The 144,179-nt window shown below is 38.3% G+C and overlaps 1 protein-coding gene across 1 annotated transcript; it reads left to right on the top strand.

Annotated features, from left to right (window-relative positions):
• Window positions 1–77,993: 77,993 nt before the first annotated feature.
• On the top strand, window positions 77,994–134,521 carry CDH6 (cadherin 6). The gene is made up of 11 exons (XM_082622614.1): window positions 77,994–78,236; window positions 108,939–109,233; window positions 112,230–112,349; window positions 114,346–114,513; window positions 116,676–116,863; window positions 118,879–119,132; window positions 124,024–124,160; window positions 126,704–126,825; window positions 127,886–128,003; window positions 128,137–128,388; window positions 133,423–134,521. The coding sequence occupies exons 1-11, from the start codon at window positions 78,009–78,011 to the stop codon at window positions 133,911–133,913; spliced, it is 2,373 nt and encodes a 790-aa protein (XP_082478740.1). The 5' UTR covers window positions 77,994–78,008; the 3' UTR covers window positions 133,914–134,521.
• Window positions 134,522–144,179: the final 9,658 nt, after the last annotated feature.

Here is a 144,179-nt window from a genome sequence, read left to right as displayed (position 1 = left end):
AGGGGCCCCAATATGTCTTAAGACAGGATGGCTCTGCCTTATGCTTCACCAAAAAAATGATCAGATTTTGCAAAATAAAGAAGACCAGCAGAAACCTTACCCTCCTCTTCTATTGCATGTACTTATTCACATCCACATAAAGCCGCAGTCTTCCTGCCTCACCAATTGCAACTTGGGGCACATTTATACCCAAGGATAGAAACAAATTTCAAACAAATGTGATACACTGAACCTCATTAAGTATATTGAGTTCAAGTCACACTCAGGATTTGGGTTCAGATCCAACCGTTTGCTGGCTGTGTTACCTAGAATAAGTTATTTAATCTCTCTAGGTTTCTGTTCCCCATCTGTAAAATGAGGTGAATACTGACCTTAGAAGGTTGTCATAAAGAATCAAAAAAGGCAACTCATAAAGCACTGACTGTAATTCCTGGCACCTAATAGGCACTTGATAAATGGAGTGACTACTGATGTTCAAAAATGGGAAATTTCAAGCTTCTGAGAATTTTAGGGTCTCATTTTTGAGTTAGAGACAACTAGATTATAAGCGTATGCTTTTCAAAACCAAAAGCTCAGAAAGTAGACAATTTCATCCCATCCCCAGATTCTGGTTCTAATAGTTGAAGATAAAATACTCTTGTTTCTATGTATTCTCTCGAAGTCAAACTGTAGATTCCTGTTCAGGACTCTGAACCTTTCTGAGTCTTCCTGCCCTGCCTGAAAACACAAAGGCTAATAATATCCGCACCCTCTACTGAAGAGAACTGTAGTAAACACACAGAGCAGCAATGAATGTGAAGCATTTTATAATCCGGAAGAGCAGTATAGCACAGGCTGTTACCAATATAGCTGTGGATGAGTATCTGCCACTCTGCTGTCTGAGTGCCTGGATTCAAAGCTCCACTCTGCTACAGGCCAGCAGTGTGGAAGGCATGTTAATGAATCTCTCTAAACCTTCATTTACTCATGGACCTGAGAAAGTAACTACTTCACAGAGTTGTTGAGAGAATCAAAAGAATACAAACAAAAGCTTTTAACACATCGAATGGCATATAGTAAGTGTTCAATAAATCTTAGCTACTAAAATTGCTCTTAAAGATATTGTGTATACATGGACCTTTTTCAGTTACAAAACATTCAGCTCCCTTTCAAATTTGCAATTAGAAATTCCTTATTTGTGTTGCTTTAGTTTCTGAAAATGTTAACTAATTATTACCAACTTTGATAACGACTAAAAAGTTTCAAAATATCCTTTAAATGCCTTTATCTGCATTCTTAAAATATTGAGGCTTGTGATACTTCTCAAAAAGGCTCACGGCCTTTTTGAACACGGTAATGTTCACGGAGATACGTGATTATAATGATAACGACTTTGGTGGTCATAGAAATAGTAATAATCATTTTCCTCAAATTCTCAAATATTACAAAGAAGTACTAGTTCGTATCACAGTTTAATACCAATTAATAAAAAGGCATTTTAAAATATTCACTGTCTCATTAAGAAAAACCGGCTTTCCCTGTGGTTGTTCTTCACGACATTATTCCAAATTAGTAATGGGAAGCAAGTTTCAATAGAAAGGCCTTTCCTTTGTCCCCCTAGTGGCCACACACAGAATAGCGACATGTAAAGAAAAGAGAATAATGACTGGAGTAAAAAACTACTTAAACACCTTCATTTTACAGATAAATAAACCAAGGCCAAGAGACAAGGGATTGGTCAAGACTACACAATTTTTCAGTAAACTACCTGCATATGAAAATATTTTTGATATTTTTAATATTATGATGTCTGGAAAAGTACCCCCCAAAACGGACTTAACTAAGGCTCTTTTAAAATTTTTCTTATCAATTGACACCCAGCAGCTTTTTTTCCAGTTTTCTTTTTCCTTCTAAGAGAGATAATAAGTATAATTTCCAAGGAGCAAAGAGAGGACCTCAGCTGTGAACAAGAATTCTGCCTGCATCTGCTGTGAAGGATTCCTTTCTGAGGAATAAAGACTGCCCCCTGAGGGTTCAGAAGTGCACAAAGATAGCTCTCCTCAGAAAAAAAACGGTAAGAATCAATGCATCTTTACAGATGGCCAAGGGCCCACAATGAATAAAAAAAAAACAAAGGTCAGGAAATAAGTTAAATACTGATTTTTCTCAACTTGGGGGTACCTCTAGGTAGGAAAAGAGTAGGAGTAGGCATGAGTTAGGTACATACACAGCAGAGAATAAAGCTGAATTTTCTTGATTTGAGAAGTAAATTTACTTTATCAGTTTATCGATAAGCTTTCTGCTGGCCCTAAAATTTAACAAAAGCACTTAAGGTTTTGTTTGAACATAAATGCAGTGGAGAGCTGAAAACATTATCCAGATATCTTGAGGCAAATAATAAAAAAAAAAAGATAGTAATGGAACACCCAAAGCACATTTATCTTAAAATCAGAAATTTCATACTATGGCAGATTTTGATTTTCACACCACTCCATATAGATTCTGCAGTAAATTCTGTGCCCCTATATAGTGATTCAGAGTACAGGAACTCACTTCAAAGTTTGTGTTTGAATCTTAGCTCTGACTCATACTAACTGTGTGACTTTGAACAAATTACTTTACCTCCCATTCTTTAGCTTCCCCATCTGCAAACAAGAATGATAATACCTAGCCCATGAGCCATCACATGGATTAAATGTGATAACACATGTAAAGAACAAGTAAATGACATATCGTATATAGGCGGAAAATGTTAGTTATTGCTCTTATCAAAATATTGTATGTACCCATTTTCTATACTGCAAGCTTGAAGAGAAAACAAGGATACACAGTAAATGAAAGTAGCTTCATATTGGAGTATAGTTGATTAACAATGTTTTGTTAGTTTCGGGTGTACAAAATGGGAAGCATGGACAGACCAGTCTTGGTCTCAAATGAGATGTGTGACTTTGGACAAAGCACTTAACCTGTATTATCCTTGTTTTCTCATCTACAAAAATAAGAGGCCGAGAATTCTAGAATCTCAAGTTTGACAAAGATGTGAAAGATCATTCAATCAGGAAGTTGGTAAGTTCATTTATAACAAGTGTTTGTCCAGTCTGTGATTGAATGCCTTCAGGAATGGGACCCACCGCTATGCTGAAGCTGCCAGTACCTTTCATCTTGAACAGAACTAAGAGTTTGAAAATTCTTCCATATGTTGAGCTGAAATCTACCATCTGCATGTCATCAGATCAAAGATGCCAATGGTAGTAAGTCACACAATTATTTTAATGTCATTAAGAAAGAAGAGACACTGTCAATTATACCATGACATGATCCTTTATTATCACATCAATTTTAAGAGGCGTCGTAATTTCAGAGATGTTAAAGTGGGAAAATACAGGTATCTTAGAATTAACAAAATGCAGTACCTTCCAGTGGCTTCTCCAATAGATACTAACTGAAGCTTCTGTCACATTAAAAGCCAGTCTAATTTTCTTCCATATGACAGTTCATCAAGTATTTGAAAGTGCTCATGGCCAACTTGAATCTTCTCTTTTCCAGTCTTGTCACCTTTAGCTCATAAACATGATCTTAAGTCTATGAATCATCTCCACATTCTGTCTACTGTATCAATTCTAGTTTATCTAGATCTCTACTTACTTATACATGTAAGCACCAAGCATGTTTTTCAAGCACCAGGAGCTAAAATGATAACCAAAACAGGCAAACGCTCTACCTTCAGGAATTCAGTGGATATACGGTCTGGTAGACGAACAAGAATACGTAAACAATGAGGTCAAGCTAAAGTACTACAGGTGTTTTAGAACGTACAGTGAAAATACAGAGAAGGGGCAAAAAAGAAAAAGGTATTTAAGTGTGGTACCTAAAGAGGAACAGTAGGTTCTAAGGTGAGGTCTGGTCTATTCTAAAGAGAACACGTATGCCTACACAAAGGATAATCTTCTTGTCTTTGTTTTGTCTTCTTTTGACAAAATCTGTGAAATTTTAATACTCTCACTATGTATATACTCCAAAAATATTTCTGAACATGTGTTATTATACTGTCTTTCCCACACCAGCCTGCCATTATTCCCATCAAGTGCTTCTATAATTGGGAGAGGGATTAGTGGGAGAAAGGAATTATTTTTTTCCTCTGCATCCAAGTGTAGGATTTTCTGTTTATTCTCATCTATACCAGTTATTTAAGAGAATACGCTGACACCTTGCATATCCTCCTAATGGGCTGTTTCTTCACAACCAGGGCATGCTCCTTCACTAACACAGTACAGTCTACCAAACTTGAATTGTAGATACCTGATAAGTTTAGATTCTACCACTAAGCAGTGAATAAAATATAAAAGAATTTGTCAAAAATCGAAGTCCACTCTACCAACCTGGAAATGCCCAGAGTACTAAAATGTCCTGTGTATGTCAATAACATTTTGCTGCTGCGCATTTATCTCATTTGGAAATCTCCTGGCTATTATAATCTACCTATAGTGATGAGTCAAATATAATGATCAAGAGGGAAATGTCTTAATGCATCCTGGGATCCAACCCATTTTAAATACAGTATTGGAAACTCTCCCAGGATTAGAAAACCTGGATAAGCACACGAAGCTTGTGTGAATTTATTTTATCTTGTATTGAGATGTCTATGGCTCTCACAAAAGAGGAATTCCATCGAGGTTTCCTGTCTCCTTTGTTTCAGTTCAATAATACCCAGAGTGGTTAAACCTTTTTCCACCTTAAACACTGGTGTGTGTGTGCACGCATGTGTGTGTATGCATGTGAGCACACGTGCATACACACATAGGGCAGAGGTGGGAAATAAACACTCATTCCTCAGTGAAATCTGTTCACATGTGCACACCGTGATGATTAAGTAATAAGCATTGTAACGCGTGTAATTTTTCTGGTAGCAGCACATTTAAGGTAAATTGTAGACGGAAGAGTTGGATGAAGCAAAACTACCCATGCCAAGAGTCTTAATTAGGCACATGGTTTTAAAAGTGAACTTTTTTCTTCTAATCAAGAATAATTGTTGATGATCATGAAAATGTTTTTATCAGATAATCATTGCATAGAGATGCATATTATTGAAAAGTCGGAGAATTTGTAATTATTTATTTATATGCATCCCCATTATAAGGATAATATGGCCTCTTAATCATCTGAAGAGAGATTTAGAAGTTGAAAAATCCCTCATCAAAATTAATATCCCTAGTAATGGTCTATGGAGGAGTATTTTTAAAAAACTGAAACTTTGCAAGCCGTAAAACGCGAGTACAAGTAATTTTGACTGAAGCATATAAAATAATGAAGTAGTCTAAAAACTGATGAGATACTTCAGCTGTACCAAATTACTAAACAAAACAAGAGAATGTATGGAATGGGACACTTTTTGGAATGTACTCCCAGTTCACAAGGGCATTCCCTAGCTGCTACCCCTCTTTGGGGTCCTGGGGCATGGGGGGCGGGGGGAGCGGGTAGTCGACTGGTCCAGGAGAACACCCAACCAATCAGAGCTGCTTTGCAAGAAATTAGAAATGGAGCAGAAGGAGAAACTACTCTCTCCAACAAGTTAGCTCTGGAACTATCAGCGGTACTGCTCTGAAGGTCTGACTGAATGACAGAGGAAGCCAGTGTGAAGGGAGACAAAACAGAAGCAGAAGCACAGTGAAGACAGGAAAGTAGTACCACAGGTGGAGTACTGGTGGCTTCTCAGTGTCTGCTTCCAAGTCTTTCCAGAAGCCCTGCACAATTTCCACTCTTGAGTTTCGTGAGAAGACCCTACATGATGATGGCAAAGACCCTCTCATCTGTTTACCTCTAATTAACTTCTGTTACTTGGCAGCATGTTTTGGTGTGCCAGAGGATGAACTGGAAACAGTACTTATATGACACTGGATAATCATTTAACCTTAGTAAGTCTCAGTTTTTTAATCTCTGAAATGAGAATGAAATAATTCTGGATATTTATATCACTTCTGTAATTGAAAAGTAATAATGATTGTAGTAAATATGGCTAGAATTCCTCAAAAATCACCCAAAAATCTTTTTTAGTATTAAAATGTGCTACCCTTTATGTAATTTAATGTTGCCACTTGAATTGTTCCAAAGCAAATTGATTGTTTATCCATTCTTTTTTTTTTTTTTTTGCGGTACACAGGCCTCTCACTGTTGTGGCCTCTCCCATTGCGGAGCACAGGCTCCGGACGCGCAAGCTCAGCGGCCATGGCTCATGGGCCCAGCCGCTCCCCGGCATGTGAGATCTTCCCGGACCGGGGCACGAACCCGTGTCCCCTGCATCGGCAGGCGGACTCAACCACTGCACCACCAGGGAAGCCCCGTTTATCCATTCTTAATAAAAAGTAGTTGTTTTAACCACATTTGATATGTAGCTTAGAGGGGTTGGAAGAATAGTATATTGCAAACAATTAGAGATTTGCTTTGCGAGATACAAACTTGTTCAACAGGAGGAACATCAACTTCACTATTATCCCACTTTTACCATAAAAATCAGTTATTCTGCATATCTTTCTGCAAAAGGCAGTCTTAAAATGTGGCTTATTTTTATTGGCATATATATATATACATATACACACACATATATACACACATATAGCCACAGTTTTACCAGTAATATTTCTGACTCTTCTGCTTACCAGTTTTTATTGCCTTGGACATGTTAACCTATGCAATCTCATCAACAATCTGCTTCTTTTGTCCTAATAGGGAAAAATCGGACCACTTGTTGAAAGAAGATTTCAATAAAATAGTCTGTGAAAGTACTTTGTAAGCAGTAAAGGACTATACAAACATAAGGAGCTAGTATTTCCAATTAAATGTATAAGAATTCATAGTCTGAGGAATGGAAGCAGCTTTCTTCTCGCCTATCCTTCCTCCACAAGAGTCTGAATAGCTGTATGAAGACAAAATGTTCAGCCTCTTTTTGTAAGTTGGTGGAAGTTCTTCATTAAAGGAAGATCTTTTCAAGAGAGAAATTCAAAGTCTTTCCATCTTCCATGTGTGGAACATCTGTGCTAAAACCATTCCATGCACACATCTTTGAAGCAGTGACTGCCTAGAGGAAATACTTTGATTTTGGCTTTATTTAAATGCCTGAACTTCTATTGGAGAAACAAAAGATTTTCTAGTAAGAGCTCAGTTGGGAAGGAGACCAACCTCCAACCTGTTTAACCACTCAGAAGCCAAAGCAGCCTGGATTTTTTTTAGTGCACCATGCAATGAAATCTCCCCACAACTTACAGCATACACTAACAGCTGGTTTGGGATGCTACTGACCCGGGGTGCAATCACCGTGGTAATTAGATTTAATTTTCCTAATCTAACAGTGCCTGGCTCCATCATGTCTGTATCTTCTATATAGAAAACAATTACACTCACTTAATAATACTTGGACATGCTTAAGATTTTTGCAGCTTAGTTCCCTCATATTAGAAATTACTTTTTGGTCACTGTAAATATAGCTATGCAAACTGCTATGTGTACCAAACAGTTTAATTTGGGGATTATCCTACTTCAGGAACTTTCATCTTAAACTGTTAAGCAGACCTGAATATCATTATACACTCTTCTGCAAGTCTTTTGCGTTCTTGTATTAACTGATTCAGAAAGATGGAATCAGCCGTAAGTCAGTGGTGAGCCTGAAGGGTTTGGGATTTGAATGTTTCTGCAAGCCCAGGGAAGCATGGCTTCATTCTCCAACATCCTGGGGTTACTCATAGGACTATGTGAAAAACGTGTCTTCCTGGAAGGAGAGAAGAAAAGACGCGTCTGATTCTGTGCCTAGTTGCGTCTGGAAAACGCCTGTTTATGTTGTAAAGAAAAGCCGTCAGTATTGTTATCTCAGGAGACCGGGTTTGTTTTATGTGTGTGCATGTTATGCGTGCTGTAACACGGAGCTGACCAACTGATAGCGCAACGAGGTACTGGTGTCCCTGGGAATTGTAATTGCTCGGTCGGTTAAAAAAAAAAAAAAGAATATCCAACCGTTGCTGATAATAGCACAAGGTGCATTCTGATAGTATAAAGGAGGGAACAGATGAAGTCATGCAAGTTCTGAGTATGTCTTAACCCTCCAAAAAATCAGAAAGGAAAAGAAAGGAAAGCCTGGGGCAGAGGGAGTGTTACAGGGAGCGAATTGCTCAGGACTTCAAACACAGGAGTCATTCTGTCAAGGGGAGGGGGCGGGCGGGGGCAGGCACTGGGCCTCTCTAACAAAGTCCTCCTCTCTTTGCTCCCTCCCACTTCATTCACTTGCAAATCAGTGTGTGCCCACAAGAGCCAGCTCTCTGGAGCCCGTAACCTTCCCGTCCCGAGAGCTGCAGTTTCAGCCGTGACAGCAAGAACCGCTGAGCGGGCGACCGCAGCGCCGGCGGAGGCAGGAGCAGCCTGGGCGGGTCGCAGTGTCTCCCCGGGCGCAGGAAGGCGAGCAGAGGTGGGTTCGGTCTCAGTTGGCGATGGTGCATGCCTTTTCTTTTTTTAATTCTGTAGCGTTGATGGAAGCCAATCAGAAAGAGAGCCATCTCCGCCCGCTGGGTGCCGCACGCTGGAGTTGGGAGGGATGTTCAGCCTGCGAGCCCGGGTCGGGGCGGGCGCTCGGGTCCGGCTGCGCGGGCGGCGCTGCTGCCGCTGCCCAGAACGGACGCCGGTTCCCGCGGAGCTTCGGCGCCACTCCTCCGCCTTCTGGTAAGACCGCGGCGGGGCTTGGTGGGGGCATATGTGACGGGGCCTCCGGGAAGAACCCACTGTCTTTCTCTCCGCCGGCAGAGGCTGCCAAGGGAGCTCCGGCATTTGCAAAGTTGGCTGGTCAATTACCAAGGGCGCTGGTGCGTGCAGGACCCGCGGAGCCGTTTGGGGCTTGATTTATTCCCACCTGCCCACATTACAAGGGTCTGTGCAGGGACTGCTTTGGCCGAGTTACATCTCTTGGTTTGTGGGCTAAAGCAGAAAATTAGGTAGCTTGAGAACTCCCGAATGCTCCCAATAAGGAAAACTTAGGCTAAAGAGATGATTTGTCTCGGAGAAGAAGCTTTAAAAAAACTATTAGCTCGCACGTTGGGGGCAACGCCTGCCGGCTCACATAGGGCAGAAATGCTTAGGTTGCAAGGAAAGTCAAACGTTGGACTCTGAAAATGGAGCACACCGTCCAGGGAAAAGTCATACGGAAGACGGAGCTCGCTCGTGCTCTTCCAAGGCTGGCCAGGCACAAATCTGGGAGATAACGCCTCCCCCGGACTGGTTGGAGAACAAACCAAGTGTGCCTGGTTTTAAGTGTCCGATGCAGGAAAAGTGGAGCCCCCGATGCGTTAATTACGGAATTTAATAAGAGGGAACGTTGCTATGTTGTGTATTGCAGAGCTGGGATTACTTCTGTAGTTATTCTTATGCCCAGAGTTATCGGGGATCTCAAGACGGGAGATGCTGGAAAGGTCAGCGTCGTACTGAGAAGTGTTGTCACTGCTGCAATAAAATCTGTATTTTATGGGAAGTTATATGCAGGTCCTTGTTAGTGCAAGGGGCTGTTCACCTGAGTGAACTACAGAGAACATCCAAGTACCAAGAAGTTTAATCATCTGGAATAGCCACACATTTCTCTCTCACTCTCATTTTTTTTTTGTAAAGACATTTTAATTATGATATTCACACTATGGAGGTGTATCATCCCGTGTCTCAGCCAATATTCATTTTCACTTACTGAAGCACATAATGTAGGAAAGAAGAGGTTTTTTCCTGCAAAAAATGTTGCTAGAGTGGCTAATGTGTACATGTCTGACTGCTTTGGAGGGGTGCACATGCAAAATATGGGCTTTCTGAGTGGTTATAATCCAGGGGGTGCAAAATCCTCCCTGTGTGGGAAAAGGAACACAGGGATATACCTTGCTAATGCACAACTCTTCTAAGAATGAAGAACAAATAAGCTTATACAAACGGTGACCAAGTATTGCTTATTTCCTTTCTTTTCTTGCTGATGCCTGTCCCTGAAAAGGAAAACCTTTGGTATTTTACTTTAGGAGAAAAAAATCTCTTCCAGTTTGGCTTGAGCATCATCCTTTGTGTATCAGCACTTGCATGGCTCTGTGCTGGCTGTTTTTTTAGAGAGCCAGAAAACAAGCTGTGTGAAGAAAGGGGATATGATCAAGCAGGAGGAGGGCAAAGTTTATGCCAGAGGCCAGATTTTCAATGCAGAGCTCAGAAACTTAAAAGAAATCTAACAATTTACTGGAAAATGCAATCACACAGGATTGTATCTCACCCCCTTTTGCTCTTTGGTGTGTTCTAATTATAAAGGTATTGGGGGGAAATAAAAGGCAGATCTTTTTCTACCTGGTTTGATGGTTCATGGCATACTTTAGAAGCAGAGGAAGTAACCTATGTCTTCAGAAAAACATGAGAAGCAGCAATACATTTCTGAAGGAAAATAGCAATGGTTAGTTCTTCTGTACTTGTCTACAATTATCTTTTGCTACCATTATAAGTGACTGACTGGTGTCTCTGTAGGAACTTTTAGTCCCTTTACTATCTGGCTTTTACATCAATTTATTGCAATTACATTTCTTAATGCTAACTCTGCAAAGATAATATATAGAAACATAATCATTTTCTACCAAGTTGCCTGCTATCAGAAAATGTGTATAATACCTCCTCCACCCACCACTTCCATCAGCTTGGCAAGTAAAAACTTAATCTGAGGCACTCTTCCTTTTTAAGCAAAAATCTATCTTGCAAAATATTGCTCTAAGATACTTGAAACAGCTAATATCTCTAGAAAGCACAACTACAGTACCAGGACATCAAATGACACTTCCTTTTTACAAATGTATCAGTAACTTGGAACAACAGGTTCTGAATATCTAACTAGAGCTAATTGAGTGATTGTGCCACATAAGGATTAAAAAAAAAAGAGATAAAATGTGACAAATAATCTGAATGAAACCATGTTTCTCCCTAAGGAAGTAAAATGTGCAGTCCCCCCTTCTGGCCCTTACTCGCTTTGCAGTCATGAATGCCAATTTACAGAGGCTAAATCTTCTGAACGAAGTAAACTTTTTTTAGTTGGAAGGGACCTCTAGTGGGTCACACCATGCATTTCTCCCTGCAGTTCAGTTGCATCATGGATTTTGTTATTTAAAATAATACGCACATAACAGCTTCCCCTTCACTATCAATATAAGACATTCCTTATTTTTAACCTTGCCAAGACTGTACTTCTTTCACTCCAGTTTACCCAATAATAATAATGGCTCAAAAAGCTCCACATGAAGAACCCCCACCATGGGGGCTCATGCAAATATATGAAGCAATATTTGCAGAAAAAAATTAATTAACCTTTCAGAGATCCATGAACATCCACAAGTTATACTGAACTAGAGGTTTCTATTTTAAAGAAGTCCACATTCAAATAAACATATATTAAAAGTCCAAAAGATGCTCAGATGCATGTGTCACTCTTATTCCAGGAAGTGTTTTTTTATTTCTCTCTTTGATGTATCACAACACATTTTAGGTAACCTAGTCCTTAAAAAAACTCTGCCTGGAACTCATAGTAAGATAAGTTCTACAGTGGTGAATCAGCCTTTTCTGCTGACAGTCTGCAGGTTTCAACTCCCAATTTAAAAATCTGTTCTAAAGTTTGAAATGTGTTCCAAATGAGATAACATCCGGCAGAAGCCAGTTGCTTCTGCTGCTAGCTTAGTCACAGCAGCCCATTCTTTGGGGTCGATCAGAATTAGGGTCTTGCTTATAAAAATAACGAGCAGTAACTCAGCCTGAATTGCATTTTTTAATAGTGTTTCAGCCTAGCTAGCGTCTACTGAGCTTACCTTATTTGCTTCACAAAAAGGTGAAAACGTAGATATTCAAACCTTCTCTGGTTTAAATTTTTTTCTGAATAATGATTCTAAATACAAAGACTCAAGAACATCATGCTAATAGTGAAATTGCTGAAAGAAGAAAATTAAAATTCACCTACACACAGAGCACCTGGTTGTGACACTGTGTAGAGAAGAAATAAAGAAATGTAGGGTTTGGGTTGGTTTTTGTTTTCTCTTCATTCTTTTCTTTTTTTCTCTCCATTAGGATTTTTTGTTTTATTTTGAACACAGATGAGAGTTTGAGAGAGTTTCCTAGATCTAAACAATATTTTTGTTTGAGCTTTCCTCTTATGAAGATTAAACCGGACTACATTTTTAAAAGTTCCTATTCCTAAGGAATGCTCCCCTTTTCAAAGCAATCAGATGAGAAACCTCAGGTTTTCCCTAATTAAGGTATACAGCCAAAAGTAGATAGCCTTTATAACCCCATCACTCACAAAGTAGAGAGAGAAGGTAAGAGGGGAAAAGTATAAATAATCCTTCAAAAAGGTGGTGCACCTTCATTTACTACAGATGTAAATGGAGGAAAGCTCTTTAAGCCAAAATGATTGGGTCAGAGGGGACCAGATACAGTCTGTATTCTAGCTGTTCAAGACTGAACTATCCAGGAAATTTTTAACTCTTCCAACAAAGAAAACTAACTGAAGAATGAATGCTGTGAGCACACATGCAGTGGACGCATATGCAGAGGGTTCTGTGTCCCCATCCTCACAGATTATTAGAGGTTATTTTACCTTGTTTCATCCGTTTAATATCGTTACACTAAAACTGTTGGGTGCTCATTTCCTCTATTAATCAGATCACCTTGCTGTGATTTATAAGAGGAAGAGTTTAATTAAAGCCAGAATGTTACTATTAAATTTGATGTGCAGTATAAATGGGCAACATGGGTCCCAAGCTTTTCCTACCATATTCAGTGCTATATTGTGGAAGAGAACAACTCAGGTAGAAGATGAGGAACATAAAGCTAGCCACACCACAGGGTATAATTTATCTTCATATTTCATCACTTGAAAAAGCACTGTGTTTTTCTCCTTCTATAATTCCCTAATTTGGTAGATCTGCCCAAAAGATGTTCAGGAGACCTAATAAATGATAGGAATGGAAAACAGCAAGAAAAATTAAATTGAGGAGGTGTCCCAGTTAAGTAAAATGAAAGGAGATGAGGAGGTGAATTTTTACATAAGAGGAAAACATACAAATATAGGAATAGAATTTAAATTGCCATTTTTATACAGGGTGCATTTTCCATTTTACAAATATTGCTACTATTAAATACAACTTTATAAACATGATTACATCATTAACATGTTTATAAATACTATGCTTCTCTACCATGGAATGCAAATTTGAAAGCTATCCTTTAAAAAATCACCATCTAGGGCTTCCCTGGTGGCTCAGTGGTTGAGAGTCCGTCTGCCGATGCAGGGGACACGGGTTCGTGCCCCGGTCTGGGAAGATCCCACATGCCGCGGAGCAGCTAGGCCGGTGAGCCATGGCCGCTGAGCCTGCGCATCTGGAACCTGTGCTCCGCAACGAGAGAGGCCACAACAGTGAGAGGCCCGCGTACCGCAAAAAAAAAAAAAAAAATCACCATCTAAAGGAAATGATCCTGCATGGATCATAAAATAAGCAGAGTACATTTTTAAAAAGTGGTCTGAAATCCCAGCAGAATCAAAGAAAGGTTTTCTTAGTGCTTTGAAGAATATCGACTCCTTTCCTTCTATTATCTTTATTGTCCTGCAAGCTAAATAGACATACTGTGTGTCCTTCTGACACCTGCAATCCAAAGTACACAAAAGTGATAAAGACCAAATATAAGTCATTCATTTGGATTCTATATGTGGTATAGCATGAAGAAAGACTGAACTAGCAGGACAGCACACCCCTACCCCATACATGACTGATAACAAATATGGCAAATATATTTTCAAATGTGTATGTGAAAAATATATATATATTTTTTTTCAGCCAAGATTAAAAAAAATACCAGTAAGCTCAGAATTTTTATACATCCAAATAATGATGATGATAATTATAAAGTAAATGATAATAAACCTTTACTGAGCTTTTCTACATGTCACACACTGTTCTAAGTATTTTACATGCATTCTGTATGTTAATAATTATACAGTAAGTCAAAAGGAAAATGTTATACTTGTATCCTTTTAAGCCCTTTTTTGGTTTGAATTTCTAGGAAATTTGTTTGAGCCAAGCACTTAATGAATGTGCTGTTAACAAACACTTGTGGTATCTTAGAAGTAAAAGTGTGACTCTGAGAAATACAAAGCAGCAGAGAGCATGGGAATGATTTGATTATTCTGAGCAGAGCAAAGCAGATTTTTAAGGCTGAGGAAAATGTCTGTAGGTTATTCATTTTTTAAAAACCACTTGGAAGCATGGATTAGAGTTTATAATTGTAGTAAAAAGGATTGTGTGGGCCATTTTTATGAGCATAATAATGGTACTTTTTATAAGAGAATAAATTATCTTCTCTTGCCTTCAGAGAGGGCCTCAAGTTGGAGGGGATACTTCAGGAAGGTCGCTAAACACGATAACTATTTATTTCATTGACAGGGGGCTTCGCAACCTCACTGCACCCCCTGAGGGCCTCAGTCCTTTCTTAGTGCATTGACAAGCTCACTATATGCATATCTCTGGGGACTGTAGGTAGAGTTGAATAAGACTGTATTTATTTCCTTCCTTTTTTTGGTGGGTAAAAATAGTTATTTTCTTCTTTTATGACCACAGTTTTGTTATTTCATTCCCACCACAGTTCAGTGTTTGTTCGGAATCATGTCTTTACCAAGTAAAATTTTACAAGAAAAGGGATGGGGGGCGGGGGGGGGAAGCAGGAAGGAGAAAGGAAGAAAGACATCCTCTTAACAATACAATAATACTATATATGGTTGACAGTGGTAAGCCATTTTCATTAAACTCTATTCTTTCTATTACCACCATTCAAAAAGTCGTGTAGTTACTCCAGCCTTCATGGACAGTTGGACAATTAGAAATATAATCAGAGAATGTGAGACACAGAAAGGAGCTTAGAGATGACTTTACCCAACGCCCCTCATTTACATTTGAGATACCTGATGACCAGAGAGATGAAGTGACTTGTCCATGGATAAACTAAATTCATTTTGTTCTTTATCTCTTCTGTAACTTGACTTCTAGTTTGGAGTATTATGACCTTTTATCATCTCCACTCAATTCCGGCATTAAAAATTGAAAGAGGAAATTTAAATCTATAATACTGTTATTTAAAAATATGCTATGAAGGAGCAGGCATGGAAACTTATGGAGAAAAGAAGGATTTAGACATCCTTAGGAATTTTATGTGTTCGTACCCTTTTGTAAAGCTCCTATTGCAAAGAAGAACTAAAATTTTCCCTCAAAATTTTGACCACTACTTGGGGCACATGATAAGAATGTAGGTTTTTGTTTAATTTGTAATGGCTTGATGGTAATTTTGAGTGAACTTTATCTAAATCAGTAATTCCTCAGGCTATCCAAAGTCAAGTGTGCATCTTTGCCCAAAAAAGAAAAAGTTTATTGGTCAGTGATCAGATATGAAACATGATGACAACCTATTTATTATGTTTTTCATAACTCTCAATTTATTCAATTTAAGGACTCAGTGACCTTCCCACTTCTTTGGAGTTACAATGGCAGTTTTTTCACGAAAGTGTATGGATAAATTATATTGTTTTTTTCCCTTGACAAAATTAAAATCTGCAAGCAACCCAATGTCAACCCTCCCCCCCTTAAAAAAATAACTGTTAATGTTCCATGAAATCCAAAAGTCTGAAGACCACTGGGTTAGATAATGAATAACATAATGTTGTAAAATGACTGACTTAGTCTTTTACTTGTTTGGATGAATAAAAACTAAAGGGGAATTACAATGATAAGCCAAATAGATGGCCCAAAATATGAAGTCATTCAAACAAAAGTTATCTTTTGATCCATTAATTAAGCTTTATAGAGATTAATAATAACATTTGGAATACTAATACAACCTTTGACTATATTAATAGGTCCTCCAAAATTGTGCTTTGCCAAAATCATGGCCAGAATGTGTGATCAGCAATGAATTCGCCTACTTGATTACATAGTGGATTATTCAGTAGAAAACAAGAACTTTTACATTTATATCTAATTTTTTTAAAAATCCAGCTCAATTTAACTGTACACATTATTAAAGGGGTATCTTTTTTCCTAAAAGTGAACTACATATAACTGTGAATAAACACAAATTTTCTAAGGTGTCAATTTGTATTTTAAGGTATGCATTGTTACATCACAAAGCAATTGCCTTCTAGCTTATAGTACAGATTTCAGTCATGAAAATGAGCTTATCATATTTTGAGCTGCAAAGCTTAAACCCCCTTTGCAGGATTAAAAAAAAGAGTTTTATTAATCTACTATCATCCATTTTATAAAATGTTTGGCACTGCTCAATTTCACATTCAACTAAAATAGTCTAATCTCTTCTTAGCAACAGGTTCCAATCTAACACTGATCAAAACCGTGTGGTCAAACAAAGTCATCACCAATGTAAAATGATAAAATTCACCAAGACTGGTATATTACTGCTGAGCCTAATTTGAATCAAGTAGAGCTACTATATCTTCCAGCAATTATTCGCTAGTAAATTACTTGTACAAAAGTATCTAGTTGGGGCTTTGTCAGTGTTTCATAAAGAATTAAATTCTGTGAGGAAGGCCTTGTGATAAAGGTCAGTGCCACAGTTTTACTCTCTTTCTGACTCATATCCCTTTTTATCAAAAGAGAAATGTTTGGGGCAGGTCCTTATTAAGACAGCAGAATGAAGGGGTCATTTACTGGTAACTGTCGTCAAGAGGAGGTGGTCCCAAACCTCCAGATCCAGAAAGTACCAGCTCTGCAATAATTTTTGCATGCAAGGAACATGTATTTACCTGCAGGTAAACTGCCTTTGAAATAAGTGCAGGCATGCCAAATACAGGTCCCATATTTTAAAATTTTGTGTCACGATATTTCCCCCCTTTCTTCCTCAACGTGCTTTTAATTCTCAGATGCCACATTCCAAAATATCTTTACAAATAGCACCATGGTTTACGTTTTAACTCCCCCCCCCCTCGTTGAATTTAAACGTGTGTGTACTTTGTGTTCTAAAAAAACAACGCAGTTAAGTTTAAGAGATGACCCAGTAGAGGGAAGGACACTGCTAGATATCTAGTAATCATGTGAATAACCACTTTTTCACCAAATAGAATGCTAACTAGGACAGTTACTTTACTTAAAATATGAAGTTGAAAGCTACATAAGAGTAAAATGCTCTCAAGCGACTGAGTTTAATGTGATGTAATGAAAGATTTTTATATAGTGGACAGAGAGGGGAGAAATTATTGAAACCCTATACTGGGTTAATTGTGCACCAAAGAACAAGAAGTTTGCTTTGCACCCTGGATGTTCTGAACATTAATAGAGCATATGTCTGCCTCCCAATTTGTCACTAAAATAAAATAGATTTATAAATTGCTTATTTTTTCCTCTCTCTCCATATGATAATTATGGCTGTTTAGAGAAACCAATCACGAAAACAAGAGCCAAACCTGCCCTGCTTTGTAATTAAGAAATAGGCAATAATATCCATGATGTTATCAAGAAAGACTTTAAAGCAAGTGAAATTTGGGCTCAACAATCCAAAGAAGCAGCCACAAGGCTCTGACTCCTCAGAAGATACTGCACTTGTCAAATACTTTCCAATTTAGTTTTCACCTGATTGACAAGTGCTCCTAAAAACAATGCCAAGACTTCAGGAAATTTTCTTGATTCCCTGTACAGCGAGAGCCCACATGATACAAATATAAGATGCCTTGTGGAATGAATAAATACAGGTTGGGAAGAAAGGAGAAAATGGTTTTAAAATATCACTTCTTCCATCTCAAGATCACAGTTTTACGATGAAGGCATCACTAGCGAATGTAAGCATATAGTGAAGGCTCAATAAATGCTTACTGTGAAATTCTTCTCATACAAGCTGCAAAAGATTCTCTTAAATAAATATTTCTCCAATTTATTTCCTTTTCAAGTTTATTCACGCCAGTGAAAAAATATAACTTTTCTATCCTGTGCTATAGTTTTTAATAATTCTGACTCTTTTAAAAGGAGTCAGTTTGAAAGGAAACCCTATCAATGGTGTCCTGAGAGCTAGAGGGACTAGGCATGTAAACAGAGCTACTCAGCTTTCAAAATTGGCCACCAGACCTCTTCTTCCTCCAGGCAGATTTTTATTAAACTTGGTATTAAACAATGTTGCCTTGAGCCTGATTAACAATTTATGCCTTCCTAAACAGATTAGCAGAAGTCTGCCATTCTGATTTTTTAATTCTTAATTTGTGTTTGGAAACACGATGTTACCTCTGAGTTTACACTTTCAATTTACGTATTTTATTTTTCAGAATTCAAACCTGAACTAAACATTGTTCTTTCTGAATTTTTTTTCTTTTACAGTTTTAGTATCCATGGGTGCTACTGTATATTTTCTATGATAAAGCAGTTGCTTTTTTTGCTAAGTGACTTTTTTTTTTACCTCTCGTTCAAATAATCCTAAATGTTCTTTTTAAAATATTTTGAATCTGTTACTTGAGAAAAAATAAGAAAGATTATTGGGAAAGACAAGTAGAATAATAATAAAAGCTAACACTTGGCACTGACGGCTCTATTCTAAATGGTTACATGAATTTAATGTTCACAACAATGTTCTGAAGTAAATCCTGTCCATCTTCCAATTTTAAAGACAAAACTGGGAGACAGAGCATTTAGGCAACTTGCCCAGTGTCATACAGCTAGTACTTGTCAGAGCTAAAGTTAAATCCTGGCAGTCTTGATAGCCCATACTCTTAAATAGTAAATTCTAGGGCCTCTTATGCTTAATATATATGTATGTATATATACCCAAATAGATGGTAGATAGATGGATAGATTCAAATGTTTGTATCTCAAATCCAAAAATAAGGTCAAAGGTGTAGAGATTTATATATATATATATATATATATATATATATATACACACACACACACACACACACACACGTATATATATATATATCCACATACATATATATGCAATATATATAACGTGTACATTTTTCTCAGGACTCAAAAAATATAATTAACATCTTTCCCTTTCATGCCTCAATGAATTCATCAGTATATTCCCACAACAAGTTAGATCAATTAATTAGAGCCCAAAGCAGCAGATATCAGCCTCACAAAAGCCTTTTAGCTTTAGGCCAGGCTTTTCACTTTAATTTGAGTCAGTCTTACAATCACTTACTGTTGATCCCAAGGGAAACCTGGCAAGAGTTTTTGGAAGGTTCAGACTCGGCATGCATTAATTTATTCATTTTATAATTTTATTGAGACCCTCCTGTGCCCAGTGCTGGAGAGACACTGGGTGATAAGACAACATACACTAGCACTTTGAGGGAAATAGTTAGATTCTTTCCTCATATTCTATACAAGGTAAATCCCATAAGAACTAAAGATTAAGAGTGCAAAATAAAACTGTAACTTTACTGACAATTAGGTGAATATACATTTATAATCTTGGGATAGTAATGGACTTCCTAAGCATGAAGCCAGAACTTGAAAACAAAGTGAAGGAAGACAGCAAAGTGAAGGAATGCTTGCTCTAGTAATAACAGGCCAATCAATAGTGCCAGCTTTGTCTAAAATGAATAGGACATTCAGAGTTGATTATATTTGTCTTCTCCCCATACCTGCAACTTACATGAACATGGAAATTAGCCTTTAGTTTCAGTATATTATGATTTATAGGGTCTCTATTCATGTTAGGATTTGGTTTTTGACCTCCTGCCCCAGTTTAGAAAGAACCACCACATCCCTCTTCACTACCAAAAGCGTAGTACAGTTTTATTTTTAATAGCATGCCTCAGAATACTTTCGTGTTGTTTCTTTCACTAATCCCTACAGTTCCCCCAGTGAGTTTGTGGTACAATATAAAGTAGAAATACTTTTCAGCAAGAAATCATTTTACACAAGAAATTTAAGATTTAGGTGATGGCATTTCAATTTAATTCAATAACCATTTAATTAACACTTAAGTATAAGACATTGTGTTGGGTGCCATAGATAACACCATGACATCCAGTTGGTTACAATATGTATTTAATACAGGCATACCTTGGATATTGTAGGTTTGGTTCCAGACAACTGCAATAAAGCAAGCCACATGAATTTTCTGGTTTCCCAGTTCACATAAAAAGTATGCTTTCACTATACTGTACTCTATTAAGTGTGAGATAGTATTATGTCTTTAAAAATGTACATATCTTAATTTAAAAATGCTTTATTGGGCTCCCTGGTGGCACAGTGGTTGAGAGTCCACCTGCCGATGCAGGGGACATGGGTTCGTGCCCCGGTCCAGGAAGATCCCACATGTCAGGGAGCGGCTAGGCCTGTGAGCCAAGGCCGCTGAGCCTGCGCGGCCGGAGCCTGTGCTCTGCAACAGGAGAGGCCACATCAGTGAGCGGCCCGCGTAACACACACACACAAAAAAAAAAAAACTTTATTGCTAAAAAATGCTAACCATCACCCGAGCCTTCAATAAGTCGTCATCTTTTTGCTGGCGAAGGGCTTGAAATATTGCGAGAATTACCAAAATGTGACAAAGAGACACAAAGTGAGCAAATGCTGTTGGAAAAATGCACCAACAGACTTGCCCAATGCACGGTTGCCACAAACCTTCAATTTGCCAAAAACAGTAACTGGGAAGTATAATAAAGTGAGGTGCAATAAAAGGAGGTATGCCTGTATTAAATAATACTGCTAGAAACTGCCATTTTAGAAACTTATTCAATGAATAGATAGATATTCTGTCAGGATTGAGTCTTTCAGTCATGAAATAGATTAAGGTCTACCATTGCTAAATCGAGACTTTAATGTGTTGACACCCAAGCTCAGTACCAATATTAATATTCAGCTGGTGTACACTGGAACAGCTGTCCAGGTTGCTTACCTCCAGTGTCCCCACTCATCTTCACTGACCAAATGGCACTGGATCTTCAAGGAAAAGGGCAAGAATCTGTTTGTCTAGGAAACTTTCCCTGACTTCCACTCACATGTCCTGGACTAGCTTAGATTTTTCACTGCATGATCTTATAATAGCCTCTACTTAGCCTCAGTGCAACTGTAAACACGTTGTTTCAAAAGTATCTACAAGCTTGTTCAGGTCTCACCTATCACACTGTAAGCGCCTAGAGAACAAGGCCTCTGGGTCTTACATGTATCACTAAGGCCTAGCACTGTTTTTGACAAATGATGTTTGTTGAAAGAAGAAATGGAGAATATTCATTATAAAATTGTGGACTACCTTTATATGCTTTTACATTATTCATGTTGAATGTTAGTTTTTGTTTCTTGTAACCTGATTTCCTTTGAACATATTGCAGGAATACACTTAACAAGCAAGAAAGGTCAGTGCCACCCTCCTAGACAGCCCAGAACAACGGGGTATACCCAACAGAAGGGTGATGTCCCCAGGATGACCTTGGTGCCTGTGGCCAAATGTCTGAAATAGGGTTACAGACCACATCACTGATGGGTCTCCTAATACAATACTTGAATTTTTTATTTGGGATGTTTTCTTATCTAAAAGTTGCAATTTCTTTGGTCACTCCACCCCAAGGCATAGAATTGTTCAGAGCTTTTATTAATGTGTTCAGGTTGAAAACTAGAGCTGTGTATATTTTCTCTCTTTGGTGTGAAGGCTAGCATGATAAACCTTGGTTATGTTTTGGTTTATTATCCACCCATAATAGTACATCAAATGGAATCTACAAAACAATCTTATGTACATGTTTTATGAGCAAAATCATTTTTCCCCTGAATTCCTACCCTGGACATGTTTCTTGAGGTTCTATAGGAAGTCTAATTCCTGATTCTACATACCTTGTTATAACCTTGAACACAACTGCACAAAATAGATTGAATTAAATTCAACTGATTATGTAGTCCTGTTTCATTCCTTAAGTGACAGTCAGTGCATGGAATGGGATCTTCATGAATATTATTTGGCAATGAAATATGCAGTTCAGCCCAGCTCTCTCTGAGCATGCAAAATGTTTTGTAAGGTTTGAGATGAAGTGGGAGAGGTTTGGATGATGTTCTTTATACTTCCTCTATTTAATGTGATATCCATCAGCCTGAAGTCAAAGGTACATGGAGAATTTTAAACTTACCAATCAATAGAAGTTAGTTTGTTTTACGTAAGTGGATTTCCTAGAGCAGAATAGGTACCATGGCACATTCTTGACAATTTGTCTCTTATATCTCACCACTATGGGAAATTGTAACTTCCAAGGAAAGGGAGTAGAACTATGGGTTCAGAAAAGTTAGGAAAGTGAGTCCCAACATTGCTTCTCTGCCTCTACACCATTCCTTTGGTTAACACTTTCAATCAGTAACATCTTGCGTTAACACAAGTAACCTAAACATTGTAGGTGCAGCCTCTCTCACACTTCACATCCCCAACTTTAGAATGATAAGTAGAGAATTAAAGGATTTTCCGGAGTGATTAAGCTATTGGGGGTAAAGAGGAAGCCAATAAGTACGCCTACTAACAGAGGAAAGGCAATCAAAAGTAAGCTATAGTAATTCATGTTCAGCATCCTAAATATCTGATTACTTCTTACTCTTTCTCACCAAGTATTTTCAGCTTGTGTATTAGGATGCTTTGGGCTATGGGTGAGAAAAAAATCCCATTTCAAACTGGAAAGAAATAAATACAATTATATTTTACAAAAGAGACATCCCATAGAAACACAGGTTCCAAGTGATCCATAGATGACTGGAATGATCAAGAATTCTAGATCTTTCTGTTTATCCCTCCTGCCATCTTCAGCATCAATGACATTCAATCAATGATTTCCCTCAGACATTAAGATGATTGCCAGTGGCTACTGGGACTACATCCTTCCTTATTTTTGTCTAGCAGAAGAGAGAGAAAAACCTCTCTCACAATCTAGGATTAAGGGTAGTATCCTTCACTCAGACTGAGCCAGTTCAGGACATATGACCACTCAATATATTATTAATTGCTGGGAAATCCCATGTGCTAATTGACTTTTTTAGACTAAAGATCTATTCTTGGGATCAGCTTCCCTTGATTTTATTTGTGTGTATGTGTGAGGGTATGTGTGTATGTGTTTGGGGGAGGAAAGATACCTAGACAAAACTGGGATTCTATCAGGAAGAAAGAAGATGAGAAATGGACATTGGGTAGTTAACAAACCCTGTCTACTACAATTTAGCCCGAGAATCAGTATTACTCTGAGTGAAAATCTGTTACATAGGTGAGGGATTCAATGGAATTCAGTTTCATAAACCATAGCTTTAGAGGTAATAGATAATAAGACCAACCCCCCCCATTCCATCAAGCGAGGGGTACCTGCAAAATGGCAACTAGAGTGATACTAAACCATTTTAATGACCTCTGTTCCTATCTTTTATTTTACTCTGTGCATGAAGTGGGTTTTGGGTGTATTTGTTTGGGGAATTTACTGACTAGAAATACATCACTGTCCAAAAAGAAAACATTTTTTTCATCTAGGGAATTGAGGATTAACTAGCTGGAAGGGAAATATAATTTCATTTTGTTCTCATAGTCTCATTTAGAAAATAACCTTAAGAGAGTCAAAGGACATCATGCCATGTGAGCACTCTCCTTGCTCTCAAGGGACTTGGTCTGGGCTTTAACTTTTCTAGCATTTTCTGAAGTGTTTTCTTAAGCAACATTTTTGCCTTTAGCACTGTCCTAACCACTGGAGCTTTAAGAAATCTTTAAAAAGTGTTGTTTAAAAATAGTATCACAAAACAATTTTCTTTTCTCTGCCTTACTAAAAATACCCCAAATCTTTCTTTAAGAATGTTTTTTTTTCTTTTAGGTTTTATTTGAAAGGCAACTAAGCTGAAATGCAGATGTTTATCTAAATCCAAGTCAAAACGGTATGAGAAATAATTACAAAATGTAAAAATGAAAGCTCAACAGAATGCTGCCCCTGCTATTTGGGTAATTTAAGGCAAAAGTGAGGTTCTGGGGTTGCTTTTTTACAAATGCGTTTACGTGGATGTGCTGTATGCCACACAACAGGATGTTCTGAAACACCCTGTAATAAAGTCTAAAATCTTACATTTTTTTCCTCATCTTATTTGTGTTCCCTTAGAACTGACCTTGCCACAGTGAGTTCACTCACCTCTGCAATTGTTTAACTATGATAAAAACGTCTTTTTTTTGGCCAATCAATTTAGGGGCAGAATTAAGGAGCCATGACCATAAAAGCTTCAAATTTAACTAGGAGATGAGTTACATGTGAAATTTTGAGGAAAGGGGACACTGAGCTCTTAAACTGTCCTACTTTGCATGACAAAGGGAGTCCCAAGTTGACTGGTAGGTACAAATACTTCCCAGCTGGGCAGATGACCCTGTTGGTTGTTTCTCTTAGGGCATTTTTCTCCTATAAATGAGGATAATGGTAGTTCCAACTTCAGAAAGGTGTTGTGAGGAGTAACTAAGATCATGCTAAGCATGCAGGAAGCACCCCCAAAACATGAGGTGTTTCTGTTGCTATTGTTGGGACTTATTCCAAATAGTCAATCAGTTTGAGGGTCCTGGGTATTTTTAACATGCTACAAGTTTTGTTTTTTTGTTTTTTTTTTAATTTCACTAATTGAAATGATGCACGTTTTGTATGTCACCAACGTAATGTGCCACTGAGGGCAACATGCCCATACTTCTACTCACTGAAACGGGTTTTGGCTGACACAGTGAATGTGCCAAATGTGGCTTAAATTCAGAATTTCCTCAAAGCCTCTTCAGCACCGTTCCCCAGAAAATCTGCAACCCGAGCTGGGCTCCGCGTTTGGGTTTGCAAAGGTGTGAACTAACTGCAGCCAAAATGAAGTAAAAATTGTAGATATGAATTCTGCTCAGCACATCGTTGTCTTGGGGATCTTATTCTAACCTGACGGCCAGCTGCCCTTGCCCATGTGGCAACGAGTGGAGGAAAAAAGCAAGAGACCACAACTCTGGCCTCAGAAACACATGGCGCTGGCATGAGAAGGCACACATGCACGTACGCAACAGACACACCAGCTCCACCACCAGAAACACCTCAATCAGGGCAATGAGAAGGTTCTCGTTCAAAATGGCGACGCCAGACGGTCCCGACCGCACTCCTCCCACGAACACAGGGAACCGACCGCCACAGACGGAACTACTTCCTCTGAGAAAACCCCAAAACCTGGCTGAGCAGCTCCTACCAGAGAAGACCCGCATGCAAACAGGTAGGAGACGTCAGGGCACCATCCCGCCCTACACCGCAGCGCCCCTGGCGCGGCAAATCGGGAGGGAACTCAAACCCGCAGCTTCTCCCTGAGGAGCGAAGGGTTTGAACCCCACCGCCCGCACCTGACGGATCAGAGAATCGGCTCTCACGGGGCTCACAGGGGCAGGACTCACCTGCCGCAGGCCCAGCGCAGGCGGAGACGAGGGGCGCCGGCATCCGTGTGGGAGCCCTTCACTTGCTTGACTTGCGGCTTCGCTTCTGCCTGAAGAGCAGGCCTCTGATTTGACACATACATTGAGGGCAGCTGTGGAGCTCCTGAGAGGGAGGCTGGCAGGCTGCACCTCTAAGCTCTCTCAGCCCGCGCCCCAGCCGTGGCGCCGTCCTCCCGCCTTCGCACTCGCGCCCCCCTCCACCCACCCCCGTTCCTCGCGCCCCTCCCCACTTCCTCAGCCCCCTCCCCCTTCCTCGCTCCCCCTCCCCACTTCCTCGCGCCTGTCTCCGGGTGGGAGCTTTCACGCACGCCTGGTGCCCAGGCTTTCAAGGCTGCCGCCCGAGGACACCTCTTAACTGCCCGCCTCTGGTGACAGGGGCTTACGTTCCTGGATCTTGGGGACACTTCTTGGCAAGCTGCCACCGTGGGCACTGCGGGGACAGCACAGGGAAACCCCCTACCCGTTCCAAGAAAGAGGCCCATTCGTTTGTCTTGGAACTTGGGCTGAGGGGCAGGTTTCAGATTTGGCCCAGAACTGGGGGCCCAGGGCCCTGCTCTCAGGGAACAAAGGCCAGCGCATGCCATCATCTCTGCACTTGACCTCCGCCTCTGTACAGCTGGCAGTATCTCCCAGACACGGCCTTATACCCTCACCTGGAGCCCGGATTTCTGGCTGCCACCCAGGGGACACGTCTGGATGGCCTGACACTGAGGCCAGCAGGGTTTATGCTTGCCGTCCCATAGGGCTAGATCTATGAGAATTAGCCTTTATCGTATAAAGTTTACTTTTATGTTTATAAATATAATTATATAACTATAAAAATTTGCAGTGTAAGTTGCTTTGTCATTAGAATAATAGTAGTCTAGTCAGAATAAAATTAGTATTACTTAGAGACTTGCAGAAAAAAATGTTATTTCAAATTTCAATTCATACACATAATTTTTGCAAAGTGTATGTGATCAATAGACATTCAAGCATAAAAATTACATTAGATTAAAATATGTGGGGGAAGTTGAATGGAAAGGAGCTCATAACAGAAGGAATGGTATAAAATTTCAGACTGTTAAAATGATCTCATGCACATATTTTTAGATGAGGCATTGTAGCTGTTGAACTGCTAGTAAGATTCCACTGGAAAATTTTTAGAGTGATTTGATAGTTTGTTTTACTGTTAATATTTACAATCGGCCAGAAATTACATTATTTTCAACAACTTAAACTTATAGTGAAGTATTTTTAACTGTTAACAAAGTGGAAGAAATACGTAGATTTTTTTTCAGTATTATTTTGATTAACATGAAAGCAAAAAGTTTGAGGTCCCCTGTGGTAGGCCGTGGAAAACTAATGTGAACATATACCACTCATTGGTAGAACTTTAACCGACATGCTTTTGCTCTGAGACTCTGGTTCATCCCTAAATTCCTCAGTTGGGGCACTTTTGTAGCTGGCATTAGATTTCCCAGAAATCTAGTCCCGATAGCTCTGCACCAAGCCCAGGCTGATTCCTTTGCACAGTCCTTCCCCTAACATGAGCGGAGAAAACGTCAGACCAGCAGGTCTCTCCTGGCAGGTTTCCAGTTTTAAAGTCTCCTAAAGACAATATATTCATCAAAAATAAGACACACAGACGCAAACCCAGCTGCGTCTAATTCTCTATTTCTCTAACTCTATAATATGGTTTTACTAACGATACACTCGATTTACATTATTAAACATAATACTTATTCTAATAGTTTTCAAATTATTAATTTAGATTTAAGGCGTTTTACCTTTTTTTTTCTAAAAACAGTGAGTGGCTGCACGTGTTATATTAGTATTCGGGGACTGCATCGGATACCGCTCATGCACCATTTCAGATCTCCTAACTTCCCCTGTGTCTCATTCCAGCCACTGCCATGACAACCAGTTGTACGCATATTCTGACCCACTTTTTGCAAGTGCACACCTTGCTTTCTGCCCTGGGGCTTCTCTGTTGATACCACAAAGTGAGACACCACAGGAACCTGTTCCATGCTAACCCCTGTACAACCCAGAAATGCAGGTGATTTGTTTCAGGAGGTGAATCTTTGACAAATCAAGGCTTGAAGCCTATGGATAAGTGTTTCTCCCTTTCTTCCCCAGGAGAGATGGTCCTGAGATGCGTTTCATAGGATTTCTAGGATGATCCCATGAAGTGGTGGCCGACTTGATAACACTTTCTTGTAATCAGTTCTCCTTCTTTCTCTCTTTGCTGCCCCAAAATTCTGTTCTCAGGAAAAACAGCGCCCCACCCCAGAAAAAATTTGCATATAAAAAATGGGGGGAATGCGTTACAATTCTAAAACTCAAGGCTACCAGCTTATTTTTCTAGCCCAACTACGTGCCCCTGAACACCTCCCTTTGCTATTCCCATCTCCTGTTCTGATAGCCATCATTCATTCAAATTCACTCATTCATTTATTCATTCTTATTTTCAGCAAGTATTGAAGGCTTGCCTTTTATATGCTAATGACAGCAGATACAATGATAAATATAACCCCTGTTTCCTTCACTGAGGACTTTACATCTCCAGGCAAATTCTCAAAAAGGACTGGTAGGGGACTCTTTGAATGCATTTTTCTCAAATCTGAAAGCACAGATGCAAGCTACTTCACTGGCTGGATGATGATGGGAAAGAACATTAGAACCCAAACAATGAAAGCACAGAAGGAAGGCTACAATATACCCACTGGAAAGCCTCTCAAGCAATACAAGTCTCAGACGTTCAGAGGTGAAGCAGTGTATAGTTTACAGCGAGGATGAAAGGGCTAAAATGAAAACTACATCTCCAGACCACACACTAGATGTTGGCGTCTCCATCCTGTATGGAGCTCAGCCGGAAAACAGAGGTGCTGCTGAGCACCTCTGTTGGGTGAAGGGCTCTGGAGAGTGGGTGGTGCGGTGGCCGTATTGGAAAACAGCAGACTGTTAAGTGGAAGAAGCCCAGCCTGAGCAGTAAACTGCTGCTGAAACAGGTCTATGCAGAATGTAATTGTATGTCTTTTTAACAGCCTCTAAAAGTATTTTTTTAAAGCCTTTTCGGAAGTAGTCTCTTTTCCTGTTGTACTGTCAGTTGGCAGATGCCTCTGGGAAAGAGGGATCTGCTTTCTAAAAGCCTCTTAAACAATGTTGGTTAAAAATTTCTTTTAAAGCTGGATAGCACCTTGCCCTCTTCCTCTCACCCTCCCCAGTGCCTTTCTTTTTCCCCAGCCCTATCTGATTTGCCAATTACTTTCTTCAGAATCCTCTCTCGTTCCCTTGACACCTGTGCTGACAGAACATCCCGTCCTGGCAGGCAACTGCCAATTCTCATCGGAAAATGATTGCTAAACATTTCAGCACCAGCTCACAAGAAGAGTTCCCCCCTCTGCCCATTGGCACCATAGAAACCACCGTTATTCTTCATAATTGTGAGTCCCAGCCCTTCTCTTTGTAACTCTCTACCCCTGTGGCCTTCCTCCGTTCTGCAACAGTGTGACAGGGGAGGGCCTGTCTTCAAAAGACGATGGCTTACCAGAGGGTGCCTTGAGGGCCCAAAAGGTGCACAGAAGGAATCTGTGCCTCAACAAAAAAAGCAGAACAACAACAATAACTGGACAGCACAGCAGGCTGGGAAAAAGCCAGACACACTGGGCAGTGCTGATGATTTCAGAAAGAGGTCATGGGGCATATCAAACAACTAAACCATTCTTGTTTTGAACGTTTTACAGGATTAAATCCTGCAGGCCATTTTCATACATCTTAAGGGGAATAAAATATCATCCATGTATTTTTTAAAGTTATTAATTAAGTTTACCTCTGACACCCAAGAGTAATGGTCCCTGACCTGAGCCCTGACCTCCAACTAGGGATTTCGGGTGAGGCTAATGGTTGTTGCACAATCAGCTGTGTCACATATTGAAAAGAGGTCAAAGGGTGACTGCTCCCTGCAAAAAAAAATAATAATAACCTTTCTTAAGACACCATTTCATATTAGCATAGGCCCATATCCTCAGGATCGGAAAGAAATTGTGTTCTATCTAAAAGAAATCACTTTGGGAGAAAATCACATTTGAAGCTAAGGCATTTGGCAATGGAACTACATTTCTGTAAACCTTTATTTACTGATTGCAGATAAATCTTGACCTGAAATTAATGAAAAATGTGAGCATGTCCTAGTAAAGTTCTGGAAACTCATATGTACTGACAACTTTGAATGATTTTGTAGTATGATTTTCCTCTTGCTACTTTCAAAATGTATAGCATCAAAAAGCTTGAAACTTTGATGTAAAAAGCGTTACAGTTCATATTAGCTCATTCCGGAAATCCAGTGGAAATGGATCAAGTCACACATGTGAATGATTAGATTTAATTGTTTTTTATCTAGTTGCGACAATTGAAATTATAGTCCTGCTGCTGAGGAGATATTTTACCCAGTTTGGGATAAATTAGCAAAAATGAGAGCTATAAATTCCTTTCTACTATAATACTTTCTGAATACTCTCTAGAATAATGTCTGTCTTTAATATATTTTAAACATAATTACTAGAATAGTTCTTTGTTAAGCACCAATCAACTAGTTAGTGATGGTTTACATGATACATTACTTTTTTATTGAAAATATTTAATGAATTTTTAAATCCTTTAAATACAGTATCACATAGAATTAGATATTGCACTTATTGAGCCATAATAAACTGCTGCGGGTATGAATATTATTCAACCCATTCTTCAAGATAGTTTCTACACTGGATCCCTAAAATAATTTAAAACATTTAACTTTATTAGTAAAAACATGCCATTAAGAATGCAGTGAAAGTGATAGGTTTTGGGGAACCATCAATATTTAGGCAATAGAAAATGTAAAACCAAATAGCTTGGGGCCAATTCAGTTCCTCCATGTAAAATAACGCTGATTAGAGCAAATCAATGTTTTGAAGATGTAGCCTAATCAAATATAATGCTAATAAAGTTAGGTAAATTGAGAATTCCACGTATGGTGTACAGAAGACTGATTACTCATTCCAAAACAAGGATTTTAATGTTTCCAGGTCTAAAATAAAGAGTGTTGCCACATATAAGCAGACTCAGGGAATGATTAAGGTTAGGAGTCAGTCTTATGTGGATTCCCACTATCCATGTGACCTTGAGTAAATCATTCAGTCACTATCCTTTTCCCTCAATGTCCTACTTTAAATTATTGTGAGGATTAAATGAGATGTATTATGAGGCAGTCACACAGTTCTTGGCTCACAATAGTTACTCAATAAATCTTGACCATTTTGATTTGTAATATTATTTGATAATGATAATGATGATGATATTTGATTATTATTTTATACAAGTAAAATCATGACCCCTGAATCCTCCCAGTCACATAGACACACACACACACACACACACACACACACACACACACACAGAAACCAGCCAGCTCTCTTCATAAAATAAAACCTGTATCTTCAAATTTGACAGTCAAGGAAGAAGCTCCACATGGGAACCAGGAGACAGATGACCTAAAATCTGTTTTTCCTGATAATGACTGTAATGTAAAACACAGTTACTATGGTAAAGTGAGAGGTAGGCTTTTTGATTTTTTCAAAATCTGTGCCCTCCTACACCGGAAGTATAAAGAGGTTTTACATGTTTGCAAATTCTACCAGATAGCCTACCATATTATTTAAATAATTCATTTATGCAAACTCTCAGTACATTTTAAAACTTATATTTGACTTTTTTTTTGAAAACTTGAGGTTTAAAAAAAATAAATGAGACAGTTTCTGGGCTTAAGAAGTTTGTTTGCAATCTAATGTTTATTTTGTTGATTTGGCTGCACAAAACCATTACAGTAAATCTCTTGGGGAAAAAATATTTTGTTGCTTTTAATATAGGAGTCAGCAATTTAAGGCTCAGGCAAAATCCACTGCCTGGTTTTGCATAGCCTGCAAGCTAAAAATGGTTTTCACATTTTTAAATGGTTTAAAAAAATCAAAAGAATAGTATTTCATGATAATTATATAAAATTCAAATTTCAGTACCCATAAATAAAATTTTATTGCAACAAATCATTTGCATATTATCTATGGCTGCTTTCACACTACAAAAACAGAGTTGAGTAGCTGCAACAGAGACTGTATGTAGGCCACAAAGCCTAAAATCTTTACTGTCTGGCTCCTTAGAGAAAAAGTCTGCCAACTGCTGCTCTAATATAGCAAGCCCTGATACCAAAAAAAAATTTTTTTGTATAAGCATCCTCCAACCTAGGAACAGGTTTTATACTAAAAATTCATTTGGAAGTCAGTTGTCCATGAGAACCAAATAATAAATGACAGTTTGATTCCTAGGCTAACCCACAAATGCTGATTAACTTATAATTAATTTTAACTGTTGTACTAAAAGCCTGAGTTATGGAGTTTGGAAATAGGTGGCCATAAGTTGCAGGAAAGAGGAGGAAAAAATTTCCATAACCTTTTCCTGATTGCAAGGCTATAGCTGGATACGTAGAGTTCTTGCTGGGTGCTCCCATGCTCTTTGAGCAGAGGAACTTTATATTATGTCTTTTTGTATTCCTCACAGTACTTAAACAAGAGCATTTGTAAGTGCACAATATATACTTGTTAAATGAAATGGGATCTATTTATTTCTACGTTATGTGTGCTGAATAGTCGACATGGCCTCAACTTCCCCCATTTTCTCTGTCTCTTATTATTAGGCATAATTTTCATAAATTTGGATCCTTTTGAAAAAAAATAGCCTCTTTGACTTCAAAACCTAGACCAACTTTTCAACTTTTTCCACTGCAAAACCATGTACAGTGAGAAATATATTTTACATCACAACCAAATGCACACATTCACATATATTTTTAACCTTAAAGTTTCATCAAAAAAAGAGAAACTTTTTACATGCAAAGCTCTCTTTTCTATTATATTTTATTCCTTTAATTATTTGTAAATTCTCATCAGACTTACTAAATTGGTTTCATGACCAAATAATGGGTCACAATCCACGGTTTGAAAACCTGGGTCCATGCTATTCAGAATAAAAAGCTGAATACTCACAAACGAATTGAGTTCTTTCAGGACTATTAATTGAACACCTTGATAAAGCCTTGGTCCAGACACCATGCCAGACACGGAGATGTTGTGATCAGTAAGACATTCTCCCTCACCTCAGAGGACTGGATGTTTAGGTGGGAAGGTAGCAAGAGTGAAAGATGTGGAAGCTGAACAAAGCTCAGCTCAGCCAGGGGTACGCACAGGTTACAGTATCAAGTTCCCAGCAGCAATTAAAGAATTCCCAGGGGAGGCACAGCTTTGCCTCTATTAAGTTAATATTTTAATTAACTTTGGATTTAGGACATGGCTTCCTGTTCTGCTATTTAGATAGATCTAATCACTCCCCAAAAATTTAAACCAGTTTTTGAAAGTAGAAAAAATTCTAAGATATATTTAGCTTTAATACAGACACAAATTGAGTATAAGTATAGATGATACTGGAATTAGGCATTTACAAGTTTCTTTGCTTAAGTAGAGAAGGCATTTGTTTTTTCCATTGTCATTAAAGTCTTTTAAGCTCATTTTAATTCATTTTTATAACCAAATTACTGAATGTTATTATTATAATACATTTGAAATTGCAGAGCATTTATAATTGTGGAAATACTAACTTAAAATATACTTGCAATATCTTTTTGTAACCATTACTATTTTAAGCTTAATTATATTATCCAGTGATGCAATTAGACATTTTATAAGCAGAGAAATTCACAAAAACAAAAAAGTATACAATACCCAATTGTTGTATTTAAAATTATAGCTAAAAGAAAACTGTACCTGAAAGAGGTTTATCTCACATGTCTTAAAGATTTATAGTTAATTAAAGTAAAACATGGGTAGGTAATTCCAAATGTACTGCAATTTCATCCATTTAACAAAGAACCTATTTTACTGGTATAAATTACAGATATGAGAAAACACACGGTGTTTTGGGTTTTCAAGATATTATCCCCACTCCCATTTATTTTGAGAGAAAATTCCGAAATATGTGCCTCCCCCTCTCTCCCATCTCACTGGGCCCCCTCTGAGTTAGCCACACATTCAGTCCATTGGTATCCAGTCACTTCTGCTTCCCAGATATGCCCAGAATCCTTCTCCTTTCCTCTCTCTCCGCTTGCAGAACCTAAGTCCAAACCACCATTTCCTTTTGCCTAAACTACCACAGAAGCCACCAAACTTGTCTCCCTAATTTCTCTCTCCTGCTCCTGTGAAATCCAGGCTCTACACAAAGAGAGTCATCTGTAAAATTTAAACCAGAACATGTTACTCATGCAGCTTCAAAAGCTTCAGTGCTCATTGACATATATACACTAATATGTATAAAATAGATAACTAATAAGAACCTGCTGTTAAAAAAAATAAAACAAAATTTAAAAAAAAATAAGCTTCAGTGCTTCCCACTGCACTCAGCTGCCCTCATTGTCCAACACCCCTTTCCTTGTACACTGTGCTTCAGTTACATTTAACTTCTTTTTCTTTCCCAGCTGTAGTGGTTAATTTTATTTGTCAACTTGGCTGGGCCACCATGCCCAGATAGTTAGTCAAACATTACTCTGGATGTTTCTGTGAAGGTGATTTTTGGATGAAACTAACTTTTTTAAAAATTTATTTACTTTATTTATTTCTGGCTACATTGGGTCTTCATTGCTGTGTGCAGGCCTTCTCTAGTTGCAGCAAGCGGGAGCTACTCTTCGTTGCAGTGTGTGGGCTTCTCATTGTGGTGGCTTCTCTTGTTGTGGAGCACAGGCTCTAGGTGTGCAGGCTCAGTAGTTGTGGCACGCATGCTCAGGAGTTGTGGCTCGTGGGCTCTAGAGCGCAGGCTCTGTAGTTGTGGCGCACAGGCTTAGTTGCTCTGCAGCATGTGGGATCTTCCTGGACCTGGGATCGAACCCATGTCCCCTGCATTGAGAGGTGGATTCTTAACTACTGTGCCACCAGGGAAGCCCCAGGACGAGACTAACTTATAAATTGGTGGACTTTGAGTAAAGCTGATTACTCTTTGTAATGTGGGTGGGCCTCATCTAATAATTGAAGGCCTTAAGAGAACAAAGATTAATACCTCCTACCTTCCCCCGCTCAACGCCCCAGCAAAAAGGAATTCTGCCAGCACATGGCCATTGGACTTGAACTGCAGCTCTTCCCTGAGTCTCCAGCCTGCTAGCCTACTCATCAGACTTTAGGCTTACCAAGCCTTCACAATTGCATGAGCCAATTCCTTAAAATAAATCCAGATAGATAGGTAGGCAAGTATCCTGTTTGGTCTGTTTCTTTTGAGAACCTTGACTAATACACCAAACATACCAAACCTTTTCTCACTATAACACCTTCAATACCTATAGCACTAGAACACCTTTGCTCTTTCTGTTCTCTGTCTCTGGAACTCCCTCCCCAGGCTCCACGTATAACTGCCTCCTTCATGTCATTCATGTCTCAGCTCGGAATAGCTCACTCAGATACTCCATCACATCACCTCATTTCATTCCCTTCATGGAACTTCTCGTCCTAAAATGATCTTTACTCATTTGTTTGCTTGTTTATTTTCTGTTTCTCTCTGACTGATTCTATGAGGGAAAATACCTATCTTCTTCCCTGTTGAGTCTCTAGCAGTTAGAACAATGCCTGGGACACAGTAAGGATTTACTGAGTAAATGAATGAACAAATTAATAAAGAAAGAATTTTTGTTCAAGTTCAAATTACTTCCTAAGCACTGTCTGTCAAGCCTCAATCTGTTTAGTCTAGGAGGTCATTCTCCACCTAGAATCCATGTAATGAAATAGAAAGCTGGTTAAATATCTCATGAAAAAGTAGCAGTTCCCCTGTTAGTTTCCACAGGTAATCATGGTACTTAAGCCTTAAATAGGAAACCTCAGATATAGGCTAAAATTGCCTAGATCTATCTTTCTTTTTTTTTTATAGTGTAGTCTAATAAATCTAATTAAATCAGAGTGAGAACATTATTATTCCTTTGTAAACTTCCATGATTAAAAGGAGTTCTTTATATTTCCTATGACAAATCATCCCTATTGGAAAGCACCAGAGGGTCTTGTCAGGGTGTACACCTAGTATCAAAGGTTCTACCTACTAACTAGTTTCTTTTTTCTTTTTTGAATTAATGAGACAAAATTGTCCATATTGCCAAAATTAAAGTAAATACTGATTTTTTTAATGTGAGAACTCAGGAAGCAGGACCAACTCCAACAGGTATGCTAAATCCATTTAAAAGTGTTTAGAATATTTTAACTTCATAAATACATTCCAGCACAGTCCTTGGGTCTCATATTATCACAAAGAGTTAATGTAGTTGATTAAAGTGAGGGTGGCCAAATTCTCTATTTATTTATTTTCTCATCTGTTCATTCATTTCATCGTGAAGCATTGCTAAGCACCAGGTTCTGAGCTAGATAAGTATACACTGGTGAATAAAAGACAGTCCCTGTCCTTGAGAACCTGACAGTGTAGAGGAAGCAAAAAGGGGTAAGCAAATATATAATTCAATATATAGACATGTTATTTAAAAACTATAATGTGTGGTATGAAGGAAACAGACCTGAGTGGAATGCCAGAGAATAACCAAGGGAACATACACTCTGATAGGGAAGTCATGAAAGACCTCTTGAACTAGTGATATTTTATTCCCCAACCTGAAGGATGAAAAGGAGGAAGCCCAGAGAAAACAGGGTGGGGAGATGGAGATGGACAGAGGGTACCAGGAAGATGGCAGTATGTGTAAGGACCGAAGGGAGGAATGTGCTTGATCCAGTTTAAGAACTGAAGGGATCTTTCTCCAGGAAACATCATCCTTAAAATCTCCTGGATTTTTTTCTTTGCTTCAGCCTCTGGCTAAGATATACTGCCTTGCCTGAATTTTCACCCTATCCTGGATAGGCAGTGGGCAGAGGGAAAACATTTAAATTGAAGCCATGTAGTTTGTCATGCAAATTGCATCTCTTGAGCAGAATTCGATTTAATAGTTGTCCTGGTTGTTCATTATGCAAGCACAGCTTGGCTGCACTTTGATGAAGTCCTTTGTCCTTTGCAACTCAGTTTGTCCCCAGTCACTCCTCCCTCACTAGTCAAGCTCTCCAGATCACTGCCAGAACCCTGTAGAAAGTAAACACTTCTGATTGGATGAATTGAATCAATAGTCTTTTCCTTACATACCAACTGTATTGATTATGTAGGCCAAAGTCAGAAACCTATAGTTGGTCTTGCACTCAGCCCACATCCATTTAGGTCATCTGAAATCAACTTTAATTCTGTTGCAGGAAGGGGGACCCCTTCCAGGGCCCAAGAGTGGGCTCTTGTCTAACACACAGAAATGAATTGTCTGAGGAGACACACGTGCTGACAAAGCAAGAGACTTTATTGGGAAGGGGTGCCCGGGTGGAGAGCAACAGGGTATGGGAACCCAGGAGACCCACTCTGCCACGTGACTTGCAGTCTCGGGTTTTATGGTAATGGGGTTAGTTTCTGGGTTGTCTCTGGCCAATCAATCTGACTCAGGGTCCTTCCTGGTGGCGCGCGCATCACTCAGCCAAGATGGATTCCAGCGAGAAGGATTCTGGGAGGTTGGTAGGACATATGGACTGGAGTCTCCTCTCTCCTTTTGACCTTTCCCAAATTCTTCCAGTTGGTGGTAGCTTGTTAGTTCTGCGCTCCTTACCAGGACCTCCTGTTGGAAGATAACTCATGCAAGTGGTTACTATGGTGCCTGGACAGTGCAGGAGGTCTCAGGCAGAGGTTCCCCTAACAATTCTATTCCAGAATATCTCCAGGGCATAGAATCTTGTAATTAAGTGGGAACAGTCCTCTAGATCTTTAGAAAATTCAACTTATTGATGAAGACTTTACCTTTTTGAATATACTTTTATTGACCTTTATTAATGATTTTATTAAACACACTTGAGAGAAGGCAGTCATCAAAGACTGATGACTTGTGAAAGGAATTGGGAGGAATCAGAAGGCTAGAATGGGTCACGATAGATTTGATGACTATGTGGAATCTTGCACTTGGTTTTATTCATCATTTGTTCATCTATAAAATAGAATAAATGCCATCTCTCTGATGAAAAGCATGAGTTAACAGATTCAGGAACGTTAGTCAATCAATATTAATGTTTGTTGTCTGAGGTGTTGGGTGAAGGGTTGTTAAGGAAAGGCAGCATGATGTGGTAGGAAAAGCTTGAGTTGTAGAGTATTATACAACACTTAAGCTTCCAACTTAGCCAGTACTAGTTAAGAGTCTTTGAGACACGTGGTTCCTCAAGTTCTTTAAACTTAGTTTTTTCATCCATAAAAATAGAGATCACAACTGCTAGTTTTTTTGTGTGGATTACGTGTAAAACTGTATGCAAAACCATCAAGGATGCTTTCTCTCAGATAGTAAGCTTTCAGTATATGTAATTGCCTTTCTTTTACAGATTAGCATTTTCAAAAAAAACTATGAAATACCTTTTCCTGTTGTATTTTTAAGAATAGAAAAGACGTTCCAAACCAGATTTTTTAAATAAAACTCCTTACAAGAGAAGTAAATCTTAAAATGACCCAAATAACTTTTTTTGGATAGGAATATTCACTACTTCTAAGGATGTTTTAATATTTGAAATATATAGCTTTTAATACATACAGTGACCAAACTCTGACATCAAGCGAACATTCTTTAAAACCAATTTTTCCGTACTCTAAGAATGTAATCCTGCCATCTTGTAAAAGTGATTGATATAAACATAAAAGTTAGTCCTGCACATAAATCAGAGAGTGCAAATTAGATATGTCCCTTATTTTTCCATTGTTATTCACGTCAAACTTTATGCATTCTTACTTTGCCTGGGATAATGCTACAGAAAGTTTCTAATTAAAAAAAATTCCAAAAGGATACTTTAAATTGGGCTTAACATGAAAGTGTTTTCTTTTGATGACTCAGATAACGGTATAATAAGAATCACCTCCTGGGTGCCAGGTTCAATACTAAGACTTTGGTACACTTTATCTCACTTAATCCTCTCAATATTTATAAGGTATAAATATATAAATATTTAGATTCATTTATACAATTATATAAAATTGATATTCAAAGAAGTTAAGAAACTTACTTAAGGTAGGACAATTAGTTGATGATTGTTTTATAACCTAACTCAAAGTCTGTCTAATTCCACATGGCCTCTATTCATTCACTGCATGTAGCAAAAATTAAAATTAAGTCAATCTAATATAAATTTTAGGTCATTTTCTGTTTTTCTTATTTTGTGAATTATCCTGATTAATGCCATGATCATTAGATATTCAAGAGACTATGTATTCTCTTGCAAAGTCCTGATTTTTTGAGATGGTGAAGTCCTGTGTTCTTCTGCAACACCTTCCTCTCCCCCCCCCCTCTTTCATGTGCACACACACACACACACACACAGCTTTCTTTCTAGAATCTCTTCATTCCATTAACTGTACAGTATCTTTCAGTACCTGAAAAAAAAATCCCTCCCATTTTCTTTCCCAGTTGACTTTCTGCAAGCTCATTGAGACCATCTTTATCTTTTGAGTAGTAGAGATTTGTTTAGAAGCCCTTTTGAAAATGAACCAGATTTTAAGGACATAGTTCATAGTGGGGGATAAAAATGGCTCTTAAGGCTTCCTTGATGTATTTTCATCTCCTTTTCTTTAACTGCTTTGCTCACATGAATCTGGCTTAGTATTTATTTCTCCTTGAAGAATTTGTTGTCACAAAAATTAATTACTTTGCTGCTAATAAAATTAGGATTTTGGAAAAACAGAAGCTTTGTAACATTATCCCTCCTTCTGGGAAACATACTTGTGCTCTCTAATGTGGAACTTAGGAGTTTTATAAATCCAGTACTTTGTTTAAATAATTTAGTGAGATTCTTATTTTATTCTTTTTTAAAATTATTTGTAGAATGTGCAGCTATCGGTGATTTAATTCTTAAAATTAGTGTGCTATGGAATGATTTGTCTTTCATTAATTTCCATTAACATTACATTTTGGCTTTGGTGGTGTATGTTACATTGGGTTCCCTGTGGGCATCTCTGGATGAAATGCGTATTTAACTGTGTCCAATATAATGATTACTAATGAATGAATGAGTCCAAAGGAAAAAAAGGTTGGATATTTTGATGAGGCTTTCACTTAGAAGGCTGAAGTTTGACATCCTATAAAGGAATTAAAATGTATTTTCTCAAATAGTTCTTTTTTTTAAGCTATACTCAATTGTTGAGAAATACTGCAGTGCTGCATAGAAAAGATCTATCAATGATGATGGTAATGATTGTGGTGGCAGTAGTGGTGATAAATAATAATGAAAGAACAATGACCAACATTTACTAAGTGCTTTAGTGGGCCTAACATCTTGACATTATCTCATTTAATCCTCACAATGACCTGTTAGACATGTATGATTATTATCCCCATTTCACAAGTGAAAGAACTTGAACTTTGAGAGGTTAAATAAACGATCTAAAGTCACATGGAGAGCTAGAGGTAGAGTGAAATTCCAAGTTTCCAGAGATAAGCTTTTAACTATTCTCACTAGCATGTTTAGTCTTTATGAAAGTAACAAGTAATCTCACAGCATGTATATTTTAGCCTAGTTCTCTATATTGTTTAGCTCATCATTTTAAGGCAGTAAAGGTTATCAACCTGCAGTGATTCCCTCTCGCCATCCAAGGGAACACTTGGCAGTGTCTGGAGGCATTTTTAGCTGTCACAACTGGGATGCAAGTGCTACTGGTCTAGTTGGGGAGAAGCCAGGGATGCTGCTCAACATCCTACAATTCACAGGACAGCCCCACAACAGAGATTATCTGGCCCAAACTCGGTAGTGCTGTTTTAGGGAGCTGTCCAGTGAATGACTTTCTGGTAATCATGTCTTTATATGGCTTGATTTCTGTCCTAACTGCTCTATCTTGATGAATAAATGACTCTGGGCCTTGTGTTTATAGGAGAGACCGCATAAAACAAATGCAAACGGCTTACATCATCTCTTAGCCTCTCTGAGGGTATTAAGCGATGTACACTTTGGGCTTGATGATATTATTACTGCTATAGACACAACATGACAGCCCATTCTAGACATACAATACACCGACTATGTTACATATTCAGATGCTCACAATGATAATGCAGAGTAGGCGTGATTTTCTCCATGTTGTGCATAAGAATCTGAAGAGTACAGAGATGAAATAACTTTCCTAAAGTGGAGTAGCTCATAAGTAGATGGACCAACATTCATATCCCAAATATGGACTGTGTTCGTATACCCCAGATATAATTAATTAGTAAGAGAAATTTACAGTCCTGAGTTCTGTGCTAACCCTCTACTGTACAAAAGTAGGGTTTTTCCTCAAATAAAATCTGAAACTTTTCAGGTTAGATATAATTGAGTAGCCCATTGGATATGAGAGTTTGAAAAGAAATATTATCATTTCACAGAAAAATATACTCTGGTATCTCATAAACAGGGTATAAAAATAGATTATTTCTTTTTTTATTCTATTTGCTTTTTAAATTTTTATTTTTTAATACATCTTTATTACAGTATAATTGCTTCACAGTGCTGTGCTAGTTTAGGTTGTACAACAAAGTGAATCAGCCATATGTATACATGTATCCCCATACCCCCTCCCTCTTGAGCCTCCCTGCCACCCTCCCTATCCCACCCCTCTAAGTCGTCGCAAAGCACCGAGCTGATCTCCCTGTGCTATGCTGCTGCTTCCCACTAGCTATCTATTTTACATTTGGTAGTATATGTATGTCCATGCTACTCTCACTTCGCCCCAGCTTCCCCTTCCACCAGCCCCCGTGTCCTCCAGTCCATTCTCTATGTCTGCGTCTTTATTCCTGCCCTGACATTAGGCTCATCAGTACCATTTTTTTTTAGATTCCATATATATGTGTTAGCATACGGTATTTGTTTTTCTCTCTCTGCCTTACTTAAGAATGGGATATGAGTGATCATCTCTTCTAATGAGATGTTTCCCTTCTTAAAAAAAGGAAGCAAGGCACAGAGAGCTTGTGTGACTTAACTGTGTTTACATAGCAAGTTGGGGGCAGGGGGTGTCTGTGACCAGGGCCCCGTTCCCTTCGAGTCCCCTTTTGCTTCTCCCCACAGTGCACCCACCTCCTTGACCTGCTTCTCCCTTCAGGGGGCTGATGGTAGGAAAGCTGTAGGTTCATCCTCCTCCTGAACTAGTGAAATGCTTTCACAAACTAGGGACACAAACTCATTATCCTTGTCATTTTCAAAAATTGTTTAGGACTGCAAATATGTTGTGGAAAATTAGTCCTTTGAAGAAGAAAGATGAGAATGGTAAAATCCCACAATTCTCATTCTTATGCAGTCAAATCACTCTGTAAAACTAATTAATGATTTTGCAGTATTTTATGCTCCTCAGTATCAAATGTGAAGAAATATGATCTCATGACTTTCATAAGAAAATGGTAAGTCTGTTCATAATCTCGAAACCTGAAAATCGCTCCTCCCTGGAAACTGTGCCCCTTCTCCCAGCACAGTATGTTCTGTGCAGACACACTTCCCTTAAGCAGGGTTTCTCAACCATCCAAGGTCACAATCTCTCTACCTAGGTCATGTGCTAACTCAGAAGAGTGCAGGTTTCATCTCACCCTTTCCCACTTTACCCCCTTTCGTAAACTAAATTGGGTAAGAGACAAGGAAAGGAAATATGAAGGGAGGCACTCTCTGCCCATCAACTCATGTTTTCCCACACCTCGTCCATGCTCTATACCACTCCGTGGTGACTGTGGAAGATAATCTATTAGAGTTTGGGAAGAAAATGTTTGAACTTCTAAATTAATTATTTTTTGTCATATATACTTTCAATTTTTTTTTGTTTGCTCAATACCATGTACTGTATGTTAGTACAGAAGTACATGGATATAACTAATAAATAAATACATATATTTGGGGGTTACAACCTTTGGAATTTGGGGAGGTCACTGTTCCTTATGTTCTGGAACAGAAACATTTCTGACCCTTTCCTAGAATTCTAGAGTATAGTCCTCCTCTCCTCCCTGGCAGTGTATCAGAGGTGAACACCCTAATTCCTTCACCTCCTTCTAAGCCTCACAGGCCAAGGCTTCCTCCAGAATTTACACGTCTATGGCCTCCAACCCCAACAATAAATATTTCTCTTAGAAAGCAAGTATAGATCCCATCCCAGCCACAAGATGTGGTTGTGCTTCTCAGACACTTCCTGCCTATCAACTGCCCAGCTTCCAAGATCCATCCACCTCCTTCCTCTACCTGAACCACCTACATCCAGACAAGCAAAGCTTGAGAGCCCTGGAAAAGGCAAGGCTCCTGTATTAGTTGCCTATTGCTGCTATACCAAATTACAACAATTTAATAGCTTAACACAATACAAATTTATTATCTTACAGTTTCATAGGTCAAAAGTCACTCTGGGCTAAAAGTCATCTTGTCAGTAAGGCGTGTTCCCTTTGGGGACCCTAGGGGAGGATCCGTTTCCTTGCCTTTTTCAACTTTTGATCACCAGCATTCCTTAGCTCAGATGGAGGCCTTCCTCCATCTGAGGCCCCTTCCTCCATCTTCAAAGGCAGCAGTGTAGCATCCTCAAACCTCTTTCTCTCTGACTTGTGCCCCACAATCACATTCCTTTTTATAATCCTCCTGTCTCCCTCTTATAATCCCCTGTGATTACATTGGACCCACCCAGATAATCCAGGATAATCTCCCTATCTCAAGATTTTTAACTAAATCACATCTGCAAAGTGCCTTTGCCATGTAAGGTAACATATTCCCTGCTTCTGGGGATTGGAACATGGACATCTTTAGGGGGCCATTATTCTGCCAACCACACATCTCCTGTGCCAGAACTCAGGAGCTGAATCAGCTGAAGAAGGAAACTGCATTCACCTTGATTCCAAACTTGGAGAAATGGAAAAAAGTGTGATTCCAGGGCTAGACATACCTAGATTCCCATCCCAACTTTGCCAGTAACAAAGCTGTATGATCTTAGGCATGTTAACCTCTTCATGAGTGTTTCCTTACCTGAAACATGGAGAAAATCATGCCTCATATAGGGCCTAAAAATGCAAAAGTACCTAGCATAATGGCAGACCCTTAGTAGGTATTCAGTTAAGGTTAACTCTTTGATGCTATAGCTCCAATCTCATGTAATACTAAATAACAATTGTATGGCATTTCCAAGGTTACCAACTCTCCCAACCATGTTATCTTTCTTAATCTACATGGTCACCTGTGAGCGCCATCCGATCTCCAAAAATTGAGTCTAATGAAGAAGGTGAAGGGACTTAGTGATAAAGAAAGAAGGGGCAAAGCAAGGACTGCAAGCAAAGTATTTTGACTCCAAGTCCTGTTTTTCTATTCTATGTTACAGACCTTGTTCTCTACTTCTGGTCACCATACTGGTTAGAAATTAAATGTTTGGCCAAAATAGATGGGTGCATAGGAAATGAGGCATATTGTCCATTATCTTTGTGAAGTTTGCAGAAAAGCAAAACAGATGAGGAACTGTAGGCTCAGGAAAATATTTTCTCTCTGGAGCTGTTAGGCATTTGTAACAAGTTGTTAAGGCAGCTTGGCTCTTATGACTATGGATGATGCCAATTTGAAAACGTTTATAGGTCTCTAGTTCCCCTGATATTATTGGCTAAACCAATAAATGTGGTTAATTTTTTGTGTAAAAAGAGTTGTAACTCTGAAAATGCTTGTGAGAATTAAGGAAACTCCAGAGTTCCACCTAAGGATTTCTTAGTGCAAGTATTAACTACAAGAAAGAGAAATCTAACTGCCTACAATCATAGTAACTGAATAAGTATTTCCCAGTACTTAATGTTACAGAACATAAAAGGAAGTTTCTATTTGTTTCTGTCGTTGTTGTTCCTAATTGAGATGATTAAGTTTCAATGTAATTGTGGTCTGATGCTTTTTTGCCTTTGGTGACATAAGGTGTTTTGCTATCCATTCTCCTGGCTGGTAATTAACAGCCCCTCGACTTGGATCCTGGTATGACAATTAGGATTGAGTAGTGTCATCTGTTTCATAATTAAATCTGTCTTCCCTACCCTTTGAACTGCTGTATTGCAGTTTAATTGTCTGATGCTATCTCTGCTGCCACTGTGGCTTGTCTTCACAACAAAGTCAAGATAACAATGGTCCTACTCATCGCAGTATACCCCAGCTAAAGAGAATTCGCTTTCTCTTTTGCACAGAAAGCCCTGAAGTCCCAGTTTAGAAGCAGTAGTTAAGAAACCAAGGGCCTGTGTGTTCCTCCAAGTACTCATTCATGGTAATCTTTAGGGTTTACCATGGCAAATCAAAAGATGAACTCAATATACAGAAGAGGAAAGTCCTCTCTGTCCAATTGATAACTTCTCCTAAAAGATACAGAGAATGCACTAAGGGATGATGGATATTGTGTAAACAGACTGTGCACAGACTTGTCTGTGTAGCCATCACAAGCAGAGAAAATCTCCAAAGAGCCTGGCTCATTTCCACCTGCTAGAGAAACAGCCTCTCTGAATATGTATTAAACTGTTTATGTTAAACACCATTAAAATATGCTTCCAATTTATTTTTTAAGAGAGAATACAGAAGCATTAGGCTTCCTCATCAGGCATATCATCTTGTTTAAGAAAGCAGCAGAAGGTCTTTCAGACCATGAGGTAATGTACTAATGAAAAATGAGAGAAGAAACTTACAGCCAAAGCAAAAAGAAACAAATGCTCTATGAAAAATGGAAACGACCAAAACAAAACAAAACAAAACAAAAATGATTTTAAAAAACCATCTGCAGGATAATCCTGATTCTGTTCTCAAGTAGCACAAAAAATCCGTTCAATTTAGTCAAAATCAAGATAACGCTGAGGGGAAATTTGAGATGCATACAAAAGTAGCTTAGCAATACAGTATACCATCCAGGTAAAAATATTGTGTGTTAATTAATAAAGAAACAATTGGAGGAGATTTCACAAAGTGTGAATGAAAAGATTGACATGAATCTTTGTGCAAAATGCTTAAAGCTGTGTTAACATAAGCTCTTTAAAATTTAAGATCTAAGCATTTGAAGAATATGCTGGAAGCCTTATGTGCTCTTTTTAATTTCTAATCACATGATTATATTTTAATTATAGTTTTCATTTGTTGGAAGTATATTCTAATACAATATTTTCCTTTTCTACTGGGTGGCAATCTCTATTGCCTTATTTTCATCTCAGCCTGTAGTGATTTAGGGGCCAAACGTTCAAATTCTTTTTAACAGTTCCTCATGATGCAATTAAAATTAAAATATGTGCATAAAATTGATATATTAAGCAAATCATCGTGTCTCTGAACAGTGGTTTAGAAATAAGGAGAATGAGAGTGGCCTGGAGGCCCCAGGATTGTGTCTTCACTGGGCTTTGGAAATTTCTTTCTTTTTTGATATCCTTAATGCATGGCTGTTCTCTGGGCCAGAATTCCCATGAATAGTATTTAAAGTGATCCCAGTTCATTTTGGATATTGTGTGTATACTTCCTTTGTAGCTGAACGACTAACAGAGAGAGACAAAGGGGCATTATCATGTCCAGTTTTAGAACTCTGCCCTAAGAGGAAAAATATTCATTTAGGAAGGAATGGTAGTAAGCCTATCATAATTATATTTCTTTTTAAATCACCCTGATTTGTTCCTCTTGTTCCACGGGAGTTCTTTTGTATCTTCCCATTCTTGACCCTTATGTCAAATGACTTTTTCACACTTCACAACATAGACATTCCCATTTAGCTCCTACTTCTGGTCTCATACTACTTTTTTCCAACTCTTTAATTAGAAATGGTTAATTTGACTTCTTGTCTTAAGGCAAGGAGAAAATGAGTCTTAAACAGTATTAAGCTCCCATAAATATTTCACTTTATGCTAATTCCCATGCTTCCAGCTGAGCTGTTTGAAGTTCTCCAAAAAGTGTTTCTGTTCCTCTCAATTAAATACATAACTGGAAAACAGTAAAATAATTATCAGTTTTACTACCCAGTACTTTTTTCCCAAACTTTAATTCTGGACATTTAAATTTTTCCTTCCACAGTGTTTGTAACGCAAGCCCAGTGTCTTAGCACCCAGTCCCAGGGCTGAAAAGGCTGAGAAGACCAGGGTTTTGGAGAAATCTTGGAGCTCCCTCAAGTGGACACATGTTTAATGCACCCTTAACCTCTAGAAATCATTTTTGGCTGCACATTCTCTCCAGGACAGAAGCACTTACTCTTCCCAATTTAGAAGCAGAAGTGTCCTCTTTAAGCTTGAAATATTCCAAAAAAAATGAGAGTTCAAACTAGTTTTCAAAGTAAATGAATATGAGTAGCCAATGAAAAAATATCAAGTCAACTTTTTGGTTATTGGTTTTGCTTGTAGGAGTGTAAATTGAAAGTAAAAATTGTAACATAGTCTAATCATTTGGATAAAGTGCTACTTGTTGAGAAAATTATAAAAGTAACAGTTACATAGCACTTATACTACTTGCCACATATACTATATGCCAGCCACTGTTCTAAGAGCTTTATATATATTAATTCATTTAATCCTCACAACATCCCTCCAAAGTAGGTACTGTACTAATCCCCATTGTACAGATGGGGAAACTGAGGCACACAGGGGTTAAATAACCTTTCAAAGGTCAGAGCTGGAACATGGAAGAGCCAGTATTCATACCTAAGCAATCCAAAGTCCACCATGTCATACTTTTAACATGCAATAAACAGTTGAATAGACACATACATACACATGCATGCACATATATACACAAATGCATATATGCATGTTACACATCCATACATATACACGCATACAAACACAGAGAAGGATATATTATAAGGAGGATATTTTATACCAAAAAAGTAATATTTTAAAGTATAAAAGCTAAGAGAGGAGAACTATGTTACAAACATTTAAATTACCAAACTTTGCTTATTCTATTTCCTAACTCTTACTGATCTCAGTCTCCAGTCATCTCACCTCCTACTTCAGTTACTCTGGCCTTGCTCTATTAAGACGGTTGAAAGTTTGCTTCCTCCGTGGCCATGGCACTTGCTGTTTCCTTTACTAGAAATTCTACCAGTTCTTCCCATGACTGGCTCGTCGTGATGCCAGTTTTTTCACAGAGGGGTCTTCCTTGACCTCATATAAAATAGCTGCCCCTTACTCTGTAACTCAGTATCCCTTGACCCTGTCCATTTTGTGTGCATAGTCCTCATCAGTGATACAAAAGTATATTACTTACCTATCCATGCACTTGTTCCTAGTCCATCTCTTCCACTAGCATGCAAACTCCACAAGGCAGCACTTTGTGTCTCGGGCATATTAGGATCTCAAAAAAAATTCTCAAGGAATTACTGAATTATTAATTTTCAATTCTGATGGCTTTTAAGTGAATAAAAAGTTATGATAGTCAATATCTCAAAATTTCTTTTATCATAATGCCATTCTGTTTAATGTGTGTTCTTAATAAATATTTTGATAAAATATCATATTTTAAGGTCTGGAAATTTATAAACATCCAGCCTAATAATAATGGTATTTAGGGTATATTTTTATTCTTTATTAATATGTTACCCTTGTCCAATGTTGTAACAAAAACTGATGAAACATTAGGTTTTTAAATACATGAAAAGTTTATGCTAAAATAATACCAGTAAAGAAAATATGTAAATTTTTAAATTTCATACACTGGAATAAAATTTTTTAAAAACTGTTTCTGTATTTTGTAATGGATTGTGGATTGTGTTGTGACTTCAGAGTCTTGTCACATGTATTGAGTGTATGTGTGTCTGCTAATTAAGTTATATCTTTAAATTTAGCAAAACTATCACGGGATGAGAATGGGAAAGTATCCATAGAGTAATGACACCAAGAGAAAGTTACTAATAGCTAAGATGCTATTTTCCTAATGTCTGCCATTCAGAATCTGATACAGCTAGAAGGGAAGGGAAGTTGGATGGGTACTCACATCTCCAATCCACACTGGGTTCCCTGTCAACTCGGGGATCTCACTGTAAATCACTGAATATCAGCATTTGTTCCTTCCCACTCTTTGTTTCACTTATTCTGTGACACCCTCCCCTGCCCCCATCCATGTGTTTAGTCAGAGTTTATAAAACATGTCTTCTTTTCTAAGCTCCAGGCCTTTTTACTTAGGCTTCTATTATTATAATGATGATTAACCCAAATTACATATACATTTAACCCAAATTACATTTGTAAACAAGTCTGTATATATAAATACATACATACACACAAATATACATACATGTATATACATGCATGTGTATATAGATTTGTACACATAGAAGTATATACTCTTTATGTATATTTATAACCACACATATAGTTATGTATATTCCTTATGGTTTTGCAGCTACATAAGGATCATTTTCTTGTTCTATTAGTCTAAGTAACCCAAAGCATCCTGTACCCAAGCACTCCATTATCCACAGGTGTGCAATTCCAAGGCCCTCAGTATCACTGGGGGGTGAGGGGGCTTGCCACACTGAAGCCAATGACCCATTGGTTGATTGCTTGCTTGCTTCAATTTATTTAGACTTCAGATACTGAGTGAGCTGACGTATCAAAACCAGTTGAGGGAACCAAACAGTGGAAGAAAATGTTCCAACCACCTAGTCAATCCAAGGTGTTACTCCTTGGTAATCTCTTTCATAAGGTTTAAAGATATTTTTATAATACTCTATGCCCTCATTTTTTTTTTACTTTGTGTATACCATTGTTTTCAAGCCCAAAGTTTAAAAATTTCCACTTTTTCAGTCAATACATTATATCAGAGCCAACAACAGCAAAAGGATAGGTCTGTGATTTGAGTGGCTCCTTTGTGCCCATATATTTGTAAGGAAATATTGTCCTGTGATTTCATTTCAAAGTCGACAGTTTTATTGCTGTCCACCATCCTGGTACATTTAGAATTTTCCCCTATTTAATTTCTATAATTCTCCCTTATTCTTCTGACTCCAGTTTGCAGTAATGACAGTGAAAACTAACGACTCATACAATTCCTCTGCAAGCAGCTACTAGACAAAGTGGAGGAAAATAACAAATTTTATGCATGACTGATTGAGTAACCCTTCATTTTAGAGAAACAAGCCTCAAATGAGTAATTATTTATAGCAATGAAAACCAAATAAATAATTTCTTGTATTCATGGAACAAATGAAAGACAGTCTCATTTCCAAACGTATTTTCTTTTTTTAACCCAAAATGAAAGGCCAAGAACTAAATATACTGTAACACATGTAAGAAACTATACGTTAGTAACAATTGAGGATATTAATTAAGAAAATTATTTAATTTAAATTTATTATAAAATACCTGTTTTACAGTTTTTGTTATTATTTGATCAGAAGAAGGGAATTGTGGACATTAATTCACCTTATTTGTGTTACTTTGTGCCTGTTGTTTGCACTAACAGAATTGATATTTGCATGTTTCTTGCTTTTAATTGCTAAAAATTTATTCTTTTTGCCGTTCATGTTTTGAACTATAGAAAACATTTTTCAGATGTTTTAATAAGAAGCAGATGTCTAAAAATATGTAACAATTTATTATGAAGTATAAATTTTATTAATGCTTTAAGTATAAGTAGCAATTTTATACTTTGACAAACCATTTTTCTTTTCTATATTCAACTGGCTAAATGTAAGTAATTTTCTTTAATCACGGGAAAATTTGAAGACACCACTAAATAATGATAGCACTCTTACCAATTATCCTCATCGTACTTTATAGTTTACTAATAACCACCTCAATCAAGGTGTCTTTTGCCGAAACAAATCACTCAACTTTATTTCAGTTATAGTTTGTAATGACCCACTGAGGTATCCTAATATACTCCCCTAATTAAGAAGTTATGTGGGGCTTCCCTGGTGGCGCAGTGGTTGAGAGTCCGCCTGCCGATGCAGGGGACACGAGTTCGTGCCCCGGTCCGGGAAGATCCCACATGCCGCGGAGCGGCTGGGCCCGTGAGCTATGGCCGCTGAGCCTACGTGTCCGGAGCCTGTGCTCTGCAACGGGAGAGGCCACAACAGTGAGAGGCCCGCGTACCATAAAAAAAAAAAAAAAAAAAAGAAGTTATGTGAACACAATATGAATGAAGGTGATGGGAAGCAGGGGGAGAAAAAGGCAAATCTCCATCTGATCTACTTGGTTCTCAGGGGTACACAACCCTTCCTGGGCTCAGCCATGTGGTGAACTCTGGCAGGGTTCACATTGCCATGTGCTCTATCCCACCACAAGCACCATTAAATCCCCTCTAACTTCTCTGGCTAGCTTTGTTGCTTTTAGTCTACTGGAGCACTTTGGGGGATAAAGAGGAAGGCCCTGCTTGGAAGGGAGTCCCCTCCCCTCTCCCCCTGTCTCCTAGTTTCATCTTGTCCTCTATCTGAACTTGCGTGCGCCGGCTGTGAACCTGTCTCAATCAGCAGAACTTGCCAGTCTGGCCCCTTATGCTGAGATTTCATGTCAATATTTGTGCCCAACATCTGAATGGAGAAGAGGGTCCCCATGCACCGTTTTCTCCCCTGTCTTTCATCACAGTGCCTTATTCAATGTGATTTCTGATGCTTGGGGAGTACTGTGGAATCATGCTGATAAGATGGTAAAGAGCAAAATTTATCTCATTTTGGGAGGAAATCCACATAGATTTGTATATTTAAGACTACATTGCCATTTAGCCATCTTATATTTTTAAACATGCAGAAAAATAGCTGTTTGGCAAAATAACATGTTTAAGAATGAATGAACCCAGTTTGTTTCTTTAAATCTTGTCTGTTACAGAGCAGATTTAAGGCAGCTGAACAAGGTAGGTAAGCAGAAGGAATAACGTTTAATAAATGGTTAGCAATCGCAGACATGTCATTTGGAAAAGAATGAATCAGACACAGAATTTAGAGTCTCTGTTATCACAAGGCCAAAAGGAGCCCTTTGTAGGCTTCTAAGAATGTTATGTGACCTGAGCAAATCTGTGCCCTCAAAAGGATAGAGGTGTCAGCAGATGGTGGTAGCCACATGATCTCCCACACATGATCAGCATCCCAGAATTTATGGCATACACTATGAGCCATGCTATCCACTAGCTCTTCATTTTTCGTCCCAAAAGATCAGACTTCACACTGTTTGCCTCAGGGTCAAGGGCAGGCTGGAGGCAGAGATTCCAGTCTCTTGTTTCTGTATGGACGTTTATTCCTCCCAAATTGTAATAAACTGAGCCTCTCTCCATATTTAATCTCCAACCCTGAACTCAGCATTTTTGATAGGTTAGCCCCCGGTCAACCTTACATGTATAATTAAAAATTGACTTTTCAGTCCTGAGACAGAGGTAAAAGAATGGATTTGACCTTTTTTTTCCCCGGTATTTCTTTGGGTGTGAAATATGTTTCATACCCGCAATTCTCTTCCATGCGATGTTCTTCCTCTCACATTTTCTCTGGGAAACAAAGCAAGAGAAGCAGCAAGTTTAAATGGGCTTTTAAGCCACAAGATACCGAATCCATATCTGACCTCGTATTGCTCACCATGCAAATGTGAGCAGCTGATGCAACTTCTCGGAAACCTCTGAATATCAGTTTTCACATCGGTCAGTGGAGACGATCATGTCTACCCCCACAGGGTTGTTGCGAGAGTTAAAATTCCATAGATATTAATTCCCTTCTTTCTTTCTTTTTTTTTTTTTTTTTGGCTCTTTCCCTCATGAAAACCTGAAACCAAAGTATACTCTGAAATTAGGACCACCTAAATCTTTATTCAGATATTCCTGTATTTGATTTTTTTAAAAGAGGTAACAAATTGATTTTTTTAATGGAAGCTTTAGAACATAGGCATGATTGATTCAAATGTTGGTCATTGGAGATGTTTTAAATTACCTTCAACTTAACATTTAAGGATTTTTCAGTCTGGGATACAGCTGTCAGGTGGTGGCAGCTGGCTTTAAGGTAGTCAGGTTCTGTTGTACATTTTACGTATCCTAAAAGACAATCAAATGGGGAAATTACATTTCTACCATAGAACGCTTTGCTCTCAGTCTGGGAACAGAAATGTACCCATTGAGAAGTACTATTTCTAAGAAAGGAAGACCATGCATAGAAATGGCCTTCACTCCCTCTCTGTCCCCACAGCCTCCCACCTAAAAGCTGTTTTACTTTCCCCTAATCCCAAAGCAAGCTCTCTTGGTTCACTTGCCTCCTTGAAAGTAGAAGGAAGAAGTCTTTCTCAATTCTTCCTCTCTTTCCCTTTTGTTTTCACTGTTGTAGCTCAAAACAATTACTGTAATCCTGGCAATAAGTAAGAAGGTAGTGAAAGAATCACATATGTCTTAAAAAGAATGAAAACCCTAAGTTTGAAGTGTTATTAAACATAAAAGATTTAAATCTTTGAAAATGTGTTGAAGTCCTCTGAAGGGCCATGTTGAAGGTTTCCAACTCCTTATATTTCTTCTTTGGTTGAGCAGAATTAACTCAAGTATAAATAATTAGAACAAACAAACAAGAAGATTTATTCTTTTATTTTGTGAAATTACTATTACTTCAATAGTATTGTATTTTACTATTTTCATTGCTTATACACAATATTTAAGCTTTAAAGGTTAAATAAGCTTTAGAGCTGACCTGGGAAATTAACCAGCCTTTCATTATTTTGTTTTGATGTTAAAAAAAATTGAGAGAGAAATGACACAAAAATTTAGAACAGAGCCTTCATAAAAGTTTAGAGCTACTTATATTGATTAATTTTCCTATTGGAATAAAATAGAATTCAGTGTTGCCATCTAAAGTGTCCATTATCATGACAGAATCCCTTAGAACAGTGCTGTCCACTAGAAAGATAATGAGTCACATATGTAATTTTAGATGTTCTAAGAGCCATACTTTAAAAAGTAAAAAGAAACAAGATTAATTTTAATAATACATTTTATGTAACCTAATATATCCAAAATATTATCATTTCTAAAAGTAATCAATATATTAAAAATAACCAATGATATATTTTACTCTTTTTTCTTGCACCGTCTTCAAAATCTGTTATGTATTTTACCCACATCTCAGTTCAGACTAGCACCATCTCAAGTGCTCAATAGACACGCAGAGCTGGTGGCTCTGTATTGGACAGCACAGCTGCAGAAATTTTTGCCTCTTCTCTGTGGTATGAGCATATCAACTTTTTCCTAATTTTGTACTTGATCGTGTTGTAGGATATTCAGAAGTTAAAAGTTAATCTGAATTTGGGGTCATACATTTATTTCTCTATACACATTTACGGAAAAAAGACACACTTAAGTAGCCAAACGCCCAAACACAATTTTGACTGACGGCTAGAAGAATGATGATGGTTCATTCATCTTCTATAAAATAACGGGTATGATATTCCAGTTAGGTCATCTATTTCAGTGTATCACGGATGTGTGGCTCTAGAAATCATAACTGTTCCTCTGCAGGGCGTCACAATGACAGATATATATTGAAATGTGCTAAATGTGGAAATTTAGGAAAAATAACAGTATGAGAATCATTGAATTTTATAGCTTCAAAGGTCCCTAGATGATATCATCTCCAACCCTTTCATTTTACAGTTGAAGAAACTGAGGCCTAAAAGAAGTAAAGAAACTTGCCAACGGCCACGGAACTTATTAGAAACACAGAAGAAACAGAAACTAGGTTTCCTGCCTCCAAGTTCATACTTTTTTATTTTATGAGTAATGAGAATTGATTTAGTTATTGCTCACATACTTTAGATGATTACCAAATCCATATTTCTAATCCATACTATTTCAGTGGAAGATTATTTCTCCATTTATGTAATGAATTTTTTAAAAATAAAATTTAGGGCTTCCCTGGTGGCGCAGTGGTTGAGAGTCTGCCTGCCGATGCAGGGGACACGGGTTCGTGCCCCGGTCCGGGAAGATCCCACATGCCGCGGAGCAGCTAGGCCCGTGAGCCATGGCCACTGAGCCTGCGCGTCCGGAGCCTGTGCTCCGCAACGGGAGAGGCTACAACAGTGAGAGGCCCGCGTACCGCAAAAAAAATAATAATAATAATAAAATAAAATAAAATTTAGCTCATTAGAAATCATTGACATAAAGATGTGAAATGATAAAAAGGAGAATTCCTGGAAGTATATAGAAACAAATGTTTATAAATGAATGGTTAATAAACCCAACTTCAGAAGCAAGGTGAGTTTAGGGTCTGCCTTGATTAGACCAAAATGTGTGACTTGCAAGTACTGCTTCTCTTATCCACATGGGCAGTTTAAAAGTGATGCATGTGATGCAAAGTGGAAAATCTGACAAGGCAAAAGCATAGTATTCATTTTAAAACTCGCACGAAAATTATGTATTAGAAGAGTCACAGAGGAATTCATCACTCTCTGGCGCTGGGATTAAACATGCATTCCTGTTTCACTGGCCTTCACTTCATCAAGGGATAGTCTGCCCTCTCTCTAGTCCAGGAAAAAAGCACATAATGTTAACTCAGACAATTCTTCAAATGGTCTTTTAGATAAATGAATAGGATTTCACTAACTTTCTCTTTTTATTCACATCCATTCATTACTTGTGAATTTTTGTGCACAAGGGGAAATGAATTGGACCAACAGGTCTCAAAGTATGGGCTGATGAACACTCAGTCCTCTAAAACAATCTGGAGTTAAAAGAGGGTCCATGGACTTAGAAGTCTGTGAAATTCTACTCTCTGTGTCTCTGCCATGAGCTCCACCACAAACGTTAACATAATAAAGGCTGTGAGAACTTCTGCGGTAAAGAAAAAACTCTTCCCCTTTGTTTAATCCAGCTTTACCCAAGTTATTTGATCGAAGAGATTTTTTTTTCCTCTTTAGCATCTATAAATATCCCATGGAACTAGATTCCTGTGGAACACACTTTAGGAAATGTTAATTTTAATGCATTTTAATGCATTTCTTTCTTCAGTTTGAAGGAAAGAGGTAGAAGCAACTGCAGTGTGCCAGACCAGAAGCAGTGGTTCACAGAGAGCAGTGAGGGAATATCTCCACTACCATCAACACCTGAGGTATTCTGACCTTCACTTAGAGACAAAGCGTGGTAGGACACAGCCAGATCACTTAGGTCATTCTTGGAGCAGAAAATAGGATGCTGAATAAATGACTTCATCACCTTAATCCCGTGAGCAGCAGTTCCATCAAGAACTCCTCCATTCCTCCCTTATGAAAACCTCCATCTTCTCAGATAGCCCACCAATTGCCAAGAAGAAATACAGCAATTTTTATTTATTAATATGAATTGGTTTCTCCCACAATTAGAAAGCATAATGGTAGGATCCATTCTGACTGTTCTCCCTGCTCCTCTGGCAACACAGAGTGAAAAGTAGAGGGTGTATGACTATAGCGTCACTCTAAGTTGTGTCTAACAGTCAAATGGCATGAAATGATTTTCCTTTTCTTCAATTGCCACATTCTTTCATGCTCTCTTGAATCTCTCTTTCCCTCCCTATTTATCTTGGGCAAATTCCATAACTTTCTGGTTACCTTGTTCTTTTTAGAGTCCACTCTGGTCCTGTTCAGTGACAAGTTCCAATGTCAGATCTGACCTAATCCTGTTTCACTTCCTCAACCTCAGTGAGGCTACAGCAGCAGAAACTTGTTTTGGAGACAGGTTGTTTCCCTCCTGCTCTTTCCCACCAGACTTCTAGTTATTCGTCCTCACCACTGGGTGCAGATAAGAGAAAGATAGGCAAAGCAAGTGTCTCTTGTCTTACTGGTCATGGTGTCCCTTGGACATCAACAGTGTATGGCAGGCATTCAAAATAAAGTTCTCATGTATGAACCAAGTATGAGTTTTTCAGGCATCTAACAAGGGCACCTCAACTGCATGGTTTCCTAAGGTGAGAGAACCACTTCAGACCAACCTCTTCCAACTTATGTGCTTGGGTCTCCTTGTGGTCTCTTGCTGTTTGGTTCCCCTCATCCAGAAAGCATCCCTCTTGGATAGAATACAGACAAAAAGGCCTGTGGGCAGGCTCTCTTCTGAAGTGTGCCATTGACTCAAGGGAAAATTGTGCTTTTAAGGGTTTTGTAATTAATTAGTTGCGGTAATGCCAGTTGCTAGAACAGATAAACCTGAAATTTTCAGTGGTCTAACCCAGGAGATGTTTATTCCTCTGTCAAGTAAAGCCCAAAGAGGGTGTCTTTGGTCAGATGATGGTGGCCTTCTAGTACCCTAGCTCCTTTTATCTTATATGCTAGGCCTGCAAGTAGCATATAATGCTCCCCTCACAGTCCATTGACAGACCACAGTCACATGCTCACATCTAGCTGCAAGGCAGGCTGGGAATTACAGTCTAGCCATTGTGCCTACATGGAAAAGGGAAATGTGTTTTGGTGACTATATCACAGTCTCTGCCGTAGAGTTGTTCCACTCTTCCCTTAACTTTTACCACCTTACATGGCAGTACTAGGTGTCATTCAAGAGGCTCCCTGGGCTCCTCTTAACTCCTATTATAAAGCACCAACTTTATTTCCCCCTTGATAAACAGGATAAATCCTGCAATACAGTGACATCCTTTTTCCCTGTTAGCCCAGTGGCATGCAGAGCCCAGTAACCAGGTGGCAATCTCAACATTCAACTAAATGGACCCATTGTTACGTCCCCTAGTGGAGGTAGTTTTCCTTTGCATCATGAGAACTTTAAACCAGCAAAGCCCTAATCCGTGGAATTGAGAAATAAAATATTTACAAGTGAAATTTAGATGTAATAATGAGAGCTGCCATTCTACCCCAGGAATTCTGTTTATGAAGAAAGTGCACCATATATTATTTACTAGATCAGAGCATCGTGGAGGACGGTAACCCAGTCTCACAATGTTGTCTTCCAACTGTTGCTGTAACTGAGTTTTCAGCAGGCCAATCCACTCTTCTTTAAGGCCAGCTGCTTCAGGGTAATAAGGTACATGGTAAAAAAAAAAAAAAAAAAAATCGGATAATCCCATAGGAATTCACCCACTGCTTTGCTTTTTTTTTTTTTTTTTTTCTGGAAAAGTTTCTTGTTCAGAGCAATGTTGGTTGGCTTCTTACAACAGTGAATATGGCAAAGTAAGTCTATGGAAGGGAGTAGTGGCAGAATCATGGCATTCAGGGAAATCAAATCTATATCAAGGATAAGTGTCTATACCAAGAGAGAAGAAACCTGATAGAACTGACCTGCAACCAAGTTGCTGCCTGGTCCTCCCTAAAGAATAGTAAGAATATCTTTGGATTTTTTTAGACAACATATACCATATTTGAACATGATGCTACAGTTATCTGCTTAAGCTATAAAGCTCTGAAGAAGTCTCAGGCAAGCAAAGTCCCCCTAATCCTAGTCAGTTTTCAGGGCAACTCAATTTTACCACCCCCACTGAGAAAATAACCACACTCTGTTCCCACTGGGCCCACCGAGAGGTGGGCTTGACCCCAAGTTCCATTTTCCCCTTCATTTCTGAAAATTCCCATTGTGACCAGTGTACCACAGTGGTGTCTGGACCCCAGGATTATTCTCAGCTCAGAGCCACTGTCCATGTGCCCACTCCAACTCAGTTACTGAGTAAGTAGTTGGAATAGATAAACCCAGGAACTGAATTTCTACATTAGCTCCCTGATTCCTGAAATGTGAGCATTATAATAGAAAGAGTCAAGGGGAAGTTAATGAAGATCCTTCTCTCTAATAAAGTAAACCAGAAGCAAGACCATACCAGTAGAGTTTCTGAGATATTCCACCATCAAAACTGTGAAGAATTTGGGGTCTCTCTTTCCTTGTACATAGTAACTCTGGTAAATAGCTACAAGTCCCTTGGGGAAGGCTGGGGTCTCTAAAGGGTCTGCTCTCAAACATTCCATAGTTCTTCTTCATTTACAGTTGCTAGGTCTAGGAATTGCCTCGAGTCTTGGAATTTGATTAGTGGCTTGGTCTCTATATGGGGCGGCTCTGCTTGGCAAGTCTGGAGTTTTGCAGCTCTACAGATCAAAGAGGACCTTAGTAGACTATCTATTTCTGTCCTAAGATCTCCATGATCCATTAGCCACCACCAAAGATTTCTGCAGATCATCCTCTTTGATCACCATTCTGGCTGGGGTGTCTGTTATAACACAGTGCCCATCTTGCCTCTTAAGGTCCCAGGCTGCACATTGCCTCTGCCATCCTGGCAGCATGTAGTCACTATGGCAACTAAGGAGCCCATTTCAATGGTAGCATCACCATATTCATCACCAGCCTACAGAAAACCACTCTTTGGCACTTTGCAAGGATGCTGGTATATTTTCTCAATACGTTAATGAAGGGAGTGTTATCTGGAGGCACCTGGATGTGGTCAGGAGACGATCTAGTTAAGGTGCATGAACTGATAAGTCCACTTCAACTTCCTGTCTCCCTCAGCCTTTGGATTCCTTCTACTGTGTTATGCCAATGAATCTCTGGCCTCTCAACTTCATTCAACATGGGCCACTGCTGAGGCAAGTTTTGAGTCAACCAACCAAATAAACAGAACCAAGAATATCTGATAAATACATACATGCTCAGTCTAAAATTGTATTCCTCCCTACCTGGTATAACACCCTTAGAATCCATTTGAATATGTATTTCTCAAAATCTTGCAGTTCTTTTCATGTTAGAGCCTTCTTCTCCTGGGTCTGATTTTGTAATTGGCCCCGTGGAGCCTGCTGAGGTATGCTACTGGATACAAGTCTAGCAGAAGTGAGGGCGTTGGTAATGTGGAGACATGAGTAGAATTGGCTTCCCCTTGCAAGGTAACTATCCCAATTTGGCGTTACTAGGCTGTCTTCAAGCAAGACCATATCAGTCTCAACAGACAGAGGAGGAGCTGCTTCTTTCAGCCAGGAAGGCTAAGGGAGCAGTTGGGGTTGGGGGATATTTAGGTCATCTGAATCTTCAGCATCCCAGAAGACTTCAGTGAAAATAGCTCTTTCGGTTTCTACTTGCAGCCCTCTCCTCCCTAGGACTCAGACCAGAGTTCCTAAAAGGACATATCCAAATGGCAGCATCATACTATGCTCAGAATTGTCCTTCCCATGTGATGGCTGAGGCTTCATTACAGGTTTAAGCTTGTCTGCTTGACACTTCCCTCCCTGAGGACAATTTCTCTCCTGGGAGGCATCATGGTATCTCATGCTCACAGACTCTGGGCAGGCTGACCCCAAGAGTCTGCCAGGCACATCGAGACCCGCTAGAACCCTAGAGGTAGATACAGCTCATGCCCAAACCTGGAACCTTGCTTCATAGCTTTAAAACAAACCAGTATCTTATCCACTCTCTGGTCAACATATTCAAAGGCGTCGCATGAAAATGTGCAAAGGAAATGTTTGCTTCAGATTTTACTTACAAGGTTGGCACCAAGCCTATAAATATCGCTTTTAAAGAAAAAGTTCATGATGTGAATTTGATACAGTTTTAAAGTTTGCTTCTTTTTATGACCATTTCAGACTGACCTTGTGCAGACTTGTTCTTATAGTCAAATCAAACTCTAAGTGCTGGATTACCTGCCAGAGAAGTTAAATGCATTTCAGTGACTTAATTTTGGCACCATGTTCATATATTTTTTTTTAATTTTAGTTATCATGAGAGTTTGCTTGTTTTTCCCAAGGGAAGTAAGCCAGATTTGTATGTAACAAGGATGAAGACTCTTCCTAACTCTGTGGAAACTGCGTTGCCAAAATAATATGAGCAACAAGGATGTGGATTCAACTCCTACCATGTGCAGAATTTGTAAATGGCATGAAAGACAACCTCACCAGATGGAGAAGATGAAAGGGATTTGGAGATGAGATTACTGAAGGGCTCTGTCATTGCCCAGACCCCACCCTCTTTTATAAGAAGGGCTGCTACCTTCCAATCCTAAAACTAATCAAGGGAGATTTCGGTATTAAGGGAGACATCAATGGGGCCACCCAAACAGCTGAGAGAGGTTTTTCCCTGTGGTTGGGAGACACAGAGGGGGACTAGTTCCTGACTCACTGGAGGAAGGGAAAGCAGGCTGTGAACTGGGGTGTGAGAGAGGGGCTGATCACTCTTTAGGCAATAGAACCAGGGGCAGTCTGCCTCACTGGGATGGGCTGGAGTTTGTCACAACATGGATGTATGAGTGTTCCTTGAGAACACAAGCGGGCCAAATGGGAAAGCACTGGCAGGGGATCATCTTGGGCTCTATCCAATAGGGAGGGCCTGGAGGAGCCCGGTGACTTCAGCAGAGAGTCTAAGAGTGTCCAGGTGCTGCAGAAGGTATCCTCTTAGGCCATCTTGAGTAGAATCATATATGCCTGGAGCAAGGGAATTGTAGAAGGGGTGCCAGAAGTAGGGAAGCTTTGAAGAGTCCATCAAAGTGCCCCAAGAGGGGAAAGTTCATTTTAATCATATAACTGAGCCATCCAGAAACATCAGCTTGAACAATTTGACTGCCACAGAAAGCAGAAAGAACTGTCCCATTACTTGTCCCTTCCTCCCTACTGACAGCTTCAGCATTGACAGGGAGCAGGAACTGAAGATAATGACCTGGGGGCTGAGAGGGAGGGAGCAGAAGAACCATATCCCTTTCCAGCAGGAAGCAAGCCCCAGCTGAGGAGGGAAGATTCACACTAAGTCAAGTTTGGTTTGATCACTGTATGTGTATGACACAGTCTAATCACCAAAATGAGACAATAGCCCATCTATGAAGTAAGAAAGGCCCAACATGGCATGGGCCCCAAGAACAAGTAAATACTACTTCCAGTGAATGAAATGTAAACAGACAGTGGGAGATAAATTTACATTTTTGCCCTTATTATTCCTGTCTTTCCCCCTCTCTCTTTTCTCCCTCTCTGCCATCTACCTTATTGGCCTTTGTCCAGGATGAAATGGTAACAAGTGCCATCCTACCCCTACAATGTTCACCTGTGTGTCCCAGCTCGTGGGGTTAGAGGGCTGCTGGTGAACAGGAGATATTATGAGGTTTTAAGTTGAATAGTTGGGTAACCTATCGGAGTGACAGAAGTTTGAGGACAGATAGAAACAATGATTTTATTATTTATACCATGTTTTTATTTAGTTATTTAGTTAGTTAGTTAGTTAGTTAGCAATGATTTACTAGCTCATGGATTTTTACTTACAAGAAATGTTATTGAGCCTAAAGCAAAGAACCCAGTTGTCTGCATAGCAGGCCACCCAAAGCATGTTTTTAATCTTCCTTCTCACTTAACCTGCAAAGTTACCTAAAAGTTTCCCATGATTCATAGGATGAGATTCAACCTCTACTGAGCATATGCCATTATTTCTAAAACAACCGACTATAAGTCTATCTTAGCATTTTCTTAATGGACTCCAAAATAGGGACGTGTGAGGGGCAACGTAGAATGGCATTTGTTTTACCATTTATTATCTTAATTTTTTTCACTAAAGGATAAAATTTGTTCTCTTCACCCTCTATCTCTACCCCATTGCACCCCATTTCTCAGCCAAAATCAGCTAAAAATTTAAATTTAAAATGGTGAGGGGATGATCCATACAGGAGAACCTACACTGCCCATGTTTCACTTCGGAATGAGAGAGGGAGGGAGCCCCCCAACCCCTCATCACCTGTACGAAGGCACTAAAAAGCAAAGTTTAGAGAAGTCTGTTTCCTGGTCTTTCTCCAGTGTGCACCAGACTGGACGTTCTTGTTCCCGGCGCGGTGCCAGAGGTCAGGCAATGCCACAGTATGAAGGTAACACCAGAGCATCAGATTTATAAGAAGATTTAAGAGGCAAAAGTGATTTTGCTAATAAAACAATTTAGATCTGTTATTGAGTAGAACACAAAATATGAATAAGTGTTCAGGGTAAAACTGAAGGTTTCAATAAATTTCACACATTGGGTCCTGCCTTTAGACCTCCCAGGGATCTTTACTCAGGACATCTCTGCAGAAAAGATTCAGGGTCGGCTAGCTACCATATCTGAAAAGCCATTATGACAAAGAAGAACATCTCAAAAGTCATCAATGCATCAGACCTTCACCCCAAAAATGACCTAATAACAGCTACTATGTATCTGCTCTTTCTGTACACCCTGTCATTCAGTCTCCACATTAATAACCTGGGACCTGAATATAATCATCCTCAGTTTAAGGTGAAAAGGCTAAAACTTTGAAAGGTTATATAACATGTCCAAAGTCACACAAGTAAATAAAATTTTCACCCTATAATCTGACTGATTCCAAAGCCCATTCTCTTAGCCAGAATGCTCCAGCTACTTCTGTCTGGTGACATACTGGTTTCCTATCCCCACTCTGACTGGAAAGGATTGCCTTGGACAAAAGAAAAAACAACAAAACAAAACAGCCAGGGATGCTGTGGCAGGTGGCTTGATGTCTCATAGGCAATTGCAGTAACAATTTCTCTTCAAATAGATAAAGTGCCAAAGTCATTTCTCTTTAGTTATAAGCAGTGAGAAATGCCATGCATGTAGACAGCAATCTGTTGAGCTCTGAAAAGTAGTGATGCATTCAATTTTTTTAAACCTTTCATGAAAACAAATATTTTTCAGTTGTTTGGAGCATTTCAAGATGTGGAAAATATCAAAGCAATTACCTTATGGAATTTATGACCAAAGTTCCATGATGATTCCTATCTTGTTCTTAGGAGTTTTCCAGATTGATAGAGTGTGGCTTACTCTAATTGTATGAACAAGATTAAGTATCCTGTAAAACAGACCTGCAACCTAAACAGATATAATCAGAGAAAGATCTGTGAGAGGTTATTTGCTAAAATCTTATTCTAGAGATTTTTCCATATGGTTCAATGTAGTTTAGTTTTTTAAAAACTAAAAGTCTATCTTATATAAACAAAAATGCCTAGCCAACATAAGGAAATTGTTTTAAGGGTTTTTATTAAATATGTATGCCATATATTTCTTCTTTTAAGCAATTACAATATTCACTCTGCCCTGGGAGGCTTTCTTCCTAATGATATTAACACAAGAAAAAAGATTCATTGGCATGAATACGATATTTAACTGTTCAAATTAAAAGCAGACCTCAAAGCAGCCTTTCAAAGAGAGTATTTGAAATAACTTTTCTGTGAACTAAAGCTGGTAATGACTTGGGGGGAAAAAAACACCTCTCTGTCCTTTCTCCACTCATATCCATCTACTCTGAGCCAAGGTATTCCCTGCTAATCATACATATTTTATTTTCATCCAACTTTCTAGGCACCTTAATTTAAAAAAGAATCCCATAGTGAAGTACTTAGTCAACACGATGAAAGTTCCCTTGCTTGTGCAATTTCTGTTTCATGCAGCCCTCCCTTTTTATAGTTCTTTTCATCTCTTTACTTTAAGGACTTGTTTTAGGCTATAATTATTCTTGAGACCTGTGTTAACACAACCATTAAATCTTGTATAGGTGGATGATAAATTGGGAAGCTAACAAGTTGTACGATCTTTTTCTCAGAATTCTTCTTGTTTGAACTCAACCACCATAAAGCAATATGAAGAAATATCTATATTTCAGAAAGCAAAACGTACACACACAAACACACACACAAAATTTTACTGCCAGAAAATCTAGATATTATGAAAGATTATGGATAGTACCTTGAAAATAATTCATTTCTATTAGCCTCTTGGCAAGTGATTTGGGGAAAACTTCTAAAAAAGTTATGTCATAGTTTACAAATTTTACTTTTGGTAGCTTTAACCATTTTAAAAGCTCTGTGGGCTTCCCTGGTGGTGCAGTGGTTGAGGGTCCGCCTGCCGATGCAGGGGACGCGGGTTCGTGCCCTGGCCCGGGAGGATCCTACATGCCGCGGAGAGGCTGGGCCTGTGAGCCATGGCCGCTGAGCCTGCGCGTCCGGAGCCTGTGCTCCGCAACGGGAGAGGCCACAACAGTGAGAGGCCCGTGTACCGCAAAAAAAAAAAAAGATCTTAGTCTTCCCCCTCCATCTCTCCAGTAGGAAATCATTGAATTGGCATTTCCCTTAAAATAGAGGTAACGTGGAATTCAAGGGTTTTTTGTTTTTCTATAAATAAAAACACTGAAGTGAAAATAATCTTATTTTCATTTTCAAAAATGACACTTCAGAACTTTGTCAAAAATTCCAGAGCAAGCAAAATAAAGATTGTACCCAATACCCTCTTTTCCCATATAGCTGAAGCTGCATTTTATAGATATTTCAGCCCATACCTATCAAAAAGAAAAAGAAATTCTGGGACAAAAATCTGTATTTGGGGCCTCTAATGCTGATCCTTTGCATCTTAATTAATGGTTGCCCATGACCTGGAGCACCAAGTATTGCACTTCTGGCATTATTTGTAGTTGGCTAAGATTCAATTAATTGAAATTTTTTGCTGTTGCTGAAGAAACTGTGAAATGGAGTATTTATAATCATGGATACCTGATTTTTATTTACAGTCAATTGAAAGAAATTTTACATCAGTGACTGAGCTGCAACATCTAAAGTTCAGGATGTCAGAAACACTTGACTCTCAGATGCTTTTAAAATGTTTTTAAAAACATATATATAATATGTACTTTTTTTCTTCCTATGGAGAAAAATGCCCATTTTACAAAAACTTTCTACTGTGGAAACTTCCTACTGTGTCGTGGAAAAAAATAAGGTTACATTAAAGTCCACTCATCAATTGCTAATTAAATAATTCCTGATGCTCCAAGTGGACCTATAGCTGAGTTTGACAGTATTTTATAGGACTAAGTTATATTTTGACTTAGTTTTAATATCCAAGGAAACTCATTTCATAATTGGTAGGTGTGTAAATATGCTGGAACTTCCGGTTCTTTATTTTGTTAGGAAAAATATATTAGGAGCTTCTCTTTCCCCTGCCAACTGAAATTACGGAGCAAGTCAGCATGCTTAAGTACCAAACACACCTTTTTCTAGGGATAAAGAAAAATAATATGTAGAAGGAAAGGTTTTTTGTTTCGTTTTTTAAGCAGGTTGCATTTTATGATATTTCAACTTCATGTTTTTTACTAATATTAAGTGGCCCAACGACTGCAGAATGTTTTATGTTCTATTGTTGCACTGCATAAGATCAGCTCTTGGTAAGCGATGGTATCAAAAGCGATACTGGCTACTATTTATTCTCTGCTTAGGTGGCAATGCAGTAAGTGTTTTACATACTGTATCATATTTAATTTTTATAACAAATCAGTGAGGCTTAACTCAGCTGTCTGAAGTGGCCTGGCCAGGCCCATCAGTGGAAGTTCAAAAAGCACATTTAAGGGAGGCCTGCTCCTAAGTCAATGTCATTTCCCAGACTTGCGCAGGTTGTGGCTTTTTAGAGGATTTGAGAAATTTGGTAATCAGCTTCAGCAATACAGGAACAAACTATAATAGGACTGATGTGGGACATGCTGATTAAGAGAATAATTTCCTTCATAATGGTAGTTACCGTTAATGGGATATGTACATTTTCTTTCTCCAAGAGATTTCAAAGTTATTTTGAATACTTTTTCTTCTGAAGCTACTTTTGAATACTTTTTCATAAAGCTACTGAGATAACAGGGCATATCCCAGAAAGATTTCATTTTGTTTTTCTAGTAGATTATCAACTGTTTTCCAATATCTGTCTTTACTAGCACAAGCAGTATGGTTTACATTAATAGATGAGGAAAATGGGGATTTTGAAAAGATAAAGCTGAAAAGTTGGTGGCATATTAAAATTAGAACTAAACACTCTATCATCAAAGTTTTCTTTTTCTACATATTATGCTCTTTCTATTAAAAAGTATTTTTCTGTAGCTTTAAATAAGTAAAAGGCCATATTACTGACCTATTAAAAAAGTAATGTGAACATTCTGATTTTCTACCATGGAATAATTAACAGGTGAATGAAATTGAAAAGCGCTTGATTTGATGACTGCAGAACATCAAATAACAATGCACAGTTATTTTGAACAACAACTTCCAGTGAGAATTAGCTTTCTGCGGGCCCTCATTGTGTTCTGGTGCCCCATTGTTTATAATTACACATGTACACTGTGATAGTGCAGTCGTTAAATTAGAAATTGAACTTCTTTGACAACTGCAGTGAAACTTGACAAAAGAGGAATGTGACTTTTTTTTGTTTCCCTTCTTCCTTCACTTATTTAAACATGTATTAATTAACTTGTTCTGGCAAGTGTTTAGTAAACACTGAGCAAGGGCATTTCTTTAGTGGTATAATTAAAATTCCCTTTTAAAATGTTTTGCATGATATTTTATGCACAATTTGACTCAAGTAAACAGAGGTTCTAATTCAAGTTTGTAAATGAAGACCATCAGAATTGATAAAACACCCAGCAACCCATTCAAGCACATTGTCTTCCTGTCTAGTTCAAGTCTAGTGTGATGGTCGGTTAACATTAGCCTGAATCAGTTAAGATGTCCCCAACTTCACAGGCCCCCTTCTGCTTTAGTTAGTCTCAGGGAATAAACCTTTAAATGTTGCAGTACCTCTTGAAGTTGTTATACAATATTTATTCAATTAAATTTCTTCAAAGATACTACACCAGGATATTATGAGAAGGATCTAATTTAGGTTATGGATACTCTGAAAATAAAGTGTTGCATAAAACACACTGAATGAATGAAGCTATCCAAATAGCAAGTAGGGATTCAATTATTTTTTCCCAGTAACAACTTGGTGTAAAAGGTTACACCTCTGTAAATAGTGCTGTCCTTCTGGGTGAGAACAGCCACTGTAGCTTTTCAATGTTAACAGGTAAATGTCCAAAGCACATCCTCCCTTTTTTGCCATATTTCTCTGTGTGTGTTGGGGGAGTAGGGCTGGTGAGGAAGGTGAAGAGAGATGGAAAAGAATTCATTTTGCCTGTAATGCAATAATTGACCTGAAGTGAGTGATATTTTAAGAGAAGCTTTAAACTCCCAGTCTTTAAATTATTCATACTTCTTTTCCTTTTAGTGATGCTGTAAACAACTCCAGAAAGCAAAGCTTTAAGTGCAAGAATTGTTGGTAATTAATAAGTGATTTACTGGCTCTCAGGATCACTGATGTCTCTAATGATCTGTTTTTAATTCATGGGGGTTAAAACAGATTCTGCCCGATCACTTCCTTCAGACCTCCAGGTTCTCTACCTGAGCCAGCTAAGGGTGAGAGCAGAAAGTTATTCCCTCTGGCTCTGAACTGTAGAATCGGAGCCTGCTTTCCAGAGGTAACAACCACTTCTGCTTTTGTAAAAGAAGAGCAAAATAGAATGTAACCCCAACTCCAGCGGGGAGTCTGCCCATTGCTGGGTTTACTTAGCAAGCCCACTAAGCTCTCAAACTAAGCTACCTTTTCAAAAAAGCTCTCAAACTAAGCTACCTTAGTTCAAAAAACTAAGCTTTTTGTTTTTGGTTTTTGGTTTTTGGGGGTTTTTGGTGATAAAAGTGAGATTTTGGTGTCTAACACTCCTTCGTGATTGTTGTTGTTTTCTTAATTTCTTTGAAGTTTGAAAGAGAAAGAAATGCTATTTATCCGGTGCTGCCACTTAAGACCCTAAAACTGTACTAGTCCCAATTTGAAGATGAGGAAATCGAAGCACAGAATATCAAGCCACTTGCCCACTTCTCAAGACTAATAAGTATTGATGCTGGGATACATGTGGGTGAACTGGCTCAGAGTGTGCGTCTAACCACAGTGCTGTTCTATCCGTGGATATCAGCACACCAGCCCCAATGTCACACGTGAGAAACAAAAGGTCAGAGAGGTGGAAGAGCTTGCCTGAGATAAATAACGCAGGGAGTAAGAGAGAGAAGGACAGTGAGGCCTAACACCCAGCAGTGCTTCTAAATACCACTGTTGTGGGACTTCCCTGGCGGTCCAGTGGTTAGAACACTGCGTTCTCACTGCCAAGGGCCTGGGTTCAATCCCTGGTTGGGGAACTAAGATCCTGCATGCCGCACAGCACAGCCAAACAAATATCACTGTGGTAACTTTTGACAGTATTGCTTGTGTTTATCCTACATATCCATGCCTTCTCAAACCAAGCATTCAAGATAACTTGGAACTCTTCTTAATGATTCAGAATCCTTATCATGACTATTCATGTGCTGGATTTCCTCAAGTGCTGTGAGGTTTTTGTATGTCCATTCTTTTATATATTTATTTATTTATTTATTTATTTATTTATTTATTTATTTATGGCTGCGCACGGGCTTTCTCTAGTTGCAGAGAGCAGGGGCTGCTTTTCGTTGCGGTGCACGGGCTTCTCATCGCGGTGGCTTCTCTTGTTGCGGAGCATGGGCTCTAGGCATGCGGGCTTCAGTAGCTGTGGCTCGCAGGCTCCAGAGCACAGGCTCAGCAGCTGTGGCGCATGGGTCCAGCTGCTCTGTGGCATGTGGGATCCTCCTGGACCAGGGATCGAACCCGTGTCCCCCGCATTGTCAGGCAGATTCTCAACCACTGCACCACCAGGGAAGTCCCTGTATGTCCATTCTTACAGTCATTAGTCCTATCATCAATTCAGGCGTTCAGTCATCCTTACATTCAGTCGCTCATGAATTCATCCATGCATCCACTTATTTTACAAATGTTTATCTGGTGTCACTGTGTGTAGACTGTTCTCAGCATAGGAGCACAGAGTGTCGCCTATCCACCAGGGCCGGCTCCTTACCTGTCCACTCTGTCTTTAGTTTTCTGCCTGTCTTTTGAAGCCTTTCTCTGGGCCTTTCAGCCACCCTCTCCTACTAATGGGACTCCGGCCTCCATCACTCCTTACACTGTCTCTTTAATTTGCTGGGGATTTAGAAACCTGATGATAAATTTGTTCAAATTTTGTCTGAAATGAGAGTAAATAAAACCTAGATGCTGTTTCCATGAGCAAAATACAAATGAGATAGTGAATGTTATGGTTAAAAAGGAGCCTCTAGGGCTTCCCTGGTGGCCCAGTGGTTGGGAGTCCGCCTGCCGATGCAGGGGACACGGGTTCGTGCCCCGGTCCGGGAAGATCCCACATGCCGCGGAGCAGCTGGGCCCGTGAGCCATGGCCGCTGAGCCTGCGCGTCCAGAGCCTGTGCTCCGCAGCAGGAGAGGCCGCAACAGTGAGAGGCCCGCGTACCGCAAAAAAAAAAAAAAAAAAAAAAAGAAGGAGCCTCTAGATTAACTGGGTTTGGTCCAGGTTCTGCCAACCACTAGCTGTGCGCCCTTGCGCAAAGCGTCCGGTCCCTCCAAGCCTCTGTTTCTTGTGTTTGGAGTAAAGGATAAGAATGGTGGTCTCCATTTCAAAGAGTTGTTGTTTAAGACTACCTGTTTACAGAGCATTTATCCCATTGCATGGCACAAAGCAAACTTTGTTTGCTGTTCTTATTTAGCTTATACATTTTGTGACAACTATTTTTTACCTCTCAGAGACCTGTACTGTGGTTATATGTTTAGGGGAGTTGTGAAGATTCAGTTGTAAGGTCGCAGCTATAATGAGCCAGCAGCCTGGCCTGTGACTCCTCAGAGTGAGTTCAGAGCAAGGACTCCAGAGTCTGATGCCAGGGCTAGAGTCTGGCTTCATCATGTACCCATTACCTGACCATAGACAAGTTACTCAGCCTCTGTAAGTTTCAGTTTCTCCTCTGCAGAAATTATAAGAGTATTATCCACCACACAGATTGTCATCAGAATTAAATGAAGACGTATTTGTGATGTGCGCAGCACAGTGCCTAGCACATAGTAAGTTCAGGAATAGAGCACAGCAAATTTAACTATTATTATGAGCTAGACTTCCTATAATTGGCAAAGGCTTAGATATTATATCAGCAAGGATAAATACAACATCTCCACTCCTCATAGCACTTTCATGAGTATGAGCCTTTAAAAAGCACCTGTAACGTGCCAGTCATTTCACAGTGACTTAATGGTAAACCCAACCACGTGACTCCTTTTGCAGTTTAATAAAGTTAAATCTGTTTCGAACTCCTCACGCCCGCTACGACACCCCTGTAGCTCCCAGTCAATACACTAGGGCTGCCTTTTCAATGAGCTATTGGAAGAAGACCAAACTCACTGAAATCATGCGCACTAATGCGCAAGTGGGTTTTGACATCTTGCAGTTTTGTTCAAGCGTCACTGTCTTAAATGGCTGTGCATTCAAAAGAAGTAAAGCTGCCAGAGAGCCTAATGTGCAAGCAGGGAGTAATATGAAACCAAGTCTTTCATAGATTTCTGCAACCTAAACATACATAGTTTGCTACAGAAATGTTTAAAATTCATGCCATGAATAGCTAGTTAAAGGCATAAAATGCTTTCTCTTCTCCTTTGTTCACACAAGTTAAAGAGAGCATCCACAAGCCCAAAGGCCTTGTGGAGCTGGGCAGTCAGGGAATGAAGCAAGCAGGTTTCATAACTCATAAAGGAATGAAGCAAGCAGGTTTAAGAAAACTGCAGAGAATGTGAGATGGCAAAAGACAGTTAAATGACAATTGAACACACAGTGGGCAGGCATCAGTAAGGATCATGGAGAAGCACCAGCACTGATTCAGGAGGCAGCTCCCTCCACTCCAGAAATGAAGATGTCACCAGAGCTTCTGTGGTTTCAAGTTAATCCAGAAATAGGCATGTACTGATCTTTTTTTTTTTTACATCTTTATTGGAGTATAATTGCTTTACAATGGTGTGTTAGTTTCTGCTTTATAACAAAGTGAATCAGTTATACATATGCATATGTTCCCATATCTCTTCCCTCTTGCGTCTCCCTCCCTCCCACCCTCCCTATCCCACCCCTCTAGGTGGTCACAAAGCACCGAGCTGATCTCCCTGTGCTGTGCGGGCCGCTTCTCACTAGCTATCTATTTTACATTTGGTAGTGTATATATGTCCATGCCTCTCTCTCGCTTTGTCACAGCTTACCCTTCCCCCTCCCCATATCCTCAAGTCCATTCTCTAGTAGGTCTGTGTCTTTATTTCTGTTTTACCCCTAGGTTCTTCATGACATTTTTTTTCTTAAATTCCATATATATGTGTTAGCACATGGTATTTGTCTTTCTCTTTCTGACTTACTTCACTCGGTACTGATCTTTAAAGATGAGTGACTGACTGCAGTTTCTCAATTGTGAAAGGCAGAATAAGAAATGTGCAGGAGGCAAAGTGTATCCTCTGCTAAGATATTCTTTGACAACTTAGGTAGTTGTGACCATCTTACTAGCTAAGACCTCACATAGAATCATTCATTTTATCCTCACAGCCATCCTACAAGGTAGGCACTATTAATATCATTCCACTTTATAGATAAAAAAATTGAGACACATATTGGCCCCCTATTTGCCCAGCCAGTGTTGGGTGGGGCTGAGCTTCTAACCTAGACATGTGACGTGCCAGAGTCTGTTCTTAACCATATTCTGATACTTCCTCTCACAATAAAACAGTTTGGACTCCCCCCCACAAAAAAATGTGGAAAACGAACTGTGTCTTTTTGATTCAAGTTTTGGGGTTTTTTGTTCCCAAGTGAGTATTTCAAGCCAACAAATATTCCTTGAGCCTCAACTACATATAAAACGCCCTTTTATGGTGCTGTAACACATTTGATTTTATCTTCATTAATGCAATGTCTGGAATATGATTTTAGAACAAGGGTAATACTGTTGAAATAGGTTCATCTGGAAACACATCAGTTTGCAAACAGATTGGCGTATTATCCACAAATATAAACATTTACAAAAAGTTCGGGCATCATTCGATGACTGCTGCCATAATGATTCATTGGCACAAGAGGAATGCTATGTGATGAAAGATGCCAAGGCTGTTTGACACATTTCAGTGGAGTTCATTACACACACGAAATGGAACCAATTTTACTCAACAGTGACTTTGACATTTACAGAAAAATGAAATGGAGGCTTCGAAATGAAGACTTCATGTGAAATCTCTACCAAAAATTTTAAATTGGTTCTATCCTTATGTCACCACTTCTAGAAGATCAGCCATGTACTATAGACTTATTTTTATTCACAGCAGGTGGCAACCTATTCAAAACAAAGTTCCTTGGGTGATCAGAAAATCAATCGTGAACAAACTTAATTGGCTGTAAAACTCTTCTCTTAGAATAAAGAACGTATATATATTTTTAAAGATTTACTTGTAGGAAGACATGTCCGTTTGGCTTCACTCTGTTTAATTCATCCTGATATCACAGTCCTGTTTCTTTGATTTTCCGGTTTTAATGGAGTAAATACCATCCTTGTCCCCACTGCACCCAAAGATAGTGTGAGAATGGAGAGATTTCAGGCTCTCAAGAGTTGGAATACAATAGGGTCAGGAGAAATGTTAAATAGTTGTAAATAACCAGCTGTCTTCTGCTTCATTGACCATAGAATGTGAGAAGATGTACCAAAAATTTGGAAGGGATTTATGGTACATATGCTAAAAGCATTACTAATGGGTTATGCCAATGGGTTAGGATGACTTATGGGTAGATAATATTCTGTGAGCAGCATCATGAAAAGTGCTATGCTCTAGTATTTCTGTGCAACACCATTTATTTGAAGAAATAATTTCATAACAGATTTTAAAACATTCTCTTACTAGGGTAAATGGTTCAAGTATATTAATAATGTTGCTTTATTGAATGCTTACTTGCTTTCAATGCCAAAGTTAAGGCTCTGCCTGCCAAAGAATGAATGTACTTGGTTTAATTTGTAAGCCTAGATGGCATTATAGTAATATTGCACTGATTAGAATTAATCAAGAACACCAGAACAAATGTATGCTAAGTCTGAATTCTAAAACTTTAATTATATTGCTTTTAAATCTGTCTAATATTTGCTTGTTTGTCTGTAAATAGTATAATAAAATCAGTATCTCAAAGCCAGATAATATAGTTGAGTCATTCAGACTGTTATCAAACATAAGTCACTGAAGAAGCAATTCAATCAATAGAGAAGTTTTCTAATTAGCATATTAATTATTTGCAAATAAAAGGTGATTCCAAAGTACTCCAAGGAACTTGAAGACATTGTAGTTTGTCTTCTCATTATATATCTCCTATGAAATATTTTTACATTATTAATTTCCAATGATCTAGTGGAAAAGATTTTGCTAATCAAAGGAAAACTTCAGCCCAGCTTCTGACATTAATTATCACATATTCTAAATTGGTAGACCCTGAATTAATGAGGCCCAGGCTTCTTCTAACTGCCATGCATTAAAATAAAAGCTAGACTTGATTATGTACTCTTGTGAAGATTGAAGTATATATGCATATTGGCTGCCAGACAAATAAATTTTCAAAGTATGTAATTATCAATGTTATGTGGGCTTTGCCCCACTATCCGTAAACATCTTAATTACCTTCTACACATGACTAAGAAAAGGCTTCTGCAAAGATTCAAACTATTGCCTATAAGAAATAGAAATCCACCACCCCCCCCCAAAAAAAAAATACAGATTCTAGCAAAAAGAAAATAAAAAGTAGAGACTTGGTCTATTAAGTAATCTTTTTTTTTTTTTTTTTTTTGTGGTACGTGGGCCTCTCACCGTTGTGGCCTCTCCCGTTGCGGAGCACAGGCTCCGGACGCTCAGGCTCAGCAGCCATGGCTCACAGGCCCAGCCACTCCATGGCACGTGGGATCTTCCCAGACCGGGGCACGAACCCGTGTTCCCTGCATCGGCAGGCGGACTCTCAACCACTGCGCCACCAGGGAAGCCCTATTAAGTAATCTTTTAACTTCATTGCTAAACTGTCATTGGGCTGTAGTTAGGCAGGTCAAGTTTTATTTTTATAGAGTTTTTGATATCTCTAACTCATTTGCTGTTAATGTCATGAGGGGATGGGGGCAAAAAGATACAATATCCACATTGTTTTGTATTCTTTCCATTCCCACTGCCTAATCTTCTGGTTCTTTCCCTCTTGAATAACCATACCTGCTATTTTAAAATTCATTGTCTATGTAGGCCATTACTTTCTTGTCATTTTAGTTTACTTTCTGAGACCTACAGAACGAGCCAGCACATCTGATTACTACTTGCCATGTGGTTTTCCTGTATTCTGACTGCTCAGAAGTCAGCGACTTTCCCACATTTCTCAAAGTTGTGCTATACCAGGCCCTTTCCTTCCTTTCCTTGAACTCATGGCCATTTATCACCTTAAGAATCCCGTTTTTTGCATTTAAGGTCATGTTTGGAATATGGGTTTTTTTTTCATTTCATATTTTTAGATTAAAATCTAAAATCTGTATATCATTAATTTCAACTACATCAAATTCTTATCCAATATAATATCAGCATGTTAAGTTACAAGAAGACATGTATGTCCAGTCCCATTTTCACAAGGGCAACATTGCTACATTGAAGCTAGGTCTGATTTTTTTTTTCACCTGCATAAAGTAAAGATGATTTTCAAAACTTTAACAAAATGGAAAGGGGAAAAAAACACATAGATTGTATGAATGACTCTGTCCTCCAGTGAACTTTCCTTTTTGCCCATATTCTTCCTAAGGCAGGCAGTGGGCATAAAGCTTCTGCCTTCTCTGTTTCTACACCATTACTGTGAAATACTGAATCGAAGTCTACACAAAGGCAAACAATTGGCAAACGGACTAATTCTGATTTTTAAAGTGCTTCTATTCTTTAATTTTAAGAGAATTTGACTTGCTTGGAAATGCCTCTTGAAACATAAAAAAGTATTTAAAGCCTAAGAGGTAACCAAGCTATCTTTTGCAGACTTTTGCAAGCTGCTGTAGATGGATTCTACACTTGCAATGCAAATAATAATAACAGTAGTAGTACTAATAATAACAGCTAATACTCATTAATACCTGACTGAGTGCTAGGCACTGTTTTAAGGGCATGCAATGACTCATTTAATCCACATATAATACCCTATGAGGTAGTTACTGTAATTACCCCCATTTACAGAAGAAGAAACTAAGGTGCAGTGAAATCAAGCATTTTCCCCAATTCACAGCAATTTAAACCCAGGCAATCTGTCTCCAACACTGATAATCTTAACCACTATGCAATCCTGACTATTAAGAAGTATTATATGAGAATGGCTAAGTTACGTATTCAACAGTGTAGAGTTTGTTGGAGTTATTTTTAACTATAGAATTTCACGGAGAAATCTATCCCTTTAAACAGCAAATATGAGTGGACCATGGTAATTTTAGTAATTTTGCATATTGAGTTTGAACAAGGACACACCCTACCAAGTTGATACAAAAAGAGCTGGGTTAGAGCAAAACTACATGTTCTACCATACTTGGAAACTCTGCTTAAATTTGTACCACTTTAAAAGCTTATTACCAGCCAAGCAGAAAAAAATATGAAATACTTGACATTTTGGTATCTGCGATATTCAAAAGAACTAGTATTTAATAGTCAAGTGGCAACAGCTTGTAGAGTTTGCATACAACATCCACAGGGATCGATTTTTCTTTAAAATGGCCTTTAGGAGTCTGCCTTTTAAACAGCTGACACCTCCATTCTCTGCATCCCTCTTTCCTGCCAGCACTGTGGGCCACACACTGAGTGCAGCAGCAGATGTGTAATTCTTCACTGCAGGATTTGTCTATGCAAATAATGGAGAGTGTGGGAAATTAAGAAAAATGTAATTTCCACTGAATCAACTTGAGTGCAATCTCTACTACTAGAAATGAATAGATGTCTTTAGAGGGCTTTTCTCCGTATGGTCTCTCAGTCCCCTTTATATACCATCCACGAGAAGAGAGAAGAACCGCCGTTACCTAATTGATCATCAGTCATTCCACACCTGTACCAAGGCCACATAATGACAAATATAGTTACCTGGCATTTTTCCAGCATGACTAATTGTCACAGTACTAATTCACTCACCTGTGGAAGTTTCAACTTCCCCAGCCTGCTGTCAAGAAGATGCATAATAATGGAATAAAGGTTTAAAAATGCTGAACACTGTGAAATATTTCACTTATATTCCAACAGAAAACTTCCACTTAAACATGTGTTGGGTGGCTATAATTATTCATTGCTGAGGTTAAAAAAAAAAAAACTGGTCATATATACATTTACCTGGTAGAAAAATAGGAGAAAAGGGAACAAATCTTTTCTGACATAGAGGGAAAAAAAATACTGATCAGATTACCTACAACCTGTTTCTTTATCTGCACTTATTTATTAACTGTACCAGCTTAATTACTACTATGTTCTACATTACAAAGCCCTTCATTTTTTTATTAGTATTATTTAAGAAAATATATTTTCTATATCAAATAGTAAGATGAAGGAGTAATTTATTGGATTTTTTTTTCAAGAAACATGGGAAAGTTTAGGAAGGAGATATAGGCATGTATTACTTAATTTACATAAGATATTAAACCAAATTGTGACATCTTTGCCAGGCACTCTGGCCCAAGGATTTGTTTCAAATGCTAGGTTGTGTTTTTGAAAATTAGTATTTGTCATGGAAAATTATTACCGTGATTATAATAGCTGACTTATCTGAAGATCTTGACGTCAATTGCCCTCACTGTGGTATTGAGGTATATCTGATGTACCTGTGAAAATTACATAGAAACTGTTGGACCAATTTTAATATATATACTTGGTTGCCTCTGATACAAGTAAAATTTAGAGAGAAAAGCCCACCAGGATTTCCTAAAGAAATTGGAATAGAATTGTTCATTTTATTCTTTATTCTATTAAATACAAATTCCATAGGTTGTTCATTAACCCATCCTGTAGTGTTAATTGGGTTGTATGAGGAAAAAAAGTTTCCTGGTCAAGTTTGGGAAATACTGGATTAAATGCAGGCTTATCATCATTGCTACAAAATTTCACTTCAGAAACATCAATATGTATAAAAAAATATTTTTAAGACAAAAAACTTCAAAAAAAAACCAACAAAAAAAGAAACCTCAGTATGCTAATGAGCATCCTGAAGGGAAGGCATTAGGTCTTTTCCAAGCTTATTTGACCCAGGCTGTTCCATCACAACACATCTCCGAAGCCAAGAGTCTGCAGAACAGGCTTCTGCCTCCACATCACAGGTGCTCGATATACTGTAGTGAAATTTCAACATTATGCACTTTCAATTGAATCAAAACTGTCTGTGATATTCTTTCATGAGGATAAATATGCAAATAGAATCAGAAACACAAACTCATTTCTACTAACCAGATCTCACCCCACATACTCAGAGGTAAAAGAGTAGTGAAATAATCCACTCTGGCATGTTGACCTACAGCAATGCTATTACTTAAAATAGGATTTTTAAGTGATAGAAAAGGAGAGAGGAAAACAGCAGCTTCCTACTTCCATTTAGCATATCTGAAAGACTGTTTTCCTCATTTCAAAATTGATTGACAATTTATTTTTTGTTGTTTTGCTATTCAAATTTATGTCCTCTTTTTCTCCCAGAGCTTATTTGCTCTAACGCTGAATTTTAAGCATCTCTAAAAATGCTTAATATGTTATTATCCTTTCCAGATATCCTCTGAGAGCCAAGCCAAGAACATTAAGGAAGAGAGGAGGAATGAGGCTGGATACAGTGCAGTGAAAAAAGACACTTCAGGGAGAAGGGTACCCACTACTCAGAGACTGGACTGTGTCATCAAAATGAGAACTTACCGATACTTCTTGCTTCTCTTTTGGGTTGGCCAGCCCTACCCGGCTTTCTCAACTCCATTATCTAAGAGGACTAGTGGTTTCCCGGCAAAGAAAAGGGCCCTGGAGCTCTCTGGAAACAGCAAAAATGAGCTGAACCGTTCGAAAAGGAGCTGGATGTGGAATCAGTTCTTTCTGCTGGAGGAATACACAGGATCCGATTATCAGTACGTGGGCAAGGTAGGATTCCACTGGGCTCTTTGACATTCTGGTTTTAAAAGCCTGAAGAAGTTACTTCTCATAAATAGATGGGGAAGATGTGAAATATTCCCCCAGTACAGTAAGAACTGTTGCTTATCTGGTAAGACTTTTTTTTTTTTCACTTGAGTAGTTTCAGGAAGACTGTAGCAAGAAGCTGAGAAATGTTAGCACTGCAACAAAGAAAGAGAAACGCTTCCACTGAAAACGAAACACCTACAACCAGCTGCATAGGATTATCATAAATCCTTGAATTTTTACTTTAGCTTGAAAAATGTGGTCCAGCTATTCTATAAAGTAGTATGTATTAAAAAAATAGGAATAGAGCAATTAAGCTGTAAGGAAAAGAAGTTTCCTTTTTCTCATTGTGAAAGGAAACATTCTGAGCTTTAGTCCTTTGGCCACATTCAAATTAACTATTTTTTAACTCTGCTACCTACAGTGCCATCCATTCTCTGAGCAAATGGAGCCCTTTGTCCTCAAAACCCACCACTGCCTTAGATTTAGTTGTTACTGCTGTTGCTGCTGTTTTGTCTTATCTCCAATAATTGGCAAGAGCCAGGCATTTCAACACTTACGATTTAATTGTGGCAAGGTTCACAAAAGAGAAAAAATGGTTATGTAAAGGTGTTATTTCAAAATATCATCTGACCATCTTATTGACTCCAGAAAGGAAAATGAGGACGTATCGCTTATTACAGCCCTTCCAGATTACTGGAGCTGAGTCAGGGAACCAGCTTAGTTATACTGTCATCATGAGTTTCACTGAAATTTTATCATCAGCTACATTCCCACTGCAGAATATCTGCATCCCGCAAATAAGTGAAAAAAGACAGGGACACAGGTTTGTACTTCGTAGGTTCTCTGTTTCAGAACATGGTATTGATAAGAAAAATAATTGTCATATATCCTTTACATAAACAAACTGGGAACAAACATAATAGAGATGATAAAATGTCTTTATGATTACAGCTACAATTTTAGAACATCTATATTTGGATATCACTCAAAAAACATAAATTTTACAGATTCCAGGGGCTGCATGTTCACGCTTCAATCTGTTATCAAATATCCCTGAATAACCCTGTGCCAATATTCTCTTTAAGCATTTACCACAATAAATGAAGGAAAGCCGTCCATGGCTTGGGCTGAGGTAACCAGGCATCGTTCCAGTGAAGTGAATTATTAATGTGGAATAAAGTAGGAGAGGAAGTATTCAGTGAAGGGGTGAACATCAACACGGATCCCCAAGGGTCTAACCTTGTATTTGCTGTGAAATTCACATACTGTGTGACTGCTGAAGACAGTCCACTTACTTGCACTTCACTCCATTTCCTCTGGGAAATTTGAATAGCACTACACTAACAAGGCTAAAAAATTATTGTAAAAATAACAATAATCTTATAATCTTTAAAGCACTTTCTACAATACAAATAACATTATTGTTATAGAAGATTAAGTTTTTTAAAGTGCTGTATTTAAATAATTGATCCCCCCTTTCTTTTCTTTTTCTTCTCAAATTGTGATGCCATTTTACATAAAAATACATGTATTTTTAAAGAAAGGCCAGGTAGGGCTTCCCTGCTGGCGCAGTGGTTGAGAGTCCGCCTGCCGATGCAGGGGACACGGGTTCGTGCCCCAGTCCGGGAAGATCCCACATCCCGCGGAGCGGCTGGGCCCATGAGCCATAGCCGCTGAGCCTGCGCATCCGGAGCCTGTGCTCCGCGACGGGAGAGGCCACAACGGTGAGAGGCTCGCATACCGCAAAAAAAAAAAAAGGCCAGATATTTCAAAATACTAGAAGCAACAATGGATAAAACCTCAGAAGAATCAGTTTTATGATTATAATTGTGAGAGGTAATATTGCCATGGGGAAAAATTGCAAGCTGTGGAGTCAAGCAGATCTGAGGCTGCATCACTGTGCTGCCAATTGCCAGTTGTCTGGCCCACGGCAGGTTATTAACCTTTCCAGACTTTAGTTTCTTCATCTAGAAAATGCATGGAGCAATACCCACCTACGGCATGGAGTTGCAGTGTAAAGTGAGACAAGAACTAGTGGCTGGCACGTAGTAGGTGCAGAAAGAAGTTATTGATGAAAACTCCGTTGTATACACTCTATTAAATCTGTCTGTAATGCATGGAAGTGGATTACTGACTTTTATATCATTGAAAAAGTAAAATGATATAATTAACGGATCTCTCAGTGGCTGGCAAATGTAGAGGACTGTGGGAAAACCCCTTCACAATCACAGCTTCAGTTTGATTTGTTGGATTTGGATATTTTATTGGCAGCAAGATAAGTTTCCTTTCCTCATCATTATCTGCCCCTGCCCCACCTCCTTGAAGTTATAACCCATAAAAAATATACACTGGAAAAAAAAAAGTCAAGGGCAATAATTGAAGTTATCGTAGATGCCAGCATTGCTACATAAGATGCATGTAAGAGGTGTTCCTGAACTATTGATAAGGCATTTTTCTGAATCTGTCTTTGGACTATATGTTTTAACAACAGACAACGGGATTAGACTACAATTTGTTTTTTACCACAATTAAACGTAGACAAAAAAGAAATATTTAAAAAGAAAAAAAAAGGTTCGTTCTCATGTGGCAACAGGTTGGTCCACTTTTAAAAGATTTGGAGTAAACAGGTACCTGATGAGATTATCCAAATCCACCAGATCAAGAAATTTGGGGGAGAAAAAAAATTAGACTATAGCAGAGGTTCCAATACTTTCTTGGTTCGCAGTGCCTGTAACGTCTCGATAATTTTTTCACAACGCCCTTAGGCCAAAAGAAATAATTAGGCCCAAACAACTTAATACATATTTATGTTCTAACAAATAAGTAACCAAAATAACAATTAATAGAAAAAATAATATTTTTATTTCACTCTTAAATAACCAGTTACTTCCTAATGGAATGTGGGCACGTATTGGAATCTGCACAACTTCTCAGATTGGACACCGACCCCTGGTTTCCTTTTCCACATTGATTTTCACACGGTACTTGCTTTTTAACACGGGCACTGTGGGAAACCCATCTTAATAAATATATGATATCATCAAAAGGAATGTAGCACCACCTACTGTTGAAACTGTGATCTACGCTGAGCTAGTAATTCGCAAGATGTCTGATAGCTCGTGTTGCTGTTATTTCCCTCAAATTTTTAAAATATTTCTGGTGCTGCAGTGAGTTCCCTGCTGCACCCCAGGGTGCCTTGGTGCACACTCTGGGAACCATAGGAATGTGGTTAGATTGGTATATAAAGGTGTACAAAGGCTAATAGAACCTTAAATTGTGCCATTAGCCCTACTAAATAATAGCTACTTAGAGCCTATTCTTGAGACCTAAAACTGAAAAGGTTGATCTGTACATGTAACATATAGAAGCATTAACTAAGGAAAAGTAATGTGGTTGAGCAAATACACTTAAAGTAGAAGAAAGAAGTTTTTACATTATAAGCAGCTGTTTATATGTGTGTTCCTTGGTTCCAGTTATTTGGAGGTAAGTCAATAGGGATGACAGTGACTTCACAATGGGGGAAAATGTGAGAATGGGTATGGGAGCAAGAGGCTACCTGGTGTAGAAGGAGAAAAAGAAAGTCACATAAGCATCCAAGAAGCAGCAGAAGATGGAGTCTGGAGGCTGGAGTGACAATGAAGTGAATATACAAGATCATGCTTTAAAATTGAAGCACAGGGACTTCCCTAGTGGCACAGTGGTTAAGAATCCACCTGCCTATGCAGGGGACATGGGTTCGAGCCCTGGTCCAGGAAGATCCCACATGCCGTGGAGAAGATAAGCCCGTGTGCCACAACTTCTGAGCCTGTGCTCTAGAGCCCACGAGCCACAACTACTGAAGCCCATGTGCCTAGAGCCCATGTTCCGCAACAAGAGAAGCCACCGCAGTGAGAAGCCTGAGCACTGCAACGAAGAGTAGCCCCCACTCGCTGCAACTAGAGAAAGCCCGCGCGCAGCAATGAAGACCCAAAAATAGGTTAATAGCCAAAAATAAATAAATAAATTAATTAATAATAATTAAAAAATTGAAGCACAAGCAAAGGTAGCAAGACCTTCCTTCTCATGCTGTCTTAATGCTCCTCAGCATTTCTCTGTGTCCAGTAAGATTAACGCAGAAACATGGACATGGCACAGCTGGGGAGGGATGCACTTATAAATAGAAGTGAGGAAGGCCAGTTACAGCTGAAATATTGACACCCAAACTCTGATTTATGAGACAGTTCTCAACACCTCTACATACCTGAAAAGGTGGTGGCAGGTAGAGGTATCAGAGTAGAAAGAAGTGGTCTTATATTGGGTAAAAGTTTGTGAGCTTAAGATATAGATGTGGATACGGATACAGATAAGGAAGATGCTATTTTCTGAAACAGGGGTCACAACCCCTGGGCCACGCGGCCTATTAGGAACCGGGCCGCACAGCAGGAGGTGAGAGGCGGGCGGGCGCCCAGGCGAGCGAAGCTTCACCTGCCGCTCCCCATCGCTCGCGTTACTGCCTGTACCATCTACCACCCCCTCCCCCGCCCCACCGCCGTGGAAAAATCGTCTTCCGCGAGACCGGTCCCTGGTGCCAAAAAGGTTGGGGACCCATGTTCTAAAATACATAACCATTTGGGGAAACTTTTATGCTGATTTAGCATAAGTGGCATCTGTGTCTGGGAGCCTGTTAGAACTTTAGAGTCTTAGGCCCCACCTGAGATCTATTGAATCAGAATCTGCTTTTCAACAAAAGCAGAATTTTAGGTGAATTTTATGCATATTAAAATTTGAGAAGTGCTGCTTTTAACAGTATGTACGTTGTCCTGGGTCTCACTTCCCCAGAGATTCTGATTTAGTTGGTTTTTAATTAAGTATTTATGATCCGAATATATGGCGAAACTTGAGAACCATTGCCCTAGGAGAATATTATTGGCAATAATTATAATTAGATGTGGCAAGCTCAGTGATAAAATGGGCATCCCCAAAGTATTGTGGAAATATAAAGGAGAGGGGCCACCTGGGCTCAGGGGTTCAACAGAGCTTCCTAGAGACAGTGATGGTGTTGGGACCACATCTTAAGGGAAGAACAGATGTTAGCCCATCTGGCAGAGGGAGAATTACCAGGACTTCCCAATTAACTGTTTGCAGAAGCCAAAGGAGAGAATGCAGGAGGTTCAAAAAGTCGGAGATTTCAAGATAGAACAATCAGAGTAGTGAAAGTGTCACTGATGCTGGCACAGAAAACAGAAAGAGGTACATATTTTCTTGTCAAGGGCTAAAGGAAAGAGTATTTGACTTTATGAAGACTCAGATTATCTTTGGCTTTATGTAAGCTGAATAGAAAAATAAGAGGGAAGCATTGTAATTCCACATTTTCAGAAAACCCCATGCCCCTTCTTCCAGATTTACATAATACAGCAATTCTTTGACAATAGCTGGTATATAGTCTAAGATTAAATTCAATAAGAAAAAAACATAGGTAGATATAGATTAGATTTTGAAGACATGGTTATTCATTAATATAAGAATGAATATCTTTAAAATCTCAAAACTATACACAATTTTAGGCAAAAGATTTGCATTTTATCATTAAACAACCCACAGCAACACTTAATTTCCTTGTCTCCACCATTTTATCCCTCACAATGTTCTTAATCCTCTCCTTCCACACAATGTATAGTCTCCATTAGAGGCATTTAAGATGCTTCTATTTTTAGCAGCATATCAAGAGATCTGTTTTTGTGGAATTTGATAAACCATATATTTCATAGATATTTTCTGATGTTAGCTTTTTGGAAGTTGGTGATGGTTTCTTTTTTTTTTTCAATCTGCAATTTTTTTTTATTCCTAATATGATTTATCTATGCCTGCCCCCTTGGTTTATTTATTAGTCTTGCTCAAAATCTTCCTATTTTGTCTTTTCTTTTTTTTTTTTTTTGGAAATTTTGAATTTTATTTTATTTATTTTTTTAAACAGGAGGTTCTTATTAGTCATCCATTTTGTACATGTTAGTGTATACATGTCAGTGTATACTTGTCAATCCCAATCTCCCAATTCATCCCACCACCACCCCCACCCTCCGCTGCTTTCCCCTCTTGGTGTCCATACGTTTGTTCTCTACATCTGTGTCTCAACTTCTGCCCTGCAAACCAGTTCACCTCTACCATTTTTCTAGGTTCCACATATATGTGTCAATATACGATATTTGTTTTTCTCTTTCTGACTTACTTCACTCCTTATGACAGTCTCTAGATCCATCCACGTCTCTACAAATGACCCAATTTCATTTGTTTTTATAGCTGAGTAATATTCCACTGTATATATGTTCCACATTTTCTTTATCCATTCATCTGTCAATGGACATTTAGGTTGCTTCCATGACCTGGCTATTGTAAATAGTGCTGCAATGAACATTGGAGTGCATGTGTCTTTTTGAATTATGGTTTCCTCTGGGTATATGCCCAGTAGTGGGATTGCTGGATCATATGGTAATTCTATTTTTAGTTTTTTAAGGAAACTCCATACTGTTCTCCATAGTGGCTGTATCAATTTACATTCCCACCAACGGTGCAAGAAGGTTCCCTTTTCTCCACACCCTCTCCAGCATTTGTTGTTTGTAGATTTTCTGATGATGCCCATTCTAACTGGTGTGAGGTGATACCGCATTGTAGTTTTGATTTGCATTTCTCTAACAATTAGTGATGCTGAACAGCTTTTCATGTGCTTCTTGCCCATCTGTATGTCTTCTTTGGAGAAATGTCTATTTAGGTCTTGTGCCCATTTTTGGATTGGGTTGTTTGTTTTTTTAATATTGAGCTGCATGAGCTGTTTATATATTTTGGAGATTAATCCTTTGTCCATTGATTCGTTTGCAAATATTTTCTCCCATTCTGAGAGTTGTCTTTTCATCTTGTTTATGGTTTCCTTTGCTTTGCAAAAGCTTTGAAGTTTCATTAGGTCCCATTTGTTTATTTTTGCTTTTTATTTCCATTACTCTAGGAAGTGGCTCAAAAAAGATCTTGCTGTGATTTATGTCAAAGAGTGTTCTTCCTATGTTTTCCTCTAAGAGTTTTATAGTGTCCAGTTTTACATTTAAGTCTCTAATCCATTTTGAGTTTATTTTTGTGTATGGTGTTAGGGAGTGTTCTCCTTTCATTCTTTTACTTGTAGCTGTCTGGTTTTCCCAGCACCACTTATTGAAGAGACTGTCTTTTCTCCATTGTATATCCTTGCCTCCTTTGTCATAGATTAGTTGACCATATGTGCTTTCTATCTCTGGGCTTTCTATGTTGTTCCATTGATATATATTTCTGTTTCTGTGCCAGTACCATATTGTCTTGATTACCATAGCTTTGTAGTATAGTCTGAAGTCAGGGAGTCTGATTCCTCCAGCTCCGTTTTTTTCCCTCAAGACTGCTTTGGCTATTCGGGGTCTTTTGTGTCTCCATATAAATTTTAAGATGTTTTTTGTTCTAGTTCTGTAAAAAATGCCATTGGTAGTTTGATATGGATTGCATTGAATTTGTAGATTGCTTTGAGTAGTATACTCTTTTTCACAATATTGATTCTTCCACTCCAAGAACATGGTATATCTCTCCATCTGTTGGTATCATCTTTAATTTCTTTCATCAGTGTCTTGTAGTTTTCTGCATACAGGTCTTGTGTCTCCCTAGATAGGTTTATTCCTAGGTATTTTATTCTTTTTGTTGCAATGGTAAATAGGAGAGTTTCCTTAATTTCTCTTTCAGATTTTTCATCATTAGTGTACAGGAATGCAAGAGATTTCTGGGCATTGATTTTGTATCCTGCAACTTTACCAAATTCATTGATTAGCTCTAGTAGTTTTCTGGTGGCATCTTTAGGATTCTCTATGTATAGTACCATGTCATCTGCAAACAGTGACAGTTTTACTTCTTCTTTTCTAATTTGTATTCCTTTTATTTCTTTTTCTTCTCTGACTGCCATGGCTAGGACTTCCAAAACTATGTTGAATAATAGTGGTGAGAGTGGACATCCTTGTATTGTTCCTGATCTTAGAGGAAATGGTTTCAGTTTTTCACCATTGAGAATGATGTTTGCTGTGGGTTTGTCATATATGGCCTTTATTATGTTGAGGTAGGCTCCCTCTATGCCCACTTTCTGGAGAGTTTTTATCATAAACAGGTGTTGAATTTTGTCAAAAGCTTTTTCTGCATCTATTGAGATGATCATATGGTTTTTATTCTTCAATTTGTTAATATGGTGTATCACATTGATTGATTTGCATATGTTGAAGAATCCTTGCATTCCTGGGATATATCCCACTTGATCATAGTGTATGATCACTTTAATGTGTTGTTGGATTTTGTTTGCTAGTATTTTATTGAGGATTTTTGCATCTATATTCATCAGTGATATTGGGCTGTAATTTTCTTTTTTTGTAGTATCTTTTTCTGGTTTTGGTATCAGGGTGATGGTGGCCTCATAGAATGAGTTTGGAAGTGTTCCCTCCTCTGCAATTTTTTGGAAGAGTTTGAGAAGGATGGATGTTAGCTGTTCTCTAAATATTTGATTGAATTCACCTGTGAAGCCATCTGGTCCTGGGTTTTTGTTTGTTGGAAGATTTTTAATCACAGTTTCAATTTCATTACTTGAGATTGGTCTGTTCATATTTTCTATTTCTTCCTGGTTCAGTCTTGGAAGGTTATACCTTTATAAGAATTTGTCCAGGGCTTCCCTGGTGGTGCAGTGGTTGAGAGTCCACCTGCCGATACAGGGGACACTGGTTCATGCCCCGGTCCGGGAAAATCCCACATGCCGCGGAGCGGCTGGGCCCATGAGCCATGGCCGCTAAGCCTGCGCGTCCAGAGCCTGTGCTCCGCAATGGGAGAGGCCACAACAGTGAGAGGCCCACGTACCGTGAAAAAAAAGAAAGAATTTGTCCATATCTTGCAGGTTGTCCGCTTTATTGTCATAGAGCTGCTTGTAGTAGTCTCCTAGTATGCTTTGTATTTCTGCGGTGTCTGTTGTAACTTCTCCTTTTTCATTTCTAATTCTATTGATTTGAGTCCTCTCCCTCTTTTTCTTGATGAGTCTGCCTAATTGTTTATCAATTTTGTTTATCTTCTCAAAGAAATAGCTTTTAGTTTTATTGATCTTTGCTATCATTTTCTTTGTTTCTATTTCATTTATTTCTGCTCTCATCTTTATGATTTCTTTCGTTCTGCTAACTTTGAGTTTTGTTTGTTCTTCTTTTTCTAGTTCCTTTAGGTGTCACATTAGATTGTTTATTTGAGTTTTTCTTTTTTCTTGAGGTAGACTTGTATAGCTATAAACTTCCCTCTTAGAACTGCTTTTGCTGCATCTCGTAGGTTTTGGATTGTCGTGTTCTCATTGTCATTTGTCTCTAGGTATTTTTTGATTTCCTCTTTGATTTCTTCAGTGATCTCTTGGTTATTAGTAACATATTTTTTAACCACCATGTGTTTTTGTTTTTTACGTTTTTTCCCTATAATTGATTTCTAATCTCATAGCGTTGTGGTCTGAAAAGATGCTTGGTATGATTTCAATTTTCTTAAATTTACTGAGGCTTGATTTGTGACCCAAGATGTGATCTATCCTAGAGAATGTTCCATGCACACTTGAGAAGAAAGTGTAATCTGCTGTTTTTGGATGGAATGTCCTATAAATATCTATTAAATCTATCAGGTCTATTGTGTCATTTAAAGCTTGTGTTTCCTTATTAATTTTCTGTTTGGATGATCTGTCCATTGGTATAAGTGAGGTGTTAAAGTCCCCCACTATTATTGTGTGACTGTTGATTTCTTCTTTTAGAGCTGTTAGCAGTTGTCTTATGTATTGAGGTGCTCCTGTGTTGGGTGCATATATATTTATAATTGTTATATCTTCTTCTTGGATTTATCCCTTGATCATTATGTAGTGTCCTTCATTGTCTCTTGTAACATTCTTTATTTTAAAGTGTGTTTTATCTGATATGAGTATTGCTACTCCAGCTTTCTTTGAATTTCCATTTGCATGGAATATCTTTTTCCATCCCCTCACTTTCAGTCCGTATGTGTCTCTAGGTCTGAAGTTGGTCTCTTGTAGACAGCATATATATGGGTCTTCTTTTTGTATCCATTCAGCAAGCCTGTGTCTTTTGGTGGGAGCATTTAATCCATTCACATTTAAGGTAATTATTGATATGTATGTTCCTATGACCGTTTTCTTAGTTGTTATGGGTTTGTTTTTGAAGGTCCTTTTCTTCTCTTGTGTTTCCCACTTAGAGAAGTTCCTTTAGCATTTTTTGTAGAGCTGGTTTGGTGGTGCTGAATTCTTTTAGCTTTTGCTTGTCTGTAAAGCTTTTGATTTCTCCATCGAATCTGAATGAGATCCTTGTTGGGTAGAGTAATCTTGGTTGTAGGTTCTTCCCTTTCATCATTTTAAATATATCATGCCATTCCCTTCTGGCTTTTAGAGTTTCTGCTGAGAAATCAGCTGTTAACCTTATGGGAGTTCCCTTGTATATTATTTGTCATTTTTCCCTTGCTGCTTTCAATAATTTTTCTTTGTCTTTAATATTTGCCAGTTTGATTACTATGTGTCTTGGCGTGTTTCTCCTTGGGTTTATACTGTATGGGACTCTCTGCGCTTCCTGGACTTGGGTTGCTATTTCCTGTCCCATGTTAGGGAAGTTTTTGACTGTCATCTCTTCAAATATTTTCTCTGGTCATTTCTCTCTCCCTTCTCCTTCTGGGACCCCTATAGTGCAAATGTTGTTGTGTTTAATGTTGTCCCAGAGGTCTCTTAGGCTGTCTTCTTTTTTTTTTTTTTTTTTTTTTTTTTGTGGTACGCGGGCCTCTCACTTTTGTGGCCTCTCCCGTTGCAGAGCACAGGTTCCAGACACGCAGGGTCAGCAGCCATGGCTCATGGGCCTACCTGCTCCGCGGCATGTGGGATCTTCCCAGACCGGGGCACAAACCCATGTCCCCTGCATCGGCAGGCGGACTCTCAACCACTGTGCCACCAGGGAAGCTGTGTCTTCATTTCTTTTCATTCTTTTTTCTTTATTCTGTTCCACAGCAGTGAATTCCACCATTCTGTCTTCAAGGTCACTCATCCGTTCTTCTGCCTCAGTTATTCTGCTATTGATTCCTTCTAGTGTAGTTTTCATTTCAGTTATTGTATTGTTCATCTCTGTTTGTTTGTTCTTTAATTCTTCTAGGTCTTTGTTAAACATTTCTTTCATCTTCTGGATCTTTGCCTCCATTCTTTTTCCGAGGTCCTGGATCATCCTCATTATCATTATTCTGAATTCTTTTTCTGGAAGGTTGCCTATCTCCATTTCATTTAGTTGTTTTTCTGGGGTTTTATCTTGTTCTTTCAACTGGTACATAGCCCTCTGCCTTTTCATCTTGTCTATCTTTCTGTGAATGTGGTTTTTGTTCCACAGGCTGCAGGATTATAGTTCTTCTTGCTTCTGCTGTCTTCTTGCTTCTGTAGTTCTTCTTGCTTCTGTCCTTCTAGCTTCTGCCCTCTTCCCTCTGGTGGATGAGGCTATCTAAGAGGCTTGTGCAAGTTTCCTGATGGGAGGGACTAGTGGTGTGTAGAGCTGGCTGTTGCTCTGGTGGGCAGAGCTCAGTAAAACTTTAATCCGCTTGTCTGCTGATGGTTGGGGCTAGGTTCCCTCCCTGTTGGTTGTTTGGCCTGAGGCAACCCAACACTGGAGCCTACCCAGCTCTTTGGTTGGGCTAATGGTCAACTCTGGGGGGGCTCACCCCAAGGAGTACTTCCCAGAACTTCTGTTGCCAGTGTCCTTGTCTTCACGGTGAGACACAGCCACCCCCTGCCTCTGCAGGAGACCCTCCAACACTAGCAGGTATGTCTGGTTCAGTCTCCTATGGGGTCACTGCTCCTTCCCCTGGGTCCTGATGCGCACTGTACTTTTTGTGTGCCCTCCAAGAGTGGAGTCTCTGTTTCCCCCAGTCCTGTTGAAGTCCTGCAATCAAATCCCACCAGCCTTCAAAGTCTGATTCTCTAGGAATTCCTCCTCCTGTTGCCGGACCCCCAGGTTGGGAAGCCTGATGGGGGGCTTGGAGTCTTCACTCCACTGTGTGGACTTCTGTGGTATAAGTGTTCTCCAGTTTGTGAGTCACCCACCCAGCAGTTACGGGACTTGATTTTATTGTGATTGCGCCCCTCCTACCATCTCGTTGTGGCTTCTCCTTTGTCTTTGCTTGTGGGGTATCTTTTCTGGTGAGTTCCAGTGTCTTCCTGTCAATGACTGTTCAGCAGTTTGTTGTGATTCCGGTGTTCTCGCAAGAGGGAATGAGAGCACGTCCTTCTACTCTGCCATCTTGGTGATAGTTTTCTTGGGGCAGTTTTTCCATAAATTGATATGCTGTGCTTTTTTAAATATCATGAAAATTTGGGTTCTCTTTGATGCTCTAATGTACAAGTCCTCCTAATATGCCTTTCTCTTGAGTCGTTAATGTCTACCCAATTCAATGAGCCACTGGTCATAGGATAATTAGACAGTAATGTTTTAACAGCCCATAAAAATAAAAGTTGTCAGCCATATACACCTTTAAAATTAGGAATGAACAATTATTTGTTCCTAATTACATAATCCAAATTCAGTCAACATGAAGCCATATTTTATTCATCTGAAAGACCATTTAAAAGATGCTGTCATTAAAAGATTGCTTTCTTATATTCCTTTTTTTTTTTAAGAGCATAGACTTAGGAGTAGAGACCTCCTAAGGTGATTCAGAGACTAATTAACCACTGCTGCTTAAACAGGAACATCAGATTAAAGCATCTTCATAGCTAACACTTACTGAGTATTGTTTTGTTCCAAACACTCTGCTAAGTGCTTCAGGTGTACTATTGCAATGTATCCTCACCAGTGAGTTTCCACTGTAATCCCTGTTTTACAGAGGAGTAACCTAAGGCTCAGATTCGGCCAGTACTTTAGCCCAAGGTCTCTGACTGCTAGAACCTGGCAGTCGACCTCTGTCTGACCTCACAAGTACTCAGTTATATCCCCTACCCTGTGCATCCACTACTTCACAGAGACATTTTGAGGCACAAATGAAGAAACAGTCCTAGAATATGCTTTGGCATTCAATGATTGCATTCAACTCAATACCACAAATACCTACTGAGGACCTGCTGTGTGAAACCCAAGGGTAGAGAGAAACAGAAAAAAATTTTAGAGACTACTTTTAAAGAGCTACAGAACTGTGTTGCATTATTATTCCACGCATTCTTTTTAATTTTTCTTGTTTTAATTTCCAGAACACATCAGTGTTATTCAAAATAGTTATAGGTCAGCATTTTAAAATTAGATATGCAATTAGTGGTGTTTCTGGTCATCATGATGAAAAAGTCACTTTTCTTTTTATTTCCCTTGATAAACTTCTCTAAACATCTGTTCTGATTCAGTCACCTGCAATAATCTTTTCTCCCTGTGTCAGGACAAGTGCCTTGGGCACATCTCTCTTCTTCATCATTTAAATTTAATGCTCAGACATTTAACATTTTCATATTTCAACTGGTTAGTATATTTAAGAGAATGTGCCTTCACTTGCTCCTTGAACGTACTTTTTAAAAATGTTTCAAGAAGTAACTTCCCAACTGTCAATAACTGGCAGTAATGCTGATTTTGTTTCCACTGTCGGCCAACTGATTTCACTTTCTTTATGACAAAAGCTTCAATTTGCTATTTTATGCGTAAGAGAATGTCCTGTGTAACAGCAGTTCTCTGAGTCTTAAACCTCCCTCTCTGCAGTCACTCACATGGAGAGCAGAAGAGTTAGAATGTCTGACCTTGGTCATAAACCCAAAGGCACTGTTTGGCTACCTGGGTCACACAAGCAGAGTAAAGTATAGAAAGCCAAACAAGGACCCAATCCCAAATCCTCCAACTTCCATGTTATTATGCCTGTGGACTCCTATATCCTCTGCTTATAACTCATTTGCTGAAAAAAATGGAGGGATCAAGTTGAACAAAAGAGAGTTAAAGGTTCAAATCCTTTCCATTCCCACTGAGTTATTTTGCCTCCGTGCTCCACAAGCCAAACAGAGCTAGAGGCTGTCAGAAAGTTATAGAGACTCTGCATGCTCGTTATAACAAACCCGCCAGAATCTAGCCTATGGACATTGTTAAGTATTTCTTTACTCATCACCTTAATTTTTTTATAAAACCATATAAATATTTGATTTGCACCAGAGTTCTTCATTTTTTGTCATGTATGGGTCCACCCTAGCAGAATGGGAATATAAATATACAGAATGCCAACATCCCAGTTTACATATCTTTTAAAATCAAAATCCCTAATTATCATTTTGATTGACTCATTTCAAAAATCAGTTAAAAATCCCTGACATATTGGCAGTCAACGGTCAACATATTCTGAAACCACTGATTTTCTTCATTTCCATTGATGTGAATTAGTACATTATTTTAAATATGAGAAACTAAGAATATATTGTAACAAGAATTATAAATTTAACTTTTAGAGTACCCTACCTCTAGTCAAAATTAAAAACTGTCTTTCTAATATTCTACCCTTTTCTACCAAAAATAAATGGGTTTTTGGAAGGGGTCCTGCCTTTAACAACCTTCATCAAATTTAGAGATTATGTTTAGAGGTTAATGTATCATTGGAAACTCAAGGATTCAACTCTTTTTGTATAGATGTAGGCTGCTGTTAGCAAGCTCCACCTTCCTACAAGTTTTTATGTTGCCAGTTATTAAGATGATAATGTAATATACATTGTCATCATATATTGATATATACATCATATATATCATATCCTCATGAGCGTGCTAAATATATAAATATTCTTTGAATACCTATCTTTCCACCTAGAATTGAAGAAGATATTGAAAGAAAGTACAGAATTCTCCATAAGAGAATTAGAGGTTTTTTTCTTATTGCCATTATTGATAACTAAGTAAAAATAACAACAGCTATTCTCAAAGGTCAATGTGAGGAATCAAATTTGAAATTATGCAGCCTGGAATAAGAAGAAAAGCAGCATGCCAAAATGTTTCACAGGAAAAATATTTATAGTTTCTTCCAGTTTTCTATTCACAGAGAACACATATGCACAAGAAAAGGGAGGCACTTTAAAAGATTAAAATGTATACATGTTTGAGATATATGGATAAATATTTTAGGTGAATTGGTGTGTTTCAGAAGACCTGAGGGCAGTAATGAAAGCATAACAAAAAGCCTGAAATATCCGTCTGGATGTGGGATTTAATGCTGACTAGAGGGAACAGAGATTGGAGTTAAGAAGGCAGTTGAAGAATTTATCTCAGCTATGGCATTTTCAAATAGATTTGGAGAGAAAATGTCTTTCATTCATTCAACAGTTATTCACCAGAGACTATAAAGTTAATAGCATGGGCAGCCTGCCTATGTTTGAGCCTCAGCTACACTGTGACTATCTGGGTAATATTGGGCAAGTTATTTAACCTCTCTCTGCTCTCCATTTCTTCAGCTGTTAAATGAGGGGAGTAATAAAGTTGTTGAGGTGAGAATTAATTAAGTTAATACAAGAAAGAGCTTAGGATGTGGTCAGCATATGGTACTCACTAGTAAGGTACTAAGGGAGGACCAGAATAAGGAGGGAAGGCATCCTACTATCAAGTGCATCTTCAGAAAACAGGAAAGGTGAAGAGGATGAACCAAAAGTGCCCAGTTGATGATTCCAGTAATGTTCAGTCTCATTCTCTGAAGTCAAGTATCATGGGCCAGAAGATGGTGCCAAAGCAGCTAAAGCAGCTGCAAACACAACTCATCACTAGCAATTCAGAAGGCCAAGTATATATAACAGTACAAAGTTTTCTTTATTATCCCAACCAAACTAAAAATAAAATGAGCACTACACTTTATGTAATTTGATGATCCTGGTAACTTTTGTAGATCCTCCTATTAAGGCTATATATCATTTCATTTTAAAACATCATTACTTAACACCACAATTTGGAGTTTATGTTTCTGAATATTTAAACTACTGTGAAATGTTAAGAGTCTGGTTAGGTCTTGTTATTTTTTTCAATAAAACTTCAATGCATCTAACAATCAAAAATGACTATCACACTTAGGGTATAATAATGTTTTAAATTGGAATTATCATAGTTAAGTTAAGTAGGATTTAATATCATGAGATCTTTATATTATTGTCCCAAAGTTTATTATTGTGGGAAAATTACTTTTGATTTAATTGTTTAATTACATTTTTTAAGAGCAAAATAATTAATTCCTTGTTTAAGGTTAAACTTTGACCTTTAATATATTGAGTACTCTTTTATATTGGGTCCTAGGTCTGGTCTTTCAAATTAGTACTTTAGATATTGAACTTAAACCTTTGAATACTTATATCTTTATAAACTCTGCAGGACCTTAGACTACACCTCACTCATATTTTTATCCTTAAAGATATCTAGCACAGATTTTGCACATTGGAAACAGTCAAATATTACTTCAATTAAGCTGCAGGGACCACAAAAGATAAAAAACTGCTGTGTTATCTAAAAGCTGCCTCCCAATTTATTGATGTGGATGATTTGATATGGATATCATCGGTAGTGTTTTGTGCTTTTGACAACTGAAAATCTAGTCTTTAAAGTTCAAGGATATATTAGATAGTAAACATATAAACCAAATCATCATGAAAGTCTTTCCACAGAAACTACCTCTGGAAATTTCACATCAAAATGACATAGGTATTTTATGATATAATAGCAGAAAACTCAAGCTTCCTTAGTGCAAACCAGAGAAATTAAAGATAACACAGTTAGTTGTATGTGCATAAACTAACAGGAAAGATAAAAATGAAAATATATAGCAAATAATATCACATAATAAAAGTTGGTTCCTTTAAGACCTTTACGAATGAAAAATCAGACATTATTTAGGATCTCAGTAGAAGAAAGTTTGAAACAAAATGAGAAAAAGCCGTAGTTCATTAATAGAAAACAAAATTTTTTCTTAAAATTCCTAAGCTACACTGTGCAGATAATTCAAGTGCTCAGTAAAAGAGAAGTCATTTAAGACCTGAGAATGTTGATTGCAATGATTCACAAAAAAATCAACTATACAGAAAAATGGGATAACACAGAGAGAGAAAAATTCTATATAACGACCAATTCTTTTTGTACCAATTATATATTCTTCTAATCAACATATTTTGAGTTCTCACAAGAAATATAATCATTTTTGGAAAATAATCACATCTTAACTCTTTCTACTGTTTATATTATGAGTACAATTCAGAAGCGAACATGAAAGAGGAGATGCAAAGACAGTTCTGCTTTAAAACAGTTATGCAAAACTTTAGCATGCTTTATTGTTTTCTTTTCATAAATCGTGAAGCATAAGAATGTGGCTCATTTACTTAATCTACATCTAGGGTTTCTTTTTTGTTTTTCCAATGAAGATACATACCCTCCAGGAAGCAAACTTTCCCTTTAGAAATCATGTAAAGCAATTTTTATATTTGCATCTTCTCTAAGTTTGAGATTATTGCCAAATAAAAGTGTTTAAAATTTTTTAAAAAGAAATCAATAAGGTAGAGTGGAGTATAAGAAATTACTTTATTATCCATTTGTATCTTGAGTGTTCTATCTGCCCTCCCAACTGTGTGTATTCTGTAAAAAGAACAAAAGGGGGGAATCGTTTACCTTGTATGAAAGCTGTGATCTTGGTGATTACCAATCTACCTGCCTCTTAAAGGGAAATATTGTTTTAAAATCAAATCAAGAAAATGAAGTGACTTGGGCAGACTTCAGTGGCAGTACTTTATTCAGTTTTATCTCCTTTTCAACAGTCTAGACATCACTTACTTGAGTTTTAAAACGATAAGGAGACAGTCAGAATCTTTACTGCAATTCAAACCATCAAGTAACTTCAAGGAAGGGGAGGGTGCTGGATGGGGAGGGACAGAACAGAAAACACAACACAAGGGAAATCATCCCCTGGTAGGTGAAGAGGCTTCTTAGATGGTTTTTTAGCAGCGTTTTATTGCAGAGAATTTGTAATGAGATAGGAGCAGTGATAATATTTTTCCACATTTTATCAAGTACTACAGTTTATAAAGTGTTTTCATGTGTACAAGCATTCCTCATGATCTGCCTAAGCACTCTTTCAGTTGAGCAGAATTCAATCATGGGTGTAAGGAAACAGTCCCAGAGGGGTTAAGAGACCACAGTGCCATTGCCGGCAGAGTGCCAAAGGTGGAGCTGGAGTCCATGCTTTTTGACATGGTTTAGTCTAATACTCTTCCCTTATACCACATTATTACCATGTTCAAGTAGTAGAGAGTATTTCAGGCATGGTGGGCAATGGAAGAGTAGCACAGGGCTTAGGAGTTGGAGCACTTGAATTTAGGGCACTAACATCACCATGAGAACACTTTCCGTAGCATGACCATCCAGACAGCACACATTTCTCTTCACTGATTGTTTCCCAGTTATTCCCTTGAAGAAAAAACAAAACCAAAAAACAAAGCTGTTCAAATTATTTAAAAATTTATAAGCTGTTCCCATGCAATAAAACTAAAAACTAATTAATGAACTCATAATCATTTCTCCTAGAATTGCTCACCATTATTTCCTTGAGTATTTGAGTGGGTTACAGAATTCAGTTTAATCATCATTTATTGGACATGTACGGGATGCTTGAGAGTTATGAATTTGAATGAGAAATAGTCTCTCCCTAAAGCAAACTACTTGTTTTATAAAGATATGGCTTTAACTTTTTAGATTCTAATTAAGAATCTACATAAGAATATTATATCTAATATATATATATATATTTTTTTAATCCAATATGTTTTTTACCTTTGAAGAAAAACACATTTGGGGAAAAGTCCATTAACTAGTGAGGAGCATAATTTTTTTTTAATTTCTGCTGCTTGAATCATCACGTCTCAGATGTCTGCATTTATCTATTAATATTTTCTTCCAAAGTGTATTTGTCAGAGAGAAAGAGACAGGAGGCAAGGGGAGTGTGTGTGTGTGTGTGTGTGTGTGTGTGTCCTTAGATTTGATAAGTGCTGAAGAGATTACATTATAAGGCAAAAAGTAGGATTGTAATTGGTGAGTTACAATGCCTTATTAAATCAATTTTTGACTGGATATCTGGCTCTCAGCTTGATTTACCACTGGCTTTTTTAAAATGAAAATGTTAGACTAAGCAGGAGCCCAGACTAATGTCTCAGTCTGCCAAAGACCTTGGACTTCCAGAGCCAAGCAAAAGGCAGTAAACAATGCCTTTTTGGGGAAATAGCTTCATGCAGTGAATAAACCAAAATGCATTTGTTTAGTTGATAAATCCCCAATGAACAATAACATCTATTACAATTTGTACCATCTTTGCCAATAGAATTTACAAATAATTTAGCCTGGGGTCTAATATAATAATATAATGAATCCAGAAACGTTTATAATCGTGGTAGGGAGTGCTTTTTGGTAGTATTCTCTGATGTGAAGGAACAGATTTTGGAGTCAGGCAGATCTTGGTAACCTCCCTGGCTCTGCTCTTAACTTTGGATAAGTTACTTAACCTCCCTAACCTCAGTTTCTCTGAAACAAGTGGAGAAAATAAAGCTTACTTCCTGGAGTCATTATGAGTATTATTGATTAACAAACAAAGCATTTCTGCAGTACCTAACACATAGTAAGTGTTCACCAAGGGTTAGTTTTCTTCTTTCTTCACTGAAATTCTTGAAGGACCACATGCAGTTCCAGCTCACCTTGAATTCCAAGGGTAAAGAACTACCTTAGTGGGACTTCCCTGGCGGTCCAGTGGTTAGGACTCGGCACTTTCACTGCCATGGCCCCGGGTTTGATCCCTGGTCAGGGAACTAAGATCCTCCCCCCTCAAAAAAAGAACAACAACAAAAAAACTCCCTTAGTTTCCTATTGCTGCTGTAATGAATTACCACAAACTTAGTGGCTTAAAATAGTACAAGTTTATTATCTTATAGCTTTGGAGGTCAAAAGTCTGAAATGGGTTTCGCTGGGTTAAAATCAAGGTGCCTCAAGGTGTCTTTCTGGAGGCTGTAGGGGAGGAGCCGTTTCCTTGTCTTTTCGAGCTTCTAGAGGCTGACTACATTCCCTGGTTCATGGTCCCTTCCACCAAAGACAACAGCATAGCATCTTCAAATCTCTCTCTATCTCAGTCACTCTCTGACCTCTGCTCCATCATCACATTTCCTTCTTTGACTCCAGCTCTCCCCTACTTCTTTCCCTTATAAGGACCATGACGATTACATTGAGCTCATGTGGTTAATCCAGGCCAGTCTCACTACTTCAAAATCTTTATCTTAATCACACCTGTAAAGTCTTTTTTGCCATGTAAGGTAACATAGTCATTGGTTCTGGGAATTAGGACATGAACATCTTTGGGAGAGCCATTATTCTGCCTACCACAACTATTATAGCACTAAAGTTTTGTTCGTTTAATAGTTACTCTGGTACTTTTGACATTAAATTCAAGGTATTGAGTGTAAAGGATAAATGTCAAGGGAATTAATACATTTCTTCTGAGTTTAGATTTAAAATTCTTCTGCTTTTAGCAGTTTTGTCAAAAATTCTCCTTCACATAACACAAGGTCTGTTTCAGTGCTTATTAAATCTAACAAAGGTAAAAGATTGAATTGAGTGGGGTCATGTGGAATCTCTGCAAATGCAGAACACTACGGTATTATACGAACGTATTTTTAAAGTTACAAGGTATGCAATGAGGAAAAAGAGATGGAAGGATAGATTAGATAGATAATAGATAGATGATAGATGATATTGATAGATGATAGATAGGTAGGTAGATGATAGATAGATGATATTAACAGATAGATAGATATAGGATTCAATCAGTGGTTCTCAAAGGAGGCTATTTTGCCCCGCAGGGGACATTTGGCAACGTCTGGAGACATTTTTGGTGGTCACAACTTGAAAGGTGCTACAGGTATCTAGTGGGTAGGGGCCGGGGATGCTGCTAAACATCTTATAATACACAGAATAGAGTTACCCAGCCCAAAATGTTGTTAATAGTACAGAGGTAAAAAAATCCTGAATTAGATAGATCTTTGTAACTCAGCACTTAAAATATTGTTTGGTACAGGATAAACCTTTAATGAATGTCATAGAACTGAATGTAAATATCCAGAGAAAATATTTATGTTGCAGTTAACAGACTAGACTGTGGTGTCAGACTGCCTGGACTCCAATCCTTCTCCCGTTGGTTGTATGATTCTGAGAAGTTACTAAACTCTTACCTTGCCTCAGTTTCCTCATCAGTTGAGGTGATAGGAAGAGGGTCATAATGAGTAACAAATTATATAATCTGTGTAACAGCAGCACATTTCTTGGCCCATAGGATGGGCTTCATAAATGTCTGCTATTATTATTTTCCCAAATTCCAGACAGACCCGTTGCCAAATGATTGATCATATAAGAGAAAGCTTTAAAGATAAAATATTTACACTGTTCTAAAAATCAATCAAATTATTTATATTATATAGAAGGATATAATGTTTTCTGGTCATGATAAGAGGCAACACAGTATAATCGAAAAAGAACATGGGAGATGGAGGCAGCCTGATCCTAGGTTTTGTCAGAGGAAAAGAGATTGTCCTGATTCTTTTAGAGCCCATTTAACATATCAAGAGATGAGCCTGACCAATTAGAATAAAACTTACGAATCCCATTTACAAATGTAGTTACCAAAAGTTATTGGTGCCAGGCTCTGGGCTATTTGTCATTCTTACCCCCCAGTTATCTTCTCAGTTTTTATGGTGGGAATTGTCTCTTCCTCCCACCACAACTTAAGTGGTGGGGTATTCCTGAAACTGAGGGAGGGATTTCACATTCCTGGCTATTAAACACAAAAACACACAGCCCTGTCTGTATCTCAAGTCACTTATACTTCCCTGAGACAGTGTATCTGAAGTCTGGAAAAGGGGGCAGTGGGAAGCAGTAGCAAGTTTGTGGATAAAGGTGAAGACAAAGTGTGTTTTTGCCCGTTTCCCTTTGAGGCAATCATGTGATGGAGGAGAAGCTCCTTTTAGCTCCTGGGCTTCTCCAGGGCAAGAAAATGGTGGATGATCTCTTTGATGGTACCTACCAAGGACAAAGCAACCCTGTGGCTAAGTCCACATTTGCTAAGGGCAATGGAGGAGTGATACTCAGACATCAGGTGGTATGTGATACCAAGGAGGCAGGCAGGGTGGGACTAGTCACCTTGGACCCTGGAGAGCTGAGATCGTGATTCCACTTGCCAAAACCATAGATGCCCCTGAGGAAAGTAATGCATGAGAGCTATTGTCTAGAGACCAGTGGACCAGAGGCCGTACAGGACTGCCCTTAGCTCCAAAAGCCCCGAATTTCTCTCTGATTTGTGCCATGTGGGTCTCTCCTCTTCATACACCCAGATGTCATCTTGGAATGAATCAGGGGCAAAGAGAGAAAGCAAAACCCAGAAAGACTGGGATTTATTTAAAATAGTTATCTAAAGAGACTGAATTATTGAATCAGGCAGATTTTATTGGACTGCACTAAATTACTAAATATTGACTGAATATTCAACCTAATATTGAGTTCCTAATACTCAATGGGATTAGAGCTTGAGGGATAAGCTATTAAAATAAAGAAAGAAATAATAAGGAAGCTGCATCTTTCCGTGCACATCTGAATGCAGTGTGAGAAAATATGTGACCCTGCACCTCAAGGGAAGGACGCTTCTATTTTAGCTGACTTTATTGCTTTTATTATTCCAGGCACATACTCAAGGCCTTCTCTGATTTTCTCCCACACAGAGCCTTGAAACCATGCCACATGCTCATACTGGTTGCCAAGCCATTTTCCTCCCTTCGGTGATCCAACCTTCTCCAAGAAGTCTTCCTAAACCATCAAAGAGCTAACATGTCCCCTGACTCCACCTTGCCCAACTCACAGGTTCCCTCTGTATTGTTATCTAGCGTTTCCTTTACCTTGTTATTCCTAACTAATACTTAATAAGAATACTAAAGTGTCTAATTTCTGCTTTTATTTGCTTTCTTCTATGTATGGGTAAGTATTTCCAAGACTAATTTGCAAAGGTATAGAAGGCAGGTATTAGATGTTTTTTATTCATTGCCTTATGCGCTCTTCAGGCCAATAAGTGTTTTTAAATGGTCTTGGTTGACAGTTAAACTATACTTTAATAGAACCATGTTTCTGTGAAATGGAGAATTTTCCATTCATTTTCCATCAGCTTCATTCTTGAAACTTCTTCACCCTTAACAGATGACTTCTGTCCCAGCACTTATAATGGTCAAGGTACTTATAACTTCTGCTCTTTTGAACAAATCCAATACAGGTTGGCTTTATTATTGAGGTTTAATTGGTTATTAAAGAAAATTTTTTATATCTGAGGTGATAACTTGAATTGCTCTCTGACTGCTCAGATTAGACAATGTGCTTAGTGTTTGGTAGTAATTGCTAAATTATCTGGCAACTTCAGGAACATATATTCTTGATACATAGAATTATCCTAAAATCAAGTGAGAAAGGGGGTTGAGGACACTAAGATTTATTGATTACCTTCTATGTTCCAGAAACCTTCATTGATTATTGATATTTTATCCAATTTTATCTTTATAACATTCATTCATTCTTTCTTTGCAATCATTAATTATTGAAGATCTATAATGTGCCAATATGTTGGGTGCTGAGAATACGGAAGTGAACCAGACAGGCTTGATGCTTTTTTTATCATGAAATTTGCCATCTAGCTGTTTGCTGACTGAAACATGAAAACAGCTGTGAAATTCTCAAAAAAAAAAAATTGAGAATGTATTGATGGCTAACTGGGGAAGAAATTGGGAGTGTAGAACAGGAGGCTATAACTTAGACTAGCAGCTCAGGGAGAACTTCCCTGAGGAAATCAAGATTACACAGACCTGATATATGAATTGGATTAACCAGGTGAAGGTGTTCAAAAGGACTTTACACCAAGGGGACCACGTGCAAGGAGGCCTAGATATGAAAGAGTCTAGTGTATCTCCAACCAACTGCAATACGTACAGTACACTAGAACAAAGAGCGTCAAGGAGAGAATGATGGCTGATGAAGCTAAAGAGGGGCAGAGATTGTGGTGGACTTTGGAGGCCATGCTGAATGGGGCTGGGGGCCTTATCCCAAGAGTAAAGAGAAAACACTGAAGGATTCAGTTAGAAAAGAGTGGTATCTTGAAAGTTGTTGATGGTGTTGTTTAAGTTCATCTAGTCACAGAAAGGAAAATAGATGGAAAGGAAGCAAGACTGAGTGTGTGTTCAGAGAGCCTCATTGCAATAGGTCAAAGAGAAATGGTGGTGAATTGGACCAGGGTGGCACCAGTGGGAATGGAGACAAGTAGGCGGTGAGTCAAGATATAGGTAAGGGGTAGAATTGGCAGGAGTTAGGGGCCTAATGAATTTGGAAATGGAGGCAGAAGGAAGGTTCTAGGGTGACTCCCTGGTGGTCCTTACAGAGATGGGACATACAAGAGGAAGAATGGTTTGGGAGAGAAGGTAATGATGTCAACTGGGAAGTACTGAGTGTGAGTTGTCCAAGAGACTTGCCTGGGAATCACTGTATCCTTGACTCTGTATCTCATGAAAATGTCTGTCCTGAGGTTATATAGAAATTTGGACATTAATGGCACAGAGATAATAGTTTCGTCCATGAAAATAGATAATCTCATTTGGAGAGAGTGTGTGAAATGAGGAAAGACAAGGACCTAAGACATAGGCCTAAGGAATATCCACATTTAATGGACAAGTAGAAGAGGAATATCTGGTGAAATTAATTATTTTGAGTTTTGTCTTAAAGATGACCTATGAAAACTATGATAACTTAATTAATTAAGTTGATTAATAGGAAAGTCAGAATTCAGACCCAAATGTTTCCACCTTCAAAATCCACCTTCTGAATACTTCCTGTTTGTGATGTAAGAATAATTTATTGATGCATATCTCTGAGCTAGGCCTTCTGTTAAGCATTTTACATACACTGTTTTATTAATTTTCAGAGCAACCTACCTGTAAACTAAGTATGGTATTATTCTTATGTAGATGAGGGAGATAAGACTTGGAGAAATTAACTAAGTTCCCCAAGGTTACCCAACTACTACATACCCACTCCTTTCCCTTGCCCAAGACCATGCAGGCATTATGATTGTACTAGTTAAGGCAGTGATTCTCAAACTTGAGCTCTCATCAGAATCACCTGGAGGGCTTCTTAAAACACAGATTGTTGGGCAACACCCTTTGAGTTTCTGATTCTGGAGGTAGATGGGGCCTGAGAATTTGCATGTCTAGTTCCAACAACCTGCCACAAAAATATGCTGCCCTCAGCATTTTAACTTGTAAAAAAAAATTAAATATAAATTTAAATTAGATATAAATTAGTTAACTCATAATAATCATTAACATCCAAATACAGCATATTAAAATATGTAATATAAAATTTTATTAAAAGATATTTTTATTTACCTACCCCCATGATCTCTGAAACAGAATCTACTCCTAATCCCTGCCATGTACTTCAAGAAATTTCTTCCTGACATAAACTCTACCTAACAAGCTCTTCACGATTTTTACATTAAGCATATTTATTAGCATTATGTATACATGCATTATGTAGAGAGATGTATGTATATATACACTCATATATACATATACATATTAAATTCAGTTAAACTTCAATTTGTCCTAAGTTGATTGTAAATTTATTTTCCCAATTTAAAATAATATTCAATCTATTTAGCACAAAGGTGTTCTTCTGCTGTAACTCCAGTTTCTATACTTCAATCCCAATCAGACATCTTTTCACCACAGCTGTTCTCTGATTCTTATAACATCTCAGATTAGCAATCATTACATTTCTTATAGGGCCCCATGACACTCTATGAGCATATAAGTCATAATCCATTTTTTTATTTCAGCAAAAAAAAATCATAATTCCTTCCCTAAGCCCCTTTCAGGCTGTTGTAGGTACTTCCAGATGTGCCATGTAGGTAAACTTCTGTTTAAACTCTGCTTTCTTGTCTCAACGATGCATATGCTTAGAAGATTCAGTTTGGTTACTGACTTAAGACAAGTGACTCAGTGATACATAGGGAATGGGGGGAATGGGGCAGCATTAACTAGCTCCATAAACCACTAAAAATCTGTACAGTTAGTGTTATACCTTTGAATTAGAGACAAAATCAAGTTGGGAGGTGGCATACGTAGCAGATAAAAAGATACCGGCACTGCTTTGGTGATGCCTGCAGTGGGGCCATATCTACAACCACAGATCCCTGTATTTATTTATCAAGATGCTACACTTAAAAAAATAATGATAAGTCAACAGAAAAACAAGCAAAGACCAAGAGCTCCTTCTGCAACAAAATGCTCCAGGTACAGTAGTAAAAACTCCTGCGAGCCCAGATGAAATGTGACTTTCCGAGGGAAGTGGATAATTTTTACTTGATGGTGAATCGTTAAAAGTGAACCAGATGATTAAACTTAATGGAACAGCCACATTAAACTGAAATTAGTAAAAACATGCCTCGGGCAGCCTACAACCTTTTATTTGTTGTTGTTTAACTTCTGCCTTTTACAGTGGCCATGATGAATGACATCACAAAAGAAAAAAATCCAATTAAAATCTAAGAGCTCAATAAACCCCTAATGTCTGCTTGTCACCACCGCTTTCACTTGCACTGATGTCTTATGTTTCCTCTTTCCCCAAGAAGAGGAAAAAGAACTGGCCTCAGGGAGGTTCAGTGGAAGGGGAGTAGAGGGGGGAAAGAGCACACAAAGGCTTCTGGAGGTTTCTATTCTGTGTGCTCCATCAGATGCAGACACTACACTGGGAGGGGGATGAGGTTAAATTGTTTTATTATTATACAATGCCTGAGTGCAGAGATGCATTTTCCCATTAGTTTTCAAATATTGATAAATCAGAATTGGGATCTGCAGAGCAATCCCTATCCACGCTCTTAGTTGGCATCTCCACTGCCCTTTTATATTGTCTTGGTGTTTGTTCTATAAGTCATCGAAATGGTCTCTCCTGACAGCTAAAAATAAGTTTCTGATTACTTTTACCTGAATAAATCTTGTGATCCAATGTGGTATTCACCTACTAATTGCGCAACAACTACATATTGAATGTGATGAAAGAACCGGCTGAGGGGAGTCTATAATTTTGTGGAATGCAGAATATAATAAATCATGTGGAAAGATAGCAATGGCCACCTGATAGAAGCATACTGGCTTTTGATAACAGATTTTACCTTAGAGATACCATGTGTTTGTAAAATTAGGTTTTCAAAGTCCTCAGAACAAAGTTCTCAAAGTCAAAAGCAAAAACCTGTTTATTGTGAACTAAGAGCTAATAATAGTAACAATATCTTAAATTTGGAAGACACTTTATAATTTATAAAACACATGCTTTTATCGCATGTTTATGTAGGAATTAACATAGTATTTGTATATAGTCTCTTAGTGCTTCACTACAGCCTTGTCCTGTAACTCAATTATCTTCATTTTCTGATAAGGATCCCAGGGCTTGGAAGTTAATTGGCTGTTCTATTGAGAGAGAGAGAATGAGCAAGGCCCACACTTGGGACTCCTGGTGTGGTGCCCACTGCACTGTGCCAGGCTGCTGACCATGGCTGACCTAGAGCCAGATCCAATGGGCAGAGTGACATTGGTTTCATTACTCATGAGTTAATGAAATAGCTTTTTTTTTTTTTTTTTTTTGGCGGTACGCGGGCCTCTCACTGTTGTGGCCTCTCCCGTTGAGGAGCACAGGCTCCGGACGCGCAGGCCCAGCGGCCATGGCTCACGGGCCCAGCCGCTCTGTGGCATGTGGGATCCTCCCAGAGCGGGGCATGAACCCGTGTCCCCTGCATCGGCAGGCGGACTCTCAGCCACTGCGCCACCAGGGAAGCCCTGAAATAGCTTTTTAAGAGCTCTCTTCAGTCATTAGAATTTGATGATGGAGAGTTAAAACTTTCCCCAGTGACTCTTTCTGTGTAGTCAGGGTTTCAACGTTTTCTTAGCATATCACATTGCACAAATCATGGAGTGCTCTTGTTTTACATTTCTTATTGCGTTTGTCTCACTTCTAAGCAATTTCCTCCCCGTTCGCATTTATCTTGCATGATTTCTGTCAAATTGCTTTCAAGGCCACTAATTGTATAAATAATATTCTCTTCCTCAAACTCTGCTATTAACTAGTGGCAGCTGTGTGGCATTAGACACAGTTTATCTCTCAAAATGAGAAGGTTGCACGGAATAATCTATAAGCCTCTTCTTGCACTCAAGTTCTAATCTGACTCTCACATGAGCTGTGTGATTTGGGAAACAGTACATATAGGAGCCTCAGTTTTCTTGACTCTTGCAGTGATGGATTCAATTATCTCACGTTTCCCAAAATGAGTTTCTTGGAAAACTGTTTTGGGGAATATCAATACGGATCACACCCAAAAAGGACTCATTACATAAGAAAGTTCAGGAAAGCTAGATTAAATGATGTTTAGTACAGTTTTGGACTATAGGTACTCACAGCCTTTCCTAAGTTAATGGGCACTGGGTGACTCTAAGAATGAGGAAGAATATGAAGTATTGCCCAAAATCATTGGGTCACAGAACGCTTTTTCCTCAGCATTTTGTGTAAATGATATTCCATGGGACATACTTTTAGAAAGGCTGGGTTACGTATTTTTTAAGTCCCTTTTTCCCCTGAGATTCTATTTTCAAATGTGTTTGTGGACATTACTCTGAACATTCCATTCAGTATCAGTCAAGAGAACACAGAGATGGTTTACCTGCTGCTGTTATTGCCATTACTGTTGTAACATAGCCTAGACTCCACTTAGACAGAGTTGAAATAAGGTAGAGATTGTTGCCAAACAGAACTTGGGTCTGCTCACCTGCTGCACAGCAAAGCCAATCTACTGACACCAGGTTGTAATGAAGGAAAGTACAGTGTTTATTGGAGGCACCAAGCAAGGAGAATGGGCAGCTCATGCTCAAAAGACCCAAACTCCCCAATAGCTTTCAGGAAAGGGTTTTTAAAGGCAACATTTGGCATGAGGATTGCAGCTCATGGACCTTCTTCTGACTGTTTGGTGGTGAGGTAACAGGGTGATGTTTCAGGAATCATAATCATCAACCTTCTGAATCTGGTGTCTGCATGCTTGTGGTAACATGTAATCACCATTCCCTACCTTGTGTGGGGGAGCTTAGTTTCTGCAGAACTCAAAGATAAATGTCAGATTGTTATGTATATCTCTTCAGGAGGAACTAGGACTCTGTTTTATCACTGAACTATTTGCTTTTCCTTTGTTTCTGCATTCCCTCACTTACCTAATTAGTAACTGCTTGAGTCTGCTCTTTGGAACTCAGGAAAGACCTAGGAGACTAAAGCCTTTCTCTACAAACAAGAAACAGGAAGCATAGAGGGGCTTTTGTACCCAGGAGGGCCCCACAGGGTCCTACTAGCCATTAAAGCTGACTTGTCTGTATGTAGCTGATACTTACAACTGAGATCTTACAACTTACAACTGAGAACAACAGTTCTCCTTGGTAAAAAGCACTTTTTGAAAAAAAACTGTGAATAGGGTTAGATTATCAGAAGTCCTATGAGATACTGCCTAAACTTTTGCTGAGGTGGGGAAAAGGGAACTAAAGAAACAACAGGGAAGTCAATAGAGTGGATATAAAGTTCAGGACAAGTAACCCATGGGCTGCTTTTCCAAGTTAGGATCGCCCTCTTCACTTCAGTGGTATCTTCATGTTCATTACCGCAGCCCTTTACCCAGACCCATTTCACTGGCTGTTAATCTTATCAGAGCCTCTGCTTGATGACCTTCAGGAACAGAGAACCCACTGCTTCATAAGGCAGACTATTCAATCTAATCTTTTAGAAGGTCCTTTCCCATATTAAACTAAACTATGTGTTAAATATTCTTTTCCAATTTATCTTATAAATTTATCTTATTCCAATTTATCTTGTAAATCCTTATTCCAATTTATCTTGTAAATTACCTAGTCAGGGTGGTTTCAAGGCATTGTCCCTGGCAGCACTTAAGATGTTTCTCAAACACTTTGAGTTGAATTTCATAAATAAATTTCACATCTTCCTAGAAAATTGACTATAATCTCCATCATATTAGAATCAAGAAGATTGACTAGCTTTCCTAAATTTGCCAAGATAGCAACGTGTAGAGGCAAAATGTACACTCTGATTCAAAAACCAAAATCCTTTTCTCAGTAGTATATTGCTTGTCTAGTGTATCTGTGTACATAAAAGTGAGGGGGAGAGTATATTAATAGATCTGAAAGCTGTAGTGAAAATAGTTTCGTTCTAGCCAGGCCTATATGTCCTTGGGCATCTTACTATTGCTGTGGCCTTTAGTTTTCCATTCTTCAAAATCAGGATTACTAAATTTTATCCAAGCTCTGTTCCACTTCTGGAAATCTCTGTGATTATAAGGGAACATGTCCATTAATGAATGGCATTTACTACTGAGGATTTAAGTAAATAGTAAAAGAAAAAAATCTGCAAACCTTAGAAAGACTTTAATGAAAGTTAACATAGCATTGCATCATAAAGACAAACAGTTTAGGATCACATGCTTGACTTTTACTTTCTTTAATTTTTTTTTCTACACTAGTTACATTCAGACCAGGATAGAGGAGATGGATCACTTAAATATATCCTTTCAGGAGATGGAGCAGGAGATCTCTTCATTATCAATGAAAACACAGGAGATATACAGGCCACCAGGAGGCTGGACAGGGAAGAAAAACCTGTTTACATCCTTCGAGCTCAGGCCATAAACAGAAAAACAGGGAGACCCGTGGAGCCCGAGTCTGAATTCATCATCAAGATCCATGACATCAATGACAATGAACCAATATTCACCAAGGAGGTTTACACGGCCACTGTTCCTGAAATGTCTGATGTCGGTGAGTGAGATGTGATTCAACCATTTCCTCTAGTACATCAACTGAATAACAAGTCCTATGAGTGAAATTTGCTGAATTGAATGAACTTAGCTACTAAATTCTAGAAACACTGTGTTTCAGACAGTCTAGTTATGTCCTTTTTGTAAGTGCACTGGTGTCTCCTAATATTACCCTAGTCTTATTATTTTTAAGAAAACAGCATTTCCTCTAGTGATTAGGGTATGAAAAGTGGCAGGGTGAGAGGGGGAGGGAGGAGAGACCATTTCATCTAATTCCTCTCCCACTCAAAATGCCCACTTTATTTCTTGGACTGAAAGGCAGCAGCCCTCTCTATTTCTCTTAGCCCATAGTGGTATTAGGCTTCAGGTAAGGATCTCCCCAATGGAAAACAAAAGCCCTGAATTTACAGTCAAGACTAAAGAGTAATTATATTTGAGAAAGAGACTCAAAGAAAACTTTTTTAAAAATCCATAAACAGTATGCAGATGATATCTAGAGGATATGTTCTTTACTAAGTGGTAACAATTAAGAGAATTTCATGACATTAATATGGTAAATTAATATTTTGTGCACAACTCTACTACCAATTTTAAAGTTAATACGTGTGCATTTAATTTGCTTAGATTGGGAAAAGGTAAATAGAATTTAAATTAAGAAAAAAAATCCGACTGACACCACTGTCAGCCACATTAAAACACTTCAGGGGAGACAATGACAAATGTTCAACTATTGTGTAAAGGGTTATTTTAAGTTATATTCAGTGTCAAGTTCAAAAGGGCTAAATTACATAATAAAAAACATTTCCATAATTCTGCGAGTCAGATATCAGAGACATTTCAGTTCACAATTCTAAGACTTGGAAAATATATAATCTACAGAAATGATTATAAAACATCTCAATTTTTCCCATAAAGAAGTTACTCATCTCATTACTTGAAGTCACCTTTTGTTAGAAAAATCACAAACCATCACCAAAGCTAAGAGGAGGATTAGAATTCTTTTAAGAGGAAGATTTGTTAGGAAAAATATTTTTCCTCTACGTGGTAAAGGGCAGGAAGAATTAATGAAGGACAGCCTGGTCATCAGCACCACGCAGGGCAACTCTAACCAGATGTGCAAAGTGTAACTGCACAGTATAAGGGGCAGCATACTCTTGAAGTCATTATAGAATTAAATATGTTTTATAAATATTTGAGGATAGCTGGCAGTAACAAGTCTTGAGGAAGAGAAGGCTTTTTCCAATCTGCACACAGGCACAGTTATGTTGACATTCATCATTATAATAAATTAACATGTCACTATTGTGATAGTAAAGGCATCCCAAAGGAAGTACATGAAGGTAGTGGGACAATAACAAGGTAGTAAAAATGGACTTCGGTGTCAAACAGACCTAAGTTTGAAACTATCCCTACTAATAAGCAGCAATGTGGCCTTAGGTAAATAAATGACTTAATGTCTCTGATCCCCCAGTTCCATATCTATAAAAAAGAAATAATAAACATCAACTCCTAATCATTATCATAAGAATGAAAGGAGAAAACAAGTGCAGAGCCCCCAGTACCACATCTGACAACTAATAGGGACTCAAAATATCCAGATAACCATATTCTAAAAGCAATCAAATTTTGTATTGATGTCAAATAAGAATATAGGTGTTTGTTGACTTCTACTACTCCTCGCTTTAAAATCACGTGCTCTCATTTTCCCTACATACTTTGTCAAATTACAAGGATGGGTGCTCTATCTCATGCATCAACATGCTACATCCAGAGCATCCAACCCTAACACAGTACAGTATATTTGTTCAATAAATGGAACTGGTTAGATATTACAAAAGCAATGTAAAAATTCTAATATTCCCTAAATGTGACTTCCCTGCCCTGTTGATGGACAGGAGAATTCTAGCAGTATGCTTACTCTTTGTCTAGTATGAATACCAAAAGTCAGCCATAAAATGATCTTAATCAGAGGGTCTTACCCTTTTTGGAAGTCACAGACCCCTTTGAGAATCAGATAAAGTCTATGGAACTTCTCCTCATTGTAATATACATGTAGGCATACACAAAAATTTGCATGGAATTTCTTGGGGGTTAGGGATACTTTGAAGGTTATTATTAACTGTGGCCTCTAAGATAAGAATGCCAATCTAAAACAACATAGCCTTCTTTGTGCATTTAATTATAATCATCTTTTGGGATTATAAATTCTGGATGTGTATCCTCTGCTATTCCAATTAATTCTTTATTTAATCCAAAACTACTTCTCATAAGGTTCAAGGTCTTTCAACCTCTTAGAATTATCAGATAGATTTATCACTTAGGATGCTTTTATTTGTAAGTAACAGAAAACGCAATTCAAATTACTTTAAACAATGGAAGTATTTATTGGTCACATTACTTAAGTCCAAAAGTAAAGTGGACTTTGAACATAATTTGATTTGTGTTCTAGATATTTCTCTAATTTTCTGTCCTATTCAGCTTTGTCCTCAGGCTGTCATTGCTAAGATCACAAAATAGCTACTGCATTTGCAGGCTCCACATCAGCACATTATAGTCCAGGAGTAAAAGCACCTATGACAGAGCAAATTTCCAGCAAAATCACGAATGGCCCCCTGATTAAACAATACCTACACTAATCCTTGTAGAAAAAATAGTGCAAGATGCCAATAGATTTAGGCCTAGATAACTTGAAAGAATTGCTGTAGCAAGAATCCAATCAAATCTCACCCTTGGAGATGGGTTGGAATCAGTTACACCCAAAGTCATGATCATTCCCGTGCTTCCCTTTAATTTAATCCTTACAATATTTATTAATGTTGATCACATTCCTTCAGAGAAATCCAAGGCTTTTTAGCCTAGCATCCCACTGTAGTTCTTCATTCCCTTGCCATGATAGTTTTCTGTAGAAGTAAGATTGTGCTTTTTCCTTATGTGTGGGTATCAAGGACCCATCATTAACCCTTAATTTATTTTCAATTCATGTTTCTGTCATTACAGGCACATTTGTTGTCCAAGTCACTGCAACTGATGCTGATGATCCAACGTACGGAAACAGTGCTAAAATTGTCTATAGCATCCTACAGGGGCAGCCCTATTTTTCAGTTGAATCAGAAACAGGTTAGAATTCCTTTTGTATCTTCTTTTTACAATCTGTAATTTTAATTGACATGCTCAACTGAGCTAGCATATTTTTTAATAAAAACAATCAGTGTGATTGAATTTTCTTAGATTCATCTCCCAAACACCAGTGATACACTTGTAAATATGACATCCAGATCATTTTAAGCAAGAAATCTGACATCTTTCATCCACCATGTTTATTCAGAGGAGATTCGGAAAAATTACACATTGTTTTATTGTCTTTTCCAGTTTGAGATGAAGCTAAAAGGCCAACCCCTTCTGATAGCCAGTAAGGCTGTTTATACATATTCTGATTCTTCTTTTTCTAGTTATTTAGTAGGAGTGCATCTCTCTATCCTGCTGGGAAGCTATATGTAGCCATGTGATTTATTTGGGCCAATAAAATGTAGCAGTGATACGAGTCATTTCCAAGCGAAACTTTTAGACCTGGTGCACAATCCACCACGTTCCCTTCCTCTTGCCACAGTGATCGTGGATGGAAACCAGTATTGAGTGGATCTCCAGCCTGAATGTCTAAGGGTTTTCACGAGCAGAGCTTCTTACTGGCCTGCACAGAGCACTACAGCTCTGTTAAACCACTGAAATTTTACTTTTGTTGTCACGTTGTCTAGCTTATCCTAACTGCTACTGCCCTAAAAAACAAAATGGATTGCCTTAATGGAATCATTTTTCAACATCTCGTTTTCCTGCACTATCTCCACAAAGTAGCATACTATCTTATGATGAACTGTTTTTTTAAATAAATATCACTTGTATTGTATAGTAAATTCTACACATACTTTTGCTGTCATAGTAGGAGTAGAGTTCCTTTTATACGATTTTTAAGCATCCATTATTGTTAGTAGAAATCAAAACCTTTCTAGGTTACTACATCCAGTTGGAAATCGATATAAGAGGTGCAATAAACTTAGAAAGAATCCCAAGGAAAAAGAAAATGCTGAGTTTAAAAACAATGAGGATGAAAAATTAGAATTATTCAACTTAAAGGACAGAAGGCTAAGGTGACCTCCTGTGTTTAAATAGAGAAGTACTATTATCTGGAGAACAGAAAGCAGCTTCACTTTCACTGAAGCCAGCACTGCAGGAATGAAATTGAGGTATTCATTCCTACCTATTGTCTGAGGTATTCTTGTTAAAAATAAAAAAAGATCTTTTCAGCTTCACTAGTCATTAAGCACTGGAATGTGCCACCTGAGAAGGTTATAAAGCCTTCTCCAGTGATTTTTGAAAGAATGCTGCTCATTTAAGCATATGCCTTACATAGAAATTAGACAAACTTTTAGAAGTTCTTTAAACTAATTATTTTATAACTACCTAACAATAGAGATAAATTTTACCTAACTGAAGAATGTTGCTCACTGCTGGGACCTGTTGAACTAAAGTTCACATCAGCTTTAGGGAAGAAATTCTCTAGGATCATACAAGATGACCATTATGAGACAACTGATGTTGTGTTTTTATAAGACCACAGTTTTGTGGTTTAGAAGATCCTCAGAACATTCATTATGGTGGGTATATTTGATGAGGAATTAGTTAATTCAGCAATGTGAAACTCAGGAGTCAGTTCAAGTATATATGACTTTATTAATTTCCTCATAATGCACCTACTGTCCTTTATCAAGCAGCTACAGTAGTATAGCACTGTGCCACATGCCAAGTTATATTTTGCTGTGTCATCTTATACCACTTACAGTCTGCACTATTGCAGGATGTGACTTGTGCTTGTTTTCATTCTCCTTGCATTATAGGTGTATGTTTTTTTCAACGTATCTATGTAACTACCTCCCCTATGTGGGTTTAATATCCTTCAGTACAAAGGCTACCTATCATCAATCATCTTTATGGTCACCCACGACATCTGCATAGTGTTATGCATATGGTGGGTGACAATCTATGTTTGTTTGCGTAAATAAATGATTTTGTAAAGTATTTTTAATATAGCCCTTTCCATTTCTGAACTTCATATCCATAGGTATCATCAAGACAGCCTTGCTCAACATGGATCGTGAAAACAGGGAGCAGTACCAAGTGGTGATTCAAGCCAAGGATATGGGTGGACAGATGGGGGGATTATCTGGGACCACCACAGTGAACATCACGCTGACGGATGTCAATGACAACCCTCCCCGCTTTCCCCAGAGTAGGAACATTTGATTGAATGGGTGTCTTCAGTGCACTTTTGTAAAACTGTAACTTTAAGAATGATATTTATTTCCCATTATTATTATTAATTGCCAAAGTTAGTGAACTTAGTAAGAACTGGCACATTTATTAAAATGAGTTGACAACACTGATGCTCAGTAGATGTGAACATTTATTGGTAATTAGCTGAGTGATAGTCTGATATGGCTGTTATTATAAAAGCAACATCATTGTTTTATTTTTCCTTATTAACAAGACTACCACAGGCATAAATATGCTTGTGCAGAACATATATATACAAGCATGCTGCTATTTGTTAGGAAAAATTTGACTTTATATTTTGTGAATTTAACCAGGCATATAATCTCCCTTAAGTCATCACGAGGCTTTGCAAGGGGAGGATTTATCATTTTACTGTTTCTAAAAATACAACTGTGGAAATAACTATGTACTTAATCCATTTGTAATCATAAATAGTTTTCTACATTATGGTTAATTGAGATACCAAAAGTCATCTCTAAAATCTTTAACACTCATGATTAGGTAAGAAGGAAGGTAAAGGAGAAACCAGCATTCATAAATGCCCACTCTGTCTCAAGCAGTACACTTGACCCTTTCACTTAGAGACCTCAAGTAGGTACTGGTTTTAATGTCATTTTTCTTCCAGGATCAAAATTCCTTTCTGACTATGATTTCCTAAGAAAACTACCTGAATCCTGTCTTCCAGGAGAAAATAGCTGCCATCATTAAGTAGAAAACCCACTTACTCAAGCGTGGCCCTTTTGTAAAGCTGGTCAGCTAATAAGGGCTTCTTTTATAATGGAGATACACACAGATCAACAGGAAATAGTTTTATCTTGTTTATTTTTTCAAGTATTTTAGTCACAGTTAGTTAAATGCAAAAACAGAATAGCTAACTAATTTCTGATTTAACGGGGAGAAGAAAGGTTTTATGAACGTTAAAACATCCCCCACAGAAGCCTGAAATGAAAATATCAGGATCACCAGCACTTTTCCCAGAAACCTCCTTTTCCATATGGGGATGTCTTGGGGAAGGATAACAGAAGGATTATCCATACCAGGGGACCTTCCCCCTCTGTGCTCTCTCTTTGAATAAATAGACTGTGATCATTACTGCGTAATGTCCCGAGGCAAGGGACCCGAGAATATAGAAAGGGGCTGGAGGCACCGGAAGGGAGGTGGAATACACTAGAGAAAAACTTGGCATGTTTTATCATTTTACCAAGGATGAGCTCAATCAATACTTAGTGGATTAAATATTGTTGAAGGACTATATTTTAGTAGTGTCAAAGTCTAAATTTTTTTTTCGAAAGCAATTTGTGTAAATAGTTGGCAAAATGTAATGGGTGAGAATAGAATAAGTTTTGTTTTTACTATATGTCTGTTCCTAAGCACATGCTGGCCTGACAGATCTAATTGAAACTCACATGTACTCTTCTTCAACGAATTTTCCAACATGAGAAAAGTGTACATCTAGTTTTTTAATTAGTAATATAAATACAAGAATGGGAGAAATCTATGCAAAGAAAAAACACCAGTAAAATTTAAAGGAAGAAATTAGTCAAAATTAGAAAAAATTAAGAGCTTTTTTCTCAATGTATCTATCTATATCCCTAACTGCAACTAGACCAGCTTCATGTAGGAGTGAAGGAATCTCTACTTGGATACATTCTGGAAGTGCTATAATTTGTTTTCACCTTCAGTTATTATTAGCAATGACAGAAAGAGCTCTTTTAAAGAACACCTAGTAATTGGCTTAAAGTCACAGTTCAGGTTAAATCCTTTTTTATTCTTTCTGCTAGATTACATTAACAGGGGTCTTCACAACCTTCTGCGCCCTCCCTTCACAGTTCAGACTTTCTCACAATCATACCATAAACTTGGAAGCCTACTTAGAGGACAAGAAAAGTGTTTTCCCTTTGCCACGAGACAGGTCATGAAATAGAAGGAATATTCTTAACAATCATGAAAGGAAAAACGTTAAGGAGACTAGGGCACCATTAATTATTTTAAGGAAAGCACAAATCTGCCTGCATCCATGGTAATGTCTGAACGAACTGCTAGAGAATGGGTTTTGTTTTTAGTATGATGGAGTGTAATTAGTCTGTGTTTGACTTATTTCTGTCTGGTGATTAATAGGTACATACCAATTTAAAACCCCTGAATCATCTCCGCCGGGTACACCAATTGGCAGAATCAAAGCCAGTGATGCCGACCTGGGAGAAAATGCTGAAATTGAGTACAGCATCACAGAGGGAGAGGGGCTGGACATGTTTGATGTCATCACCGATCAGGAAACCCAGGAAGGGATTATAACTGTCAAAAAGGTAATGCATTTTTAAAAATACCACACAAATGAAGGCATTTACTTTTCTCTGGTCCCCAAGTAACTGGGGGCAATTACATCTCACATGAACGTTCCTCTCAAGTCTTATTTTATTAATTTTCTTTTTAAGACCTAGTCTAATCACATTGAGAGTTCTTTGGTTGGCTTTCAGGGGTCCTCAATAATCTTATACATTCATTAATTCCATACTTTCAATAAATTTTTATTAAAAACTTCCTAAGTAAATAAACTATATAAACAAATTATATACAAAAAATACATGAAATAAATAATGTAAGTGAAGAATAAATTTAAAAACAGTTCCAGACAGTGTTCTAGATGCTGGGGGTGCAATAGTACATTCAACAGGATGGTCTCTCCTCTCAGGGAACTGCTCCCATGGACAAGAAAGCAAATAAACAAAGAAACATGTATAACTACAAAATCCGTTACATGCTTTGAAGGAAGAGAATAATACAAGCAGTGATAAAGATGGTTTGAATTAGAGAGGATATATAAAGACCACAAAAATAAAGTAACAAAATTTCCTGCAAGCTCTTTAGCTACTTTTTTGGAACACAATAATAAAATTTTTATATTCTAAATTCCTATTTTCCCCTATGTACTTATTCACTATTTAACCCCCAGAATTGTTTGGTACCATGGAGCAGTATACTAAAATATGGCAAAAATTAAAAACCAATAAACTGTGTGCTTCAAAGCTAAAAATAATATTCGTTTTGGTTACTTTTTTTAAAGATTTCACTTTTATCATGTATGGTGTAATATTTTCTCTCTCCTGTTGCATATTGTTGTATTTGCTGGTAAATATAAGCGTAAGTAGATGTAAATAAGAAGAAAAATTTTCCTCTTAAGCTTTGGATTACATGCCTTAATATCTGGAAACACAATAAAACATGTTTAAGTGACATTCAGATCAATGTTTTATACTATAATATAATTAGGAAGCCCATTAGTGTGCATTAACCTTTTTAATATTCTTGGTGCCTTATCATATTCAAACTGAAATTTTGCCTAGCCGACTAAATCACATTCACTAACGTCTTGATTAATTGTGTTTCTCGTGAGCCTTGTCATATTATCATCTAAAACTAAAAGTCAGCAACAAGCATTTGGGTTCACTATGTCTCCAGAAGCAGAGATACTTCTCCTAAAGACCTCTGACAACAGTGATCATTACTTTCTTTGGCAAGTAATTAGCCGGACGCCCTTATCAGGATATCACTTGGAATATTTTATCAACTCATGCCCAAAAAAACCCCATTTTTAATCTATTTTATCTGAATGAAGAACAGGGAATCATGCTGCAGACCAGTGGTTCTCCATCCTGGCTGCACAGTAGAATCACTAGGGGAGGTGTTTAAAAGTATAGATTGCCATCCCCACCCCAGATATTTTGGTTTAATGGTCCAGGGTGGGGCTCAGATATTGGCAGTTTTTTTAAATTAAAAAAAATTTTTTGGCCGTACCACGCAGCATGTGGGATCTTAGTTCCCCGACCAGGGATCGAACCCACACCCCCTGCAGTGGAAGCACAGAGTCTTAACCACTGGACTGCCAGGGAAGTCCCTTGGCAAATTTTAAGCACTCATTAGCTGTTCAATTACAGCCAAATGTGACAACATCTGACACAGAAGGATCTACTACATATTTGCCAACCTGCCCCTGGCGAGGCTCCCTGTAGTCAAATATAAGGATTTTTTTTTAAAGGGGGCCTATTCTAGGTTCCCTCCTGCTTCTAGGTTCCCTCTCCTGCCCATCATAACTTGCACATAAATCACCCTGGTGCGTGATTTCAGCCCACACTTCCATCAGGATTGTGTGGTATCTGAACTCCAATGTCTTTACCCAATATCATGCTGTGTAGTGATGTCTCAAAGCAACATGATCACTTTCATTTATCAGTGATTTGCACTAAAAATGGCTCATGCCTTGGCTTTCTGTGTCTTGGCTGCTTTAAATATGTCACTTCTTCCTCCCCGCATCCCCCGCAAGCTCTTGGACTTTGAAAAGAAGAAAGTGTACACCCTCAAAGTGGAAGCCTCCAACCCTCACATTGAACCCCGCTTTCTCTACCTGGGTCCATTCAAAGATTCAGCCACAGTTAAAATTACGGTGGAAGATGTAGACGAGCCCCCTGTCTTCAGCAAACTGGCCTACATCCTACAAATAAGAGAAGATGCTCAGATAAATACGACAATAGGCTCAGTCACAGCCCAAGATCCAGATGCTGCCCGAAATCCTGTCAAGTAAGCACACTTCTGTGACATGTCTCTTCCATAAGTTTGTTGATTTATATTCAAATATTCACTTGTAAGTTGGAAAAGAGGAATCCCGTTTTTCCAATTAGTTTTGTCTTCCTGAAAAACTGAAGTACCTTTACTAACTCTGCTCTCCTTGCTCAACATAAAATATTATTTTAGCAATGATGTAAACCTAAAAAACTCAAAATTTGGGGTGAAAAAACATAAAATGAGCTATAAGGAGGTTACTGCTTACATGGAAATGGTATGAGGTAATGCAGCTGAATGGTCTGGGATTTTTTTTTTTTTTTTTTTAGATCTTAGATTTGTCAGAGATTGGTGTGGAACGGAGAAAGTATTTTTAACAAACAAGGCGCTGTGCTTGAAAGTCAGTTTTTCAAGCGTGGAAGAACCCACCATGTAACACTTACAGGCAGTTATGCTCCATTTGGATGCATAATTTTTTTCTGTTGCAGACATGGATAAAAACAAGCACTGTTTCATGATATACATCTGTGAAATCCTGGGGAAATTAAATTAATAGAGCTGAATCCAAATATATACTATGTAAGCAAGCTCTATTTTCCCTGTACTTTCCTTACACCTTTGTTGTAAATCATGTTGTAAGAAAGACTCATTGCCCTTTGAGACCACCACTGCTTAAGTATTCTAGAATCTTATCATGAAAGCACTGGAGTCAACAACTTTGAGCCTTTACCAGTAGCTTAGTTGACTAGATGAGAAAAGTGCTAAACCAGAATATTATTGTGTAAATTATTCCTCATGAAGAAAGTAAGCAGACTGAGAAGCTGTACCAGTGAGTCTACAGATCTATTCTGATCAGGGCACTTGCTGTGTGCCAGGCATGTTCTAGGCACTAGAGATATGACAGAGAACAGTACCAAGTCCTGATCTCATGGAGCATACATTCTAATTGGGGAAAACAGAAATAAGCAAATGATAAATATATGCTATGTCAGGTGAAACTAAAGTGTAAGCAGTAAAATAAGACAGAGTATAGAAAACAAAGGGTATCTGGGGTGCTATTTTAGATAGTGTGGTCAGGCTTGGCCTTGTTGGAAATCATCTGAGTAAAGATTTGAATGAAATGAAGGGATGAACCACACTGCTCTCTGGGGGAGGAACATGCCAACAAGAGGGGAAAGCAAGGGTAAGGTCTGCTATCAGAGCTTGCTTGGCAGGTAGGAGTAGAGGCCTCCGCAGGTGAGAGAGGGACGCAGGTGGGGAGTGGCATGGTATGAGGTGACAGGGAGGTTTGGTAGGTGGTGAGTGAAGCAGGGCCTACTGGGGTTTGTAGGCGCTGGTAACCACTGGATTTTATTCTGATTGAGGTAGGAAGCCGCTGGAGAGCTTTGGGTAGAAAAGTTAAGTAATCCAAAGCTACTCTCTAAGAGGACCACATTGGCTGCTGCATGAAGAGTATTATTGCAGGTGAAAGAGTTTGACGCTCTAAGGCAGTCGTTTTCCAACTTTTTAGCCATTGAGCCCTTGAGTTCAACTTTTTAGCCATTGAGTTCAAATGAAACCTCATGGCAAGTCCCACATCTAAGACTCAAAAATGCCTGGCTTATTTTCAGGGACTAATTTTAAATCTTTGGGAAAATAGACTCTGTTGTCTTATCATTCTACTGGAATACTTGTAGACTCCTTAAATTGGATGATGGGCAACCCAAAGCAGCCACATGAGAGCCCCATGGGTCAAGTGTTCCTCCGTATACATTTAACATTATTAATAAGGAAAATGAATGACGGCCTCTGACCCTACAACACAAATAATCTTAAGTACTTTCCCAACGTGCAGAGTTCGTTCTACTGCATAAGACAAAAATCTTAGCAGGTCAACATCAAGACCAATTTAAAAGTGCTAATGCTGGAAGTTTATAAATATGAGCTTCGGTTACCTCTTTGATCAGTCAACATGCTTTTAATTGAAAGCGATAATGTCTTCTGGGAAGGTAGGCTTCATTTTTATGTCTGTTTTACTTTTTATACCAAATACCACTTTTACCCATTGCATTTATTTTATGTTTTATTACAGGAAGTAGTTAGCTTGTCAGGTTAGGTTGGCTGTCAGCTAATTTTAAAGTTTTTTTCTGCCAGCCTTCCCTTGGTACATATGGATTTCATATATAGATATAGCTTTAAGGATAAAAATGCACATAGATATATTGGTATATAGATGCATATTCCAGTGGGTTTTTTTATAGGATAAACTGATTCTTATATTCGGAAATTACAACCACACATAGTTTTCAGTTATGCAAGACATAAATATTGCACAAGTAAGTGCTAGACACAATGTTAGGTGCACAATTAATACTGGAGAATTCTTCCCCCAAACAATGCTTTATCATTATGTAAGCACAAATCTTTAATTCTTTAATCACATAAAATAACTTTCTTCCAACAACTTCATATCACAAATGTCCTTTGATTTCCATGGAAGTCTTATAAAATGTCACTCTGAATACTTATTATGAAAAATTTACATGCAAACACATTTTCTTTTCCTGACCCACAAATCTCTCTTCAGGATACATGAGAAGACAAATTATTGAATCACAGAATACAGTAAAGTTTTAGGGAAAAAACGAGGTACCTAGCAGAATGATCTGCTATAATCATGATGAGATTGGTTACATTTTTCCTTATCAGTTATTAATGTGACTGAACAGTAAATTTCTGGATATAAGTAGAAATTACTTTGGAAAGAAAAACAACAAACAAATGAGGCCTTGTGTGCCTCAAATGAGATATCTTTCCTAAACAATGTAGACATTTTAGGTTTTCTATTAATTTTTAAATCCCCAATTAAGGAAAGAAAATAATATACAATTATGGTATTTCCTAAACAGTCCTCTCTCTTTAAAATCAAAAGCCACCTTCAAGTAAAAATTCCTCACCCCTTACCCTTTATTTCAAGGCTTGATTGGAAAATACGATTACTTGTAAAACTTAAAACTATAGCAGGAAGAAAAGAGGCAAAGAGCAAGAAAAGATTAGTGCTGTGTATAATTGTTAACAGCTTATAAAGGCAATAAGCGTCATGTCTTAAACTTGACATTTTTCATGAAAGAAAAATATATATTTGTAGAAAATTATTAAATTCCTTTCAGAGGCTATGAATACTGAGATTTCCTTTTTGGTAATTATGTCCTATAAATATTTATCATTCTCAGAAATGAAGAAAGGTGATCAAGCAAGTTCAATGCAATCAGCTAAACTCTTAATGAATGTTGATTCATGACATAAATGGCAAAACAGTAGCTATTTCATCTGTTTCAACCCTTTTGATAATAAAACACTAGATTTATGTAAACTGAAACTAAAATTCCATCTTGACATATATGTATCCATTGTGAACTTCATTAATTCTCTTTAAAATCAAGTTTAAATAGCCTACAATAATGGAATATATGTATTTTAGACACCTGCTAGATGACAAAAATAGATTTTATTCAGATAACATTGTTTATTATAATTCACTAGTAGTACTTTAAAACAAAATAGTTAATTGAAATAGAATCTTGGAACATGGTACACTATTTGCAAGTTAGTAACAAGAGTTTTTTTTTAAAAAGCATTCATAATACTTCCACATGTGTATGACTAGGTAGGACATTTACTTAAAATATATTTCTACTGAGTTGACATTTTAAAATCTCCTATCATGATGTTCATTTTGAGAATTCAGCTAAAATAGGCAATTTTTTGTTCATAATGGCCTTCGCATATCAACTTTCTTCTGAGTTTTCTCTTTAATGCTCCCCCCATAAAACAGGGTGTATACGTATTTTTCCCTTACATATGACTATTCCAGACACTAGTAATAAATTTATAAAGAAGATAACATTTCTCAAAATCTACTAGTCTTTCATCAATTTCAGCGTTGAAGACTTTGTCCTGTTTGGGTTTCTAAAGCACCTCTTGGTTTTCTTTGAAAAAAGGAGACAAACTTTCCTTTTTAAAGATTTATCAAATTCCTACTCTACTCTGGACACTATTCTAGTCCCTGTGGGTCTCCATTCTCCCGTTCATCCTTTAAGCAACTCCATTCTTTGCATTTTTCCCCATTCTATTCCTAGAGTGTTGAATAGGAAATCTAGATTGTCAGTCTGGATGTTTATCTTGAGCTTCCTGAACTTTCCTCAGGCACCTCAGCCTCAACATATCAAAACTGGAACTTATGATCTTCCCCAAATCCTGTTCTTCACTCCTATCATTTGTGACAGCACTGTCCAACCATTCTCCAAATTCAGCCAGTGATCTTTGTTAAGCATGAGTTAGATGGTGACACTCCTCTGCTTAAAATCCATTGGAAGATCCACATCAAGTTCAAATAAACTCCAACTCCTCCCCACAGCCAGCCCATCATTCTACAGTCCTGACTGTGAATCTCTCCACAAGCTCATCTGCTATTTCCCTCTCCAGATTCACTAACCTCAGCCACATTAACCATCTTTTGCTTTTTCAACATAACAAATTTTTAAATAAAATGGATAATAGAAAAGTAGCCAGTAACCGTACTTATGCACACACACACACACACACACACATTAAAGTCCTAATCAAATGTCTAAAAACGTAAGTTAAAATGTAACAATTACTATATAAACTTGATCTAAATTACATTTCTTAAAAATGAAACTTTAGTAATGATATTCAAAATCATGCAACTTGTCTAGTGGGTGTACTATTAAGACCTCAATTGTAAAGAAATAATTTATCAGAATATTTTGCTTAATATTAAGTTACTGATATTAAAATACGTGCTACAGGTAGAAAAAAATTCATGTAAGATTTTCTGGGAATCGTTTTAGGATGTGAGAATAGCAAATCAAAGAAAACCTTTCTAAATTCTGCTCTGCATTATCAGGTATTCTGTTGATCGACACACAGATATGGACAGAATATTCAACATCGATTCTGGAAATGGTTCAATTTTTACATCAAAACTTCTTGACCGAGAAACATTGCTGTGGCACAACATTACAGTAATAGCAACAGAGATCAGTAAGTCCACCCTTTTACCACTGCTGTCCCTGATTGACAGAGAGAGCATCTCCACAAGGGCTAGTGAAATGCGGCTGAAACCCGTCACCATGTATTGATGATCCCACTCGATACTTATTGAGGGAAAGAGCTCTGCAATGATTTGCACTAATGTTTCTTCTAGACACATGTTGGTTCGTTCCTAAATACAGAAGCAACTGTGGAAGTTCTGCAGTTTGGGAACAATACAACAGGAATGCATCTGTCAACCTAGGTTGAATTGGTACATGTTGGATTTGATTCCAAAAAGCTTATAAATCAGAACATTACAGAAGTAGCTAAAAGAAATGGGCTCACAGACGTTGTGTGTGTGTGGCTGGGAGAAGGGGGTGGAGATCAAGTATATTCTAAAATGTAGGCATTGTTTAGAAATCTTTTGGATAGTCATCCTTTAGCTTTCTGTAGAATGTCTATTTCAAAATTGTTACAGAATTAAGAGATATAAATTGTAACTTTTTCATGGTACACCAAAGTGACTAATACTAATCACTAATACTAATCAACACAATGTTTAGAATGAATTTTATGGCAGTCCCCATGAAATTTAAGGCAGAGAAAAATAGGGCCAAAGGAATACTTCAAATAAAATGGTTATATACAGTGAAAACTGTATAATGTAAACACAATGTATAGACCTAATAGATGAAAGAAAAAGGATCTTTAAAATAACATTTAAATGTTTGAAAACAGGCTTCTAAATTATAGCTCATTTTTTAGTTTTTGTTTTTGATTTTAAAAGTTCAAACATTTTTAGCTCAGTGGGGTATCTAGTGTGAAATACTCCATATCAAATGGTATAATACAGTAATATTCTTTGTCAACATAACTCATGAGATTTGAAGTGACTGAAAGATATTGAATAGAATAACAACCAACGTGGACAAAATGAAGCATTTCTTTCTGATAGTGATAAGAACTCCTCGTTATAAATTTGTTAGGTAGGAATTTGATTTTCAGAATTTATGTGGACTAATGTGGATACCAATGACAGAATACTTAAAGCTTTAAAATTACAAAATTATTTCCCACTGAAAAGATTATTTTTTATAACATCATGAAATTTTATTTTTTACTGAAGTAGTCATCTCATGTGTATTTTAAACTTTGTACCTAAAAATTTCTGTTTTTAAGATTTAATGTTTCTATGATATCTTTGAAAGTACTAGTGATAAAGATCTTTTAAAACTTCATCTTCTGCAGCTCTAACTTGGGAAGAATAATGTCAGCAAAATTTTAGATGCAAAGGAACCTAAGAATCTTACTGTCCAAACTTCTTAACTACCTTTGATGCCAAGAGCCAAGAGCTTGTGTTAAACCAACTCTCTCCCACTCCAGGGCCATTGCACTTGCCATTTCCTCTACCTCGAGAGCCAGAAATATTCACATGGCTTAATCCTTCTCTTCATTCATATCTCTATGCAAATGGCATCTCATCAGAGAAGCCAATCCTGGTCATCCCATAAAAAGCAGCACCTTCATCCCTCTCCAGTCCCTTTTACCTGTTTAATTTCTCCATAGCATTTGCCATCTGGCATATTATATATTTATGTGTTTACAGTTTGCCTACCCCCATAAGAACAATGCTCCAGGAAGCAGGATCTTTGTTATGTCCCCCATGTGTCCCAGCACCCCGAATAGTGGCTGGCGCTAGTTAGATATTAGATGCTCATTAAATATTTATGAAGTGAACAAACAAATAGACATGAGTGAAGTGAGTGAAGAGACCTGAGGTAAGAGACTCCAGCTCCTGATTCTTAGAACAGGAATCTGCCTTCCATACTACCCAGGAGATTATCAGAGATGACAGCCAAAATACTTCATTTATCTCAGGTCTTCAAACACTGATTCTGCTCTATCATTATCCTAGATGAACAGCCTAGGCTTTGGAGTCAGACAGACCCAAGTTTGAGTCTAGGCTCCAGTCTTTACTATCTCTGTGAATATGGACAATTTACCTAACTTCTCTGTGTCTCATCTATAATATGATGTGTTTCCTCATCTATAGTATGGGGGCAATAATTATATTTATCTCAGAAGTTTATAAAGATTAAATAAAATATAACAAAGTGCTCAGCACAATGTCTAGCTCTCAAACTAAAAACCTAAGACCATTAACAATCATTATTATCCCATCCTTTTTCCTTCTGCCCACATTTTTCCCATCTGCCTACTTCCTTGGCTTCCTTTAAAATATGCTTCTAAAATTCCTTTCCTGGAGAGCTTGTCTTTATTTTGTGTTACTCTGGGGTTTGTTATACAGTTGCACTGTACCAATAGAAGTAGCTTTGTCTCCTAGATATTTCCATCAGGTGTATCCAACTCCAGAAGTACCAAACAATCTAATTCTACTTTTTTGTGACTATGATGATACATAATGCACTGTGGTACTCACAGGAGCCTTGGAGAATCTGTGTATGAATGAGAAAGGAGTGAGTAACCATCATCTAAAGGGGACTGGCCATCAACATATAAATGCCTCTTCCTTTCTTTTTGGCATTTTGCAGATAATCCAAAGCAAAGCAGCCGAGTACCACTGTATATTAAAGTTCTAGATGTCAATGACAACCCTCCAGAATTTGCTGAATTCTATGAAACCTTTGTCTGTGAAAAAGCAAAAGCAGATCAGGTGAGTTTCATAAGAAATTAAATTAATTAACTCAGATTAATTTAGATCTTCTAATAATTCAGATGATACACAAAGCTGAGGGCAAGTTTTGAATTATCTATGAAATAAATGCCAACAAAATTATTACTATAAATAAGAACGAGGATGAATGTTTAACTTGCATTAAGAGAACAAACAGTTTTTAAGAACAGGAAGTTCATCAGTGTCAAAGACTGATGCTGATCCCAAATCAGTCTTAACTTTTGATATAAAATAGATTAGTCACAGCTTTATTGGAAAAATCTTTATTGGTGAGCAGATACTTTTAATTACCATATATACTGGAAAGTAAAAGCTAGAACATATTTTACAATTGCCTATAATTCATAGTTTCACTTACTTACATTGCCCATCTGTACAAGCAGTACAAATTCATGAATGTTTTACTGTTTTACACATTTGTCCCCACCTGAAATCAGTCTTTTCTGCCAGTGAAATAAAAACTATGTTACAGTTTGTCAAAATAGAATTGCACTGTTAAAATGCATGTTAAAATGAGAAGCTGAAGTTGTGTGTTTTATATTCAAACTAGCTTTTTTTGCTGGTTGATGGCTTGTGTATATGCCAAGATTGCATTTCTAAGCAGGCTGTCCAAAGAGTGCCTCCATTTACTTAAGTTGCAATATTGTCATAGATCATTGTGATATTTTATAGCTTGGTATCACTCTAGGGCCATGTTTCTCAACCCAGGTGATATTGCCCCCCAGGGGACATTTGGCAATGTCTGGGGACATTTCTGATTGTCACAAGGAAGAGGGTACTGCTGGTTTGAAAGGAGGAGACCAGGCTTGCTGCTAAAAATGCTACAGTGCACAGGACAGCTCCACAACAAAGTATTGTCCCTGGCTCTATTTCCGGCCTATTAGTACTTTGCATACAGTGGATTCATTGTAAATTTTCTAGAGGCTATCATTTTAAAAGTAAAATTAGAAATCATTTGATCAAGCCATTTACTGCAAAACTGTAAGAAACACTTTTGAGTTAGCAAAACTTGATGGCAGCTTTATGGTTTCAATTTTAGTTGATTCAGACCCTACGAGCCATTGACAAGGACGACCCTTACAGCGGGCACCAATTCTCATTCTCTTTGGCCCCAGAAGCAGCCAGTGGCTCAAACTTTACCATTCAAGACAACAAAGGTAAATGAGCCCAAGTTGCCTTGTCTGTCTATATATCTATATCTGCATCTATTATCTGTCTACTCCCATCACAATTGATCCAATATATAACATGGTTTCCACTTCCATTCACCACTTTGCTTTCTGGTTCCAGACAACACAGCGGGAATCTTAACTCGGAAAAATGGCTATAATAGACACGAGATGAGCACTTACCTCCTGCCTGTGGTCATATCAGACAATGACTACCCAGTCCAAAGCAGCACTGGGACAGTGACTGTCCGGGTCTGTGCATGTGACCACCAAGGGAACATGCAGTCCTGCCATGCGGAGGCCCTCGTCCACCCCACGGGACTGAGCACGGGGGCTTTGGTTGCCATCCTGCTGTGCATCGTGACCCTACTAGGTAAACTGCTTCTCCCTGCATCCTATCTCCCCATGCTGAGGGGCACACACTGTTACTGTGGCTCTCTAGATTTATCCGCCTCCCCCATTAAGGCATACAGCCTGATCTAGGTGAGTAGAGTTATGTGCTGAGAATCTTATGTTGTTCACCCATGAACTAGTTTTTGCTTGAAAATGGCTTTGGAGAATGAACAGCTGTGAAACTTGCCCATGTCTTTCCCTACCCAGGGAGTCATTCCACCAAAAGAATCTCTTTTCTATCAGAATGGGAATGAATCACAGGGGGATTTGAGGGCAATATAAATATGCCCTTTCCATTTCATTTGTTGTTTAATATTTAACCTGACAAATGTTAAATTTTCAAAGAACAAAAGTCATTGGACATGGGGTATGTGATGAAGGCCATTTCTACAAAGGTAAATTTTAAAGATCAATGGGAAAGTGGAAAGAGAAATGTGATGACTTTTTTTTTTCTCATACAGGAGAATAAATAGTGGTGAAATTTTCTTTAACTCAAAAAACTTATTTGGATCCACCCACTTAAATAACTACCTTCTTAGAATTGCTCTCTGATTGCCACATACATGATGCCTATTATTTCTCAGACTCTCAATAATAAATAACTTTGTGACTAAGGAAATAAATCTTTGACCTAAAAGAAATGAATGAAAAGTGAAAATCAAGATCTAACGGTGATTCAAAGGAAATTTTTACCCCCAACCAACTAATTAAGTGCACAAGTTGAGCTCAAAATGCTCCAAAGTCCCTTGACTGTTGTGAACTAAGAAATCAAACGTTAGCTAATGCAGCCCTTCGAAAAAAAAAGTTAAGATTTGAGGAGCTTGCCTACACCATGGGGGGAAAAAGTAAGCCAGAGCTAACCTGGATTGCACAGAAGGAGAAAAACTCCTTTTTAAAAAATGACAATATAGTGACTTCGAAAAGAGGAAAGGAAAACCTCCATTTCTCCAAGAAGAGAAAGCCTAGGGATCCCTGTTCAAGAGTTTCACATTCCAGATCAACTCTGCTAATTATAAGAGTCTTGAAACTCGGCTAAAGAACTGTGATTCTCTTTGTCAGCTAAGGTTTGGGGCAAGTATTTTAAGATATGAGGGTAAATAAAAACTGACAGTATGCAAAGACAAATCAGTGTTCCAATGGTGTGAGTCTGTAAAAATTGTTTTCCAAGAGAAAGATATGAATATTCTTTTTGATAAAAAAAGAGGTTATATGGGCTTCCCTGGTAGCGCAGTGGTTGAGAGTCCGCCTGCCGATGCAGGGAACACGGGCTCGTGCCCTGGTCCGGGAGGATCCCACATGCCACGGAGCGGATGGGCCCGTGAGCCATGGCCGCTGAGCCTGCTCATCCGGAGCCTCTGCTCCGCAACGGGAGAGGCCACAACAGTGAGAGGCCCGTGTACCGCATTAAAAAAAAAAAAAGGTTATTTTTAGAAGGGCTAGACTGGCATGCAGTACTCAGGTAGAATTCCATGGACTCGTGGTCTATGGAGGAAGAGCCAGCCTTCGCCTCATAGAGGTCATGCTTCCCTTCCCTCATCATCTACCCACTTTGTCCTCCCCCTTAGTTTCCTTCTAACCAGCTCCCTAGGTCCTCTCTTTTCATCTTTTCCCTCCAGTGACTTCACTGTCTCCTCATTACTTCTAATTTGCCTCAGTGTTTCCCACATCTTGTCTAGTCTCTTTGGAATACTGTACCTAATTAAAAAGGAGAAAAATGGGATCTAATCTTTACTAGGCTCACAGCATGGGCTAGACACTGGGCAAGACGCTTTACAAATGTCTTTCTCACTGAATCCTCAGAACCATCTAGTCTGTATTTACCTGCATCTTACATATGAAAACTGAGGCCCCAGGGTGTGAAGCCAAGTTACACAGCTAACAGGTGGTAGAGCTAAGTTCCAAACGCAGGTCTTTACCCTGCCGACCCCTGGTGCTTCCACACTGTACTCTAGTTTCTCCATGAACTTATAGAATGCAGTGTAACTTTCAGGCTGAAAGAGAGCTCGAACTAAAAATGAGACCATTGAAGAAAGTGGCAGCAAACCTGAGAGTTGGTAAGAGAAGGAAAGCCACATTGATATAGGAGGAAATCTGCCATCAAGAAAGTGGATCATGTGGCATCTGTTGTTTTTGTCAATAAAGCAACAGTTAAAAACAACTACTACATCTCGTGCTTCTTTGGTGCTTTAGAGTTGGCATAATAACTTGCACACTGGGCACTGTGTTATTGCTTCTCTTTTACAGAGAAGGAAACTGAATTAGAAAGGTCGGATCGTTTAAGTGAACCTAGATCTGCTGATCTCAGATGCCTTGCTACCTTCCAGTTTTATGACGGGATTTGAACACAAATTTGTCCAAGCACCCTGGCCCCGAATATCTCACTGCTGTCCTCTGGCCTCAAGGTGGTAGAGAAAAGGGAAAGGCTCAGTTACAGAGAAGACAGCATTTTACTTTCCCAGAGTGTTTTTGTTCCATGTGCTTAGAACTCACATTTTTGGTTGATAAAAGTTAGCTTTGAAAAAGATCTTCCTTTTAGACAGTTACACCCTCAAGAAATTCTGTTCAGATATGCATCGGGCCAATAAGAAAAGATATAGGCAGTTGTAACAGTAGGAGAATTAGGCAGTGCACAAATGCCTTTAAATTACTGAATGCACCCTCTGTCTTCTAGACAATTGCACTTTCAGGAGTGCACAGGAGTAAAAGACAAGATATAGGCACCTTAAGCTGGGGAAAAATCAGGAAGTGATAAATGCCTGCTATCTCGCCTTAAATGTTGGAATGAACCTGTGTCCATCAGAATGTATTTCTTTGAGCGACAGTTAGCTTGATCCTATTCTCTATCCCAAAGGCTGTCCTTACTTACAACCCTCTGTTTTGCAAATCCGCATCACACTGGGTACCAGCATAAAAAGTAGATTAAGAGCATCCCTCCACCCAAAGCCATGCAATTTTCCACCCACCTGGACCCCCTGGGTAAAGTGAAGGCGTACAAAGCACCCACAGCCCCACTTGACATGGCCCTTCCTACTCCGCCCGTCTCCCCGGCACCTCACACGCTGCAGGCACACCCCCACCCCGTGGCCTTCCTCCTAGCTCTGCCTTCTTCTCCAGACAGTTCCTTGGATAACTCCTCGTCTCTTTGCTCAGATGTTACTTCCTCAATGACGCAGTCTCCCCCCAGAAAATATATACAGCCCCTCAGACGTACACGGAAGTCCTTCCCACCCTCCCTACTCTGCTCTACTTGTTTCCATTGCACTTATCACCTTATAATAATTTCCTTATTTATTACATACACTGTTTTTTTCTGTCTCTATCCGCCCCCCCCCCACCACTCCTGCCTCCCTTTTTCAGACAGGCTCTTGATCTCTTTTTTTTTTCATTGATAATGCTTAGAACTATACCTGGCACAGAGTTGGCACTAAATATATATTTATTGAATGAACAAATAAATAAATACCCTGAATAAAAGGGATAAATGAGGCATCAGGATACTCTCTGGCAGCAAAAGAGAATGTCTACCGTTACACAACCGCATGCTTGAAAACAGCAAAATTGCATATCCTTTAGAAATAGTCTGCAATCCAAACATGCTTCAAAGCAGGGTAATTAAGAGTACAGGCTTTTTAGTCTGACTGACCTAGATTTCAATTGTTCTTACGAGAGACATCTCTAAACCTCAATTTCCTCTTATGTAAAATGGAGTTATAATGACGGTACCTACTTTGTAAGACTATTATGATAATTAAATTCGATTCGGTATGTAAAGCACTTAGCACAGCGCTTGGCACATAGAACTATCTCGATAGATCACCAATTAGTAACACTATTAACATCTGAAATGTTAAATATATAGACACCTGGGTGTGCCTATATCCATTAATATAGAGATAGATATACACATCCACCAAAACCCATTATTCTGTAATTCTTATTGTGATAATTCAATTTGCATGGCTCATAAAAACTGGACCATGTTATGGATGAGAGTAAAGAGAAGTTACTGGTACTAATCTCCCATGGACAACCCCAGGTTAACAATGCATTTTCTGCCCTGGATAGCAGTTTCCTCTCTAAGCTGTCAGTATGTTTTCACTTTCTCATCCATGTGTTCATTCGTGGATGTGTCTCTTTACAGTAGCCAGCTGTTTTCTACCCAACCAGCTATGAAGAAACACCAGGAGCTATTTAAACACAGTTCTTGCTTTGCCTCTAATCCGAATTAGGAAAAATCAAAAGAACAAACATTCCGGTCAACAAACTTACGGAACATGAAACTCTGAGAGATTTTTTAAGTTCCCACTTAAATGTGTTTATTTTGTTTAGCCTAAACACAGATAATCTGGCATGTGCACTATTACCTGCCCCCTTCAAACTGGCTGATCTTGAAGTCCAAAATGGCTTAACTGAATTGTATCTGGGTCTCTGCAGGTATTACCTGTACTTATATGTAAGAAAGGTATCCAAACATCCACGTCTCTACTTTGGGTTTTAAACTAACTTTATACTTTTCTCGGGAAAAAAAAGAAGGCATCAGTGCCAAAGTTATTTTAGAAGTGGAGTTATGCAAACCCTTCAACACATCCCCGAAGGTGCCAGCCTTGTGCTTATAAACAGTTTCAGAGCATTTCAGGTGCTCAGCATAATTTTCACTCTTATTGCAGTACTCTCACTGTGTTTGAGCTCTTTTTTATTATTATTATTCTTTTCCTTACCTTGAAACTAGTCTGCCATTTTAAAGCAACAAGGAACTACTGACAAAACATGAAGGTGTTTTATCCACTACTTAAATCCTAACTTTCTTTCAAATAGTTACTCGATTTGGGGGTGGGAGAGGGTCGTGGTTTGATCATGCGTGGAGGCACGTGCAACCTTAAGGAAGCAAAAGTTGAGTCTCGAGTAGTTTCCTCGAAAACTTTGAAAACTTCGCTTTGGAGCAGTGTTTCTTCCTGACGTTCATTGGTCGGCAAATTAACTTTCCCTTCCCTCGCTGTTTTGTTTCTGCTTCCAGTGACAGTGGTGTTGTTTGCAGCTCTCAGGCGACAGCGGAAAAAAGAACCTTTGATCATTTCCAAAGAGGACATCAGAGACAACATTGTCAGTTACAACGACGAAGGTGGGGGAGAGGAGGACACCCAGGCCTTTGATATCGGCACCCTGAGAAATCCCGAAGCCATAGAGGACAGCAAATTACGCAGGGACATTGTGCCCGAAGCCCTTTTTCTACCCCGACGGACTCCAGCAGCTTGTGATAACACCGACGTCCGAGATTTCATTAACCAAAGGTTAAAGGAAAATGACACGGACCCCACTGCCCCGCCCTACGACTCCTTGGCCACCTTCGCCTACGAGGGTACCGGTTCGGTGGCCGATTCCCTGAGCTCGCTGGAGTCGGTGACCACGGATGGAGACCAGGACTACGATTACCTTAGTGACTGGGGGCCTCGGTTCAAAAAGCTCGCAGATATGTACGGAGGGGTGGACAGTGACAAGGACTCCTAATATGTTGCCTTTTTCATTTTCCAGTACGACACTGAAACATGTGAAGTGGCTATTTCTTTCTATTTATCCACCTCTCCGTGAAGGGTTCTCTGTTCTACCCGTTCCAAAAGTCAATGGCTGCAGTCCGTTCGGATCCAATGTTAGAGACTTTTTTTCTAGTACACTTTTATGAGCTTCTGAGAGGCAAATGTTTATTTTTTAGTGCATCCAGGTAACCATGTCAGCCCAACAGGCACCGTGCTGGAGGAGAGGATGGGGAGTAATCTTCTCCCCTGTTCTGTTAGTGCAGGTTTGGAACGTGCTCAATTTCACTGGCCTGGTCTCTTACTACATTGCATTGACTCAAGGTCAGCTGACTGCTCTGTACATTTCACATGCTAATGGGGATAAGGGATTATACCTTATAAAAATATAGTTTTAGTTAAAGAAATGAAGGAGGAACCACTGTTCCTGGTATATCAGCTCACAAGGAGATCATGAACTATATATGGGTGTGTATTTCTGTCACAAAGAATTTAAAATGATATTTGCCAGTCCTGTTTACCCTTCATGATCTTTTTCTGGCACCAATAACTATTCAAAACATCAGATCCACCAATGTTTTGAGATTCGCCTTCTTCTTTAGGAAATGATGCCAATTAAATGGTAACATTCAAAGATAACCAAAAAAAAAAAAATCTTAATAAGACCTCATTCCTTGTCACTGACTCATAATTTGTTATATATTAGACATACAAAAGTTTGCCCTTGCACCATATAAAGGGAAAAGAAAAATAGCTAATAAATGTTAACAAAGGAAATATTTAGCATATTTTAAAGTTTGGGCCACCAAATGTATCAGGGATCACTTGAAATTATTTCAGCCATCAGTAGGCTAATTACAAATAAGTCTAAATTGTTTAAAAAGTTCTTGAAGGAACTTTTCTGAGACAAAGTTTAACTCCTTGTCTGTAATTGTCAGTATTATTCTAATATACTTGAAAGTAGCAGTGTGAAGTACAGTAATTCATATTCTTCAGATACTTCTTATACACTTAAGTTGCATTAGTGAAGGTAGATTAAATAAAACTCAGATCCCTCTCTCAGAGTCTAATGGGGAGGTAAGAGCCAGTCACACTTGAACTTGACACCCTGTCCTTCACGTTCGGAAATATCCGTATATTTATATAACATGGTACATATAGATGAACATTGAAATCATGGTGAAAACCTACATATTACATGTTTGGAAGACACTTACAAAGGGAAAACTTGGATTCCCTTCAACAAGGGTGTTTAAGATTGTAATTAAAATGATAGCTGACTTTCAAAAGCATTAAAATTTTTTCATTGTTTTTAACTTTGTTTCCACGGCAATCCTGCTATCCTTGTCTTTGAAATAATGATAAAGTAATGGTCTCAAACTGCAACAGAAAAGTAATGTACAATCCATCGAATCCATTATTTCTCTAATTATGCAATTAGCATCATAGTTATCATCCAGAGGACCCAACTGAACTGAACTAATCCTTTTGGCAGGTTCAAATCATTTATTTCATATGCTGTTCTAATGATTTTTGTCATTAGACTCTTACATTGTGCAGTCATCAGAAATTTCCAAAGTACTGTAATGAAACATCCTTGTTTTGAAAACTTTGAAAAAAACAGGCTCTGTATGTATATAATATGTACTTAAGAATATGCTGACTTCAATTATTAGTCTTAGGGATTTATTTTCAATTAATGTTAATTTTCTACAGATAATCTTAGTGCCACTTCCATTTGGGGATAATGTCCTATCAGCACATACTTTCTATTTGGAAACACACTGTTGTTTAGTAGTTAAGTTCTAAATAGGTTTATTACCCAGGAAGTAAAGACAGCACCTTTACAATAAGAGAAATATAGTCTTTTGGGTTACCCAATGAGAGTGAAAAATTTTTACAACCATATCATTCCTTGTGTTTCCTGAATGGATGGACTTCCCTGTATACTAACAAGTATTTCATGGTTGGGCTGTTTCCTGCTTACAAGGTTTTCTTTTCTAGTTCTTCACACACACACAGACATAACACACACACGGGAACGCAGACAAAATACTACAGGAGGGCTTCACTGTAATGAATCGATATATATCATAGTCACAGGTAAGTGTTGAAAAAAAGATAGCTTAGTAAAGTTAATTAATAAGAACTAGTTATTTATAGCAATAGAACAGCACCTTAATCACACAACTTACTGTAAAATTTAAGAGCTCTCTATCCTTATATTTCATGTCATGTAATAAAGTATATCAAGAAAGATAGTCCTGTAAAAAGAATGGTATCATCAGAAGTCTTCCTTTTGAAATTTTGGCATTAATTGGAATGTGTGTGGGTTGACGCCAGCAACTTCCATGTTTAAGGGTAAGGTTTACGCTCTCCTCCTAAGTGAAAGTAAGAAGTTCTGTAGTGGAATTTCTGAGGTGTAATTGGAAGTTATCTTATTCCACCCGGAAGATGGGACAGTTATACCAAAAGCAGGTTAATATGACTAAGTAAATAACTGTTAAGTCTCTTACCACAAAAGCTGATGATGAAGTGAATCTCTACGAAATTGGATAGATTCGAGCTGAATATTTTGCACTAGGGTCCTATAAATGTCAAGACTGAGTAATATTTTCCTAAAATTAAAGCTGCCTGATGTCGTGGAAACAATAAGAGCCATAGTTCCATCATTATGTGCTGGTCTCACTTCCTTCCACCAAGACATCAGGTCAAGAGCCTGGGTTGACATGAATGATTACTGGAGAAAACATTAGTTTTCAGCTCAGTTTTCACATTGTCTCTGTCCTGATATTAGATGTTTGTGATGAGAAAGAAGGAAATTGAGAAGAGGTAAAGTTGTTTTAATATTTGCTTTAATCACTGAGAAACTAAAATTCATTAAATATAGGGATATTGCCTTTGTGGGTTGTTTCAAGGACTTTGAGGCCCTTCTCACTTTTTTTTTTTTTTTTTGCCCTCTATTCAAAGGGGAAAGTTTCTTCATCACTGAGATGTTCCCTAGAATAAGCTGAAATTTTAAAAACATTAAGCTATAGTGCATAAGGTTTAAAGCCCCTTCACTTCATGGCACTTTCTTCTGAAAGGCCTGGAAAACATTCATTCCCAAATAAAAAACTAAATCAAATGAGGGAGAATCAAAAATGGTTTCATAGAGCCATAAGAGAGGGGACTTGGGCCCAGAAAATATATGTTTTTGTAAGAGCTTTCTTAGCTTTACAGTTCAGGTGCATATAGGGAGGTTTGGAAACAAATCAACTCCATTTTCAGATGGAATAACACCTGGTGTTATATTCTAACTCAGTATAAAAATTTTGGTTTAGTGTTCATTTTCAGCTCCCAAAAAGTTATACAAAAAGTTCTTATAAGTTGAATCTCTGTCTTAGAAGCATCCAAATTTTATGGATCCAAATTAACTTCAGAGTGTTTTCATTAGTTTCATTTTTAAGTAATTTTTAAATTTAAACATTTAAGTAATACATACATTTTAGGTGTTCTGATTTGCTGAGCAATACCTTATACCAAATGCTTTGTCTTGAAATGGGTATTTCATTGGAGATAATCATGTATAAACTACGAATTGGGCATTCCTCAATTCTATATACTTGAGGACCATTAAAAAAGTATGCAGTTGAAAGGAAAGAAGAAACTTGATTCCTGGGCACAAACTAAATATTTAAAGCAGGTACAGCTAAATTTATTTTCCCCAGGGACAGAACAAACCACCAAATAAATTATTTTTTCATAGTCACTAGTGTTGAAGTGGTGTAATTACTTTGGAAGAACACTAAAAACTCATGATCTCCACTATTTTGAAAGGTATCCTCTGAAAAGGATCATTTTAGTGTAATTTTATTATTATTATTATTATTATTTTTTTGTCTAGAGGAAATCTTTTTTGAATTGTGACAGGAGATTAAAAATCCAAGCAGTCTACTATTACCACTACAACCCAGCCTCCTTTATCAGATTATAAGAGTGGAAAGATTAAGACTTCGTGTGTGCATCTTCAGGAAAATGAACTATTTCCTGAGGTCTGACTGCAGCTTTCTTTTGTAGAGAATACAAAATTACAGTATCATCTCCTTAAAAGTTCACTGATTCTTACGGTTGCAGCATTTTTAATCTCCCTTTGGCATCTTTATGGAATAATTTTCTAAAGGGATAATTTTCTACTAAAAAATATCAGACCCTGACCATATTTTCTGTGCAGAGCAATACATTGACTCACACACTTGTTAAGTTAATAAAGAAATAGTTCATTTTTAAAGCCACAAGTTTATGGTCTCTGCATTGTCAATTTAATTTAAGCATTGCTGAAACAATCTTTAATCTACTCCCCATTTGGTAATACCTTATTTATGATGCATTTTCATTTTTTAATTTGGGGGGAACATTTGCCCGACAGAGCCAGCAGATGAAAGTGCTGAAAGGAGGTCAAATGGAAACAAAGCCTATTACCCACTGTATTTCAAACAGGACCAGGCACTTAGCCGAAGAGCCACTGGGTTATTAGATTAATTTCAAAAGAGCTTTTACAAGTTGCTTAATTCCCTCTTTTTAAAAACACATGGACCACAAACTCAAATTTCTCCTCAAAGGGGGTTAATCTGACAAATGAGGCATGGACCCAGCGTTGTGGAAAAAGCATTCCACTATAATGAGATCTTGGTCTTTCTTGCAAGACTATGCTATTTATGTAAATATGTCTAGAGGCACCTGCTATAAGCTTTTAGTTTTCTATGATCTATTAGTTTAGTGTTTATTAAGGAATCATATGTATAGAATTACTAGGCATTCAGGAGGAATGCTGTGTAGCAAACGTAAAACTGATCTGCTCGGGAGAAACATAGGAGCGATTCAAAACCACTGTACTATTTTGTTTGTGATTATTTTCATTGCTTTGAAAGTAAACTGCATAAGAATAGGACTTAAAATAATTGCTATGGGCATCTTCAGTAGCACCAAGCTAAGGCAACTTGGCATTCTCCTGCTGTGATTTGTGATTTTAAACCCCCAAAATAAAAGCTTTTTGGTATTGATTGTTTTTAATTAAAAATACTCCCAAGTATAAATTGAAGCTGATACCACCTTCGAAGATCTACTGACTGGAGTGTTCAGTTCATATGGTTTTTCTCGGTATCGCTCATGTCTTTGGCAACAAGAACACCTGATGGAAACAATCACTGCTCAGCTTTCATCCACATTTCTAGCTAGGGAGATTTTCATAAGTTCACAGTTTACATGAGAAAGTTTTCTGTATTAGAAGAATGGGGTTGAGACAATTACCTTTTAGCTCAGTGTGGCCGAGCCTTTTGTTGTAGTCAAATGGCAAATACACTCTCCTTGAAATGGCTTCTTTGATTTTTCTTTGTTTTCTTAGACGTAAAAATTTGAAAAGAATGCAATTTAAAAAGTGATTTCTCACAAAGAGTAAATATGCCTTTTGCAAATCAATTTTTGTAACAAGTTATTTATATGATATTACTTAATAAACTGGTTTTTTTCTAACTTGTTTTTTTTTCAGTTCTCTCAAACTGTTGTTTGTAATCAGAGATCTTTAAAATGTACATACTGATACCCACTTTATCTTTCCAAATCTGCTGTTTTAACCTCTCAGACAGCTAGCTAAAGCCAACTTGTTATACAATAATTAGCTTGTAAACAAGAGTTTCTCCCAACCAGCAATATATATCATTGGCATGGCCCTGCAGACTTCTTACCACTGGGACGTCAAGAATTCTACTGTTATTTATGGAATTGCTGTATTAAGAAAGCTGTTTATCCTCATGGTAATTGCTTTAGATAAAAAAGGACAGTTCTATATTTTTGCCCATCCCAAATCTCTATCCTTTATTTCCCTCCCATAAAAGCAATTGTCTATGGATCTCTAATTTAAAAAAGAAAAAGGGGGGCTTCCCTGGTGGCGCAGTGGTTGAGAGGCCGCCTACCGATGCAGGGGACATGGGTTCGTGCCCTGGTCCGGGAAGATCCCACATGCCGCGGAGCGGCTGGGCCCGTGAGCCATGGCCGCTGAACCTGCACGTCCGGAGCCTGTGCTCCACAACGGGAGAGGCCACAACAGTGAGAGGCCCGCATACCACAAAATAAATAAATAAATAAATAAAAAGGAAAAAGAAAAAGGGTTAGTCCAAAGGGGAATAAGAATAAAATCCTTCCAGCATTTTGATACTATGAGTAAATAAAATGTTTTCAGCATATTCAGAGCTATAATATTTTACCCACTTGCTCTTTTTTAAGCTGCCTCCTATTTCTACAGAGGCAGTTTCCCATGTTTTTAGCTGGGAGAATTGAATTCATTGCTTTGCTACGGAGATTTTTATTTATTCATTCATTTGTTCAGTACACAGTAGGCACTCCACTGTGTGCTGTGGAATATTCAACAATAAGCCAGATATATTTTTCCCTTCTCTCCAGATGCCTCTCCATGAGGAAGGGCTGCCATAAACTCATAACTGGAGTACCTACCAGAAGGTGACATGGGATGTTTTCAGAGAGATATACATGAAAATGTTCATAGGACTTCATAGGATGGAGAAACTCTTTCTGCCCAGGTAGAGGAGGGTGTGGGAGGTTTAGGAATTAGTGGGATTGAGACAATAGCAGGAAAAGGAGAGAAAAGAGAGAGATGTTTAAACAATGCCATTGATCTCAGCTGAGGTTCCGTGAAGGGGACTAGGTTTGGAAAAGTCACACGTCACCAGAACACAGAGGATCACCACTGCCATAGCAGCTGCTTTTTCTTATTGCTTTGTGTTTTCATTTTTTGCCGTTTGGCTTAAAGTTAACTTGGTGGGAAACAGAAAACGATGGAAATGAATGATGCTACCAGAAATATACTTTTTGAAGGATATGTACATTGTACACTAGTATGCACGGTGCACCAGAGCTAAGCCCTTCCTACCCCGCTACCCCATCCCCAGCTCTGGGCCACCCCAAGGCAAGCACAGTCTGCAGGATCTAGGAAACCTCCCTGACCTAATAGTAACATAAGCAGGAAGTGCAATGTGCTTTCTCAAGGACCCAGTTCAGGAAGCAGATTCCTGCAAACATTCAGACGGGCTAAGCTCTTTCCCATCGCCTTAACAAACCACTTCCCATAATGATATTTATTAGTAATTCACGCTAGCTGCTGCAGTAGACAAAATCCAAAATCTCTATAAAATTTATGTCTCACCCTTGTGAACGTCAGGGTTGTTGTGGGCCTTTCTCCCTCTTGTAGCTATGCCATCCGCAGCTCGCTGCCTCCAAGGGCTAACATGCCAGGGGAGCAGAGTGAGCTGGATGATGATATGAGCTCTTCCTAAAGTCAGGGCCTACACATGGCTTATGCAACTTCTGCTCATATCTCATTGGCCAGAACTCAATCATATGGCCCCAAAGGCACTGGACAGAGGCTGGGAGATGTAGAAAGATGAGCAACATGTGAATCTGTTCAGCACACGTATATGTATCTGCCACATATAAGTTCAGTCTCTGTCAATCTTGCAATATCTTTCCCAATCCCCGCCCCAATTTCAGTCACCATCATAAGCCATATCCCATAAGAATCTTGAGTGTGTTATCAGAAGAGCAAGGAGGAAGTCATTTATAGGGAATTCCTTGGCGGTCCAGTGGTTGGGACTTGGCGTTTTCACTGCTGTGGCCTGGGTTCAATCCCTGGTTGGGGAACTAATATCCTGCAAGCCATGAGGGGCAGCCAAAATAATATCATTTATAAATTCAACCTCCAAGTTGAAAACCCTTGTAAGAGTTGTTTGTCTACCATCCCTGGACTCTTAACACCCATGGTGGGCATTGCTGATGAATTGACTCATGGATTTCTAGCCTTAGCATCTCTAACAGGAACGCTCCAGCAGCCGTCAACAATAGAACAATGTTGACCTATTTGCCATCCCAAACCTTAGAGGTTAAGTCCTCTTGTAAAAGACTTGCTTTTTTTTTCATTCTAAATTTTGTTGACTACTGGCCACTGACATTTGGGGAGAGCATTCTGGTCTTGAGGTTATCAAACATTTGGAACAATTAAGGAAGCTAAAAGGCTCAGCCTGTCATTATAATTAGCTCTCATCTTTATTTCATAAATCTGAACCAACAAGCCTGAATCTCTTTCAACAATTCAGATGTAAATTTCAGCCTTGTTGTTGCATCTCTCCATAGTGATACTCATGATCCTTTATATTCATTCTGCAAAAACCATTTGAGAATTTACTATGGGCCGGGCACTGATCAAGGTGATAGGGATACAGGCGTAAAAAGACAGACACACACCCTGCTCTGTGCAGGGTGTCTTCCCTCAAGACTGCCCTGATTTAATCTCCTGTTATTAATCTTAGTTTACCTGACTAAACATTTTGTACAGAATGACACCCTGACTCTTTAGATCACTTTTCTGGGTCTTATATTCCTGAATTCAATACTTTTCTAAATATGCTATGAATAGATATGGTTCTTTAGAAGGAGTAGATTGTCTCCTACTTGTCTATAATATACTTATTCCTTTTTTTAAATGTCTCCCTTGACAGATTAGATCATCTTTATTGCTTCCTGAGCCATTTAGTCTCAAAAACTTAACTTTTAATGGTGAATATGTCTTATTTGCACATTGATAAGAAAATGTGTCCTTATAGTCAGTAAAGGATAGGTTCTATTAAAGCTTTTAACTTTGCTTAGCTGCCTGATAATAATGCCTTACTTTTATGCAGCACTTTAGAAATAACTAGCCTATACATGACTTAATGTAACTCTCACAAATGCCCTGTACACTAGGCTGTATCACTCCCATTTCACAAACAAAGTGGCTATTTGTCCCTAGGTCCCATCACAGGAATTAGGATTAAACTCAATTCTTTTAACTCAGGCTCTGCAATCCTGCCACTGAATCCCCCATTTCCCCCTTTGTACACATAGTCCAATCCCATCCATCTGAGATAAATATTTATTGGCAGAAAAAAAGGATTCTTTTTTCCTTTATATAAATTCAGATGAGGTTGGACTCCACTGATGGCTGCAAACTTAAAGACATCCCTCTCGGGCTTCCCTGGTGGCGCAGTAGTTGAGAGCCCGCCTGCCGATGCAGGGGACACGGGTTCGTGCCCCGGTCCAGGAGGATCCCACATGCGGCGGAGCGGCTGGGCCCATGAGCCATGGCCGCTGAGCCTGCGCGACCGGAGCCTGTGCTCCGCAACGGGAGAAGCCACAACAGTGAGAGGCCCGCGTACCGCAAAAAAACAAAAACAAAAACAAACAAAAAAACACATTCCTCTCCATAACATCAGTCCAAATGCTCCGTGAAGGAAAAAAGAGACTGAAAAGCAAAATTCTGCCTATAAACACCAATCATCCAACTGATTCCTATTATAACATACCACTGAAACAGCGTTCCCAAGGAAAAATATTCCTGAGAAACATAAAATTCCACCCCAGACTGCAAAAACTCTAGTTGTTTATATAATAATCATCTTGACAGTATTGATATTTCACACCATCAAATCGTGGTAAGCCCTCTGTAGGGTAACCATGCCCTTCAAGAGATGGGAGAGAAGGAAAAGAATTAGGACTTCCTGTCGCAATTCAGATTTCATGAGTTTGGAGGAACAAAGGAGACTTGCTCTAGCCAGGAGCATCCATTGAATCCAAGCACCCACACCAACAGCCCAGTGTCTGTTATATCCTTGGAAAACCCAACTGCCCAGTTAGGTGGTATCCATGTGCCAGAGCAGTAGCTACAGATCTTTGTTTACAAACTAAAAGTAATGTACTTTCCATATTTTTCTACAACTGAACTTCATTTCTGTTTTGAACCTTGATTCCTGTGAGCAACAGAGGCTCAACTTTAGTCATTTAGGGTTTCTTTCCACACCCTTTCACTGATATTATAGCTAAATTCTAAGGGGCCAAATTAACTTCAAGAGTGGGGGTCAGGAGAAAGACGAGGCATAGTCAAAGCTTAAAGCCAACCTGCTAGGAGGAGTAGATGGATTCCAGAAAAAATATGATAATTCTCTTAACCCTCCCTGTCTGTCCTCCCACCTATTGCAAAATGGGGAAGCTGAAGTTTATTGATCAGAAATGCTTTTTTATGTTATTGTCATTTCTCATTCTCAGAAGGTCAGGATCAAAAGCTTAAGAAAGACACCTGTTTCTTTCCTGACTTATGGCTTTGGCAGAGATTCAGAAAGAACTCAAAAGTTGCCTTAGAATGTCACTGCTTCAAACTGAA

This window comes from Mesoplodon mirus, assembly GCF_964341445.2.
Source record: "Mesoplodon mirus genome assembly, chromosome: 5".
Classification (NCBI taxonomy): Eukaryota; Metazoa; Chordata; class Mammalia; order Artiodactyla; family Ziphiidae; genus Mesoplodon; species Mesoplodon mirus.
Note: the sequence above shows the minus strand (reverse complement) of the source record. Positions and strands in the feature narration are given on the sequence as shown.

What these genes read in the sequence shown, in the direction of transcription:
- CDH6 (XM_082622614.1), top strand. Translation starts at nt 78,009, where the DNA reads ATGAGAACTTACCGATACTTCTTGCTTCTCTTTTGGGTTGGCCAGCCC. An exon ending in CCCTCCCCGCTTTCCCCAGA is followed by an intron (nt 114,514 to 116,675) that starts GTAGGAACATTT and finishes GGTGATTAATAG; the next exon opens with GTACATACCAATTTAAAACC. An exon ending in GGATTATAACTGTCAAAAAG is followed by an intron (nt 116,864 to 118,878) that starts GTAATGCATTTT and finishes ATCCCCCGCAAG; the next exon opens with CTCTTGGACTTTGAAAAGAA.